This window comes from Varanus komodoensis, unplaced genomic scaffold (genome assembly GCF_004798865.1).
Source record: "Varanus komodoensis strain SLA01 unplaced genomic scaffold, ASM479886v1 scaffold7_1, whole genome shotgun sequence".
Taxonomy (NCBI): domain Eukaryota; kingdom Metazoa; phylum Chordata; class Lepidosauria; order Squamata; family Varanidae; genus Varanus; species Varanus komodoensis.
The window spans coordinates 1,708,843-1,853,021 of NW_025336479.1; the positions used below are offsets into that span (position 1 = coordinate 1,708,843).

At 41.6% G+C, this 144,179-nt stretch overlaps 4 protein-coding genes across 18 annotated transcripts in view; 3 read left to right on the top strand and 1 right to left on the bottom strand.

The window, feature by feature from the left end:
- Positions 1–19,734: 19,734 nt before the first annotated feature.
- RECQL5 (RecQ like helicase 5) lies at positions 19,735–85,620 on the bottom strand. 9 transcript variants are annotated; one of them, XM_044453666.1, is made up of 21 exons: positions 85,450–85,620; positions 85,154–85,200; positions 84,557–84,691; positions 82,791–82,912; positions 81,394–81,912; positions 80,338–80,443; positions 75,104–75,215; positions 74,705–74,867; positions 74,166–74,248; positions 46,204–46,422; positions 44,551–44,647; positions 43,542–43,578; positions 37,455–37,513; positions 32,976–33,049; positions 31,699–31,792; positions 30,054–30,182; positions 29,100–29,728; positions 28,160–28,241; positions 25,035–25,280; positions 23,334–23,406; positions 19,735–22,249 (listed from the first exon to the last, which is right to left on the bottom strand). In XM_044453666.1, exons 3-21 carry the CDS (start codon positions 84,675–84,677, stop codon positions 22,149–22,151), a joined length of 3,066 nt encoding a protein of 1,021 aa, XP_044309601.1. In that variant the 5' UTR covers positions 84,678–84,691; positions 85,154–85,200; positions 85,450–85,620; the 3' UTR covers positions 19,735–22,148. The 9 variants fall into 9 exon arrangements, 5 of the variants coding, with proteins under 5 accessions (XP_044309601.1, XP_044309602.1, XP_044309600.1 ...); XM_044453667.1 differs by having other exon boundaries at positions 28,160–28,238; positions 85,154–85,620; XM_044453665.1 differs by having other exon boundaries at positions 85,154–85,620.
- SMIM5 (small integral membrane protein 5) lies at positions 49,115–61,416 on the top strand. Of its 4 annotated transcripts, none has more exons than XR_006416956.1 (4): positions 49,115–49,301; positions 53,851–58,214; positions 60,370–60,733; positions 60,858–61,416. XR_006416956.1 is itself a non-coding variant. In XM_044453673.1 (4 exons), the coding sequence occupies exons 3-4, from the start codon at positions 58,088–58,090 to the stop codon at positions 60,483–60,485; spliced, it is 243 nt and encodes an 80-aa protein (XP_044309608.1). In that variant the 5' UTR covers positions 49,115–49,301; positions 53,851–53,964; positions 58,063–58,087; the 3' UTR covers positions 60,486–61,416. The 4 variants fall into 4 exon arrangements, 3 of the variants coding, with proteins under 3 accessions (XP_044309608.1, XP_044309605.1, XP_044309607.1); XM_044453673.1 differs by having other exon boundaries at positions 53,851–53,964; positions 58,063–58,214; positions 60,370–61,416; XM_044453670.1 differs by having other exon boundaries at positions 49,117–49,301; positions 58,063–58,214; positions 60,370–61,416.
- A 302-nt stretch (positions 85,621–85,922) lies between the features above and the next one.
- Positions 85,923–119,815, top strand: LOC123035528 (SAP30 binding protein). Of its 3 annotated transcripts, none has more exons than XM_044453842.1 (11): positions 85,923–86,058; positions 86,872–86,981; positions 90,918–90,965; positions 102,195–102,237; positions 109,395–109,483; positions 113,070–113,161; positions 114,664–114,724; positions 115,512–115,563; positions 115,941–115,999; positions 116,929–117,010; positions 118,725–119,815. In XM_044453842.1, exons 1-11 carry the CDS (start codon positions 85,944–85,946, stop codon positions 118,904–118,906), a joined length of 933 nt encoding a protein of 310 aa, XP_044309777.1. In that variant the 5' UTR covers positions 85,923–85,943; the 3' UTR covers positions 118,907–119,815. The 3 variants fall into 3 exon arrangements, with proteins under 3 accessions (XP_044309777.1, XP_044309778.1, XP_044309779.1); XM_044453843.1 differs by having other exon boundaries at positions 85,944–86,058; positions 86,875–86,981; XM_044453844.1 differs by lacking the exon at positions 90,918–90,965 and having other exon boundaries at positions 85,944–86,058.
- Positions 119,816–127,669: 7,854 nt separating this feature from the next.
- ITGB4 (integrin subunit beta 4) overlaps positions 127,670–144,179 on the top strand; it is a 71,593-nt gene continuing 55,083 nt past the window's right edge. Inside the window, exon 1 of one of the 2 annotated variants that reach the window (XM_044453765.1) lies at positions 127,670–127,991. Coding sequence is in view for 1 of the 2 variants with exons in the window: in XM_044453764.1 (XP_044309699.1) it covers positions 128,258–128,262 (5 nt within the window). In the remaining variant the exon portion in view is untranslated. The other variant, XM_044453764.1, reaches the window with a different exon arrangement.

Sequence of the window (144,179 nt, forward strand, 5' to 3'; positions counted from 1 at the left end):
AGAGTGGGTTATCTGTGTGTGTGTGTGTGTGTGTGTGTGTGTGTGTGTGTCCTTTTATCCACACAACATCCCTGGCAGGTGGGCTAGACTTGGGATAGTGAGTAGTGCTTTTAGTCACCATTTGGGTGTTTCAGATTTAAGCCCAACAGCAAAGCCACTGCTCCAGAATGTCATTCATTATTCTTTTTTAAAATTCTCTGCCAGGAATCCCGAAAACCCTGTCCAGACTTGCCTTGGTTTCTGTACCTTTAGTGTAGAAGTGGGTAACTTGTGGCCTTCCAGCTGTTTAGGCCTACAGCTCCTATCAGTCTTAGCCAGTACAACAATGATGAAGGCTGATGGGAACTGTAAACTAAAATATACAGAGGGCCCCAGTTTGGCCACTCCTGCTTTAATGGAAACCTGTCTTAAATTCTGCTTTTCTCTGTAACTCTCTTGGGCTTTTAAATCCAGTGAAGCATGAAGCGTGACGAGGCAGGTTCTTAACATCCTGTGCACGCCAGCCAGGTTCCAGCGCGTTGGCTGGCAGGCTTGAGCGCGGAAGCGTCAGGATTCCGGCTCTCATTCGGAGTTTGACTGGTATGAACCAGGATGGTTGGAGACAGTCCTGCCCTGTGTATCGTGCTGCTGCTGCTGCTGCACCTTCTTCCTTGGCATCGCATCAGAGGCCCTCACTGTCGGCTCTAGGCTGGCCTTCCCAACTCGGTGCCCTCCCGATTTGTTGGACTCTAATCCCCATCTTTCCCGGCGAACGTGGCTAAGAATACTGGGCATTGCAGACCAACACGACTGGAGGGTCCTGAGTTGGGAAAGCTGCTGTATGCCCTCCTGTTCTGCACCCAAGGGCTGGAGTTGTGAATGGGAATAATTGAAAAGGGGGCTTATCCCATGGATGCAGCAGTTTTTGTGTGTTGCAGCTGCTGGGCCCTGGTCGCTGTTCTCGACCTCCCGCTTCTCGGCTTTGCAGTGGATGCCCGGCCCCGGCAGGGCGAGGGCTCTTCTCGGAGCCAGTGTGGCAGAGCAGTTAGAGTTTTGCACTGTGCAGGAGAGCTATGTGCAAGTACACAGGACCTATGCAGAAGCTCCCTGGCGGACTTTGAGCCAGCGACTCTCAGCCTGACCTCTCTTAAATGGTGAGGAGAACCTCGTCAACCAGCTTGGGTTGCTTGCAAGAGTGGAAAGGCAAGAGATAGTAATGCAAAGACAGTCCATGTCACGCTTACGTGAGAGTGTCCTCTCAGCCACGGCAGCTGCAAGCTTTATGTACCTCCAGGCATTCCTTGGGGAAGATGCGTTTATTGTGAATTGACCGGTGTGAAGAGTCCCTTAGACACAAATACTTTTTCCTTTTCGATGTTGCCTTTGCTTCTCGGAGTCATTCTAATCCCCATCTTTCCTCTCCAACTTCCTTTCTTTTTCTCCCTCCCCTCAATCTGCCTTCCTTTTCCTCTTTGGTGAAGGAGGCTGCATTTTGTACAAACCTCGGTGGGGTGGCCAAGGGCTCGTGCCTCATGTTTTTCTCTACCCTTCAGAGAAAGCTGCTACCATGGCTGGCTGCTCCTAAACCTGCTAACGGGATATTTCAGCCCCTCCAACCACTTGATGCCTTATGTCACCAAGTACTTGCAGCAGGCCAGCTCTGATGGCTCCAGCCCCTTCACAGGTACAGTCCGCCTCCCTTCTCTCTGGCCCTGCTTTGGCATCACAGAGCGGGACAGTTCTGAGGGGCCTGGTGGAATGGCAGAGCACCTCTGGGCCTGCCCCACTGCTCTGTGCCTCCTGGCTCCCCAGGACTCTTGCAGCCAGTCGCTCTGTTGATTTGCAGCCGGCTTTTGCCAAGAAAAGTGCCACTCAGGGTGGCTTCTTGATCACAAGGCAACTGACCTGGGTGGGCTCTCATGGCTTCTAAACACCCTTGGGAATTTCACCCACGTGCTCCAGGCAAAGTTCCCCCTGTGCCTGAGAGGCAGTGGGGAACAGCAGGGGGCTTGTGTCCCTCCTTCTCCCACCTGTCCTCCCCACTCATTCCCTGTAGTCTCCCCAGGATGCTGCAGGGCCCCAAGCACTGAGGAGACAGGATGACAACAGCTGAAAGCTGGCCCTGCCATTCAATTCCCTGCCCAGTGTGCCTGCTGATGCCACAGGTCATGAGCAACCCCTCTCTCCTGGCATCAGCAAGAGTGCTAGCAGGGGATCTGGAGACCAGGGCGAGAAAGAAAGTGCCGCCTTGTGCTAGGCTCAGAAGCCTGCTGTGAGACAACCAGCGGCTCGACTGTGGTGCACCAAGGCTGGGCAGTGGGAAGGCTGCCAGGGTTGCTTCCCCATTGCTCAGTGGTGGCATCCTAGAGCTGGCCGGGGGGGGGGGGGGGAGTGGTCAGGGGCATGTTCAGTGGAGTCTCTGTGGAAGGAGGCCTGCTGACCATGCTGCACTGGCCCTCGGTCCCCACACCCAGAGGACTCAGTGCCTGCAGGCACCACTCGGCCCATACTTGGAGGGCCAGCTGGTGTCTGCCACGGACCTCTTTTCAAACCCCAGCTTTGAAAAGAGGGGCTGTGTTGGGCAAATGACAGGAATAGGGCCTGGAGAGGTGTTGTGCTGTGCAGCCTGATGGTTTTCCTCAGGCTCCTGCTGATGCTGGAGGGAGAGCAGGGTTGGTTACCCTCCAGCAGCGGCAGAAGAGCGGGGAAAACCAAGAACAGCTGCACCTCGCTGGCTGTCAGCAGCTAGAGCTCCTTGGCTGGAGTGGTTCGCGGCTTGACCATGGATTAGTGTGTTGTCTGGATTCACATGACACATTAAGCCATGATGGGTTAATTAAACCTTACAACAACCCATGGTTAACTGTATAGCCGGAATAGCTTCTATACTGCTCAAAGTGCCTGATCCTGCCTAATCTTGGAAGCTAAGCAGGTTCAGGCTGGTTGAAATCTGGATGGGTGACTTAAATGTTGTGGACCACTCAGAAAGCTTCGGCTACAGGTGGTAAAGAAATGTAATGTAATGATAATATTAATATCTGGGATGATTTCTAAACTACCCCATGGGAATAGTGCTGGGTGCAGAAGACACGTTAACCTACCATGGTTATCATGTTGTCCAAACCTAGTTACTCCACAGATTTCTCGGGGCACATCATTGTGCATCCTCTCACCAACTCTGATTTCAGACTTGCAGCTGAGGAGAGATCTCTCGCTGCACTGCTTATAAGGTAGCACCATCTCATGGGGTGCCAAGTTCAGTCCTTGGTCCTTTTCTATCCTCAGAAACAGCCAGGATCTGCCAGACCAACTTGAGGACCACAGTCATGTGTGGTGGCCGCCGATACTTGCCGTTCCTTGTGGAGATGGAAGCACTTCTGGTAACTGGGTAGCAGATGGGGTGGGTGGGTGGGTGGGCAGGGCAGGATGGGACAGGCAATCTGGTGCCCGTGGGCATCAGTCCGCCCTCAGATACCTTTCTTGGAGCCCATCAAGGTGCCTCCAGCTGCTGCCACCTTCATTTCTCATTAATGTTTTCGGGGTACATGATGGGGCTCAGAGACAATTTTAGGAAATGGAAACAGAATGACAGAGCTTGTCCATGGATGGCGATTTAACTGGGAAATCCAAGGAGGTGGCAGGCAGCGGAGATCAAAAGAGAAAAAGAGTTTGCCTCCTGTCAAATAGGTTTCTGGTGGCACTGAGAACTATGGGTTCACAGGCATTGTGGCTCAGGACCCCACCTTTGCCTGTACACATGTCCTTTGGGCAGGTTACCTGTCCTTTATACCTAGCCCCAACTCCCACAGCAACCATTTTGCGGTCACTGTATACCCACGTGTTTTGCAAATTGCCACATGGGTCCATGGACCTGGGATAGGACAGGGGAGTCTAATATCTTGGTTCCTGAGGGAGCCAAGGACCTGGTCAAAGGTGGGATGGAAGCCAACAGATTTGAGGCTAGGTGCTAAGTCCAAGCACAGGGATTGTAGAGCAGAGCTTTCTCTGGGTGTGCACAGGATGGGGGTCAGAGTCTGAGTACGTAGCTATGAAAGCCAAGCATGAGGACAATTTGGGATGTGAGAACTGAGGTGTTTTGAACAAATGCCTGTCACGACTCGGTGCTCTCCAGGTGTTGCCAGACTACAGCTACCATCCAAACAAGTGTGACCACGCCAGTTAGGGATGCTGGAAGCTGTAGTCTGCCAACATCTGAGGGTTGCCAGGTAGAGGAAGGCTAGTTTCCTGGCTGAGATCACACACTGATTGCAGGGGAGAACAGAATTTGGTTGGGAGGTTGTGAAGAGGAAATGAGTTTCCTTTGGGTGTCATGTAATGGTATGGGATCATGAAGACACAGTGCATGCTATGAAAAACAGGACAGTGGCCTGGGATCACATGGCACAACAGGTCACAGCATATCGAAAATGGGGGTCAGCCTGCACAGCAGCACTCCGAGGGTCAATTCACTCACGGTTGCTTGTTGTGACATGCAAACTGGCCCCTTATGCCTTTGGGCTGATGGGTGCAGTTGAACTAGGATTTGAGGGAGAAGATACCTGTTACTGACAGGAAATACCGAAGTAGCAGCTTCAGGATCCCCTCCATCCATCTATGGTTATGCTGACCCAGAAGAAAATCTTTGACCCATCCTAATGACAACCATTAAACCTAGCCAAGGTATTTCAAACTACTTTACTCATTCATGATCCCAGACAGGTATTAAAAATGAAACAGCACAATGAAGTAAGCTAAACGCTTTCCTTCAAATCAGTGGGAAAGTTGAGCAAATGCTTAACTCCACCTCATTGGAATCAGGGGACTTCAGGTTGCTGCCCCGGGACCCTGCTCACGTGGTGGGCACACGGATGCCTTCACTGATTTCTGATTTCCCATTGGCAGAAGGGACATCGCCTACGCCGGATATCAGTCAACCTACCTGGAGGTCTGGAATATAAAACAAAAATCAGGACATTCACCGTGAGTTCCCTTGTTTAGAGCATTTCACAGACTATTGTGAAGGCAGACAAGACCCCCTTTTAAAATTGATGTACATTTTGATGAACAAAACAACTCTCATTGGGTGGAACCAGGGTAGGCTGCAACATTCTGGCAGCTGTTTGGGCACAGAGGTAGAGAGGGAAAGTTCTGCATCTCCCTCTAGAAGAGCAGCCTTTGTCTACTGGAGGTGCCCAGGGACGGTGTAGCACCCCTTGCAGGAACCATGGCTGCCATATCAATCCTAAATGTATTGTTATTTTTCTAGTAGGAGAGGGCATAGAGCAGTGTACAGTCCCTGCTATGCATGCAGGGAGTCCCAGGATCAGTTTCAGCATCTCCTGAAATTAAGGGGATGGTGCAGGCAACGGAAAGCTGTCCTGCCATTGGGTCCAACCCCCTGCTGTTGCAGGACACCAATTCACACTGCTGAGGTGGCTGTCCAGCTATTTCTTGAATGCCTTCAGTGTGGGGAGAACCCACGACCTCCCCGGGTCATTGGTCCCATTGCTGCCCTCCTCTAACAGTCAGGAAAATTCCCCTGCTATCTAGCTGGAATGTGGGTTCCCGTGGCTTCCCATGAAGATGATAAAATGGCGGTGGTGGTGAAGATTCCCAGAAGCTGTTTATGAAGTGTTCCTGAATGCTGGGACTGCTTGTCCAGGGGGCTGCTTTTGGAGAGGGTGCTCAGGAGCCCTGCTGTAGACGATACTGTGCTCGCAATTCCAGGGATGTGAGGCGAGATTATTCCTTTTGAAGCTGGCCTACTTGCAGCTCACTTTTCCCTACCCAACTTTTTAATGTTTTGGCTGTGCTTTGATTTGCGTCCAATCCGATTCCAAAGGCTTAGGGCAGGAGGAGCAATGTGAAGCAATTCTGAGTCTCACTAACCCACCTCTCTCTCACACCTACTTGTTTGGAATGAGAAGTCTGGGACTCCAGCCTGAGAGGGAGTCTTGCCTCTATGCTCAGAAGCCCATCACGCTGAGATAACTGGGTGGCTGCTTTTGGCCAACTGGTGGTAAGGTGAAGGCATTCTGCACATGCTAAACGGCATTTCTTTTGGGGGACATAGGTTGCTGCAGAAGTGGTGAAGGAAATCGGCGAGAACATCGGGGTTGTGGAGCCAGAGGAGCTCCAGGAATTTGCCATCCTGGCCTGCAAAGACAAAGGCAAGTGTACCCACAGCAGCCGCTGGCCCATGGTCAACTGTGGAGCAAGTTCTTGTGGTGCTCTCTGCTCAAGATGGGTGGTGGGAGAGGAGGGTATCAGTGACACAATTCATGGAGCTCTGTTCTTCTCTCTTTCCCATCCCTCACTGCCAGCACCACCGTGCTCTTGGGGACCAGCCACATCTGTTAAGCTTTAAGTTTGGCCTGTTGGCCAGAGGCTCCCCATCTCTGCTTTAAGGCTTAGTCCTGGTATGGAGACGCCCACTCCTGGCCTTACATGTTATGGGCTGATGAATTGTAATAGCTCATAGTTTGCTGCTCCGGTGCTTCTTTGTTTGTACTGTGCTGCTCTCTGCGTAACACGGACGTTCTGGCAAGAGGTTCATTCCTCAGGGACATTGTGCTCCCGTGATTGCGTAGGCCTGGTTTTTACTGGAGGAAATTGCACCTGTGCATGTTCCCATGCAGTAGTGGTTGCTGGGAGCCAGTCTCCCCACAAGCCTTCTTCCTTCCAAGGAGATCTAGGCAAGAGGTTCCTAGCTGCAGTTTTTAATAGGTTAAAGTGGACCAGACAGGCTGGCTTAGTGGTACAAAAGGAGGACTGCAGATGTCCTCCGCAAAAGACACCAGGCATGTTAGGAAGATTGCTCATGCCAAGAAGTTGATTTTACACTGAATCCCCTCCCTCTTTTCCCAGCCAAACAGAGTTAGCGCCACCCTCAGGGGGGTTCCCACAGCTTGTGGGCCAGATGAAAGGAACACCAGACACCACTCAATTAGCCTGCTATCTTAAACTGACATTGGCTAGCGGGATGCAGTGGTTAAGGCACTGGGCTGGGCCTTGAGATCTGGGTTGTAGTCCCCACTTGGACATGGAGCCAACTGGTTGACTTGGGCCAGTCACAGACTCTCATCTCAACCTACCTCACAAGGTTGTTGTTGTGGGGATAAGATTGAGAGGAGGAGGAGGAAAAAAACTATGCTGGCCACCTTAAGTTCCTTGAAAGGAGAAATGGTGGGATATAAATATAATGGATAACTGATATTACATCCCTCCTCCTCAGGCCCTGTCCATTCTACAGTGTCTCCCCAGAACCAGAGATGGTCTGGTCTCAGCAGCTTCTGGGCTCCTCTCAAGGCTTGTTAGGCTTGGCATTTCGGCTAAGAATTCCAATCCCACCTCTTCCTCCAGTTCAGACACAGCGTCTGAGATAACCCAATATAATATTGCATTATATTGGAGTACGATTTTTGGGAGAAGTGAGCCAAGCCCTTACAGTGACATCTTCTCAGGAATGGTTCGAGTGAAAAGGAACTGGGTGAGTTAATCCAGAGACTCTGCTGCCTTTTAAATGCTTGCGGAGAGTCACCAACAGAAGCTCACTGTGTTCAAACCTTCAGATTCCTGGAGTGCCTGCAGTCAGCATTTGGCTCAATGGGCAGGCGAGACTGTGATGCCAAGTGGCCTGCAAGGCACCGTCTGGTCCAGGGCTCACGATGCGGCCGTGCTGCTGAAGCTAAGCCGGTTTGGGTGCATCCCATGCCTGGAAGCTTCAGTGCATGTTGCCGAAGTCCCGAGTTAAGAAGGAAGGTGGGCTATAAAAGCACTACATACATTTGTGGATGATCTGCTGACATACCTGACCTGCATGGGTATCCGTCCTCCCAAAGCTGGGTTTCCCAGTCTGGTACCTTTCATATGTTCTGGATTTCAAATCCCATCAGCCTCAGCCACCATGACTAGATTTCAGGAATTGTGGGAGTTGTAGTCCAAGACACCTGGAGGACACTGTCTGAAGGAAAGGTGACAAAAGGGGTAGAGCTCCTGGAACTGGGCCTGCTCCTGGATTGGCGTGTGGCGACAGAGTTTGCTGGTCCGATTTTGCTGGTACATCCGGTGTAGCCCTTCCTAGAACACAAGGCCTGGCAACTTCCTGGCTTGGCCACTGCAATGCACTATGTGGGGACTGCCATGATCATAAAGAGAAGAGCTGAGGGATACAAACTTAGGTCCTCTACAATATCACCAGATTAGCCGTTCTTGTTTACCTCTCAATGATCCAGCTCATTCTTGCAGCTGCAGTTTTAAAATGTGCTTCTTTAGGCATTTTTGTACTGGGTGTGCATTGTTCTCACTAAATGATGGTGAATGTGGGTGCCCTTTCTGTCACCCTGATATTTGCTCGCTAGTATAAGAAATGGCTAAGGACTTAGGGAAAGGCTGCTTAGTTGGAGGATTCTGCAACATCCGGAAGGACTTCCTGAATAAAGACGGGCAGAGAGGTTGATGCACTTGCCACTGTATTAGCATGTTACTCAGATCAAAACAGTATGTTTGAGTCAAAGGCCCATTAATTTGTACAGTGCAGTGTTAATTGAGTGCGCTGTCTTATACTTTAAAATATGCCATGAAGATCTTTGGAAATGGCGAGGGGGTGTCTTAATGCAAGACAGTGTAACCGAGGCCAAATCCTGCGGAACACAGGCGGCTTTCGATCTGGGCGAGGAGAAGGGCTTGAAACACTTTGCGTTGCTCCCTTTGCTTCATTTGGAATGAGGGTGATGCTCGGCACTCAGTATAATCTCTCTGTACCCTACACAGGCAAAGTGGCATGGCCCATGCGCCAGAAGGAGTACATCCATGACTATTTGCTAGGTGGAAATTTGATAGAGCTGAACTTCCGCAGGATCACCTGGAAGACGCCTTTGCATTTTGAGAATGAGATCTACATCAACATTCATTACAATCAAGTAAGCTAAGGAGAAAACATTTAGTTCTCACTCTCTCGAAACAGGTAGAGGAAAGGTAGATCCAAATTTGCTGGTGGCGCTTTGGATCATTTGCAGTAGATCAGCAAAGGTCTCCGACTCCCAGCTGGTTTCCAACTGTCATCTTTAGGCTTAATTTGTTGGAATTCCTGATTTGGAGTAACTCAGAAGTACTGCATGCACATCCTCCTGGTGAATATTGCATAGGTCTGGTATAGTTCATAGGGTTCAACAGATACTTGCTCTGGCCCCTGAGTCGCCATTTTGCATCAGGCAACTGGCGGTGGACCTGAGGGTGGGCTAGCAAAAGACAGCAAATCCTGCAACCCGGGATGCGGCTCTCCTGTGTCACAGAGGACCTTCCCATCCTCTATGGGATGGCTTTGCAAGAAGTCAAAGTGTTCTGCTGAAGGTGACCCACAGAATGCGAGCATTTGATGACTTCCCATTTCTAACTGGCTGCACTTGTTGGGACCAACTGCTTAATGTTTTGCTGTCAAGAGACATTTTCAATGCATAAACAACCCGAGTTTATAGAATTTCTGCCATTGCACAATGATTATCTTAGTGAGACTTGCTTAACATGCCAGAATGCTGCATGGCTGGTAACAGCTGGAAAACTTCAGGGAAAGAGTAATGTGCAATACACGAGTTTTAATGGGTTATTTCTAGGTGCTGCAGAAATTTAAGGAAGGGGAACTCCAGTTGCTGCACGATAGTCAAATGGAGCAGAAGGTGGGTTCTTTGGCACTGCTTCAGCATTGGGCCAGCGGAACTCAATCAATCCCTTCTGAGTAAGTCATTCTTTGCCTTTGGGGCTGTGTGTAGGACCGCCCATTCATACCCTTCAGTAGTTTGTGTAGACCAGAATTTGATGTGTGGCAGACTTCCTTCCCTTCCAGTGGCGAGCTCTCTCTCGTGGTCGGGGTGCGTGGAGGAGAGTGTGTCTGCAAACCTCAGTCACTCACCCTGCAGGGAAGATGAGGAGCCACGAGTATCTGGGCTCTCCTACTGTCCACCTCTTCCCTGCTCAGGCAGCTGTTCCCGTCTTTCCCAGAGCATCTCGTGTGTCTTGCCCTGGTGCTTGGAAGAGCCCTGCCCTGGGGCAGCTCTGCATTCTGTTTTGTGGCTTAACTCTTGTGAATCAGAGGGAGCAGAGGGTTCTGCTCATTCTCCTAAACAGCAGGAGACACCCTTCTGGGGACACCAATACCCAGGCAGGCCCATTTGCTGGGAACAAATGAAAGGGCTCTCTCTCTCGCCCTCCAATGTGAAATCCACCCCACCCATGGTGACACCCCCCCTCCCAGTTTTAGAGAGGGTCTAAAGATGTTTTAACATGTGTGGTGTTTTCCCGTTCCTGCTTTTTGTGTTGCAATGTTTCCTTGTTTAAAATTGTTGTATGCTGCCTAGATTGATTTTTAACAGGTAAGACAGTACCTAAATGTTAATATCAAAGGTACATATTACGTGCAATTGCTCAGGCAAGTTTCATTGCAATTGTCCAACAAAAGAGGCCAAGAGCAGTGTTGCCTGTGTGGCCACCTGCAGCCCCCAGTGATCCCTGCCTGATAACAGCCATCATAAGGAGCTCTGAAAAGTACCTCATTAGTCCTTATTTTTGTGGGTGGATTCATTCGCATTTGCTTTTTAAAGTGTGCAATACTATCGGTTCTTCCCCAGGGTCTCTGTGCATCACTCACATGGGCTTTACGCCTGCACAGTGCTTGTTGCTGGGAAGCTTCTATAGTAAATAGAAAATTATATAGTAAATTATATAGTGAGAGCCAGTGTGGTGTAGTGGTGAAGAGCTGGGACTGGGACTCAGACGATCTGGGTTCTAGTCCCCGCTCAGCCATGGAACCAGCTGGGTGACTTTGGGCCAGTCACAGACTCTCAGCCCAACCCACCTCACAGGGTTGTTGTTGTGGGGATAAGATGGAGGAGGAGATGTAAGCTGCCTTGAGCCCTTTGCAGGAAAAAGGCAGGATATAAATAAATAAATAAAAATAAAGTGTTTGACTGGGCGGGATCCTCGCTCCTTCCTGTTCCAAGGCAGCGTGGGAGAGGCTCCAGCCCATCCCCTCCGTTCCTCTTTGACCACCATCATGCCTAGATTGGGGCGTACTTCCCTCACTCGAGTTGTTACCTTGAATTTGCTGCCACAACTGTCTGTTATTTTGAAAAGGCTATTGAAAGCTTTCCCTGGATTCAGACTAACTATGATTCACAGTGAGACTTTTATTTTCCAAACAGACAAGAGCTGATTGGTTACTTCCCTAAATCTGTGGCACATCTCATCAAACCAGAAACTGTTCCTTCCCTGATCAACCATCTCCTGGAAAGCATGAAACCATATACGCAACAGGAATCGAAAATACAGTTCATCAGTGAGTCCAGTTGTGCAATGGAGCCCCAAGGCAGTCGAGATATCTTGCGCTGTCATTTCGGTGTTACTGTCCTAAAGTTAACCAGTGGCTGATGAGGGTCTTGAACTGGGTCTCCAGTGAGGATCTCCCCATTTCAAGAATACTTCCAGACTAGGATTTTGTTATACCATTTACAGAATTTGATGTCATCCTTGCACTGGAGATTTTCTGTGTTTCCCCACTGTTTCTTCTTCTTCTTCTTCTTGTTACTTCTATACTACCCGATAGCCAAAGCTCTCTGGGTTGTTTACAACAACACATAAAATATAGGCAGCAATAAAAACATCATGAAAATACAAAATGTAAAAGTCAAATTGAAAATAAATTTTTAAAGCTATGATTAAACAAACTAAATCATCAGATCTCTTTGAGCAGCTGACACAAACCCAATGCAACATACATCAGTTAACTGTCCTACGGACAGTCTTAACCTGGCACTGAAGATATATTAAAGATCGTGCCAGGTGGGCCTCAGTGGGTAGCTTGTTCCATAGCTGAGGGTGCCACCACTGAAAAGGCCCTTCCTCATACTGACAATTGGGCACAGGCCCCAGATCTTGATTGTACTGTCATAGTAGGTTGTTGTTGGGAGAGATAGTCTGTCAGTAATTGTGGTCCCAAGTCATGCAAGGCTTTATAGGTTAAAACCAGTACCTTAAATTGGGTTCAGAAGCATAGAAGCAGCCAGTGTAAGCTGGCCAGAATTGGTGTTACATGTTTGGACAATCTGGCCCTTTATCAATTTGGCTGCTGCATTTTGCACAGCATCTGAACACAGCATTTTGCACTGCAGTAATCGAGTTTAAAGATTACCAGTGCATAGATTGCTGAGATTACTGAAATCAGGTTATTTCTGTCATGTCAGGAGCAAGGCTGGCCCACCAGATGAAGATGGTAGAAGGCACTCTGTGCCACTGAAGTCACCTGTACCTCAAGTGACAAAGATGGCTCAAGGAGCACCCCCAAGCTACCAGCCTGCTCCTTCAAGGGGAGTGCAACCCACAGTTTTAATTCTTTCCATCTCATCCAAGAGTGCCTGGAGCTGGTTGGACACCACCTGTTTAAGGACCTTGCCCAGAAAGGAGATAGTTATCACTGGCCTAAATTTATTAAGATCATCTGAGTCCAGAGAGAGTTTCTTTGGGAGTGGCCTCACTGCCACCTGTTGCAGATGGCATGAGAGCACTCCCTCCCATAAGGAGCCGTTAATCATTTCCTTGAACAGCTGGCTGCCTCCTCCCTGCGAGCTTTTATTAGACAAGCAGGGAAGGATCGAGTACAGAGGTGGTTGCATGAACCTTTCCAAGCACTTTTTCCGTAGCATTGAGCTTAACCAGGCTGTGCTCTGGCTATCTTGTGTCATCCTTTGCAATAACATTGGAGTCTACGTCCTGGTGGATGCAAGAGATTTCATCTTGGAAGTAAGTGCTTAGCAAACACAGGAAATATATTGTAGTGGGCCTCAGATGACTCAAAGATGCCTTTGGAGCCAATGTGTGGTGTGCAGCTCTAGAGAGTTCCACTGGGCCGCGCAGAGAGGACTAGCTAGAGGCAGTGAAATATTCTCTCTCCCCCTCCCTCATTGCCTCAAATATACTTTAGGCACATACAAGGCCTTGATTCCACCCACTAGGAGTTTTCCACCATCCGCACCCAAGCCATCCCGTTTTGTTCCATTGCTTCATTGTTTCAAAGGGCAGGCTGATGGGGTAACTGCCAAAGCTGCAGCTGCAAGGAGGGCTGGCCATTAACTGCCTGGGCCATGTGCCCCCTACTGGGCTAGCCTGCCTCCCAAAGCACAATCTCCCTCCACCCATCACTGCCGTAACTGACCTCCCACCAGGACCCTCCCCACCCCCCCGGGCTTGGTCTCATGCCCTCTTCCCTCTGCTCATACACAGGACTTGTGAAGGAGAAGCACCTCCCCTCCGCAACTCTTCCATCTTTTTCCCTCAAGCATCCCTACGGAAGACAAGACAGAATGGCTGCACATCTGGGAGCATGGCAGGTCCAGCCCTTTAGCACTGCACTACAAGAACCTGATGGGAGCTGTGCAGGGACAGACCAAGGGTCCACTGAGTCCAGCTGGCCATTCATACAGTGGCCAAGCAGCTGCCTGTGGTTGGCTCACAAGCAAGCCATGAGTGCGGTAGCACCCTCTGGCCCATGCTCCCCAACAACTAGTATCCAGAGGCATGCAGCCTCCAATATTGGAGCTAGCAGATAGCTATTCTGTTTTGAGATCGTGGATAGCTTTATCTCTAACCCCCTTTTAAAGCCATGCAGATGCGTAACCATCACTACATCATATGGTATCGAATTCCTTACTTTAACCCCGTGTTATGTGAAAAAGTACTTCCTTTGCTCAGCTCTGAATCTCCCACTAGTGAATCTCATGGTACTTCCCTGGGTTCTATTATCATCATCCACTTTCTTCACCCTGTGAACATTTTTGTACATTATCTACAGCTGTGTGCTTCTTGCTCGAGCCAAACAGTCCAGATTTTATGACCTTTCTGATGACCACTCCCCTCTTCTGTTTCCTCAGAGCGCGTTACCGAGCTGCCACTTTCTGGCTACAACACTTACCCACTGGAAAAAACCAGCATACCTGATATCCCCAGGCCCTGCTATGTAGGAGTGAATCAGAAAGAAATTGTGGTAATGGATGGAAACTCCCAGGTATGATGAATGCAAGCTTATTTTTAGTTTTTGCTTTTTTTTGCCTGATCTCATTCAAGATTTATGTAACAAAATAAAACCATGAAAGAAGAGCCTAAATAATGGCTGATACAGTATGGGGCCAAGGACATTCTCTCTGCTTCTTCCACGAATTTCCCCGGTCCTATTTGTGTGAAACTTCTGAGGGAAGACTTTTACCATTGTTTTACCGGTCATGGGACTGCTGCTCCTTCTTTATACAGTTAGTGCTGCACTATATTAAACATTAAACTCCTATGCAGAAGGGAACCAGAAGCACATTAAAATTCCAGAGCAATGGGAGTCTTGGGAGCACAGGAAATTATCGTTTGCAGAGCATTCCTCTGGGTTCCAGATGCAGCTCTTGCTACTTGGTCCTTTTAGCTGGAGATGTGAAAGACTGAACCTAGGACTTCTGCAGTTCTTTAATACTGAGCTATGGGCCATCCCACTGCGATGTCAATAAGACCCTTGCATCATTTAAAAAAAGCTAACCTTTTGTCTGGTGTATGCTTTTTGTGGACTTTGTCAGCTGCATAAAGCATGAAATGACTTAATGCAATATGACTACCCTGGAATGACTAGCAAGTTGCTTTGGGGCTGAAAGGCATCTCATAAACGAACATATAAACAGCCACTACAATTAGGGCCAAGCTAGATGAGGTCCCATTGTGCAATTGGCAATTACATGAATGGCTCCTTAAAGAGCAGATACCAAATGTGGAAAGCCAGGTGCTGCGGAAGGGCTGAATTCAACTTCGTACTGCTGGTAGAACAAGGCTTGCCTAGCCAATCCTCCTCTCTGAAGCCTGGGCGCCTGCTCTCCAAATCTGGTTCAGAGGGTGGGAAGCTCGAGGAAATTGAGTCCCAGTGTGCTGGTGATCTCTCTTCCATGGACACAGCAAGGAAGGTAGATTCCTGGGTTGGTAGATCCAACCCAGGACTCTAAGGGGGCCCCTTACCCTTTCCCCCACTCTACTGCCATCCCTGTCTAAGTTCTCCGGGCCTATTAATCTCCATCAAGAGGAGAGATCCAACTGGTATTGATGGAAATTTTCCTCCTGATACAAAAAGCAAGCACAGGTGCCAATCAGGATTGAGATGACCATGGAAAGCAAAGGGTAAGACCCTTACCCCTGGGTACTGATTCCAATTCCCCCTCCCTCTTACAATGTACTGCCGAAAGCTAACATGGCCATGGGGCTACATATGATTTGGCCCTTAGAAAAAGGAAATCTGTTTCATAATCTAAGAATACGACTTCATGCTTATGAAGTGGGCTTTGGTTGCTGAAAACTTGTGTCACAGCATTTTTTAAAAAGTGCTCCGTTTCCCTGATTTAAACAAACAACAAACCCATCCATTAGTGAAATTCTATTTGATTAGGCTGGATGATGCTCTAGATGGAAGTGTGTTTTGGCATATCATACAGAAGGTATGATAAGTTCATTCAGCTGAAATACAACTAAAGCCCTGGGAGTGCAGCCCCAGTCTGAACCAGGAATATGGTGAGAGGTGAGGGGGAGTTTTAACCCTTTTTCCTGTATGAGAAGTCCACCGCTACTCTGCATTTGGAAGAGACTCTCTTTACAGAGAGTGGGAAGCCTTTTCTCCAATGCAAATAGCAGGTACAGGGAATAGCCAGCAAAGAACCAATGTTCCTTATCTGTACAGTACAGATTTTGATGAGAGAGCACACCAGCAATTTATTTTTAAAAAGCTAGTCATGCAATTATGTGAATATTTTGTCTAGTTTGGCCTTTAATTCAAAGTTCTTTTGGTGAACAGGGCTTCTGACAATATAGTAACCAGTTGAAAAGGTTTATGAAATACTATGAGTGCACATATACTGCTGTAGATGAAATCATGAAATCCACTGGTAACACATTATTTCTGCAATGTTTGATCCTCCATTGCAATGCACTTCTCCTAATAGCTGTTGTCCTCCCTCTGCCCAGAAATGCTACTTCCGCATTCTTTTGAAGACAATACTAAAGATGCGAACTGTGCGCCCCATTTCTAAAGCTAGCATGCCTGGCCTGGAATTATATTATGGCCCAGCAGAAGATCCCAAAATGATCTTGTTTGAACTGAAACAGGTAATGCTGTTTGTAAACATGTAAAAAAAGATGTGGAAAATGTATCCTAATTTTGTAGAAAATGTTCACTATGCTAATGTTTTATTCTGTTTTATATTGCACACCTCCCAGAGAGGAGGAGGAGGAGGAGGAGGAATAATAATAATAATAATAATAACAACAACAACAATAATATCATCATCATCATCTTACATTAAATGCCCATAGACCTAAGTTAATTACAACTTTGTGTTTTGCAACCTAGTTTAGAGCTTATACAGGGCACAGCAGGTATGCCTATTTCTAGTGGAGTTGATAGCTTTGTGCAAGCACAACACCCACTGTGATAGAAAAATTCTGTTGTTTCTACAAGTAATAGTTCAGGGGCCATATAGCTTCTGGTCATTGGAACTCAAAAGTTCCCAAGGCAAGGTCTTCTCAGACACTGGGAAGCTGTGATTTTTGGGGGTTACAGAAGGGGACCCATTCTATAACTATTCATGTTTAGGGAAATGGTATTATCTCTGGCTTGCAAGAGAAAGGTTTTAAAAAAACACACACACACAGGGAAGAATACTACACCTGCTAAGATATTTATTTTTCTTGCAGGCAGTATGGCTAACTTGCCTCAGCAGTCTGTGTACTTGAAGCTGACCACAGACTTCTTATTACATTGCATTTATACCCAGTCTTTTTTTCCTCTTGTTAGAAACCCAAAGAGCCTTACATAGTTCCATTTTCTCATGATTTTTTCTCGTAAGCACTAGATGGTGCTGTTTTCCAAAAAGGACCAAGGTCATAATTACAGAAAAGTTACTACAGAATGTTTGGCTATGGACAATGATCTGAATTTTTTACAGATATAAAGAGAACAAAGGTGTGGTAATCTACAGCTTCACCTCGATTTGAGACGTTTTTAGCTGCAGTGAGCTTCTTTTGGGAAGGCAAAGCGGGTGCAAACATGACATGTACAAGTATATTCTTAAAGTAAGGAAGAAAGCATATAGTAGTTGTGATACAATAGCAAATGAGGGTTTTTGTTTCACTCAGGTTTCTGTCTTTACAGGCAAAAGCACTATATCATACAATTGTCCTCATTCTAGAGGAAGCAACGGAGTCCAACATTTAGTGACCATCAATGGAAGCTGACAACATGCTTCCTCCTACCTCCAAGATCGTTCTCATGTTTCTCTGATACAGCTCATCAAACAGACTTGACATAAGGAATCATTCTCCTCTGTCTCTGTCCATCAGAACCATTTGTAAGCAGCTTTGTTACATTAGCTCTTTGTACCATGATCCTGAACCTGGACCACCACTGTCACTGCACATGTTTTCCCTCCAGTCTAATTGCAAACATCTTTAATGCTCTTGGGTTGTCCTGTCTGGTGTTGTGTAGCCTGAGCGGCTTTGCAGTTTTCTGCAGAACTTTGAGTGATGAGTTAGGCTGGATGAAAAAAGAGCAGCTTTTGTATAGGACTTGCTACAAAGATAACATGAGAGGACATAATTGTATGTACTGTGTGGCAGTGAAAACAGCAAAGGTGGCTTGTCTTGCAAACATCCTTGCATCCTCAAATAGGATCCAACAGAGCTTTTTTGACTTACACCAAGTTTAGTGGCATCTGCCCAACAAATAAAACACTGGCATCCTTAGATATCCAGTGAAACAATTTTTCTAGGCACTTTGTTTTCCATGGCTACTGAGCCATATTGAGAATCCAGTTTTTCAAGGCCCTAAATAGCTGAGAAATGGGTTGAGCCTGGCCTGGGAGGGAGAGGCCCTGCCTCTCAGTGCTTGGTCATGTTCTAGAGAAGGGCCTTTTTTGTTTTGTGGAATAAGTTATTATGCTATGTCTCACCCTTTTTGCCTTGCAAGGAATCCGAGGCAGCTTAAACCAACCCTCTCTCCATTATACCCTCACAACAACCCTTTGTGATAGGCTTGGCTGAGTGTCAATGACTGGTCCAAAGTCACCAAGTGAGCTCCATGGCAAGTAGGTGTTACTAATGATAACTAATTTTAACCTGGGTATTTCCCTAACCACTAGCAGTTAGCACCACCTGCTACCCCTGACTATTTTAGTGTGGCAGTCTATGCTTTGTTACTGCCATGATTGGGTTGTATGGTATTTTATGATTTTATCTCATGAACTTTTACAGAAAAATATAGCTATATTTACTGAAATAAATAGTAGCAAAAGTAATATTTAAATATGTTGACAAGTGCAATATTTACAAAAAGTTTAGCAGAACCAATGTTACAGTAAACAATAATTCAGCTGCGCTTTATCCAAGCTTTAGGAGTTAAGGTGCAACAACTGCAGAATGCAATCTAAAACTAAACTTATATAAATTGGAACCTAGCCATGAACATCTTCAATGCACAGAGTGAATTCCTACAATGGGCTTACAAGAAGGCTTCAGATGAATATTGCTCTTCATAGGCATATAGCTAAATATGCTCCAGCACAAAAGGTTAAGCACAAATATCACCCAGAAAAAAATGTATAGCAGTACAGTAGAATCTTAGTCCTTAAACTCACTGCCCTAGTTTGCGTGCACCCTAGCATTTGCATTTAACCTGCTGTATGGCTCACTCTTGAATAACGTGATGGTGATTGCTGAGTTGTTACGTGATAAATGTGAGTCCTATGGTTTACCTATGGGTTGTTCATCATGAAGAATCTAGGAAAAGAACTCATGGTCTGTGTCCTGGGTTACAGCACAAACTAGAATATGGTTTGAGTGTGGTCTCTTAAGTCATGGGTTGTGAGAACCCTGTTGGGCTAATAAATCAATGGTCTGTTAACCATGAACAACCCATAGTTCTCAACCCAACAAGAAACTGTAGGTTTTTTTCCAGTTTTGTTTGTGGTTAACAAACTAGGCTGAATACAATTCTATATTCTAGTAACCTCTACAGTGGACTATTTTAACATGCTTGATATATGGCTACTCTTTAATATTTAGAAGCTTCTGCTGGGCCCCCATTTTTCCCCAGAATATTGTCTGGAATGCAGTGTATTGACAAGGAGTACAACTCTAATCCTGTGCAATCTGCCCTGGACAAATTATTTCCAGCCTCAATTTAGTGTGTTAGTTCTTACGTATTAAGCCTAAATGATTTAGAACTGGGGTACCTTAAAGAATCACCATCCCCTAGCTACCTAACTCCTGGAACTTCATTGGCAGAGGCCAGCCATCTCCTTATACTTAATTTTCACCATTTGATAAAAATGTGGCTCTTTGGGTTGGTTTTTGGTGGTGCTCATGCTTTCTCTTCTTACTGTTTTTGTATTCTTGGTAGTACTGCTGTTATTTTGCTGTTTTACTGGGTTCCTTTTTCAGCTACTTTGCTCTGCTTGTAAGAAAAGGGTATATACATTATTAAAATAAAATTAAGTATACATTCTATTCACAGTTAAGCACTTATAAGTCCATTTTTCTTAAGTGGTAGAGTACCTAATTCTGCAGAAACTTTGAGTAATTCAGTGATCAATCAGTTCAGAGAGTACTTTTTCAAAATCAAGCTAGGAACCAGTGTCTTGACGTACCTTGCCCTTGCAGATGATTCCTGTTTTCAAGTATAAACAACAACAACCTGTGTAACTTCAACATTCATTTTATTAGCAGCTTGCAATATATCTTTTTAGTAACAAAGCCTTTCCCCAAACAGAAGCTATTTAGAAAAACCCTTCCCTAATCAACCTTTGTCCATGAGCTCTCATTATCAGAAAATTTAGTGGCTGTTCTGGAGCGAAAACTAAGGCACATGTCAACCGAATAATATTAACATCACTATTGCGTGCAAGGTATCTGCAGCCCAGGCTGGATCCACACTTAGTCATACTTCATGTAAACCCTTTAAAATCAATTTGCTCAACTTAGTCATGACTAATTTAAGTCCCATTGCTTGCAAAGAGTCTATTGTAAGTATGGCTATGTCTGGATCCGACCTCTTATTACAAATTCCAACTATGTATAAATGAAGCAGCATGTTCTCCAAAGTCTGTGGGCAATTTTGCCATGAAGCTAATGGCTAATTAAGATCAGTTCAGACCCTAGAGGCACAGTGTAGCAATATGGCTTTTACTTAAGAAAAAAATATAACAATTTTTATTCAAGCAACTTTTCCAAATGTACAGTTGTTTCACAATTTGTGTCATTGACAGCTGGCAATGCAATGCAATTTCTCCATGATAGGAGAAACAGATACGAGCAGGTGGCAAAAAAACATCATTTTCAGGTCACTTGCCCTCAATGTAGTTACTTGGCAGCTACTTTCATTTTTTCCTGCAAGAGGTTTATGAAGTCACTCTAGGCTAAAATCTACACGCTAAGCCCTCAGCAGCACCAACTCCTATAGATGTTTTCTGTAAACTGCAGCATCATTGTGGGGGATTTACCAGCAAAGATGTTCACCTCCACACCAAGGACTTTGCATAGCAGACTCATCTCTGGCTTGTTTATCCATGCTATTGGAAGACTGCTGCTTTAGCACTTCCATGTATAATACTGTAGCAGTTAATACAAAGGGCTGCTTCCCACATTATTTTTAAGGTGCACTAGTATAACAGATTATACCAACAAGCATGAATCAAACAGACACTACGAATTCCAGGCCATAGCTTCTTGCATTCTGTGCCTGACAACCTGTGAAGCAGGCATCTATTAAAACTATATGGCAATAATAATGTATGCGAGGGCTCCAATAATTTGGACTTACTTCATACCCTCAAAAATGTAATACAATATTGCATAACAGTGTATAACAAGATTGCAATGGCAATTTTCCTTAAAGGTAATATTAGGTCTGCCCATTTGCAACAGCAGTTGTGCACACAAATAGATCAGAGAGCGGAGTCTTTGCCTCTTTAAGTATCTCACCTACATTTAGTCACAGCTTCCTGGTGTACAAACAGGAAATACATAATGGTACCAACAACAGAAACTTTGGAGTGGAGGGGGTGCTAGTCATATATATTCCTGAGCTTCTACAGAAAGGTTCAAACTCCTAGTTGGACATGCTGAGTTAGATAATGGCATTTATAAATGAAAGGGCCTGATTATTCCTCTTCCTTCAAACAAGGACATGCCATCCCACCATGGATAAGCAGAAGAAAGAAATTACATTTTTCTTTAAAAATAAATTCTTAAGGTATGACTAAAATGTTACATACAAATGCACGTAACAAATACCTGATAGCAACAGGCAGAGGATGGAGGCCAGCAAAAACAGATTGGAAATCTCACACCCAAAGTATAGATGGACTGGAATTTGAAGCAATTAAGCAGCAGAGCACCAGCAACCCTCTCTCATACTATTTTAAGACAAATCATCCCCTACTGAAGAAGTTTTTTTTCTGTTTTAAAGTAGCAGCTACCTGGGTGCGGTTATCCTTGGTTTTCATGTAACTGTTAATATACTATAATCTACACTGTATTACCAACATCATAGAAGATGATGATGTCTGCCAGCACTTCACATTTTCTTTGCAATGTGCAGGAAATTATGTTTTCATTCTAGTCTAAGATGACACTTTCCAAATAAAAGGAAAATGCTGTGACATCTTAAAACAACAAAAATCACAAAGGGATTTGGGGAAAACATTTTCAGTTTCTCATTGCCAAAGTAAATGTACCCTATAACAACTCACTGCACAGCACAGAGATCCTGAGTAAAGCAGGTACATTTCTGCTATTTAAGGCTGCTGCTGATAAATCCATCTGAAAAGATGGAGGAGGGAATCTTGAGTAGTAGAAGGAGTCCTAGTCAAATAGTTCTAGTCCTTTGTATTTGCTAAAAGAGGCAAAGAAGATGGCATCACAGAATGCCTACCAGGATTGTGAAAGCATTGTTTCAAGACAAGAAATGTCACCAAAGGCATTTTTCAGGGCTGTCCTCTCCTGACCCCCCACCCCACCCCCAGTACTCCACAGGAAGCATAGCTACAATCAAATCTCTAGAGACTTGGGTCCAACAGCCATAAGAAGCAAAGAGAACCACTGCACTGTATGTGTCATGTTTCCAAGCTGGTTAGTTCCTGCCAGTCTGTCTCATTTTCACACTTGCCTCGAGTTTTGAAAAATACTTTGATAAGTCTATGTGCATCTTCTTTTACTGCAAACAGAAATAACAATAAACAATGAAATCTTATATAGCTCTGTTTATCACTACAGCTAATAGTATCCACTAACATGGTCCCAGTACTACCAAGAGGTCTGCAATGAGAAGAATCTGCACTAACCCCCTTCCCGCTATGTACACACATACAAATAACCTGTTATAAATGTTGATTATGAATATTTGTATAAATGCTCCAAACTGTGAATACCTTTCTGTAGCAAATTCTGTTTGCAAAATGGGAATGTTGAAGAAGAGAACATGGCAGTACTGAAGCACTGTGGCAATACTGTACTACCACAAGCATACAACTGAGGAATAAGAATCATGGTATGAAAAGATAAAGAAACTAGTTGCTGGAGAAAACTCTAAATACCCTGTCCAATTTCCGCTTCTTAAAGATGCCACATATATTTTCAATAGTGTTTTGATATTATGTTCTTACATGCTCATCTATTTTAAAAAATGGTGTTTAGTTTTCCCAATGCTTCTAGCTTTCGTTAAAAAGTAGTCATAGAGGAGCCTATTTTGACTGAAGTAGTGTTGTTTGGGGAAAGGAGGGACTAATCCTTTCCCTCATGCCATTTTCCCCAAGTTATATACTTCACAACACCATCCCAGAGTTGCAGTTGTGGAAAAATCCTTCTTGCTCACGGCACCACTCGGGTCAATGCTGGAGCCCCTTTCCCTATGGATGCTTTTAAGTGAAACAGAAATGTCAGGAAACCCAAATCACAGATTTCCCATACCACATCTTCCATGGTTTGGCTCTTAGATTATCTTTAAGGAGGATGGATGTTTCTGATCTCCAAGATTTAGATCCTTCTTTTGTATGAAGCCTGTCGACTTTATAAGAATTGTCAAGAATATTTCAACTTAGTTGTCAGGGATACCAGTTAGGGAACTTATATATCTACAATCTCTGTCATCTTAATTATGCTACTATTTGGGATCCACAAGTACTAGAGACCTTTGGCCCCTGCCCTAAGAGCGAAGAACTAGGGCCCTGTACCAGTCAACAGATTGTATGTTAGACATATCTCATACCAAGTAGCAAAGGACGCTCTTCTGCACACCTCACCTGTCTTCCGGAGAGGAGTCTTGTCTGCAGCCAACAAGTGTGAGAGGTGCCGGGCAAACCCTTTAAAAAGGTCCTGCCAGTTAAAGCAAAAAGGGTAGAATTAGCATGTTATAATTCAGTCCCTAAACTATATGTACCCAAATACGCTCACTTTAGGGCTGCCACAATGCTATCTGTACTATGTTAAGGGCTAGATGTAAAAAGATCACATGAGGTAAATTTGAAATGAACATGAACAAAGAATAAGTATGTTGTTCTCTTGCTGTTATTCTGGCATTGCCCATCGGACTCTTGCAAACCAAGAAGGCATTTATGGAATATCCTGCAGCTTTCTGCTACTACCAGAATAGTGACTTCATGATCCAACAGCAAGACAACTGCTTGCTAAAAAGGCAACAGATTAGGCTGGCTGCAGTAACGTCATCATTTTGCATCAGTGCCTATAAATGAGTTCCAATATAGACCAAACAGAACCCAAATATCCAGCAATGCTTCCCTATCTTTTCCTCCAAGACTGAAAGTGACAGAGGAGCAAAGGCTGGTTATATGCATTAGAATCCTGAACAAGATTCAAAGGATAAAATACACACTGATCTAAATTAAACTACCTGAAGGGCAGCTTATAAAGTAGGACAGTGTATTTTATGGTCCACTCCCACTCTAAAAGGGATCCAAGACACTTGGGTGGATTTGCACAATTCATGTTTGCACAATACACAGTAGTAGATTACCTTGATGGGTTTACTTATTTATTTTATTCAATGCATATACTGCCCGACTAGCCATAGGCTCTCTGGGAGGCTTACAACATGGGCTGACCCGAAGTTCCATGTAGGCAGGGTGAGCCCAACTAAAGAACAGACTTATCATGGTTGCATTCTTTCTTCCCACCACCTCATCCCTCTCAGTCCTCCAGGCAGGATCCCAGGAGACATTGTGGGGAGGGACAAGGATCCTCTCTCTCACTGTGAGTTGAAGCTCTTGCTCCAAAAGAGACATCTTGGGGGGGGGTGCAGGGGAGGGGGGTAGTGACTGATTCTCAGACAACGGGGACCTCCTACAGGAGCAGTCAAGGAAGAACGTGGGCTAAACTGGGATGTACTGAGAATGGAACATCCTTGCCTAGCCCAGGTTCTTCCTTCCCTGCTCTTGCTAAAAGACTCTCTCTCCAGCAAAGAGAGCAAGTCCAGCCTTCTCACATCCTGCTTGGGAAAAAGGCATTCTGGCAGGCATCAGGTTGTGGAACAAGAATGGCTTTCCCTCCAACAGAAGGAAGGAAGGGGGGCCTGGGCTAGGTAGGGACCTACCAAGAAGGGAGCATCTTTGTCATCATCTCTCTTCCCCACAGGAGTGGGGAGGATGGCTTCTCCTTATGCTTTGCTCTTGCTGGAAGGAAAGCCAGTCAAATATGAGGGGGAAAGGAAGACACTAGACCAGACAATAATGTTTCATGTTTGGCATGTCCCAGGCTAGCCCAGACTCCCCTTGCCCGTGCCTGCTCAAGCAAGAGCGGGAGAATCAGCTTCGCACCATGGCAATGCGGCCTAGCTGATGCCCCCGCCACCCCCATGTGTGACGCTGATTTTCATGCATAAATCTCTGGCTAATACTGTGGAAATGGTCTTTCCATGCTGTCCTTGAAACCTAATGGATAATTTATTTCAAGCCTCCCTTTCAAATGACAAAAATGTAATAACCCACCTTGGAAGCAAATTTGCCATTTTTGTAGTAAGGGGTCAAGTATTTTACAACAATATCTGCTGTTTCCTTAAGTGATAATGTCTTTGGCTGAATGGTTTTGGTGGTTCCTTCTTTATCAACCTGTGATAAGTTTGGATCAAAAGTGACTTTCTTTTTAGCAAGTCCACCAGCTTTCCCATCTGATTGCAATGAGATGGGATACTTATCCATCATCCGCAGTCTCTTTTCAACAGGGCTCCCCAAGTCCTTAAAGAGAGAGCAACAGGCTCATGAAATAAATGCCATGTGGCCAAGCTTAAACAGCCTTCCTGAAGAACAGAAATACTTATTCTGTACCAGTTTGGTCTGTAGTCTAAGACCATTGATTATTTTGTGCACCAAAGATTCTCAGTTTGTATTTGTTTGTGTCTCCCTAATATAAAGAAATTAAATAAAATCACCTCCAAACACTGTAAGCCTTCAAAGGAAGGACACTAGAAGGATGCCTCACTAGCCCCCAACCAACAATTGGCTATTATTCAATACAAGAAGTTTTCTATGTATGCTGGACACATGTGCATGCACAACAGCCACATACCACTAATCACAGCGACAAACAGTATGTGCCAATTAACTAAAAAATGGGGCTAGAAAGTGGCACATTCTTAATAACTGCCTTATAGTGAGCCTACTGGAACAATCACTGTTCACATAGCTATGCATACTTTTTGTCTACTTATTAAAGGACGGTTTCTGGAACATTTATCTCATTACCGCACACAAAAATGGCATTTTAATGCTCTTTAATTTATTTTGGGAGTACCTCACTGTTACCTCCTTTAAAACAAGAAAACATTCTGAGCCCTTTCTCTAGGACAAGGCATTATGATAATGAGAGTGGGACATAAATTACTGTAAGTTGTTTAAGAGGCCACTATGCTATATTACACTACACAACAGCTTTTGGCTGAAACTATATGGAGAGTGACATGTAAAAAGGTTCACAGGTAGACTTGTAGTGTCTACTCCGAACCTGACCAAATGTCTCTTCTCTAGTCAGATACATTAACATCATCATCCTCTGGGCAAGGGAAGAGCTCAGAATGTTTTCCATTAGAATGTCAATAATTACTAGCATCTCACCAAGTTCCAGCAATGGCTAAGGCACCTCAGTTAGAGAAACCGCTACAGAATTTGCAATTACTGAAATCATGTGATCTGACATTTACATGAGCCACCAATTGAAGTGACACCTATGAGTCACATGATAAACCCATTTTATTATTTTTCCCTTGAAACTATTAACATACTGGATTTAAATCATCCTTGTACACACAAATTGATTATTTGTGAGGCTGGATTGCTCCACATCGTGGCTTTATGTTCTGGACACCCAAGTGCAACAGTGGGTAGTGTCATAAACACCTTATACTGAATGTCAGTTTACTGTTATATGGACCTTCATGATTTTTCTTACTGTCCAGAGTACACCACAAGAGCCACTTTCTCTGCAGTCTGACCATCTAACTTCATTTACTGTAGCCCTTTTTGACAGAGACAAAACTCAGCAGAACACAGAGCAGGCATTCTTAAAACTACACTCACCTGATGAGGTGAAGAAACAGATCAATACTACATGGCATTTCCAACAGAAGAAACAGAATGCCGCTTGTTGTCACCTGCAGTTCTCAACTAAAACTGAGTATAGCATAAAAAAAATCTATATTGTATCTTGTAAAATTACTCTTCCTTCTCACGAGCCTTGTGTAAAAGGCTTATCCTTATCCACAGGCAAGCATCTCCTCCAATCTGAAGCTTACAGTAATGGACCAACAGTGACACAGCCCTAGGAAGGAACCATTACCACAAAATCTGGTGGCAAGATAGATCCCTCTGCTATTCAAACACAGTCACTGGACCAAAGAAAAACCGCTGTATTATCAAGGGCTCATTCACTCACTTTACCTACTTGGTTTATATCCTTTTTTTCTTTTTTAAAGAACTCAAAGTGGCTTACATCATTCTCTTCCTCCTCTTGCTCTCAATCTGTGAGCTGAGCTGGGCTGGGTTGAGTGTCTGAGGCTGGCCCAAAGTCAGCCAGTTGGCTCCATGACTGCGCATGGACTAGAACCCAGATCACCTGAGTCCCAGCCCAGTGCTCTTAGCCACTACGCCACACTAGCCTACACATCTTCTAATGCAATAGATTAGGGATGACCAGACTTGCTCAGTGGAAGAGCCACATATAATAAATGTCAGATCTTTGAGAGTCACCTGCAGGCTGTGGCCAGTATGTGGCAAGCGGACGCCTATGGACCATGAACCACAAAATAAACTCAAAGAACTGCATGCAGCTCCTGAGCCTCCGTTTGGCCACCCCTGCAATATAGCATCACGTCCCAGCAGTGCCTTTCTGCTATTTACATAGGCGGATTGATCCTCCTTTCCTAGAGTCTGATCTATGTATACCAACCAGACACTAAGTGTGGGTACATACAGAATGGAAACTTTGCTTGTTACTGGACTTTAGATGGGGAGTAAAAGCTATATTGTTCCATTTAGCTTTTTCTGATTCAGGGTGCTTTTTGATTTTGGAAAGCTCCCTTTTGTTATTTTTATCAGTTTTAGATTTGTTTTCAATTGCTTCTTCTTTGTGTTTATGATTTATTGGAAATTGCCTCAAGGATCGAGTGACTTCATCTACCTATAATAACCCGGGGCAGGTTATTTAAACTGTAGATAGTTAGGGAGTAGGGGCAGAAACAAATGAAAGTGTTACCGCTTGACTACTAACTCAGTGTTGTCCCTGCTTTCATGAACAACCCAGGTGTATCCTATTCCTGGGGTTGCACTTCATGACAAGCAAATCCTGAGCTCTGGCTTGTTTGTGAGAGAAACAACCCAGAGCTTTAAAAGCAAGTAATGGTTTTCCTCCAACAACAAACTAACTCCATGTACTCTCATTGAATTTGCTATTCCACTAATATCAGTCCTACACCCATATTATACCTTCTTCTCCTATTCTAGTGGCTGAGAATCAGCTCTCTTGCAGTAAGCTCCAGTAAAATGTGTTGTGCCTATGCCCCAGGTATATGTGAGAGTAAAGGAATACAGTAATGAGAATTGTATTAAAAACAATTCCTTACCTCAGCTGACCTTGGTCTCTTTCCATTATGGTTTTCACAACTGTTCACCATTTCATCTTCAAGCAAAATTTTATCACTGCTGCTGAGAGAAATAATCAGATGTTTGTGCAAGGATGGTTTAAATACACTGGATTTTATCCACATTTAACCACGTGAAAGCAGGCTGGGGAGCACAATTTCCTGCTCCCTTCTCTAAACAGCAGCACTTCTGGCCTTCACCCAAAGGGTTAGGGAACCCATTGAAAGGATGTAGGCTGTGGTGCAGGAAGAAAGGGGGAATAATCAAAGCTGCAACTGGAACCCCTAAAAGGAATGGTGAAGGGTTCCAAAAGCTCTCTCTCAACCCAAGTAGTGAACATTAAAACGGAAAATGTCATTCAGTGTAAGCAAGCATGAAGCAATGGCACATGGGGCCAAAACTCCTAGTTCCACATATACACTGATGAGGGTCTCAGCTAACAATAAATGACCAAGAAAGGGAGTTTGAGGTTGTGTTGGAAAGCACAGTGTAGATCCAGTAAGTGGATACTGAGGGGGCACGGGGGGCACAGGCACATTCTATGATGTGGATCATTAGAAACGGAATTGTTTACTTGGAAAAATTAAATACTGAAAAGGATTTTGGAAAATTTCCTGTTTCAGACAAATGTTCAGTGGAAATTTGCACCTCCACATCATTGTGTCCGAACATCAGTTGTGGGGAAACACAAACAGAAGGGCGGTTCTTTCCCTCATGTCCTGACTGTGGGCCATAGATATATAATGAGCCATTGTACGGAGGGTATGCTGGACCATGATAGGCCTCTGGTTCGATCCAGTATGACTGCTATGTGCTTGTGAGCCACTGGAAGATGAAATAAGAGAGTAGTTGTAGTTGAGCTGCTTATGAATACTCCCTTCCAACTTCTTACCAAAAGGATGCTAAGGAAAAATACCTTACCTTGTTTTGTCAGTGCTTGATCCTAAGCACTCTATTCCTGAGCTATGACTTCTCAAATTGAAATCACCTTCTGTTTCCTCAGATTCCTGTTCTTCTATCTGGGATAAGCCAGCTCTTGCTTCTTTGGTGGCAATATCAGTTTCCCAGGAACTTGTTTTCTCCTCACAAAGAGACTGAGGTATTTCACTAAGAGAGCTGTTTTCCTCTTCTGCAATGTCACACTCTGAAGCTAAGGTCTTAGACCCTGCTTTAGAAATGGAGAAGAATTTGACAATATTCTGAGATTCTTTTTTAGCTGCTTCTGCCAACAGCAGCTGCCTCTTAGTAGCTTTGCCCTTCATGGTGGGACAAACTCCCGAAGAGGCTATAGAATCAGAAGTGCTGTGCTGTCCCTTCTCAGAGTTTTCATCAGCATTTTTACAGATTTCTTTGGTAACTTTCACTTTATTCTCAAGTATGTTATCTGTGTCCACAGGCTCAGAGTCACAGCTGTGTTCTTTCTTCCAGTTTGAGCTAATCATCTTCATAGAATTAATTCCATTTTCCTCCTTGGCAGCCAGAACCTCTGAAGCAGATTGGAAAATCCCAGATGTCTTCGGAAATCCAATGCCCACTCTTTTGGGCTTGAACTACATTAAAAAGGATCAGAAATAGCTAGATGATGAAGGTTCCAGTTTTGCCTACCCAATTTACCCCTTGGAAACCCAAAACTAAAGCATAGTCCATCCAAAACATAGGTGTGATTTAAACCAAGGACTACTTTACATGTCAGGTTTTTCCTATGTGGAAAGCATTAAGAGATAAAAGCAAAGGAGGAAAAGAAAAAGAGGGACTAGTGAGAGTAAGAATAAATTACAGGAAAGAATTCACATAGGTATCAAGGCAATGCCTGATGTTGCAAGTTCTTCATTATAATCACTACCTAAGCTTCAAACTGAATTTGCCTGTACTTACTGTGTTCATTTTGTATGCTTGGAAGAAATCATCAGATGATTCAGCTTTCGTCTTGGAACTGCCCTCAACTCTTGAGGAAAAGGTAGAATAGAGTTCCCCATCTTTGGAAGCTTTATTAATTTCTGCTACCTTTATGCAGAAAAAAGGGATTACCTGATGCCTTTCTGTCTTCACACAACATTTTTGCAACAACAAAAGCAGCACACATAGCAGCCCCATGTAAAGAAATGTTCAGAAAAATTATACTTATTTTCCAAATTAATCAATAAAGAATTATCATCATTCCTAATTATCAGGGCATGTTTATAACAATCTTGCTTGGATTAACTTCAGGCTGTTGTCATTTTATTTACTTCAGTCACTTACTGAAGTATTTTATTTACATATCTGGTTTCTTCACTCCCCACTCTCAGCATTAAAAAGGGATTCTCTCCAACCCTAGTCTGTCAAAGTGCATTGATGAGAATGTTCTCCAAATATGCATTAAAAAAACTTGTACCTTACTTTTAAATGTATTTTCAAAGCAGCTTGCAAATAATAATAAAAGAATTAATGACATAAAAAAGGAACATTATACAATCCATAAAACAGCAACTACACTTGTCATGTACCACCTCAGTGGCTTTTTGTCTGATCACCTCTCACCTAATGTGTAATGGATGGGCACCAAAAAAGCATCCATCCTTAAGGCAGGTTAGGGTAGAAGTTAGAGGGCTTTCAGAGCAATTGGCAATGAAAAGAGGTTGGAACTTTCTATCTAACTTTATCTGTTTGTATTTTTATTAATTATCTATCATTCCTATTTATTGTCATTGTTTATGGATTGTTTTGATTGTTATTCGATTTTAATGTGGTAAGCCATCCTGAGACGTTGTTGTAAAGGACGGCATATAAATGTTGTAAACTAACTAACTAACTAACTAACATTACAGAGAAGGGCTTGCAACTGAATGTACAATAATTTCCAAGTTTGGCTGCTGATGTTTCTTTACACTCTCCAAATAAGAACTTGCTCAACAACTGACTCTCTGAAGGTCAGAAGTACAAGGTATCCCTGCTTGAGGTACCTGTACATTCATGTAAAGAGAAAGACACACATCTGAGAGAAGAACTGCCAAATGAATGCAGAAATAACAATGCATTTGCCTTTCTACCAGTCTGGATTTATTCACTTGGAAGGCCCCAACAATACTTAGAGGCTTTGACCCTCTTGATACTGATCCTTTCAGCATCTCAACTATACTACTTTGTAAAAATACCAACTAAGCCACTTATATTTCTCACCTTACAACATGGGATTGCACAGAGACTGCAGAATCTTTTAAATATTTACTGCATTGCACTTTAGAAAAGAAATATCATTACATGGATACCTTGACTAAGAAGTGCTGAATTTGTCCTCAGAGTATATGTTTGTTTCTTACTTGAGTTCTAGCCTACAGAAATTAAGGAAATATGCAGACAGACTTTTCTAACAAAGATGACAAGTACACAGGATGGAATAAGCTGTGTTTCTCCATTAGATACAAACAGAAAATGTGTTATCAATTTCCTTTGCAAAGTCATATACTTTAAGCAGTCGAGTAGCCATATGGAAGAAGAACCAATGCCTACTTTGTCCCTAGAACCACCAACATTCTCTTACCTTTTTTAGAACAGTAGCCTTGTACAGGTTCGCCATCTTACTGGTCTGGAAAGCCTCATATTCCATTTCCACAGCACATGAATGGGCATCTGAGCTGAAATACACCCACAGTTTGATAAACTAAGGTTAGATATTTTGCTTAAATGACAGAGGAAGTACTCAACACTTTCCTGTAAAAATTAACTGTGGAATCTGTGCTTCAGCAGCAGCCAAAATTAAATTGTAATGCACAAATATTGGATGGGCTAGCTATGGCATTTTTCTGTGACTGAATGGCAGGCCAGAAGGTAAAGGCCCAAGAACATGTCCTTCTTTAGAATCTCTCTAGTTGATTGAGCAGGTACTTCCATACAACTTCTCTCTAGTTCTGTATAAGATCAATTGTGCAGCATATTGCTATTCTCTGGTGGGAACAAAAGAGAATTGCAACCTTTGGATCAAAGGTTCCAAAGGTTAACCATTGGGAATTCTTTTTTAAATATATAATGTGAATCATTCTTGTAAAAAATGTACACCATAATGCAGGAAAAACTGCACAAATACACATTTTGTATCTAATGTAAGTACTACAGTGTCAATAGTGTGACGCCTAAAAGCACACTAATTCTGTTTTTTAACTTTTAAGTGTGACATGCACTTTGAACTAGACAATTTGCTTTCAGTTTTGAACTGCAGGTTACAATCAGTTTTTCCATAGCTCAAAATACTGCACAGCATGCTAATTTATTTGCTTATGCTATTTATAGACTCCCCATGGCAGCATCTTTCCCAGGGCACAAAAAATAAGCATAGAACAAAAATATTATACTAAAAGGAAACATGGGATGTTAAAATGATAGATGCTGCTGCTGAAATCTTATTTATACAACTGACAATAAACAAAGCTGTTTAGATCTTGATAATACACTTGGCCAATACTGGTGACATTAAAAAATCAAGGTTATAATAACGTATATACCTCAGTCCCTTGATAATACAGTGTCTATACATGAAGGACTGTGTTCTCCCTGTTTCCTGCCACCATCACTTTGAGTGTATGGGCATGTACATCAACAACACATGGGACCATTGCTTGGAACAAGATGCTTGTACTTTTTATAGCACATGAAGGAAAGGTTGGATGTGGGTGATGGAAAGAACACAAAGCCTTCTATGCTATGCAGTGACCCCTTGTATCATTTGCATATGCACCCATTGCTTACATTGATGAGCCAAGGCAAAAAGGGATCTATTGAAACTTGTGGGAGTCTTCCCCAAAACTGGATTATAAATCCTACCCATCTCTTGTTGGTGCTGCTTGCTGGTTGTTGTTTAGCGCTTCTTCCAGCATTTTTAGGCAGTGCTCTCTAGCCTAAAATCATGAAAAAAGATGGGAACCCATTTCAGATTAAAAGGAAAGTGAAGCATCATCTTACTTGTGGTTCTTGGACATGTACAGTTTATACCTACTAGTGGCTTGTCTAGCTTAGCCTTTTAAAAAGGGTAAGTTTGTACCTATGGTTCACCAATAAAATGGTACTTGGTTTTTAATACCCAGCATCCTATTTTACATAGTCACTGCTGCCCACCATGGCTCACACTGGCATGAACCATGCAATGTTTGAATATTCAAGCTGTGGCTTGTCATGTTTTCTGAAACTCAGTGGAAAGGGTTCTGCAAGGGACGGGCAACCTTCACATAACTACTGAACTCCATACAACCCCTCACACAACACAACAAACCATGATCAGAATGTTCAAAATAGCCATCTGCATGCATCACCATGTGCGATAGCTCATCATAGTTTAATAAGCTATAGAGACCTGTCTAATCATGCAAACTGGTCTGGGGGCGGTGTACACATGCATGCACACCTGATAGTGAGTTTGAGGGAGAGTTTAAGGTCAAGATCAAAATTTAATGTACTTTCCAATGAAAGAATCATAATAAGCAGAAAAAACTGAAACATGAAACTAGACCTTTTTACATTGCCCCTCAGAAATGGAGGCCTAATGATAGATCTCTAAATATGGTTAGGACCATGGTTCACAGTGGGTAAAGCAACTGCTTTGCATGCAGAAGATTCAAGGTTTAAATTGTCAAAATCTCTAGGGAAGACTGGAAAATCTCCTGCTTGAATCCCTGAAGAACTGCTGCCAGTCAGTGCTGACAATTTTAGGCAAGATGATATAATGGTTTCGACCCTGTATGTTTAAGGAAGCAGTTTATGTACATAGATCCTTCTTGCTTTACTACAATAATAGTAAAATGTATCTATTTATGGACAACTTAGATGCTCTAAAAGTTCTAAGGTATTAAACAAGCTGATATCATGACCAAGCTGTCCTCCTGAAAAGACTAAATGCACATGAGTTCCTTTAACTTTCTCAGCTGGGTTATGAACTGTTTTATAGCATTTGCTGTACTTCCTGCATCTTCACCAATTTATCACTTTTCCTAAAAATGAGCAACTAGATAGCATACATATTATACTTCTATTCCTATACCATTCTTTTACACAACTTTGATGCTATCCCTTTTGTTAATGCATACCAATACACCACTACATTGCCTAAAAAAATTCCAGTGGTGGGGAACATACGGCTCACAAGTGGATTTCATATTAAGACTTGCTTGGAGGTGGTGGCAGCGACACACCACTGACAGAAAGAGCTGGGGTGGCTCCATCCACCGTCACATTTGGCCCAATTTACTTTTCCCATGGGCTACTGATCCATCAAAGAAAAAGATTCTTGAATCCTGTTTTATTCCTCAAGTGCATGCTCATCTGTACTACTTCCTTGCTAGATATTCTGCCACTTCAAACATCAGGCAATACAATTATTATTATTATTATTATTATTATTATTATTATTATTATTATTACATTTCTATGCCGCCCCTTGCCGAAACCTCGGGGCGGCTTACAACACGATAAAATACATTGAAATACAATAGCACATAATAAATTACCATTAAATACAAAAATACAAAAAATACATTGATTTACAAATATAAGATTAAAATTATCAGTATAAATTAAGTAAATAAAAATATAGGAGGAGAAAGAGAAGGAAGAAGAAGTTGCCCTGGCCAGATCATATGTTTTAACAATTGAAATGATGTTTAAATAAAAAGGTCTTTACCTGGCGCCGAAAAACCAGTAACGACGGTGCCAGGCGGACCTCTTTGGGGAGTGAATTCCATAGGTTGGGCGCCACCGCAGAGAAAGCCCTCCTCCGAGTACTTACTCTCCTAATTTCTTTCATGGAGGGTTCCCGGAGAAGGGACTCTCCCGCAGATCTCAAAGGGCGGTCGGGCATATACGGACGTAAGCGCTCGTTCAGGTAGCCAGGACCCAAGCCGTTTAGGGCTTTATAGGTCATAATCAACACCTTGAATTGGGCCCAGGCTTCAATGGGAAGCCAGTGAAGCTGACGGAGGACTGGAGTCATGTGAGCATAACGCCCCATCAGCAACCTGGCAGCTCTATTTTGCACCAATTGAAGTGTTTGGACTGTCTTCAGGGGAAGCCCCACGTAAAGCGCGTTACAGAAGTCTAGGCGGGAAGTCACCAGCGCGTGTGTCACCGTCGCCAGGCAGTCATACTCCAGGTAGGGGCGCAGCTGATTAATCAGCCGAAGCTGAAGGAAGGCGTTCCTCGCCACCGCTGTCACCTGAGCTTCCAAAGAAAGCTCCGGGTCGAGGAGTACTCCTAAGCTGCGGACCTTATCCCTAAGAGGGAGTGTTGCACCATTCAGGACCAGGTCAAATCCACCCTCTCCGAAACCCGATCCGCCAACCAACAGGACCTCCGTCTTGTCTGGGTTGAGTTTCAGTTTATTTGCCCTCATCCATTCCCTTACCTCGGCCAAGCACCGGTTCAGCACAGCCACTGCCTCACCTGGATTAGTGGAGAACGAGAGGTAAAGCTGGGTATCATCAGCGTATTGATGATTCCGCAGCCCACACCTCCTGATGACCTCTCCCAGCGGTTTCATATAGATGTTAAATAGCAGAGGGGATAGAATGGAGCCCTGTGGTACTCCATGGCATAGCTGCCATGACGTAGAGACATGGTCCCCCAGCACTACCTTCTGGAATCGACCGTTGAGATAGGAGCGGAACCACTGCAGAGCAGTGCCTCCAACCCCCAATCCCGCAAGTCTATCCAGAAGGATACCATGGTCGATGGTATCGAAAGCCGCTGAGAGGTCCAGAAGAACCAACAGGGATGTACTCCCCCTGTCCTTCTCCCTGCACAGGTCATCGTACAGGGCGACCAAGGCAGATTCAGTACTGTACCCGGGTCTGAAGCCGGACTGAAAAGGATCCAGATAATCAGTTTCATCCAAGAGTGCTTGGAGTTGTCCCGCCACCACTCGCTCCAACACCTTGCCCAGAAACGGGATGTTGGCCACAGGTCTATAGTTAGTGGCCATCTCTGGATCCAGTGACGCTTTCTTCGGGACCGGTCGTATTACCGCCTCCTTTAAAGGGGCAGGCACTCGACCCTCCCTCAGAGAAGCGTTAACCACTTCCAAGATCCAGGTCCCAATCCCGTGCTTGGAGTTATTTATTAACCAAGACGGGCAAGGATCCAATAGGCAAGTGGTGGGACGTACTCGTCCAAGCACCTTGTCCACATCATCGGGCCGCAATAATTGAAATTCCTCCAATAATTTTGGACCAGACGGTAGCATTGGTGACTCCTCAGAGACCTCCGATTCATTAGTGGAGTCCAGCTCGTGACGAATCTGAGCGATTTTCTCCCTGAAATGCCTGGCAAAGTCGTCACAGCGGGCCTTTGAGGGTGGCATCGGATCTTCCTTAGGACCCGGGTGAACCAGGCCTTGCACCACTCGAAAAAGCTCCGCCGGACGGCATTGTGAGGAGGCAATGGAAGCGGAAAAAAACTTCTTTTTCGCCGCCTTCACCGCCACAGCATAGGCCCGATAGTGGGCTCTCAAGTGTGTTCGGTCAGATTCATTCTGTGATTTCCTCCACCTACGCTCTAGCCGTCTCCCAACTCGCTTCATCGCCCGCAATTCAGGTGTATACCAAGGGGAAGAGCGGACTCTGCCCAGTGGGAGAGGACGCTTGGGAGCAATCGTGTCCACAGCCCTGGTCATCTCTCCGTTCCACAGTTCGACCAGAGCCTCGACAGGAGCACCAGTCTTGTCAGCCGGAAACTCCCCCAGGGCCTTCAGGAATCCATCCGGATCCATCCGGCTCCGGGGGCGGGCCCATACAATCGGGTCCGCACTCTTATAGAGGGAGAGGCCGCTCTCGAGCACAAACCTCACCAGGAGGTGATCTGACCATGACAGGGGAGTCAAACATAAGTTCCTCACCCTCAGGTCATCCTCTTCCTGCCCCGTCGTGAATACCAGGTCCAGAGTGTGTCCACGTTCATGGGTCGGGCCGATGACGTGTTGAGACAGGCCCATGGCCGTCACAGAGGCCATGAAGTCCTGAGCCGCCCCGGTCAGTCCAGACTCGGCATGGAGATTGAAGTCCCCCAGGACCAACATCCTGGGGGTCCTCAACACCAGGTCCGAGACGGTCTCTGTCAGCTCAGATAGGGAGACTGCTGGGCAGAAAGGTGCACGGTACACCAATAGAATCCCCAATCTGTCTCGTTCGCCCAACACCAAGTAGAGGCACTCCAGCCCTGGTCTCAAAGGGACCGGAAGACCCGTGAGAGAGATGGAGGCTCTGTATAGCAGCTTTGACTGTATTAACCACTCTTGCACCAATCACTGTCTCTTCTTACTTTCACTGTGATTCTGGCAATTTTCCTGCTGGCTGCATCCTTCAAGGGACAATCAGCATCTACCATGAAGAGAGAGATGTAAATTAAACTGTCAGTCTCCATGTTTTCTGACACACCACCTTACTTGCACAAGATGAATAGATGGGTTTAAGTTATAAGCTTCCTGTTTCCTCAGCTCCCTCTGCAATTTCTAACCCTCCTTTCTACCATTAACAAGATACTGTAAACCAAGATGCTTCCAGACGAAGAGATCCTAGAGCTTCCCAGTCATCTCTCTCCTACTGTAACATACAAGGACGACTGCATTTTCCTATACTTTGTAGAATAGGTTACAGTGTATGCTGTTGAATAGGCTGAGTGCTTCCTGTGGCATTTCATTTATACGAGTGGATGTATTGTTGTTGAGGGTGGTGAAGGCTGAGTGCACCTAGTACTGCTTATTACTCCGCTAACTTTTTCCATTTTTGTTTAAATGGATTATATTAAGTTAATAGATTAACTTACCATTTTGCCTACATTTTAAATTTGTTTTTGGATTTTATTTTTTAAGTTTTAACAGCATAAGAACATAACGAAAGCCATGCTGGATCAGACCAAAGGTCCATCTAGTCCACCACCCTGTATACATAGTGACAAAGCAGCCGCTCACAGGATCCCTCAAGCAAGATGGGTGCCACACCTCCTCCTGCCCAGCTGCTCAGCAACTGGTGTATGCAGGGATGCCACCCCTGGTAAAGGAGGCAGAACATTACCCAAGGCTAGCATGCACTGATAACCTCCTCCCTCATAAATCTGCTCAATCTCTTTTTAAAGCAAGCCAGATTGGTGGCCATTACCACTTCCCATAGCTGTTGCAAGAAGTACTTCCTTTTATTTGTCCTAACCTTCCCACCTATCAGCTTCATGGGGCGACACCAAGTTCAAATGCTATGGGAGAGAGAGAAAACACACCATGCATTATTTTAAGGACTTATATCATGTCTCCCCTTATTCACTTTTTTTAAAAGTGGAACAGTCCCAGCTGTTGTAGCTGCTCCTCATAGGGGAGCTGCTCCAACCCTTTGGTGATTTTTGTTGCCCTTCCCTTTACCTTTTCCAACCCAGTAATGTTCTTTTTCAGGTAAAATGACTAGAACTGAACATAATATTCCAAATGTAGTTGCACTAAAGATTTGTATAAAGGAAGTAAAATTTTCTATTTCATTCCTAAATATGCCTAACATGGAGTTTGACATCTTCAAAGCAGCTGTGGGCTGACATTTACATCCACTACTACCACAAGATCCTTTTCATGCTCAGTCACTGCTACTTTGGATTCCATCAGCATATACTTTTAAGCAGGATTGTTTTGTCTTAACATGCATTATTTTACATTTGCTTATACTGAACTGCATTTACCATTTTGATGCCCATTCTCCACAGCTTGGAGAGATCCCTTTGGAGCTCCTCACAACCCCTTTTGGTTTTAACCACCCTAAAAATGTTAGTGTCACCAGCAAGTTCACTACATACTCCTAATTCCAGATCATTTATGAATAGGTTGAAAAGCACTGGTCCTAATAAAGAACCTGTGTGAAAAACCATCCTAAAGAACAACTAAAGCTGTTGTCCCCAGTATGAGTACCATAGCACCTGTGGGCACCTCATGAAGGGGTACCCACAGTGTGGTACCTCCAGGCACTCAAGATGTCCCCTCTTTCTAATATTTTTGCATATGGATTTGTATGAAATGCATGCATCTTTCTAGCAATTACATAGTCTTCATCCAAAGTAGACTAAATAGGCACTCATTGATGTCCATATGCACCTGTTCATATATCAAAAGTGCTGTAAGGTCTTAAATTCACTGGATTTATTATATAAGGTAAATGTTTATCCTTCCAATTTTGCAATATCACAATTTGTCAAACATATGTGGAAAACCAATTCCATTTGTAATATTCTATGAAGCAGTTAAACAGTTTAAAAGAACATGTATGCTGGTGACAATTAAAGTGTTTTCCAATATAAATTATCTGTGTGATAACCTCCTGCCAGAAAGCAACTACTGGACATTGCTGAAACATGTAAAGTATTAGCTGTAGTGCCCTACCAGCAATTAGCTGAATTAGGCAATCTCTTATTAAAGCAACCTCACAGCCCCCAAAATTTTGCTGAACAAGGTACAGCCTAAAATACATACATGTCACAGGTAGACAAAGCAAGAATCCACTAATGTAAATATGATGTGGTGGTGCCCAAAACAGTTTCTCAAATTTACAAATGTGCCTACAAGTCCAAAAAGTTTGGGGATCCCTGAACTAGAAGAAGTGCACAAGAAAAACCAAATAAACCCCTTTCCTACATATGCCACAAGCATACTCCTGAAATGTATTTATGCATTTATTTATATTGTCCAATAGCTGAAGGTTCTCAACAATTTAAAACATAAATACATTACAAAAGTAAATGGTTAAAACAACAGTTTAATTAAAAAATAAGAACTAGAGTAAGACCAAGCAACAGTACAAGGATTTAAAATATAGTGAAAAATTATGAGGACAGGAATGAATAACATGCCCATCTCCTAGGCGGAAAAAGCAGAGGAAGTGCCAATCAGTCTGTGGGAGTTTGCCACTTTTTACGGACTGGATGGACTTTTTAAAGGGTACCTTTAGTGCCACCTTGGTAAGGAAACTGTTTAGAAGCAGCTGTATTAGAAAGCTGATGCAAGAAAAAAGGCAAAAAGTGATGATAAAAGAGAAAAATGATGGGAATTTTTAAAATACAAAAACACATACATAAAAAGGATGCAAGGAAAGGAGATTGGAAGACAAGGAGGAAAGAGTAAAAAGTTGTAGGTAACAAGTGGAAAGAAAAAAATGCTAGAAATTGCAGAGAGAGATAAAATCCTGAGGCACCACAATGATGGCCGAAGAACAACTCAGGGAATGGGCAGGAACCCCTCCTATATACCAAGACTGAGGGTAAAGAAGGGGTTCCCACCAAACTGTCTCAACTGTAGAATCTTTCCAACAACAGCCACGCAGAGGCCATATGTGTAGTATAGAGGCCATGAAGAAGAACTAAATCACTGGAGTTGTGACAAATGTCCAGCATGGTACCTAGTAATGAAGAAACCATCCACAATTTTCCTGTGACTTGGGAAATGGACAAGAACAATGTCCTACCCCCCTGCCCCTTTTCATTTGGCCAGAGCTTGGTTTAAATCTAGTTTACTTAGCAATAAATCTATATTAGGCCATGCTATCTTTGGATTTCAGTTCAGTCTCACATGGAATCCTGGGCTCTTTAGTTTCATGTACAGGCAGTGTTTGCTGTTGTAAAAGAGAAGTTTCTTACTATGGATTCCTATTTTGTGTATCTTCTGGAGGGCATTCCAAGACATTTGGGTTAATACCTCCCACTGTTCAACAGGCAGAATCCAATCCAAACAAACCTCTTGAAGGAGAATGAATGTTCTGCCTTCCCGGACTGAGCTGAAAAAGCAAATAGCCCCTCAACCTTGAACTGAAAACAAGGAGATTAACATAACAGAACAGAGAAAACTGAAAACAAGTGGAAAGGCACCAAAATATATCGCCATGAAAATAAGAATGCAACACAAAACTAAAAAGAATAACCAGGTCTAAAAGACTTTATCTACCAGCTTCACATGGCAGAGGCAGAAGCTTATAAGGAAAATGTAGGTATGCTGATTTGTGTGTGGAACACCCCCAGAAAAACATCAAGTATGTTCTGCTTAGCAAAGGTGTGTAAGAAAGCCCAGTTGCGTAACTTGCAAACCACTTCCCCTGAGTGGCTGAAGTGCATTCCCACTGCCAGGGTGCAGGCAGGCTAAACTTGTTATCTTCCATTATTATCACATGCAGAAGCCACAGCTAACTTGCCTAAACCTTAAATGGAAGGCTCAGCTTAGGTGTAAGTTCTAGGGATTTGTCAAGTCAGACTTGAAATCCTGGTAGAAAGATTAAACAGCTAGTCACAACTGTGGCATTGAAATTTAACTATCAGGCTGTCTATCAGGGGAACCCTTGAACTCAGAGGGTGGATTGGCATGCACAACAACTCATCATGACAGATAACCATGGGGAGAGCAATCAGCTGGAAGGTACTGACCCATGTTGGGGGCACCTCCAGCCAGCTGATTCCCCTCCTCCCGGTCAACCATGAGAGGCTTTTTCTTAGGTGTGTGGAGTGGAATAGAATCAAGTGAGTGATCACTCTGCTCCTTCCCAAAGATCTCTGGAGCAGGAGGCAGCAGTAACCAGGAAGCCTCTAATAAACCAGGGCAGCTGTCAGTGGAACTCTCTGGCTATCCACTTGGCAAAAGCAGCAACAGCCTCTTTTGCCAAGCAGCTCCCTTGTTCTGGGCTCTGCAGAGTTGGATGACACATAAAGCACTCATGATAAGCAGAAACCATAGAACATACCGCTGCTTCTGCAGACCAACCCTACCAGGCTGAAATGCCACAACTGGACTAAGATGATATGAGAAACAAACAGTAAGAAATCACCACAGCTTGTCACTGTTGTGTGAATCTAGCCACAGTGTCATGAAGAATTCATATCTATTTCAGAGCAGTAGTTATCTGAAGAAGCCAACAGGCTCCTGCTGTCACTCTTGGCCCCTCAGGGCTTGGGAGAGAGCGGCAGCTCCCTAATAGAAATGCTCTTTCTTTTACAGCAGCCTCAGAGAAAAAATGCGGGAAAATCCCCAGCTAGAACGCCTTCATCTTGGCTCTAACAGCCACGGTGCCTCCTGTTTCTGAGGGAGCTGGGAGTCTAAATGTTTCCTAAGAAAAAAGTCCCCCAGGAATAAAACCTGGAATCACAGAGTCTGTCACCCTATCTGTTTCTGAGTGGGAAAAGTTCTGGTATAGTTAATCTCCTGAGGGACAGTTCCCTCTATCTTGGACTGACAGACAAGTTTATTTTGGTGGGGGAGGGAACCTCACTCAGCAACTTTGTGAAAATGCTGTGAAGGGAACTCAGGAAATCTCTTCAGAGTAACCCCAGGAAGCCAGCATTTCTGTTCGTTCTTTCTGTGGTCCAATCTGCCCCAGAACAGGGAGCCTTTTTTTTTTCTTCCCCTGATGGGACTTCTACAATCTAAAACGGGACAGTGACTAGCTTGGCAGCTCATTTCCCTCCAGATGCAAAACTGTGTCTTTAATATCCTGTGCCAGAAACTATTTGACTAAAGCAAGGAGATAGCAGTGGGCCTGTCACTACTCAAGTTTGGCACCCACTGAGAAGAATAGGGAAGGACCACAGATAGATTCACTCTTCCTGGCCCCTTGAGTGGTCTGCCAGCCAATGCAGAGGAGCGACACTGCAGCCTCCTCTTGTGCTCTGAGGCTTCTGTTGCTGTGTACAGATGACGGTGCACAAACTATTCCCACGTGGGTCTCGGGAAGGGGCAGGCTGCATATTTGAATGGGGAGGACATGGCTGGCAGTGGAGTGAAACCTGTATCCACAATCACTAATGGGGAAGGGAGGGGTGCTGCTCCTTATGTCACCCTTTGCCCAGTGTCCTCAGGAGAAAACAAGGGTGGAGCAAAGCTTTTCACACCACAGTGAAGAGAAAGCCCAACAGCCCAGGGACTATCTTGTCTAGGAAAGCGTGCTGTTCCTCCCTGCATCCAGGAGCAGCTCGCACCGCAGCATCCAAGGCTGCTCGCTCTAATGAAACCCAGAAAAAGTTGCAGGGGTGGGAGGGAAGAAATGCGAGGAGAATAAAGAGCAACTGACAAAAATAATCTGAGGAAAAACTGAGCTCAGTGGGGACCCTGTCTTGTCAACATTAGGCAGGGCCAGCCTGGAAAGGCAGGACGGCCCCTCCCCTTGAGCAGATCGTTTGGAATAGACCCTGAGTGTTGGCCAGTGGGAAGGGCTAACCCAATGTGCCAGAATGCCCTTCAGGAGATACCAGAGAACAGCTTTCTAGCATCCATTAAACATTCTGCAGCAAAAAGGCCTCATCAGCTAAGACTGTATGAATGGTACCTTCTGATTCCTCAAAAATAATAATGAAAAACTTGTCTAAAAACACTCTGATTTATGGAGTAACATAGAAATTTACCTGGAGGGACAAAGTTGTCTTCTGCTGGTTCTTTTCCCTGAATTAAATCAAAGGGAAGAAAATCAGAGGTATACATCAGGAACAATGTATTTCAGTGGACCAAAAGGAAACACAAAATATACTATATTAAACTGGCTTGGATTTAGAATCCAAGACTTGTACCCAGAGGACAGATTAAATCTCCCAATGTCTACTTAACAGTATTTACTCTAAGCCAAAGCTAACTGGCAATTATAGTAATTTATCCCCACATTTCACTTTTTATGAGTGACTATCAAAGCACAAGGAAAGCCACCCACTTCCATCCCACATTGCCTGATCCATACACATGCATTCAGAAGACAATTGGGCAGACATGTTTCTAGTCACATAAAAAGGATGATGCAACCTTAAAAACTTCTCTCATGGAGCAATGAAGAATGTAAGAAAAAGTATTCTCCTCCTACTCTCAGAGAAAACAAGAAGGTTCAGGTTCAAGAGAAGGCAACAAGCACACAGTATTTTTTTAGGCATCAAATGTTTTTTCACACATTAAGATGATTACGCAAAACAAGCCCAATGGCTGGCATAATTTTTACCTACGCTAAGGGCTGCAATCTTAAAGACACTTACCTGGGAGTAAGTCCCACTGAATTTAGTAGGGATTATTTCTGAAAGACTGCTATATTTGGTCATGTCATGAGAGCTGACTCACTTGAAAAGTCAATCATGCTGGGAGTGATCAGTGGAAAAAGGAGAACCCTCCCTCCCACCTCCCAGCACCCATTCACTGGACACCATAAAGACAGGCGCTGGGATGGACATGGCAGTCTTGAAGGAAGCAGTACGAGGCAGAGAAGCATGGAGAACAATGATCCATAGAGTGGCCAAGGGCTGGACATGACTGAATGGTTGAAGAAGATAAGATCTTCTAAATAGACACATACGGGCTTGTGCTGCCTACTTACCCAAACACACCGCCTTTTTGTGGAAACAGCCCCTGCCTTCTGTAGAAAGGATACCAACTTACCTTGCGTAAATTCATCTGTTTCTTATAAAAACTGTTCCATTCTTTCTTTTGCTTCTCTTCATTTGCTTCAGCCAAGCTCCCACTGTCTTCATCATATCTAAATATTCATCCAGAAAAAAATACAAAATGTACAGGAGAATCTTGTAAAATTCCAATCTTATCAGCAAGGAACCCTAACCAAGCAACTACTATTATCATAGTATTTCAGAGACTAGAACCACATCCACAGCCAGACTTCCTTGCAAGTCAGAACCATCACATCACCTGGTACAGCCTGAAATTAAATTTAGAGTCTGTGATCTTCTCATAATCAATAGTGACCTCCATATTCCTGTCACCAAGTCCAAGTACATATGAACTGTCAGTATCAGAAACATACATGTTAAATAATAAATGTTATTTGTAAGGTCAGAAGCTCTTATAATGAGCACTTTCTTTGTTAAAAAGACTTGCCAACAAGTGTAGATTTATTGACTGGTTTTTGCAGGATTATCAAAGTCATGTACTAACTTGAACTAAATGGTATTTGTTGTTTGCTCGCTGTGTAAGAATTAAAGATGCTAATGGTACATTGAACAACAGGTACCAAAAAGTTATATAGTGCAAACTTTTTTTACCTAAGAAGTGCAATAATAGCCAATTTTTCCCTAACATTTTGTTTTAATGTTTCTGTTACACACTAGAATAAAACACAGGTAAAGAAGCAAAATAAGGGCACAATCCAGGCAATATTAAGCACTTTCTGATCTCACTGTTTCCAGCAAGAAAGCAGTGTTGAACACTTAATTCTCCCACTGAAACCACATTTTCTTACTAGACATCTGAAATATTTTTCTGAGAAAACTATCATGCTACTGTGAGCACATGATATCAGGGGGATAATTTAAGACAAAAAGGAGAGCCAGTGTGGCGTAGTGGTTAAGAGCCTGCGACTGGGACTCAGACAATCTGGGTTCTAGTCCCTGCTCGGCCATGGAGCCAACTGGGTGGCTTTGGGCCAGTCACAGACTCTCAGCCCAACCTACCTCACAGGGTTGTTGTTGTGGGGATAAGATGGAGGAGGAGATGTAAGCTGCCTTGAGCCCTTTGTAGGAAAAAGGCAGGATATAAATCGAAAAATAAAATAAAATAAATAAAGTGATGTGAGTCCAGGGTACTTGCAGCCAGGGTGCATAGTGCCCTGCTACTTGAGGCATGTGCAATTGCCTTGTTCCTCTGCTTGGACTCCCCACTTTTAAGTGGATGGATGGATGGAAAGACACTGGAACAATGTTCTAGCCCTGAATAGAAGAGCTGCTGCTGCCCGTTGTCCCTGCCTGCAATTGGGGGGGGGGGGGGTGGGGGGGGGTTGGGTGACATACAACTTGAAACATTTGTGACAGCCAATTGCATGTTTTATTAACTCAAGAGGGCTGCATCACTACATTTATCGTGGAAAAGCAGCTCTGCCATAATCTGAACCCAGCATTACCTTTTAAAACTATTTTCTGTTCATGCTTTTCATTTCCAAGTCCAGCATCAACTATTAGGCCTTTACCCAACTATAAGGTATAGCTGATCCATAAAGGAGCTTTGGATTCTGAGGGCATTCATTCCGCTTAGTCAACCAAGCTTACTGCAGCTTCTACCAGAGTCAGCTGAGCCAATGCATACCTTCTGTATCCTTTCTTTCCTCCTTCATACAGGTCTGAGTCATAGTCATTCCAAGCGGAAGAAGAGGGTCCAATGCAAGTTCTGCTCCAGGTATTGGTGCTGCGCTGTAGTGCCTCTACTTGCCTTTTCACTGCTACTGCATTCTTACAGTAATCACAGCACTTGTTGCACTGTGGTTTGCCATCCCCAAAGTACTTAGCTATGGCAGCATGACGACATCTAAGAGGCAAGCAGAGGGTATATTTCATAGCAAGCGAAAACAAGGAGACTGCTCTGCATAAATGGTCAGGCAAGTTCAGAATGAAGTTAAGATGGTGGGCAAACTACAAATAGGAAAAGGCAAATCTGTCACAATTAACATCATTTGCTTTTCGACATTTCTAGGAAACTTGAATTTTCTGGCATTCAATTTAAGATCCCTTTGAATACACAGTTTGGTAACCAAAAATGATTTGTTGACAGCCTCTCCTATCAGCTTTTAAGCAGAAATTATGACAAAAATACCAAAGGTGTTCAAAGAGTTACACATGTATTTCATTCAAGGTTGGTTCCCAGTGTCCTATTCCCCTTCCACACAGGCACTTGCAAATATCCAAAGGCGTTTATCAAGAAAAACATGGTGGTGCACACATTATTATCTCCATGTGAGATCAGGCTTGCAAGTGGCAAATGGATTATAAGCATTTACAAGTATAGAAATATAGAAAAATAGAAACAGAGTGAGTCAGAAGGGGCCTCCCCCAGGCTCCAGCCAGCTCCACTCATGACATGCCTACCATGTTCATGTCCAGCCTACCCTTTAACGCCCTCATTGGTAGGGCTTCAACCACCTCCCATAGAAGCCCATTCCATGCCCTAGGGGTCCTAACGATCAGGAAGTATTTCCTGGCATCCAAACTGAACCTTAGTTCCCTGAGCTTTGCATATGAACCCGTCCTTATGTTGTCTGAGCAAGAGTTCCTTTGGAAAAGGATGGGCCATGTTTGTTGGAAACATATAAGTTCCAATGCAGATTATTAAATATATTTAATATTTGTCAAGTTCTTTACAAGACATAAATGTACTGTTTTACAGACACGTCCTGAAATTTTTCTATTCCCCATATGTACTTTCAGGGCCTACTGAATATCAGTAGTAAGAGACCTTTGCACCCATATTTCACATTCTGAATAATGAAGCATGAGTGCACTGCTTGAAAATGCTATCACAATTTCTAATAGAGTATTTTGTTCACATTCTAAAATTTATAACATAGTAAAGATGAAGCACTCAAGAAAACGAATAAGACCATAGCATAAATTTGCCACTCCATTTGGGGTCTCCACTCTTGCATTTCCTGTAATATGCACAATATTCATAGGAAAATCTTGGCCTGCATTTACAAAGGGCCATTTGTATTTTTCCCAAAGCTGAATTGACCCCATCTGTGCATTACTTTAAGCAGATTATAACTGAATGTAAATCAAACTATTGCCACTCGTTTAAAAATAAACCCAAAGAAAATAAACCCAAAGTTATGCATTTGAACTCAGGTTTATTCAGTGTGCTATAATTCCCCAATGGGTGCTAAAGAACACTATTTGAATCCCTGCTAGAAATAGGCCAAAAATTCCAGCAGTTATTTTTGTGGCATTTCAAAAATGACATGAGAAATGTTTCCTACCACCCTGGTTATGCTCTGTTACAGGCAACAAGAGGGGAAGTGTTGAACAGAAAACCTACCTAGAGCTGGCAGCTTTGAGACGGCAGCAGTCTAAACAAGCAACTGTTTGTGCTAACACAGGAAGGGATGGTACCCTCAGGTAGGGAGAACTGAGCAGTGCCAGATACGGCACTGTGTGCTTCAGGTCACTGTCTGTAGCAACTAAGTGTGGGGTACTGAAGATGCAACAAAGCTATCTTTATAATCCCTGCAAAATGGCACTGATTCACACCACTCTTAGGCTTAAAGAAAGCACTCTTTTCACAACCATTGAAAGACTACATGTCTAATTTTTCTTCCATGCCTCTCCAGAAACTGCTTATACTACCAGGCTGGAAATGTCAAAGGTCCTCAGCCAGTCAATTCTTTGTTTTTCAGAAAAGAAGAAAGACAAAATAGAATTTCATCTGGCTGGGGGCACAACTTTTGGTTTTTAGTTAACAGCAACTCATAAATCTTAGCCATACTAATTCTTCCCTTCCTCCCTTTTATAGCTTTCATGATAGAAGAATAATCCCATATTCCCTGCCAAACACATACCCTAATGGGGAAAATAGAGCATTGATTGCTGAAAATATAAGAATCAATGTTTCAAGATCACAAATTCAATCTCTGGCAGTTTGATTATGGAAGATCTGCCAGGCATGCTAGAAAGTCTATAGTCTGCCAAAGTCATTAGCTGGCTACTGGGCTAGAATGGACCACTGTTCTGACTCAGAATAACTAGATCAGCATAACACCATTGTCCACTAATTGTAACATGAAAAAGTTACTGATAAAGTAGTCTTGACTTTTTCAAGGGATATCCTTAAAGAAAAACATAAATTCTTAAGTGTTTCTACATATCTTGCATACAGGACACATATTCTAGTTCTCGCCTTCCATTCTTCAGAGGACAGCTGATTCTTTTTCTGAAGCTAAGAAAGAATTTTGTGACCCAAAGAAAAACTAACTGAGGACAGACAAACAGAAGGAATCTATCTTAACGACCACCGAGGCCACATGAGAAAAGCTAAAAAACAGAGAAGAAACTCTGTACAAATCAAGAGTTACACAAGAAGCTTGCAACAAGTGTTGGTTTTGAAAACTCTTTCACTCTTCTGTAGCAGCAGCAAAGCTCTGTTTGTGCTCCCTCCCCTTCTTGGTGCACATGTAATATGAAACTCCACACCTCCTGGACCATTAACAACAAAAAAGGGAGGGGGAGAGCTTGCCCACGAGAGAGCTAAGCACAGTCAGAGACAGCAGCTGGCTGTCAGCAGCGGAGACAGAGGAACTGAGCCTGGAAAGAGATAGGAGAGAGAAAGGGTCAAAAATGGGGAGAAGAGCTCACATGAAATGACGGCAGAAAGAAAACAAAGGACAACAGAACAGCCATTCCCGCAACCACACTGGGGTAAGCCTAGCTTTTGCCTCTTCTCATCTTTCTACAGCATCTCAAGGGAAGTCTGGAATATTCAGCTTAAGCCTGTGTCAAGATACTAAGTGGCAACATGGGATGCCAGAGGAAAGTGTGAGAACACATTCGGTAAGGAGTGTGGAGTAGTGAGAAAAATGCTATTTGCTGGGTCAGTAAAGTTGTGCAGTTGTTGTTTTTAGTTTATAGACCAGCTATGGGAGCATTTTAAGTGACTTCCCAGAACTGGCCATAGTGTCTGACATTTTCAGACTACTTAAGTAAGATTCTACAGGAATTATATAGAAACTCCTTAGATTATGTGACAATCACTCAATTTGTGGCATATTTTGCCTCAGTAGTGAGAACTTTTGTCCCAATACCAAGACTTCCCCCTCCTTTCAGCAACTGAGCCCTACTGGTATTTCATATAAATCAGAGTTTGCCTCAAAATTCTATACTTGCACTTGGCTCACCAGCACAGTTAAAATGGATTAGCTACAAAAATATGGATTAGTTTTTAGTGAAATGTGTTACAGAGCAATGCTTTCGAATTTATTTTTAATTTTTGTGAATTGCTACCAGTGCTACAAGCAGCAACTTTGGTGTGGAATCCTATTTTACTGGGATCTGACACTTACCCAACCACATTATGCTCTAGCCACTAGGAAACACCAGTCACAGCAAGGTATTCAGCTCTCACATATGCACAGGTACACATGTGTACATTAGCATGCTACATAAAACAGAGAACCACCCTATTCACTAGCAACAATGGACCATCTAATGAAGATTCAAACCCAGGAACAAACCAGGGGACAGCAATACCAGCCATAGCAAAGAACTGTTCACCTACAAGTGAGAGATGTCAGCGTATGCCAACAATATCCTTCTACTACTAAGATAGGTCAAACAGACTCATTTTTATGCAAGATAATAAATGGACATAAATAATACATTAAAATGGTGCCACGCAAACTGTGAGGAGCATTTCAATCAGCATAGATATCCTATAACATACTAATTTTACCCAATTACACCCAAAAAGTTTTGAAGGAAGACTCAATGAAGTTCCTATTGTTAAAATTTGCTAGTAAATTCAACACCACTAAATTCACAGCAGCCCCACACGAGTTCTGGGAATGGCTAGCTTACAACAGAAACTAGCTGTCCTTTTACATATTCATCTTGCTATGTTCACTATCAACAGACTGAATTGGGCTGGCATGAAACTCTTCATTGTTTTTACTGCTCCAGTTAACATCTTGATCTTGCTACAAGTGTTGGAGATTTTTTCAGACCAGTAAGCAGGGCACATTGAGAAGAACAGCGGAATGCTGCCTTAAAACAGAGGACTTTAATCTTTAAACTATGGAACACCTGAATGGAAATTCACTTTTTCCTGTCCAGTTTCTAGCTAAGTTTGCCCACATCAATATATTATAATACTGCCTCGAGCAACAACCAAGTCACCCTATAAAGATTCCCACATTTTACTTTTACTCCTGAGCTCCTATTCAGCAATCATTGTCATGAAAGGTAATCCTCAGCTATGGCAGAGGACATGTTTTATAAAATCTGACCCCTATCTTTGATAGGAATCCCAGTAAATTTTCAAAACCATAAAATATAAAAGCCATCCCATTAAATTCCTTACATGTTTTCCAACAGTAATTAAAAACAAAGACTTAAAGTCAGTCATTTATCTCCAAAATGTCTGCTGATGTTCCTTCTCGTTATCACGTTTTTCAGCAGTGTCCTTTTATTTATATTCTCAAGCTGAGAAGTCTACCAGGCTGAACAGAGACATAATATTTGGCGCCAAGTGAATCAGATTGCATGAAAATTCCAAAGCTAGGGCACTGTAAGAGGAAAGTCTTGTTTCTTGGTCACTTCTTCCCTTCACTTCTTGAGGCAGGGAAACCTGAAGAAGGGTCTCTGAAAATAATTCAGGCAGATTCTTGTGGGAGAGAAAGCAGTCCTTTTGGGGCTCCTTCAGGCCCCATTTCCCTAAAATTTTGAAGATTTTTTAAAAAAAACCTACAGCAGTCAATCATATATATTTCCTGCTAACATTATCTCATCTTTTCTGGATTCACCCATCACAGACACTGGTTAAGGATCACAATTTTTCCCCTTCCAACTAAAGTCTTGGATGTCATCTGTATAGTAATGAGAGTCTCTTTGACAGAACATGTAGTATCTTTCTTAGCAACTGCTCACAGATAAATAGAATAGGTAACAAATTATACTGTTATGACTCTATAGTCTAAGTTTAAATTAGTTATTCTGCTATAACATAGTGTACCTCACATTTTTTAAGTATTCCAAATTATCTGAACATATTAAATGTATCCTTCCAGCTCTCTGCATGTAATATGAGATAAAATGAAAGAATACATGGCCTTCTATGGGCAGCTGAACTAAATTACTGATAAGGCCTTTGCAGTTGTACAGTTTTCTGTTCACGGGACAAGCTATATGCTCAAGTGTACCAGAAGGAATTCATGATAGCTTTGCTGCTACCTGTCAAGGCTTTCTCCTATTGAAATATTCTATTCGTCATTTGTTGCCAAAGCCAATTAAACCTAATTACGACCCTGAAGTATCTGCAGCCATTTTTCAGCTGGCACCCCTTTATATATTCCCAAAGAAGTGTATTGTTGGGTTTTGTGCATAAAAAGCGAAACAAAATGAGAGCAACCCAGGCCACATTCTTCCCAACAGATTTCTTTCCACCATTCCCCACTTCACATGACTTATTAAAATTTTCAGGCTGTCACTGGTTCTGCCTAGCTTGCAACAGACAAGGTCTATGTGCTGACAAACCTGTTATGCAAAAGAATTAGAATACTCCTATAGAAGGGCACAATAATTAAACTATCCTTCCTTCAGTCAGAAGCCTCAATTCCAAGATTCCTCTTACAAACAACTGCCTTTTGTAAAAGGATCTGTGGCTTCTGTTAGTTGAAGGCAGAAGAAAGTTGAATAAAAAGCAAGAATCTAGGAAAGGAAAAAGGGAGAAAAACAACTTTTTTTTTTTTTGGCAAAAATGCTGAAGTGTTTGGCAGGAGCCTTAAACAGCGGCTAAGGGGAAATATGCAATTTGAAACACATGTCTGGGAATAAGAAAGCAGATCCCTGGCTTGTGTTACCAGCTGTCATACAGTAAAGAAACCTCTCAATTGCCATAAAGCACAATTGCCAAAAAGCATTTGCCAAAGGCTGCACACTACATTAAGCTAGTATGCTACCCATTCACATCAAGAACACACAGACTGCACGATGCCTTGGAGTAACTATAACCATGAATGCAACCTTACTCTGCTTTTCACAAGTGTTGGCCTCTGTTCCCTTTCACTAAGAATCCCATACAAGCACCAGCACGCCATCACTGAGTATATGTGTTGTTGTACTCACTGAGCAGGGGAAAGGCACTTGAAAATGATGGACTGAAATAAAGTTACCCTAGTAAGAAATGTCACAGCAAACATTTTCATCAACTCTACCCTAGATTTGCAATCTGTACCCCCTGATTAGTTAGAAGTGCTTCTACTTGCCAAATCAAAAGTATGGACAAATTTAATAATAGAATTATCCAAATAAGCATTCTGGAGTGTTCATCTACACCTGACCTCTATTTCCCAAAACAGTTTCTGAAGTTTTTTTTTTAAGTATTCCCAAACTACAAACAGCACAATATGTATTTATTTATTTAGCACTTTTATATACTGTCTTGTAGCCACATGGCTCTCTAGACAGTTTACTTAATAGAAACCAAAAACATAAAGCTTCATACATATACCATTAAAGCCACGATTTTGATAAATAATAAAAATAAGGTAATATCACCCTCATAGCAGGAACACCAAGTAATAGTTTAACAACTGACTGGAAAAATCTTAAAATGTCACCATTATAAATACTAAAATTTACTTTAAAATACCAATTAAAATCAAATCACAACTGAAATAATCAACAATTAAAATGCTCCTTGAAGAAAAATGTCATGATCTGATTCCAAAATGAGTATAAAGATGGCACTTGGCAAATACCTCTGGGAAGTCAATTCCACAGATAGGGTGCCACAACCGGGAAGGCCCTGATCCAGGTTGCTGTCCTCCTAACTTCCTTTAGAGACAGCTCCTGGAGCAGGACCTTCGATGACAATCTTTTTGTTCAAAGCAAACTCCTAACACCAAACCTATTGAACATTACAAAAAAATCTAGCTTACTAGCCCATTTTGCACACAAAAGCATCCAAATTTGGGTGCCCACATGTAAGAGAAGGTGTATGAACAATTTATTCCAATATCCTGTTATCTTTTCCCATGTTCTGGCAGTGTATGATTTGGAAGTTAAAGGAAAGATTACAAAATCTGTTTTCACAAGGAAGCATGAGCATGAAGCAATGTTTCTCTAGAGTTTTCCCAGCATTACTTGCTCTTACAAAACAGGCTATAATGTGGTAAAATTCAATGGTTCAGTGGCTCAAGTTCAGTATGGTACAATGAATACAAGAAATTCATTCACTTATAATTCCTTTCAGATTCTACCAAGGGCCATCAACACTGAAACTTAACAGAGAGAGAGAGAACCACTTTTCATAAGTCCTCCTGCTCCAACTGCTACCCTCTTAGACTTCGGCAGCCAGCTACTCTATGTGACAGAACAGAGAGACACTTTCTATTGACCTGTTTTCATTTGTACTCTGTGTGTGTGTGTGGTGGGGTGGGGGTGCTGCCTTGTTTTGGCACTGAAAAAAGCTGGAATATGACAATATCGAAATATGATGTTTACCATCAGGACCAGAGTGGTTACAGTGCTGGACTGGGGACTCAGGATATCTGGGTTCTAGCCTTTACTTGACCATGAAGTTCACAGGATGACTTTGTGCTAGTCACTGATTATCAGACTAACCTACCTCACAGATTTGTTGTTACTAGGATAAAATGGAGGAGGACCATGGAAGCTGCCTTGAGTTCCTTACAAGAAGGAAAAGGGGAGAATACAGAAACATAGGAATCTACATTATGCTGAGTCAGATTCTGGGTCCAGCTAGCCCAGAATCATAGACATTGACTGACCAGGGTTGCAAGCAGAAGTTTTACCTACCTGACCTGAAGATGCCCAGAATTGAACCTAGGAAATTCTGTACACAAAGCACAATGTCTCATTAGCAATTTATGTTGCCAAAGAAGTTCAGGGCAGTAGACGAGGGAACAAATGTGTCTCCCATTTCTTTGCCTGAATTATCCGACCTGGATCATAGTGCTATCACAGTCTGAAAGGTTTACTTTCTTCCATTAATGCTAATACCTCACAGGTCACACACAGGACATTTCATAAGTCACACATAAGTAGAGTCATGCTAGATCAAACCACCAGAGGGACAAAGTGCCAATCAGTTGTAATAACTTGCTGTGATCAGTTTGAAGAGAAGGAAGGAAGTGCTTTATTCCCTCATGCTCATAAGTGCCTTTGTTTGTCATTCTTCCCATTTCATGGATTGCAGAAACCCATAGCTTTCCTGTAATCTCTATATAATCAAGGCTTGCACAGAGTTCACTTTCAGCCATAATCAACATTCTCTCCAGTGGATATTGGATGCAGTATTTAAATAGGCACTGCAAAATAGTGACTATATATCCATTTTACAACTATGCTAGAGTATAAAAGGTGCCTGAGCAACCTAATCTCGTAAGTGTATTTTCAAGTAGATCAGATGGGTCACATTGCCTCAAGTACAACCTTCCTAAAAGTGGTGAACCCATAATTCCTTCCAGTATTTGAGTATTCAGCCTCTACCAGGCACATAAACACACATACAAAGAGTTAAATACTATTCAGTCTCACAGGGGAAAGTGTTGACTATTTGCCAAACCTGAAAAATTTGAGGCTATTTGCCTTCAAAGTACAAAGTTGAATTTTCTAGGCAGATAAATCATCTACTTGGTTCACTCATTATGCTGGATTATCAGAAGCAAAGTAACTATTCCACCCTTAATTCAACATTCACTATTTCCAGGTCTACCAAAAGTCAACATCCTAAATGTATAATTTAAAGTTGAGTGATTTAAAATACTTCATAGAAAGTCAGTGTGGAAACAGAAGCACAGCACAGTCTTAAGTCTGACCATTAACAGGAGGACAGCAGAGAAACCAAAACACAAATACCATTTTCCCTGCAACTGAAGTCTTGAGCTTACAAAGTAATTTAGTACTGCCAAGTACAGAGGTCTCTTGATAACATAACATATCCCTTGGGCAATGGGCCAAAAAACTCCTTCTGTGGAGCTTTTTCTTAGAAAATTCTGCTACACTATCAGGACCTGGGTGGAAACAATCTAACAAAGCATTCAACAGAGAATGTCTTTCGTCAGCACTTCATCACTAGCTGACAGAGCTGCATACAGGAAAGGCAAGTTTGCTGCTATTAGGACACCCTATATTGCACATGGCAAAATGCCTTTAAAGTATAATTGATGTTCACAGAATTGAAGTGTTGTAGCATGTGACTAAGACAAAGAGGAGAAGACTAGTCTGTTAAGAAAGGAGCCAAAGTCAAGTTCTCTTATAAAGAAAAGCTATTCTCTTAACTGTTGGCTTTTCCATGGGAAAAATTGTTAATTGAGGAGTTGTTGTATAAAACTATTGCTTTGTTTGGCATCAGCTCTGCTACAGTACTTCTGCTTTGAAACAGACCAAGAGAATTTCTCAGAACCACCAAAAGACACAAATGCTGAAGCTAATGCAGAACTCACAGCTCTTAACAGAATTATCCAGCAGAAACGAAAAGCTCTCCTTAGTCTCTAAACACCTATCTATATACTGAATTTGTGTTGTGATAGTGGCAATTTTTATACTGCTTCAGAGGCATTGAAGAGTAAAACTATTTACAAAAATCAAACAAGAGTATGTTTTCTGGCTCTCAGCCAAACTTTAATCATTGGTAAGACAGCCAGCTGAGCTCATCAAATGCCATACTTGGGTGAACACAATAAGATAAACCAGAGAGCTGAACAGAGAAGGCTATGCTGTTGTGATGTTGAGCAGCCCAACAGCTTTAGCCATAATGTCATCTTCACTGGGGGATGGGGGGGAGGCAAGTTCGAGCAGTCACGGTTTTCCTTCCTTGCTAAATAGTCCAGCCATTAATTGCAACTGCATCACTAGCTGCTAAAACTGCTTGCTTCCAATAATGAAAGCAAAATTTTCAAGTGAGCAGAAACACTCTCTTTTTACAAACTATTGTGAGCTTCCTCACACTAATCTTGCAACATTTCTTCAGGCTGGAAAAAAATCAGCATGCTTTACTTGTAATCATACATGTAGACATCACTAAAATAATATAATTATTTCACACCCATACCCATACCCATACCCATACCCACACACACACATACCCCTTCAAAGTCAAAGTAAGTCAAAATCTTTCTAAACCATGGAGTGGCAGACCTACGGAATGTGCTGCTTCAAACTAAATCCTGAAGGCTCAGTTCTTTCAACAGGAATTTGCCCAGCCCAAAGCAATTACACTAAAAGAATGCTAAATTGCTGCTGACAACTGGTTCAGGAGCTCTAAAATTTAAACAGAAAAATTAACTGCCACAGACATAATGCAAGAAAGAACCTTGTATAAATGTTAACATGCCAACGAAAGACCCCAGACACTACATTCAGCATTTAAAAACCTTGTAATAATTATTCATGTTATATAAAGGAATTCAAAAATAAAATAATATAATGTGGGTTAAAAGACAGTACACTGCTCATGCCATATAGAATTACTAAACAGGAATACATTGTATAATTTTGCTGCAGTTTTAACATTTCTTCAGAAATAAGCTCCAGATTAAGTTACACTATGGGTTGGACTCAGACTCAACCATACTTTGAGGAGACCCATTGAAACCCATAGGATTAAAATAATTGTGACTATTGTAAATTTCATTGATGTCATTAGGTATCTTCTAAGTATGACTAAATCCAGATCTAAATAACTGAAAATAAAGTGCAGTGTATGTATGAGTGGTATTTTATGAGTGCCAGAAATCAGAAGCTAGTCAAAATTCCTGATGCCACCACTAAATGCCATTCTAAGATGTACAAACATCCAGAATGCAGCATGAAGCAGATAGAATCAAAGAAACTCTAGAACAAAAGCCAATGCTTCTCAGTGGAATGACACTTAGAATATAGAATGCAATTTAGTATATGAGACACAACGCTATGTACTTCATGAGAAACACAGAAGTTGCAGCAAGCAACTAAAAATGCTTTCTTCTGAGACTGAAAGAGAGCATTTTTAAATAACAGGAGACATAAGAGCACCAAGAAAACCTGTCCAGATAGCAAAAAGCTTTAACCCTCAGTGGTCCGCCCCTGTATATGGCACATTATTTATACCACTTTGTGCACTCCATTGTGGAAATATGGGGTATACATATTCTAAATAAATAAAATTTGCCCATGCCAAGTGTTTTTGTATAGAACTAAATTATTTCAGCAAAGTCTAACATTATTGCTGCATCTCTTGAAATAAAGGAGTGAAAAGGGAGCTTTTGATGGGATTGAATGTGCCTTACATTTGGAAATGTCTAATACTCCACCTGAGCAGCTGTACATGACTGGCAATTCAGAGGCAGAGCCCTGATAAACTTGTTTTGCTGGTGAAACAACTTTACACTGATGTTTATAGACTAAAATTAACAACAGAACTCGCTCATACTCTTCCCTCTCTCCCTCTTCTGTGCCACAGTGTTACAGGACGTGGGCTGGTCAAAATGTCTTACAAGGACTTTCAGAAAGAACTCCATACTATTGGTGAAAAGCTATGGCTCAAGCTTCAGAGACTACCCAGGGCTGAACCTTTGGAGATTGTGTCCTTTTTTGTTATTGTTTTGTTCATAGGTAAGTATGAAGCTTTCCACATGGTTCCAGCAATCTAGGTTCATCAGATCTGGCTGTCTGTTTTGCCAAGCTCTAAATGATATCCTATTTCTTTATTCTAAAATGCCCCATAGATTTTCAAAGTTTGCAATGTACAGGACAGGATTCAAGTTTATGTTTGTGAATAATTTAGCACAGTTCAATTCTAACAGATGAGAACAGCTATTTATCTATGTGGAAGAATGCAATTCGGTCAATCAGTGCTTGGGTTCTGTACCATCTATATACCATCTAAACCAGGGGTACTCAAACTTTTTCTAAAGGGGGCCAGTTGACAGCTAACAGCAGTGGGCATAGGCTGCCAAGGCGGTGCTGGAAGGGGGGTGTGGGCCAGTGAGGGGGTGCGCACACACGCGTACACGCAAGGTGAGGCGGAAGGGCACAGGGGAGCGAGGTGCTGGCTTGCTTGCGAGGAGACTGAGTCCAAAACAACCTCCTCGCGAGCAAGTCGGGTGCCTGGCAAGTGCAAAACCTGTGAGGCGGGCCAGTTAAATGGGCATGGGGGGCCGGATCTGGCCTGCAGGCCTTAGTCTGAGGACCCATGATCTAAACCTCACCATCTGAATGACATAAGAGAAATTCAAATTTATGAAAATAGATAGTTCAACATCTGTGTTAAATGGAAGCACTGCTTTAGGTTACAGCAAATTACAGTGAAGCAAGCCAGTGCAGTGTGGTGGTGGGAATGTTGGACTGGGAACCTGGAAGACCTGGGGTCCAAGTCCCCACTCAGCCATGAAGCTCAATGAATGGCTTTGGGCCAGTCACTTACTCTTGGCTTAACCTATCTCACAAGTTTGTTGTTGTGAGGGAAAAAATTAAGCTATGTAAGCCAGCTTGGCTTCATCACAAGAAGAAAGCCAGTATATAAATCTACTACTACTACTACTACTACTACTAATAATAATAATAATAATAATAATAATAATAATAATAACAGGTTCATATTTGTGATGCTTGAACCTGCAGCTTTCTCTTTATCTAAACTTAGCAGTAACTGAAATCTCCCTGGAAGCAAAGTGCTTTAGGAAATGGGGTGGGGTTTTGTTGGTTAGATTTAAGCAATATAGAGAAGATTGTGATCTGCAGGAGCTGGAAGTGCCTGATGCGGAATATGCCCAAGAGATATTCTTTGCAAAACCTGGCTACTTCTCAGGTATGAATCAGAGATAGTAACTTCTCAGCCAACTTCTTACTTGTATATCTAACCAAAGTTTGTTTGAAACCATTTCTGGTTCATATTTAATGACAAGCCAGGACTTGCCTGATATTAGCAAATTTTCCATTTCCCCACAACCCCCCTCCTCCTCCACACAGCTTGCTTCAGTCAGCAGCATCCTCTCACCCTGTGCAGCTTTGCAGGGATTGGAGGGGTGCCATGAGAAAGAGGGCTGGGGCAGTCTACTTCTGCCATCTTTGTGGCACACATCTAATCTGGACTGGATGCATTATTAATAATAGTTACTCTACAGTAGAGCTGGCCAAAATTCCCAAATTTAAAAGCCACACAAACAAACCTTCCTACGGTTGAGTGCCACAAGCTATGTTATTCTCTGATGCCTTTCTCTTAACCATCACTCTTTTCCCAATCCATTACACAAATCTCCTCCCCCAGTCTCTGCTGCTGCTTCCCAATTCCAAGTGCTATCCTTGTGCTTTCAGTTTTCTACTTCCAAGCCCAAATAAGCCTGCTGCCTCCTCTCTTCACAACCTCAGTCTGCCTGTACTTTCTAGGAACATTTCACTTTGACATGATCAAGAAAATCAATGATCAATCATGACTACCTCTAATTTCCCTACTCTGGGTCTCCTTGTAGGATATGGCTGAGAGAGTAGAAAGGGTAAGGGCAAGTTTGCTTAGTATTTTTAAAATAGGAACAAAAAGTCAAACAATTAAAACTAATGAGCCTCAAGCCATAGGTTGAATATCTCTATTTCACAGCTCATGCTACTAAGATTATTTTGCTATGTTTCATTAGTGATTCCAGAAGACATACATGTAAAAGCAACAACTCTCCCTTTTCTGTTGTTCTCCGCACTGTATACTGGGTTAGGGTTCTAATTCCTGGCTGCCATTTCCAAAAGCTAACAATCTACCTTTCATTTTGCCTTTCAGTCACAATACTTTCAATGATGATCATAGCTTGCAGCTGTTGCTGCACCCGCTGCTGCAGTGGAAGCCCCAAACCCAAGGGAAGGAGGATCCAAGTTCAGCCAGCAGGCCATGCATAAGAATGCATTCATAACATGGACCTTTGGAGGAAATAATCTGTGGAAACTTACATAGGAATAGACTTGGACAGTAGTCCACAGAACAATACCTACCAATGGAGAATATGAGAGAGAGAGAGAGAGAGAAACCCTTAACCTGAGCAGGGTTTATGACTTGGCCAATGTATCATTTTGTTAAAAGTCATGCACTTCACAGTACTTGTCTCCCAGTCCAATCAAGACAATGAACATATTATGCCAACAGTGAGGTATGAGTGCCACAGCTGTCCAAGCTAGAAATCCAAAACTGTGCACAAAAAAAAAAAAAAAAAAAAAAAAACCTGCCACAAACACCTTCACGTGAATTAAGGAAGCTTTTACTTTTCTACACAGGAGACAGTCTAGAGAAATGACAAGCACCAGGACTTCCCTCTGAACTTCAAGTTACATGCAATTGCTCAGCCCAACAAACTACACATGAACACTGTTTTATCCTCATTACCCAACTATCTACAGCCAAGAATACCAGAATGTGTGATTTCTAATGAAGAGGAAACAATAATGCAGCCTTAAAATTGAGATGCGACCTCAGAAACTGCAAAGAAGAGCAGCAACAAATCCTCTTAGCCTTCCTTGCTTCCTTTACAAAAGCACAGACGACTGCCAGAAAGAATAAATGTATTATTTGCACTAGCCATTTGTCTGGGCAGGGAAAAAGATGAAAGGATAATGAATACCCACAACACTATGCTGTTTTGCTTGCCTGCCTTAAAGTGAATGTATTTGTTTGTTTTTAAGAAAAAAGTATTTTGGCATTTTTTTTTCCATTGACAAACCTTGCTGTATCTGCCTATTACAAACCAACTCTTTAGTATTATGAAAAGGAAACTGAGCTACATTTCCACTGATGTGTGTTTAGGATGTATTCCTATATAAAGAATTTTCCTAGTAATTGTTTGTTTGTGGAAATAACACACAACATTTAAGGCAGTTGTACTAGGAGGGTCAAAAAGCGTCAAAAACAATTTTTTATTTCACAGTTTTTCAGAGATTACTCATAGAAAAGATGCCAAAAGAGGGAGGGTTACAGTCTTCATCTCATTCACTGAAGCCTGAGGTTTAAAATGTACACACAGAGAGCTCACAAGCTACAGTAGGAGCTGTGTTAATTCAGGAAATGTGCAGCAGCTGGGCAATAGCATTATGACAAATGCTAGAGGAGAAGCACAGCCAAGAATGAACTGCCCAGCTACAGTTTATGGACGAAAGGAAATCCCCTTCCAGAAATGCAGGCCCTTTGTATACTTGGTTTCTGCTCCAGTGATCTTAAAAGGGAGCTACAAGTGTAGAAAGCAGAAGCTAGGGAGCCCAACATGTGTTAAGTGGAAGTGGTGGGGAGATTATTACCACAATTAAATAGTCTACTCTACTGCATGAACTGCCCAAGTATTATACTGGAAGCAGCATCAAGGTCATCTATAATCAAGCCCCTCCATTTGGGGACCCTCCAATCTTACAGATTAGATCAGGCCAGGCTGTCAAGACTGTAATGTATCACAAGCAGAAAGCAAATGATTATCTGAAGGAACTCATGGGGATTACAGGTCTATTTTTAATGAACTTTCATTCAAAACTCCTTTTCCAAAAGGGAAGTATTTAACCAATATAGACTTACTATATAAGAATAATATGAGTTTGTAATGACACAGCAACCCATCCTGACTAATTAACCACGGTAGATTGTCATGTTTTGCAAACCTGAATGGCTACCCCCAGGGTGGCTTGCATCTGTTCAGCATTCCACCCTGCCAAAGCATAGTTTGTGGTCAGGGCTGTTTGCACCCATGATGGGTTACTGTGTCATCCAAACTCAGGCAACCAATCCTTTACTGTTCTTGCAGAGTTTGCCTGGGCAATTCTAGCACTGTGGAGTGACCAACACTGTCTCAGGGTTCTTTGCATTCACTGTGAGTTTTCCTTTCTTTTTTCCCCTCCCTCAGAACTCACTTTTCTAATCTCCAAAACAGCAACCCCTAAGTAACACTTTGACAGCTGTGAAAAGTGATGCTTCCTTTTAAACAGGTATTTAGGCAGGATAGTTTTGATAGGGAAATATGAAGTTTATCTATGCATATTTCTCTCTCAGAATTACCCTGTCTTTTCCTGTTTATCAGTAGATTCAAGTCTACCTTATGCTCGCTCATTTGATGAAAAGTACCAACAATCAAAGAGCAAAAAAGCAGGGCAACTTTGCAGAGCATTGTAGTATAAATTTGGTGTTAATACTATCTCCAATAAGTAGTACTGCATCTTTTGGGGCATGAAAGTCTGAACTCATATTTTATGGATAGCAAAGTACCATATTTTTCTGTGTATAAGATACTACTTTTTCTTAAAAACATTTACTTAAAAATAGAGGTGCATCTTATACACGGGGGGCCAAGAGGAGAACCGTGGGTATGCTGGGGGGAGGGGAGACTGGCGCAATCACACACACACATGGGGGGGCAGTGAAGCCGCATGCACAGGTGGGAGGGCGGCAAGGTGCCATGGGGGGGCGGTGAGGCGGTGTGCGCAGCAGCAGCTTGCTCGCTGGAGATGGGTAGGAAAAGTGGGGGGCGTCCTATACATGGGAGCGTCTTATAGATGGAAAAATACAGTAATACTGGAGGAAAAGAAGCATTTTAACACTTTGCACCTTTCTGAGAAAGCTTAGGACAGTGTGTGTGTCAGGGCTGTTGCTAATACAACTCCCATATGAGTCGTATTAGTAAAGTGTATTAAGACAAAGCAGCTTAATAAAAGCATGAGTGTTAGGCTGCTCATGGCATGCAAAGCTCTGGGCCTATTTGTATCCTACTGACAGGTCAAGTAAAACCTGTTGGAAGCAATCTTATGGGCTGGGTTATTTCTCACCCTAGCACAGGTAACCTTACAGATGCCTAGTAATATATTATGGTTCTACATTCTAGGATCAATCAACAACGTCTTAGATACTATGGTTCAGCAGTTTAATATGTAGCATTATATGTTTTAAAACATGAGTACACAACTTGCTGAACCACGTAACTGAATATGGATCATGATTAAATAGTGTGGCCTGCTCAACTCCCTCATCTTTGTAGTTCCAGGCAAGCTGCAAAACCAGACCTATCAAGCCCCATGAGAGTTTGCATGCAGGACTACTGATCTGTGTTAGCTTGCTAGGCCTGTAATTATCCAGACATGCATTAGGCCAACACTGAACTAGACCCTTACTGCTTGCCATGTGTGCAGATGGTAACTCCTATTTTTGCTTTAAAAAACCCAACAACTGCAGACTGATTAAAGGCCACCAGCATATTTATTCTGGGTGTGCCCTATTTCAGGAGCCATTCCTTGTGGGGAGGGCAGGGATGGGAAAACAGAACCAGCAATCATATACAAGCCAAGATTAGCTTAACTTCAAACACAGCTACTTCTTTAAACATATAATGTTGGCACAAGACTAAAGAGAGCAAGATATCACAATAGAATGCTAAAACTGCTTTCTATTATACAGCATTTTTATTACACTATTAGGTGCCTTAGAGAGAAATTATGTGCCCTCATTGAACAAATGCATTTAGGATGCGATTCTATCAAAATGAACATGACCCCTGAAACTTGGAGACTCATATTCATCTAATGTAAAGCAAGAGAAGTAGCAGAGGCAATCTTTACATTTTTGCTCCATATTTTCACTAGATACTGGTTTTCATAACTCTAGCAATGGCATCTCAGACTGGCAGGGAAGGAAGCTGGAGTGGCTTCAGGACTGCTCATGTCCTGGCTGCTTTAGCCTCTTCCCTGCCCCACTTTAACCCTTCCCCAAACTAGCTATCCTAATCTCTGAAAGAAGTCAGTGTGGTTCTTTTCACTAGGGGGAAAAGGATTGGAGCTCTGATTCCCACACCCAAGGCTGAAATGCTTAGAGCTGGAAATCCAAACTATCCTATGGTACCTCACACAGTGCCTAGGGGCCACAGGATCACTCCCTCCATTTAACAGAGTTAAATTAGATGAGATGTGGAAGGATGGCGTTCAATGTGGATAAGTGCAAGGTCTTGCACTTGGGGCATAGGAATAGGTGTCATAAGTACAGGTTAGGGGACAAGTGGCTGGAGAGCAGCACTTGTGAAAGCAATCTCAAGGTACTGGTTGACCACAGGCTAAACATGAGTCAGTAGTGAGATGTGGCAGTCAAGAGCGTGTACGCCACCCTTGGTGGAGTAGCCAGAAGTGTGGCTTCTAGATCGAGAGAGGTATTACTGCCACTCTATACGACTCTGGTACACCCACAATTGGAGTGTTGTGGTCAGTTTGGGCTCCACATTACAGGAAGGATATAGCCAGGCTGGAATCAGTGCAGTGTAGGGCCACAAGGATGGTGGCTGAATTGCAGGGAAAGTCATACAAGGTGAGACTGAGGGAGCTGGGTCTTTTCAGCCTGGAGGAGACTCCAGCAGGGGATCTGCTGGTGACATATTGGTATGTGAGAGGGTATCACACGGAGGTGGGTAGAGACCTCCCCTGCAGAGGAGGGCAGGATGCATTCCAATGGAGCCAAGCTCAGGGAACCAAGGTTCAATTTGGATGCCAGGAAGTACTTCCTGACAGTTAGGACCCGGAGGGCATGGAATGAGCTTCCACAAGAGGTGGTTGAAGTCCCATTGGTGAAAGGCCATGCAAAAAAAGAATTAAGAGCTCTCTTCTAAAGTGTTGCTTCCCAAAGTCTTCTAAGCAGCAACCTTGGGTTGCTAATTAGTTTTTTTTTTTAAGCAGCGGGGGGCAGGGGGAGTATAGTGTGGCTTCTCATCATCATTTATTACACATTATTTCTTCTGGGATGAATTTATTACAATTTTTAGAAGATTTTCATGTGATGTTTATTCTTTTAGCATGCAGTCATAAATCCTGTACAATACCTAAGCTACTACCACAAACTTGAAAAAGAGTGGAGACAAAAGCTTGATAAAGAAATGATAAGACTCTGGATTGAACTAAGTGTTGCAAATACATAGAAACATAGAAGCAAAGTGAATCAGAAGGTGCCTCTTGAGCCATCTGGTTTGACCCCCAACTCCAGCTGTCTCCACTCATGTAATCCCCAACATGTGGTTGACCAATATTTCCCTGGACACCCTCACTGATGGGACCTCAACCACCTCACTTGCAAGTCCATTCTATATCCTGTGGGTCCTAGCCATAAGAGAGCACTTCCTGACAACCAACCTTGAGCTTTGCCTCATTAGAAGGTGTCCTGTCCTTCACTGCAGGGAAGAACAAGTCACAGCCCTCCTCCACATGACATTTCCTCACATACCTATAAGTAACTAAAAGATCCCCTGGGAGTCTCCTCTTCTCTAGGCTGAAAAGACCCAGTTTCCTCAAACTCCCTTTATATGTCATCCCTCCCAACCCGGCTACCATTCTTGTGACCCTGTGCTGAACCGATTCTAACCTAGCTATGTCTCTCCTATAATGTGGAGCCCAGAACTGGACACAGTATTCCAGTTGTGTGTACACCAGAACTGTGTAGAGGGGTATCAACACCTCCCTAGATCTGGAAGCCATGCTTCTGGTTATATATCCAAGGATGGCGTTTGCCTTATTAACTGCCACATCACACTGCCAGGTCATGTTCAGCCTGCTGTCTGACAAGTTTCCTGAGATCCTTTTCACAAGTACTGCTCTCCAGCCACTTGTCCCCCATTCTGTATCCATGACACCTATTCCTGTGTCCCAAGTGCAACACCTTGCACTTATCCACATTTAATGCCACCCTGTTGTCCCCTGCCCACTTCCACAGCCTGTCCAGATCCTTCTAGTCAGCAGACTGGTTATCCCCACCTCCAGGTCATTGATAAAAAGGCTGAACAGAATCAATCCTACAACAATAACAAACAAACCATAAGGTTTTAGGACCCCAAGGGTATGGAGTGGACTTCCACAGGAAGTGGTTGAAACCCCATCAGTGAGGGTGTTCAAGGATAGGCTAGGCATGCACATGGTAGGCATGTCATGAGCAGAGCTGGCTGGAACTGGGGTCAGACTAGATGGCCCGGGAGACCCCTTCTAACTCACTCTGTTTCTCTGTTTCTACAAAATACAATATAAATACAACCATATTAATGGCCACCTTGAAACCTTATCATAAAATTCTACAAGGTTCGACTGGCAGGCATCTGTTTTTACAGAATCTGTGCTATATGGCTGCCAACCTCCCATCCCTATCAAGGGTTTCTAGAGCCTTCCCTATTACGGGCTCTCCCATCGTCTTCTAATACCACATACTGAATTAGTCTAGAGGCTAAAATTCTGGTCAGACTGTGATGGGAATAGGTGAATGGGCAAGAGAATTGCTCATGAGATTCAGAATACATGCAAAATGATACATGTTGAAACTAAATAGCTTTATTTTACCTTTACGCTGACATCATTTAAGATGGCTGTAAATATTTAGGAAAAATCTTGGGCTTATAGTTTCACTGGAAAGTGTCAACTCAGTATGCTGAAGTAAAACCAAACAAAATTAATGATGTGTCAGAATTATTGGGAATTAAAAATATAGGCACAAATACCATAATGGCACTGAATACTCCCATCATAGGGTCACATTTGAAACACTGAACACAGGTTTTGACCCGTCACATGACAGATGAAAAAAGAGATTATGGAATTCACTGCCATGACGATAGGGCAAAATGCACTTGTATATTTAAAATGAGGTTTGAAAATCCCAGAGATTAGATTTATCTATGGCTACAAGACTGCTAAAACAGAATACAATTCACTCACACTGTGGCATCAAACCATAAAGCCTGGTCATAATGTCTACTTTACTTTGGTTGCAATATTTCCAGGGTTATCTTCCTAGCTAAGGCAGAGGCTACTGTTGGCAAGAGATAGGCCATTGTCTAACTACCAAGATAATTATTTTGTATTGTCCATCAATAAGTCTCATCCTTTTCCTATCAATGTTTGTAATATACAGTAAGATTGATAGACTAAAGCAGCCTTCCCCAACTTGGCACTATGCAGATATTTTGGACTACAATCCCCACTCTTACTGACCATTAGAAATGATGGCTAGGGCTGATTCAAGTTGAATTCCAAAAAAACTGGAGGGCAACAGGTCAGGGAAAGCTGTCCAGAATACCATAAGACATTTTCCTAGCAAACTGAAAAAAGCATGTTGACTATCATATTCTCTGATCTACCTTTCCCAGCTAGTTATCTAACTTACTGGGCTTTAATCATGGATGTAATAAAACCCTGACTGTACCATTCTGCCTTTCAGATAAGCCTCAGGTGGAGGATAAAATCCACTGGCTATGTTAATAATTTGCTTAAGCACAAACAAATATATTAGATATTACGCCTTTACTATTCATACAAGCAAAAAGGTCTTCCTAGCAGGCAGTGTATACTTGGAAGTATCAGAGAAGGAAGTTACACACAGCTTCAGGTAAGACCAAATCTTTTTCCTTTCCTATGTTTTTTTTTAATATTAGAACCACCAACATCTGCTGTGTTTCAATAGACTGCCTTTCATCAGATCTTGGATAGTGTTTCTAAGTTGTGTGGCACAGCTGCTGTGAATATTTTATGGGGAAAGTGGTTTGCAGACCACCATATTGTTTCTGCAGGCTTACAGATGACCTGTCCGAGAGGATCTTTGCTGCTTCTACAGAAAAGTGTGCAAATGACCTTGCTGAAACAAATTGTTTTTATTCCAACAAGGAAGTATTGCCTAAATATTGTGCTGTTGGAACAGACAGAGATGACAACTAGAGTGTGTCTCAGATTCAAACAAAGCATGGCTTTGTGTGGGAGAAACAAGTTACATTCTCCCTAATCCCTTGCTTTGTTATATAGGACAAAATTCTGAAAGCAAGACTAGACATAAGCATACTGAAATTTAGTTGATTTTTCTTTCTCCCTATTTTCAATTACTTCACTGTTTCTGCACAGCAGCACATGGAAAGTGAGAGAGTAATCCACATGTTTCATGTTTCTCTTTCACTGAGAACAAAACACAGCAGGAGAATTAAAAAATACAAGTGGCTTCCAAAGAGATGTCAGGCTGTATTTAAATGTCATAACAAAAGCCCTGTGAGCAATCCAATGTAAAAGATGACTGGAGAGCTCAATCATCTACAATCCTATAAGACTTTAAGTAGCCATATCATTAATTTCAGCCACCATTGCTTTAGAAATTTCTAACAGGGTCTTTAGAACTGAAAAAACAATAAAGCACTGAACACTCTCCAGGACTGTTTGGAACTAAAGAAAGAAACAAATTGAAATCTTATACTTTATGTCAAATAAGAGAAATGACATGCTGAACTTCCCCAAAATGGCTTTATATGGAAATCTGAAAGTAACCTATGAAATAATTCTGTTGAGCTACACTGCTTCTGCTACCATTAACTGCAATGAGGAACAGAGGAATAAAAACAACAACAGCCCATGTACCCTGTCTGCTACAGAAACCATTTTTGGGTACTTATAACATAAAGGTGCACAGAACAGTGGTGGAGTTTTGGGCAAGCCATGATCACTAATAAGCAGTTCTGCATTAATTTCCTCACCCTATTTAAAACACTTATTCTAATGACTGGAATACCATTTTTGTAGTATGGCAAGTTCTCCAGATCAGCTAGGTATTTTATGGGCAACAAGCCTGAACACTCCATTGTACGGAATGCAAGTATGTACTTATTTCTGGTGACTGCCAATTTAAAAGTTGCTACTGTTACTTCAGGGTGTGTACCCAGATCAGGGCACACCCTGATTAAAACCAATTCCTTTCATTAAAGGGAAGGGCACAGTATCTATTCTGTTTTACACTTATGTACAAAATGCAATAGAAAATGAGTGTTATTTAGTGAAGAAACTCAGAGCTGTAACAACACATGCTGACTATGGCTTCTGTTTGCAGCATCCATGCTATGTTCAGTCTGACATGAGAACCTGGACTTCTACCTTGTTTCTCCCCCAGCAACATACTGTGGAAAAATACTGTGAGCTTGTGGGAGAAAAAAGCCAGAGATCTGAGGTAACATGTCATGCCAAATCAGGATCAGAATGATTGACACAAGGACATCCAGAGGATATGTGCCCAGCTTGTGGCACATCCAGAGGATATGTGCCCTGCCTCCAGGCATTGGTTACCTGGAGGCAGGGGGAGGACTTAGCATTGACAGACCCTCATTATTGTCTCAATTTTAGATTGGAGATAACAGCAAGGATGCAGGTGGTGGAAGGGAGAACCTGCTCTTCCCATAACCAGTCAAATTCTTTGTGTAGCACTTTCGTGGGGATACTGCACAAAACTGCGGACTTGGCCAGTGCCAGGAGGAGCAGCTGTTCTTCCTCTCTATTAGGATAGTGCACATGGCGCAAGGTCAGGAGCTCTACATCTCTCCCAGCAAGAAAAATAGCAAAATATAGCAATGGGGACTATATGACTTACTACCAAAATGATTCTGCATTAAAATGGACAAAAGGTTGACTGGTACAGGAGCAACCAGGCAGCATTTACAAGTCATGAGTGAACCTCCCTGTAACTCTGAATGTGCAGAAAAGGTGTGGTTTTGCAAAGATAAAGGTAGGAGTGTGTGTCTGCATCTTTAAGAGCCAACAGTAACAACCAATAACAAACTGAAACTTTTATATTAGGGCCAGCAAAGATCTGTATATTTTCCCCAGCTTTTAACTCTCTAATTCCAAAATCCAAAAGCCCTGGCCCTGACTCACAAAATTTAACTAAATCTTATAGTATGCTATAGCTGTGAGAAAAGCCAAGACAGATCAAACCAAAATTGTCTCACAGTGGACAATAACATACCCATGGGAAGTCCAGATGCAGGGCATGATTATATTAGCACCCTCCCATTCATATACCCCAGGAGCTGATATACAGAGCCATATCATTTCTGATACCAGACGTAATATATAGCCATCATAACTAGCAACTATTGGTATCTTCCATAAAATCTAATTCCCTGATGAAAGCTGTCCACACTGTTGGCCATCACATTTTGTGGAAGCAAATTCTAAAGTGAAATTATGCACTGTATAAAGGAATACTTCCTTGATCTGTCATGACTCTCCCACCATTCAGCTTCAAGGGGTCTAGTATTAAATGAGATCAAGTGTATCCATGTCATGTATAGTTTTATATAGCTCTATCATACCCTCCCTCGTTCACCATTTTTTCCTAAGCTAAACACCCCAAACACTGTAAATCTTCTTTGTCGGGAAGCTGCTACAGCCACTTGGTCATATTGGTTGTCCTGTACTGCACTTTTCCAATTCTACAATATCATTTTGCAGGTAGGATGACCACAATATTCCAAGTGTGACTGTACCATATATATGGGAACTATAATATTGGTAAGTTGTTTCCATTATTTTTCTAATTAGGCCCAATTTGCTTTTTTCTGGTGACTGCAGCTACACACTAGGTTGTCATTTCCACTGAGCCACTGAACACGATCCCAAGAGCCCTGTCCTGGTCAGCACAAGTTCAGACCCCATCAACATTTATGTGAAGTCAAGATTGTTTCGTCCCAGGGTGCCCTTTTAGAGCAGCAGCAGCAGCCAAGAAAGCCAGGCCTCCTCTGGCCTGCTTGTAATTTGAGACTTTGGGGGGCGATAATACTTTTATATAACAATTGAATTCACTTTATTCCTTCTGTACTGTTGTGTTTTACTGTTTTAGCATTGTTGGCCAACCTGGAAATATTTGTATTGAAGAACAGAATGAGTATCTTGTGAATTAAGCATATGAATAACAGTCTCATTTTCCTCCATGTCCATTTACTCTTTCAGGGCCTGTCAACAATGTCAGCTGCAATGCAAACTGTTTCTCAAATGCTGGAAGATCTCAAAACTCGAATTATAACAGATGATTGGGCTCTTGGTGGACTTGTAGTGATTGTTTCATTCTTAGTGGTCAACATTGCCCTCTTCTTGTTTGCTGTCATATTTGGCTGCTGTTCAACTCCAAAAAAATAAATCAGGTTTCATATAAATAGTAAGAGCAGCCTTGTCTGAGAAATTTCAAGAATATAATCAAAGACCAAGTGCATTTTTGCTTCTTGTGACCCTTATTTCACATGTAAAGTCAATATATTACAGCAAAAATTGTTGCTGTGAAGGAGATTTACAAAAACACATAACCAGATATGACAACATATGACATCTGGAAGAATGATGTGCCTGCCACATATCTATTCAAAGCTAACTTCTAACAACAGAAATGATTGCCTCTGAAGAACTGTGTCTTCAAATTCAAAAAGCAGCAGAGATCAGCAAATCAAATTTCAGGACATCTGGTTATATAATTATCAAATCACCTCTTTTAACCCAGAAGTTCATAATGTTTAAAAATTATACATTTGTCTTTCATTTTTTCATATATATATATTTTGTATATAACTTAGCCATATTAATATTCTTCTAAACTTATGCTAAACATCAACCTGTAGATAACATATTTAATGGTTCAAGAAGAACTAGAAAACCTGTCATTTCTTTTTATATCCCACCTATGAAGCCCCTTGTTTCTCTTAAGGTACATATTTCACATTAACTCCCAAAGCATCTGGATGGCAAAAGGGACAACAGAGGGTGCCCGTTCACAAAAAATTTCCATATGAATTAGTGAACTTGTTTCTTTAGAGAAAGCAGTATGGGTTTACTGCAAAAGTGTTCTGATTCTTAAAAATCCTTGATTGGTCACAGTTTTTTAAACCACCATTATAGAATGCAATGGCCTCATTTTCAATAGTATTCATTTGCTTTTAGTGACCTGTTTGGCTATAATATTATTAGTTACATACAGTTTTCTGAACACTGACTGGTTCATATCCTTAAAGAAGCTATGGAAGAGGAATGGGGAATTACTCTGAAGCAGCAGAAGGGCAACAGTAACTGTTCTACCAGTCATCCATCATTTAAATATGAATACAGGCACTATGACTGAAATTTACCTTGCTGTAAAAAATGATCAGTGTACAACAGGATAGCATATTTTATAATTTTAATAAAAATAATCTAAAGGATTATCAGTGATGTCTTGCTACAAACGCTGCTCAATTAGATGCTTTTTAGATTGTTAAATACAGGCATTTTAACAGCACTAAATTGTACTTGGGAGGTATTGTCAACTGTTTTAGGAGGCCCACTTGTATGAACTTCGCTGTTTAAGTTGCCAAACTATGTTTCTAAATTGTTAGATTTTATATTGTATTATACAGTATTTTATCAGTTTTTGTTCACTGCCAAGAAAGCTTTAGCTATTGGGCAGTATAGAAATAAACAATAGCAACAGAAATGTCTCAGCAAAAGGGGTAAACCTACTTCAGAAATGCTTCTCCAACTCGTCCTACAATGAATGCTCAAGAGTACTCAATACAGAATAATTATCCCACCATTTGTGCTTACAATCAAGATAATAAACAGAAGTAATGCAAGTATGTGACAGAGATGCTAAATCCACACTTAGAAGACAACTACCAAATCGAGATAGTAGTTACTCAGGACTAATTCATCAAATAAGGAACTTTTACTTTTTGTCTGTACCGTTACCTTAATATGAAGTGAACACACCAGCATTTTGACAACACATGGAAGCTATCAAGCGTTTTCCTTCTTTCTGCATACCATATGGAATCCAGTTTTTACAATATGCTCTACATGGGACTACTGGTGAAAAGTCTTCAGAGACTGCTATTGGTCCAGAATGCAACAGTGTGGACAGATGCGTACAGGAATCATAGCCCATCTGTTCTTCATGGGCTGCGCTAGTTTCCAGAACAAGTGAAAAGTGTTACCAATGCCCATGAAAATTCTAATTGGCCTCCTCCTTTACCAGCCTGCCTGTGCCGCAAGATCTAAAGCAGATAGTTGTCTCTATGTCCCAACTATGGTGGAAGTGTGGTTGATGAGGACAACAAAAACAAAACAAAAAAACCCCCACTTTCTGTAGCCACATTTTTCCTTACGAAATTCTCTGCCCCGGGAGGCTGCATTGGCACCTTTGCTGTACAATGAAGACTGTACATATCTAGCCAGGCATTTGTTTTATCAGATGAGTATGCTTTTTCAGGTGCTTTTATTTTATCAGTAATAAAATTGGATAGCTGTACCATTGTTGTTTTGGAATGTTTTTGTATTTTATTACAGTCCAACATGGCAATTTGTTTTTAAGTATCACATTCTCAAGTTTAGTACAAATAACAATCTGTGCAGCGGTTACTTGTCTGTAATTAGAGCCCTCCTGCCAGATTTGTGTATAATATACCTCCGATTCTCCAAAGAGCTAAATATTTGCATCTTCCATACATAACATTAACCAACAGTTCTCACTCCCTTGCAGGAAAGAATCTTCTGAGTAAGAAACATTCAGCTTAAATTATTTCTACTATTAGTTTTTATTTTGCCACTTTCTGAAGAACTAGTAAGTTATTCAATGACAGTTTCCAAAAAGTGTGACAATCTGTGACAAAAGCACATTTGCAGAACAGCATCAATAACACAAAGTAGGCAACATATGCTGTATGTATGCATTAATTCCTATGTTATATAAATAATGAATATAGCACAGTACATGTTGGTATCACAAAAGACAAGTAAGATCCAATCCATTTAAATCAAAGTTATACATACCCTAGCTCTTCTGAGAAGGACACCATAGCATCAAAATCTAAAAGCATAGCTTTATCCGAGTCTTTCAAGGTACCTCGCTTTTCCTGAGGAAAGGGAAAGTTGAACAAACAAAATTATTGATGTCCAGAGGCACTGATTTGAGAAGCAGCCATTAATTCACAGTTATGACTATTAACCTCTAACTGCGTGACGATGCTACAACAAATTTCTTTTCAGCTCCATAGAAGTACTGCAGTTACAGGAAGCTACAGCCTTTGCAGGTGCCCCATTGGCACACATGAGCACCAAGCAACCAAATCTTATTCCTTTAATTCCACCATCCTCTCCAGTAATCTTGCACTAACTGGGAAGCAGACAGCTGTTCATGCAGTTCAGCTTAAGCAGCAGTGATGAAAGCTGAATGTTTCTGCACTACTACACATGTATAAAAGTTATAGCTTGCCTATTAAAATACACAAAGCAGTTCACAAAATTAAAATTATATCAGTCTGTAACTCCAAATCAATACAAAAATATAAAATATGAACCAAGGCTCTCACCTGGATCTTAGCTATTTCCTTTTTAATCAGAAAGCTGACTTGATCCTTGTCAGTCCGAGAATAATAGAGGCGACAATTAGAGAGCTTTCCATCTCTCCCAGCCCTTCCTGATTCTTGGTAATATCCAGCCATAGACTTTGGAATATTCCAGTGGGCAACAAATCTGCATGGTAAAAAAATCCATTATATTAAAAAGCATTTTAAGATTGAAAATACATACCAATTCAACATAAGCACAACAAATCTGGATCACAATGAGATAAGCGGGTGTTTTGCCCATAACCAGGGCCTCCCATGACAAAGGACAAGGAATTATTACTGCATCAGGTTCTTTCAAAGCTTGAGAAAATATATAGGAACATACAGGATCTTTTTGCTCACGCGGGATATTTTACACACCTGACATTAGCTTTATCAACTCCCATTCCAAAACTGATAGTAGCAACAATAACTGGAACTTTCTCCTCCATCCATTCATTCTGCACTGATGTTCTCTCTGCCACTTTCAGTCCTGAGAAGAAACAAAAACACAAGAGCACATGATGCAAAGGAAAGAAAGTCCTGCTTTTATCCTCACCGCTAAGGATCAGTTCACATGCATGTTTCACATCCACCATTTCCAGAAGGTAGCCCTGTAAGACTGCTGTTGCCCATCTACTTGTTCTATACCATGTTCCCACCATCCACGCCGCCCAAAGCCCACGCCGCTGAGGCTTGCCACTGCTGCTGAGGCCCACTGCTGCCACTGAGGCTCGCCGCCGCTGCCAGGACCACCGATGAGGACCCTGCTCCGGCCCCCCTCCCCCAGCGTGAGTGAGAGACATGCCAGGACAGGGTGGGGCAAGGGGGAGGGGCCCTGCGACCTAGAAAGCACCGGCGGCAGCTGGGACGGCAGCTGAAGGGCGACGGCCTAAGGGCGGTGATGCCATTTGGGGGCCGAGCAGGGGCTGGGCTGGCCAGGGGCTTTTGTTCTGGTCTTGTTTGTGAGCTGGTGGGGGGTTAAGGTGAGTATGTTTTTAACTGTTTTAATTGTTGGTTTTAAGTTGTTTTTAATGGTGCATCTCGTGCTTACAGTATGATGTTGCCTGGGGAGCGCGTGGGCGCCGCCATTGAGGTGGTCATGGGCAATGGATGTTATGGCATTGGGGGTTTAACGGGTCTGCATAGAAGAAGGAGGGACAGATGGTTAACAGCTGTTCCTCTTTCTGGTTATTCCCCCAGCCGGCGGGTTCCAGGTAGGCCTGTCAACCGCCCCCCGGGCCTGTCAGTGCTGCTGCTTAATGCCAGGTCGGTCCAAAACAAAGCAACACTCATCCACGATTGTGGATGAGAGGGCCGACCTGGTTTGTATCACAGAGACCTGGGCGGGGGAGGGGGGGATGTTGCCCTCTCACAACTGTGCTCGCCCAGGTACCTGGTCCAGCACCGATCACGCCTGGAGGGGAGGGAGGGGTCGCTCTGATTTATCAAGCTTCTATTTCCCTTTTGGGGCTTCCTGTCCTCTCGAGGCCGGGTCTAGAGTGCCTCCACTTGGTGTTGGGTGACCGAGACTGGGGATTCTGTTGATGTACCGTGCACCCTTCTGCCCAACAGACTCCCTGCCTGAGCTGACGGAGATCGTCTTGGACCTGGTGTTAAAGACTCCCAAGATGTTGGTCCTGGGGGACTTCAATCTCCACACCGAGACGGTTCTGACTAGGGCAGCTCAGGACTTCATGGCCTCCATGGCGGCCATGGGGCTGTCTCAACACGTCAGTGGCCCAATCCATGGGCGTGGACACACTCTGGACCTGGTTTTCTCAACAGAGCGGGAAGAGGGTGATCTGAGGGTGAGGAACTTAAGTCTGACGCCCTTGTCATGGTCAGATCACTCCCTCATTAGGTTTGAGCTTGAGAGCGGCCTTTCCCTCTGCAAGGGTGCGGGCCCAGTTGTGTTGGTCCGACCCCGGAGCCAGATGGATCCTGATGGACTCCTGAAGGCTCTGGGGGATTTTCTGGTTGACAAGGCTGGTGCTCCTGTCGATGCCTTGGTTGAACTATGGAATGGGGAGATGACCAGGGCTATTGACACGATCGCTCCCAAGCGTCCTCTCCCACCTGACAGAGTCCGTTCTTCTCCTTGGTACACATCTGAATTACGGGCGATGAAGCGGGTTGGGAGATGTCTAGAGTGTAGGTGGAGGAGATCACGGGATGAATCTGACCCAACACACTTAAGAGTCCACTATCGGGCCTATGCTGTGGCAGTGAGGGCGGCAAAGAAGAAATTTTTCTCCGCTTCCATTGCCTCCTCACAATGCCATCCAGCGGAGCTCTTTCGGGTGGTGCAGGGGCTGGTACATCTGGGACCAAAGAGAGATCTCATGCCACCCTCGAAGGCCCGCTGTGACGACTTTGCCAAACATTTCAGGGAGAAAATCACTCAGATTCGTCACAAGCTTGACTCTACTATTGAATCAGATTCTACTGGGGAGGTGCCAATGATGCCGCCAAGTCCACAATTAATGGATGAATTTCAGTTGCTGCAGCCTGATGATGTGGACAAGGTGCTTGGACAAGTATGTCCTACCACCTGCTTACTAGACCCTTGTCCATCTTGGCTACTCAAGAAAGCCAAGGACGGGATTGGGACCTGGATCCTGGAGGTGATCAATGCCTCTTTAAGAGATGGCCGGGTACCTACCCCTTTAAAGGAGGTGGTAGTCCGGCCAGTCCTAAAGAAGGCATCCCTGGATCCAGAGGTGGCCACCAATTATAGACCAGTGGCCAACATCCCGTTCTTGGGCAAGGTGCTAGAGCGGGTGGTGGCAGGACAAGTCCAGGCACTCTTGGATGAAACTGATTATCTGGACCCATTTCAGTCCGGCTTCAGTCCCAGGTACGGTACTGAATCTGCCTTGATCACCCTGTACAATGACCTGTGCAGGGAGAGAGACAGGGGGAGTGCATCCTTGTTAGTTCTCCTGGACCTCTCATCGGCTTTCAATACCATCTACCATGGTATCCTTCTGGATAGGCTAACAGGATTGGGAGTTGGAGGCATCGTGTTGCGGTGGTTCCACTCCTATCTCAACGGCCGATTCCAGAAGGTGGTGCTGGGGGACTATGGCTCTTTGCCAAGGCAGCTATGCCATGGAATTCCACAGGGGTCCATTTTGTCCCCCTTGCTATTTAACATCTACATGAAACTGCTGGGAGAGGTCATCAGGAGGTGTGGGCTGCAGAATCATCAGTACGCTGATGATACCCAGCTCTACCTCTCGTTTTCCATCAATACAGGTGAGGCAGTGGCTGTACTGAACCGGTGCCTGCTGAGGTAATGGGCTGGATGAGGGCCAATAAAGTGAAGCTCAATCCAGACAAGACGAAGGTCCTGTTGGTGGGTGGTTCAGCTTCGGAATGGGGGACTTGGGCCTTGTCCTAAATGGGGTAGCACTCCCTCTGAGGGACAGGGTTCGCAGCTTGGGAGTGCTCCTCAAACCTGAGCTGTCACTAGAAGCTCAGGTGACAGCGGTGGCGAGGAGCGCCTTCCTTCAGCTTCGGCTGATCCATCCGCTGCGTCCCTTCCTGGAGAACAACTGCCTGGCAACAGTGACACATGCATTGGTAACTTCCCGATTAGACTTCTGTAACGTGCTCTACGTGAGGCTACCCTTGAAGACAGTCCGGATACTTCAATTGGTGCAGAATAGAGCTGCCAGGTTGCTGACGGGGATTGGGTGTTGTTCTCATATAACCCCAGTTCTCCGTCAGCTTCACTGGCTCCCGATTGAAGTCCGGATCCAATTCATGGTGTTGGCGATGACCCATAAAGCCCTCAACGGCTTGGGACCTGGTTATCTAAAGGAACGCTTGCGTCCATATATGCCCTCCCGCCCCTTGAGATCGGCAACAGATACCCTTCTCTGGGAACCCTCCGTGAATGATATTAGGAGGGTGAGTACCTGGAGGAGGGCTTTCTCTGCAGTGGCGCCCCACCTATGGAATGTGCTCCGCAGAGAGGTCCGCCTGGCGCCGTTGTTATTTGTTTTTCGGCGCCAGACTAAGACCTTTTTATTTAAATCTTATTTTAATTGTTAACTTATTATGTATTTATAGGATTTTAAATTTTTAAGCCGAGATGTTACCGGGCTTTTTAATCTTTATTGTATTAAGTGTTATTTATATGTCTTTAATTATGTTGTGAGCCGCCCCGAGGCTTTGTTGCGATGGGGCAGCATAGAGAAGTTTTAAATAAATATACTGTTTTGTTATTATGTATGAAATGAATGTCTATGCGTCTGAGGATAGGAACTTCATGACCTGAAGCCCGAATCTAACCAAATGCACAGCCATGATTCTGTATGCTTAGATCCAAGACCACCTTCAGAAAAAGAAGAGAAAAGCAATGTCCAATATCAAGCACTACTGTTGGCAGGCTCCAGCTTAGCCCAGACTAGGAGGTCAGCCAGGCCGAGAGAGCAGAAATTCCTCTATGCAACACTCTAGAATCCAGCTTTCATAAATTGGAGAACACACCTTGCTAGGTTCCTCATACAGCTGCCTGTGGCTCCAGCCTGGCACGGACAAAAAATATCAGCAAAAGCAGAGATGAACTTGAAGTAAACTCAAAATAGAAAAGGAACATGGGGGATGCCATTCGTACACAAAAAGCTGTAGCCTATTTTTATGGTGGCATTTCATACACATTTCTACTATCTGGTTTTGCAATGTCTTTTCAGTAATACAGTAAAAATGCCTACTCTTCCTCAATACCCCACCTGTACTGATGCCCTGTTTAAGGAGGACATTGTAACTCTGTCCTGCCATCACTAGATCAATTTTGGCCATCATAAAAATTGCAAGGGAAGTTCTCACACATATTTATAATGCTACATGATTGTTTTGAAGAGATTATTTCTATTACATTAAACTTTATGGTCATTAGGATTCAGTAATTGTGCTGAAAATTCAGCGGGAAGAAATCACTTGCAAGGGCTTCAACCAGGGTAAAGCAAGAACACGCAAGAAATAAAGATATTAGAGAGGGCACCTGCTGAGTCACAGGAGTAATGATATTCTATGTCAGACTGGGAATTGTTGCTTCTTAGCCATTTTCTTACCAGCATGATTGCTGATATGCTCTTAGTCTAAGAGCTGTATCTTGCATCACTTGTGGCACCAAAAGATGTTCATATATGGTTTACTGTGGCAAAACTTTCATGCACAGTGTGCAGAATTTCCAATGTTCAGTTCTCAACATCTTCTGTTGAAAAAAGGATCCCAGGCAGCAGAATTGAGAAAGGCCTCTTCTTGAGCCTTTCAGAGCAACTAATAGCTGTGGCAGACAGTATTCAGCTATATAGATGAAGGATCAGATGGGATAAAGCACCTTCACATCATCATAAATAATACTCCAGATGGAAATCCATCATCCCTGGAGACCTATGCTTTGGTAAGGACTCTGTTACAAAAATTTAGTGACTCCTGAATTTGTATTCTGAAGACATACTGTATATCAAAACAGGCCAAGAAATGAACAGTCTTTATCACTGTACTTTACTGACCAGACCCCAAGGCCTGAATATAGGTTAGTCAACTATTCTGCATACATAACATATACTTAACTTTCAAAGCAAAATAGCTTTTACTACCTGCATGATAAGCCTTGGCTTTCACTCCTCTGTAGCTTAGCTCAATAGCCACTTGCTCACAGACTTCTCTCATCCTGCAATATACAATTCCACAGCCAGAGTAACCCTGTGCAGGCAGAGGATGAATAGAGACTATCACCTCAAGTATAAAAAGAAAATCCAACATTATTCAATAGTACTACAGAACAAGGTATCAGAGAAGGCCAGCAAAGCTTTTCAGATGTATGTCTCTATGGATGACAATGTGCATATTCTATGTATGCACCATATAGACCTAAAGTTACAGACGAGTTGGCTCACTACAGGTTGTTTTCCCATTCCTTCCCAATCAGTCCTCCTGCAGGTATTTCAAATGATGCTGCAACAGTACCAACTTTTCTACCCTACCCTCACCATGATCACAAACCCTTTTGCATTCATTGCTGCTTCCCCACACCTTTTTTCAGGTAAACCTTTTCATAGTCAGCAGTTTGACAGCTAGTGACAGCCCTTTCAAAGTACGCAAGTGATGGACTGGAAGGACTGTCATTGGTTTACCACCACCCCGTGTGCAAATGTTTTCAAACCCAAGGAGAGAGGACCTTTGAAAACTAAGATCATGCTGGCTGTCAATGGTACAATCCCTGTTTTCAAAGGAATCTCAGTACACAGAGACAGGAAGCTTAAATGTCTCCATTTCTGCATGCGAGAATGTGGGCGAGCATAACTACAAGTCTTCAGTCAGCTCTTAGATAGCTATTTATGGAATCTTAGCTGTTTACATATGACTTTTTGTGTAAATATGGGTAAAATCAGGTTAAGTCATGTCATTTGTGTAACAGTACATTTATTTTTCATTTGGGTACCCTGGTTTTCAGTGGGGAAAACTCTATTAATAGACACAGAATATGCCATTTGCCATATTTTTGTATTTTTTCAGCTATTTTCCCTCTTATTCTTTATAAAGCAAATGTATTTCAATCCACCGTTCTGCCCTAGAATTTAAGCTGGTTATAGTTTAAGACAGACAAAACATAAATCTTATTATCAAATGCGTTTTTCTAAGTTTCAACTCACCCCTGAGTCATTCTGCTGTCCAAGAGACTTCAAACAGAAATCCTTCAGATTTTCATAGGGATCCGTTAAGAGCTCTTTATACTGTACATCATAGAATAGGTTGGGCCTGAAGCATGGTGTCTTGAAAATAGCAGCAGGTTGCTTTAGCTTAAGTGATGTTACAATGTCATCCTGAACCTGCTTAGTAGCTGTAGCAGTCAGGGCAATGCATGGTGTGTTTGGTACACGATAACGCAAGGAGCCCAGTCGCAAGTAGTCGGGCCTAAAGTCATGCCCCCACTGGGAGACGCAGTGTGCTTCATCAACTATCAGGTAGGAGAGAAGGTTTCGAGACAACAGAACCTCCAATGTTGGCTGAAAGGAAGAGGATGCTGCCATTTCTGGTGTGATGTATAAGAGCTTTATCTGGGGCTTATCACTCATTAATTCAGCTAAGATGGTCTTTTTTTCCTGAGCAGATATCTTGGAGTTCAAAGAGCTTACTTTGACTTTGAGTGACAGTAAATGATCTACTTGGTCCTGTGGAAAAAGAGCAAGTTGCTTTGGGGGAAAAACCCTTCTACCAAAATAGCTACAATGTAGACATATTAATGATTAGTCCACTTTACCACTTTGATTAGTCCACCAACTTTACCACTAGTCCTGATTTCAAAATATATTGACATATCATTTTATTGCCTTAAAACTTATTATCTTTAAAAAAACTGCTTGAAAACTGTTGCCTTATCTAATAAAAAGTCAGAACCATGTATTGTTAATTGCAGAAAGTCAGATAAACAAGCTTATGGTTTTCATTAAGTTAAAATAGTAATTCTAAAGTTATTTTAAAATACTTTTGCACTTGACTGCGAAAGGAAGAAATTGTGTTAATTCTTCATATTTTTATTTACATGGAACTCAGTAAAAATCTTAGTTTCGATACAGTTTATTCAGAACAATTGCAACAAACTTTTTGAACCAGGGCCCTCCAGGTATTTTGAACTGCAACCTGCAGCATTCTTGACTATTATCCATGATGTCTGAGGTTTGTGAGAACTGCAGCCCAAAACATCTGGAGGACACAAGGTTGAAGGCAGCTCAAATACTGTAAAGCCTCACTCACTCAAATAACTGGAAGCCCACCAAAATGTTTTGAGTGCTAGAAAAAACAGAAAAAGAATACTGTTTATTTCACCTTATAATTCATCAGCACTGAACTACACAATAAAATATAACTATTAATCTGAATCTGGCTAACAAAGTACTACAGATAAGGCAGATTCAGATAATAAAAATATTTAATTTTAGTAATCTGAGTTTACTTTTGTCTTCTAAGCGATACACGACATACACTTTTTGGAAAATCCTCCTCCTCCATCCTTTCAGATGCCCTTCTCACAAATAACAGGAGATGTTACCTGAATCAATGCAATTAAAGGTGAAATGACAATGCTGATGCCTGTTGCCAGGACCGCGGGAAGCTGGTAGCACAGGGATTTACCTGCCCCAGTGGGCATGCATACAAAGACATCCTTCTCTCCTGCAAAGGCAACAATGCAGCATTCAAGGCTTTTGCCTATCCCTTCTCAGCACACTGTGATAAGCCAACGACTAGGTTCCAACAAAATGATGCAGTTTGTGGTGGGCTATTTAATGCATAGTGAGCCACGCATTCTAACCAGTCCAGGGGTTCTGCAAGGCTTGTTTAATCCTCATAGAACACACACTCCTCAGCTTCTCACAACATGGCAACTCTCAAGCAGGGGCTGCATATTCAAAATGCATCCTGCACATACTGCAGCCTCACTATGGGAATAAACTACAGTGGCCTACCTTGTAATATGAACAGTTCCAGTATGTCTTCAATTAACCATAACTGCCTGTTATGTCCATACAAGGAAACTATGGTTGTCAGGTTCAGAAAGGACCAAATCTTAAAACACGGTTTGAAATTATTGTTTATTTGTTATTTAAAATTTATACCCCCCTTTTAAATAAATAATATTCGAATCATAATAATACTCAAATTCTTCTCCTCAGCCTACTGCAGCAACATTAGTCCTCTTGCTGATGCATGGCATCAGAGCATGCTTCCCTTCAGTTCTGCAATGCCAAGCAACTAGTAGAAAGATAGTAAACAAGCTCCCTGCACCTGTTCCTTCTCTGACCAATCAATGGGGCCAGACTGGCCCTTCTCTTGTCTCCTGGGAGGCTGGGACTACAACCTCCCCATTGCCCATGGTTCCCTTGCAAGCAGTAAAGCTTAGTTTAAGGTTGGATTTTCCAGACCTAGTAACTATCGACTTAGATCAGACTTAGTCATGCTTAGAAGAGGCCTACCAAAATCAATGGAACAAGCAGAGTAACCTAGTTCCCACTGATTTCAGTGGTTCTGACTCTAAGTCTGAGTAAGCCTGATTATTCTCCAAACTTCCCCATTTGGATGTAAACAAAAGACAGTTGAAGAGTTCCAGGGTTTAACTGAAGTGCGCTGAGAGAAAAGAGGGAAATACTGCTCTATGCTCTGTATCTCACAGATTTTCAGAACAAATACAGTTCAGTCTAGTGACTATGAAATCTGACATTTACTACTACAATGTTTTAAAGGCTATGAACAGATAAAGGTTCTCCCTACTTTCTGATGTGACACCTTGAGATGCAATTCTATGCATGCTTATACCAAAAAAAGGTAGTCTCAATGTTCCCAGCACTTTCTAGTCAACCGTACAAGAAAACTGGGGCACCAAGAATTTAATGATTTGATAGCAAAATTCTTGTCTACTTGGAATTAATTAATGTCATTGTTTAATGACACTCACTGTCAGGTAAGTCTACTTTGAACAATATACCTAGCCAAGAATTTCAATGTTTACTTTAAAAGAGACTTTCGTAAATGCATAAAATCTAGAGCCTAAAGGCCTTGGAAAATTTGTTCAGGAAAACTTCAGCTACATTGAAATACTTCTTTGTACAGTATCCATCCCTATAAAACTGTACTGCCTTTCCACCAGTGTTGTTTACTATGTAGAATTAAAATACTAAATAAATGCATGGAACAATGTTATCTTTAATCTATGTGTAGCTGAAACCAGGAAATTGTGGCGTTTAGGAGAGCATATAAAATAATGAAAATAAAATCTTCCAATCCTATTACAATTTGCAAAGAAATGGATTTGAAATTTACCTTTCACTACAGTCATAGTTGCACTTTCCTGTAATGAGGTCTTGAAAGAGTCAAATCCAAAGACTTTTTTCAGAGTTTGCCGAACTCTGTCTTCCAGTCTTGAGGAAGAGAAGTTACTCATCTTACAGAGAGATGCTGGGGATAATTCAAAGTACAAATGAGGAAAGGATGTCAGGCACTTATTTTCAGCTTTTGCAACCCATTACTTTTAGTCACAAGAAATCTGTCTCATCAGAGTGTCTTTTTCTTTAAAATACAAACTAAACAACATTCAGATGCATCTGACTTTGTCTATATTTTCACACAGCTAGCAACAATTTCAGCTACCTTTGCCAATCTAGTAAAACCTATGGATTCTTAATATTCCTAAACCTGTAAGAAAGCCTATACATAGGCAGGATCTGGCAAAGACATCGGAGAACTGAACATTTTCTGTCACTTTTCATAATTCAGTTATGATCAACGTATATATCATATCAAATTCGCCCGTTTCCAGTTTCCTAATGCCATTTGTTGCAGTTTGCCCTCCTCTTCCATTAGCCCACTGCAGCTCTCTGGCTGCTTCTTAAAACTAAATTACAGCTTTGAAAGACTGACCTTACACTCATGTATACAATCGTCAGCATATCTTCATCTTCAGCCTTCTGAAAGGAGAAAACTGAAGTAATTCTTCGAAACCCAACTACCAGTCTTTCTGTAACTTTAACAGTATGCTTTGACGACTTTCGATATCCTAATTCCCATCATTTTATTAGCCCTCTAAAGCGCCTTTCTAGACCGGAACAAGCAGCAACAATCTGGGGAGGGGGTGGGTACTTTGAGAGTTCAGGCCCGCTTCTGACCAGGGATAAAACTACCCGGAAGAGGCAGAGGCGATTTCGACAGTCCAATACCCTTGGAGAAGAGAGCCGCTCACGCTCAGCCGCGGCCCTGTGGGGCCGAAATGTTTTACTTTTACAGCACCAAGAAGCTATACTGCTTCGTGCCCCGCCACGTCCTTCTCAGGTCTTCCAAGACACATCCCTCTTTCGCAGCCTTAATCCTGACTGCTGCCCGGCTAACCAACGCGCATGTGCTTTTCTCCGCAGCAACAAAACCTCCAACAGCGCCGCCAGCGCAGGCTGATGACGCTACTGAAATATTTAAAGAGCCGGTTACCTAAAACCGAACGTTCTCTTAGTCTGATTTGAACCCCACAAAACGGTTCCCAAATAATGTTTTCTCTCGCACTTCCGCAAAGGGGGGGAAAAAAACCTCTGGAGAAATCGGGGGCTTAGGGCCAGGGAGGGAAGAGTGGTTGCTATGGCTACCTTCCCTCTTTCTCTCGATATGCTGCGTCATTCTCTTGCGCCGGAAGGCAATTCAATTGAGAGGTTAGCTGGGCAAAATGGCGGCAGCGAAGAAAAGCGTTCTCTCATCTTTAGCGGTTTACGCGGAAGATTCTGAGCCCGAGTCGGATAGTGAAGCGGGCGGGGTGGGCAGCGAGCGAGCAGCAGGGACAGGTGAGGTCTTGGTGGGGCGATAATGGATTTCGCATCGTTCGGCTCGTTCTTCCACCGCGGCCCCGTTCGGGAAAGCTCCAAGCCAAACTTGGAGTCCGTGTTGGGTACAAAAGAAAGTCTTTCTTTCCTTCTGCCATTTCGGTGAAAGAAGCACATCCTGTTTCTCTGGGATGAAGGAATAAGGGGTTTCTTCTCGCGTTTCTTCTGTTAGACTTCTTGGGTGTTAGAGGATTGCTTCGGATCTACGTGACTGTCCTAAACTTAATCCAGTTAGCTAAGTCTTTTCTGCTATAGCTGGTAGTTGCTCTCCACGGTTTCCTCAGTCTTGCTGCTTAAGAGGATTTGTTAGGTGTTCGGCCAATGACAGCTTGCTTGCAAATTGTGTGCTTTACCATCGAACTATTACCACTCTGCATATAGTCCCAGGAATCCTCTTTGTCTTTCTGAGATTTCTGGTACTTTTTAAGCCATTCTTCTCCACACTCTTTCTTTCACAGTGGCATATTCAACTATCAACAATACTACATCGATTTTTTAAAACATTCCACTCTGAGTGTATGCAATATAACAAATGTCACAACAGCACTTTAAAACTAAGTAAATAACATAAGAGTGTAGTTGATCTTGTAGAGAGTGTGAATCTGCCTTAAGACCTGTAATTACTGGAGCACTTAATAGTGTAGTGCTTCTCTAATATATATGCTTATATGTATTATTGTTAAATCAGTATCTATATTCTACATAAATTCCGATAGGAATGTTAGATTGCTTCTAATTCTTCCTTATTTGTATTTTTAATTCTGCATGGGCTAGAAGAAAAAGGAGGCTTGGTGTCTGAAGGCTATGGAGAAGATGACTTCAGTAAAATGGAGGGAGAGGAAGATGGTTATGATGATGATGACGATGAAAACAGTAGACAGTCGGTAGGTACTTGATCTTATATTGGTTGATTTAATGCTTATTATATGTTAAAACTATCCTTTCCACAATAAAATGAAATATAGGCAGGCTGGCTCCTCATCTCTTCCTCTCTACTTTTGTTTATATATGGGCTTACCACAGGTGTTAGCTTATGCAGTTGATGGAATAATATCTTAAAACATTAGCTACAATACATTTGGCAACCCAGTTTATATCAAATTCTTTTGCTCTAGGTATTAATGGGTGGGTTTATATGATCCTGTTCCTGCACGTCACCTAGTTAGCCTGATTACTTTCACTAGGTGCAGGTTTTTATAAACTACCCTGAAATCCATGACTTGTGCTAGGGAGGGATCCTTTGTGGCTTATTTTACCTTTATGATTGTATGAACCTGGTCAGTGTCTGTTGCTACTGACACTGCTCTTTATGGCATACATAGCCCATGCTCTCAATTAGCTGTAAAAACTTCAAGGAGCAAATTTAATTGTTAAATAGTTAGAGAAAAAAAATCTCCAGAGAGATTAATGCCAGACCAGGAGTCTGGCTTTGTTGGAGAGGGTGCTCCTTTACATGATGGTCCCATCCTTCTTTTCCATTTCACCATTTCTTGCTACATGAGTGGGATGGATTAACCACATTACTTTACTCTGGCTTGGAATGCAGCTTTTCTATCTCCCCTTTCTATTTGCATCCCCCCATGCCTTGCCATATCCACACCTGATGGCTATCTGGAAGAGGATGGGATTTGACATAGGGAATACAGCAGGTGGAGATGTGTCCATGAAAATATCCACCCTAAATAAGTTAAAGTGTCTTTTGTTCCTGCAAGAGAGCCTTAAGATCAAGCCTCTGTCTTGATGTAAAGATGAATGAATTGCATTTGTAGCCCTTCAGGTTTTATTTGATATTATATATTTAAAAAGGAAACAATGTAAAGCATCTATTATATAATATAAATACAAATATACAAAGAAAAGAACAAACAGGATCTACAACTCACTTTTATACTTCTTCAAATTACTTATTGTTGTTTTCTTCAATAATATAATTAATATAACAGATTTTAAAACCATTTCCCTGTTGCCTTTTCACATACCTGAATTATTTGTGCCAGACTGTGATCATATAAGCTGTATTCAAGAATTTGTCAAAGGGGGAACAGGATTGTTCTGGTTTTTTCGCAAGAATTCATTTTTTCTTTGGTTAATATTTTCCCTTTTTGAGCATAATATTTAACAGTGTCTGTAAAATAGTGTTCTAAAATTGCTAGAAACTTGAATAGCAACTTACAACAGCATACGGTGACAAATTTTCTAAAGTTTTTTTCATTTTATAGTATATAATTACAATCCACAGCCTGTTTCTGGGAGTATTTCCAACTTGGGTCATGTGCATTTTAAAATATTTTTCTAGCTTGTAGAGATGCAAAATACTTCAACATTTAACCTCTTGTCTGTGTCAGTGTTCTTATTGTCTGCTCTGACAAAATTGCTTACATATAACTGTGGTTAGATGCAGAGGTAATAGGATCCTTACAAATAAAATTTTATTCATAAGTGCTTTATTGAGAAGCAATAAGGGGTCAAAGTTGCATTCTGGTCTGAGTTAATGTCATAGGTCAGGGCAGTCAGTCTTCTTCCTGCCTACTTTCTAAAGGTTTGCTGAAACATGAATTCCAGACATTCTCTTCTACACGCAATAAGATCCGTGGTAGATGTTTGGTCACATGTTTCTTCTCTTCAGAAGTGGATGTCAAATTCAAGAGAGCTCATGGACATCTAAATAAGCTGTGTCTTACAACCTTGTTAATTGAAACCACTGAGTTAAAATAACCACACAATCTTTTTTCAGGCATTTCCCTATAATGTGGGGGAAGCAGGGAGTAAGTGGCTGGAATCATTCCCAGTTTCTCTGTATATGAGGATAAAGTAGCTTCTTGACAGCCCTCATCCAAGTTAATTGCTCTGTTTCAGGGTAAGCTACTTGTGAGAACAAACTGAATTGTAGTCTGCCTCATACAGAAAGGCTGGAGAAAATGCCCTTTTCATATTGTACCAGAATTTGGATTTGTTTGTTTCATACCTGTCTCCCATTTCTAAATAAGATGTACTTGGCGCAGCATGCAAACGTATGTGTCAATAAAAACACTATTTTTTCTATTATTCATATGGAGTCAGTAAATCAGTAGTAGAAAATTAAAGCAAATGCCTCTCTTAATTAAAAAAAAAAGTTTTACATCCCATTTTAAAGAGTAGTAGGAGAGGGAGCTCTCCAGATGTCCCTAGGGATGATATTCCATAGCTGCAATGCCACTGTCAAAGATCCTGTCCCCAATTTCTGCCAACCACTGGATAGACTAGATAATAGAGACAAGCTAGAGAGCAGGTCCTCCAAAGCCAATTTTAAGGTTTGGGAAAGTTTATAAAGAGGAAGACAGTCCTTAAGTTAACCTGTTTCACTGCTAGCTGTAAAAGGGTTTAACATATAATTTAAATTCTGCCTGACAATGAATGTGTAGGCAGTGCAGTTGACATAGGATCAGTATGATGTAGTTCAGTCACTGCATGTCAACCAACATTTTGGCAGCTGCTTTTTGCACTATCCTGTTTTCACATTGTCTTTAAAGGCAGTCCTATATAGGTAGTACTGTAGTGGTCAATACAGGCTCCCATAGCTTCCCAACATCACTTTAATCAAGGGGTAAATGTCCACCCCAGAATCACTCCAGTATTCTTAAGGGGGAGTAAAATCCCCACTAGGATAGGTTGTACATCTACGTCGTTCATAGTCAGTTTGCCAAAACTGTGACACTCAGGCTTTCCACTCTCTCCCTAGGATAGAAAGGAGAGGGAAGGTTATGTATCACCAGCATAGGAGAGGGAAGGTTATGTATCACCAGCATATCTGTGACATCTCAGCCCTATCCTCTAAATGGTTTCTCCAGAGGTTTTCAGTGCAAGGTGAGGTCAGTCTTCAGGCTATGACCTCATTCTGCATAGCCCTGTATTTATTGTCTTGGCTGTGGCTTTGGCTTTAGACTTGAATAGTAGTATCAATTGTTTGTGTTCTTGAGAACAGAGATTGAGTGGGTTTCTTACTTTTAGGTTCTATGTAACATGGCTAAAATGATATTCTTGTTAAATATTAGGCAATCCTTTGTATCAGAGGTGGGTCAGAACTACATTTCTATAGTTGTGATTCTAGATTTTTCTTTTTGTACACACAAAAAGTAGGGGACCTCAATTGCAGAGAGACACAAATGGGTGTGGTGATAACTGGTAAAAGCTAGTATCCATTGAGAAAGATTGGCAACTTTGAGGAACTACAGGAGTGATCTTCGGCAAAGATCTGAGGAGAACTACTGGATAGCAAGGCAGCTTTAAGGCAGTACTTGTAAGCTAATCATCTGAAACAATTGTGTCTTTCTCATTCTTGCATTTGTTCCATCATATCAAACATCTTGATTGTCCTCTTTAGAGGTGTGCATTCTGTTGGCTTGTAACAGTGCTTTGTAGTTCACAAAATCAGGAAGGTGTTGCTAACTGCTAGCATCGTGAGATCTTGTCTTTATAATTGCCTTTCATTATGGACTGTTTTGGCATTTTAAAGTGTCAAAGAATTCCGATATGATCTAAGTTTTTATTTTTCCTGTCTGTTGCCTTTTTGTCAGGGTTTTTTATTTTTTTGAGAAATCAAATGTTAATGTGGACCTTGAGAATCTACAGAGATACCTGCTTACTTGGAAATAGTGATGTCTTGTCCATACCACCTTTTATCTGAATAGATGTTTTATCAGGGGTGGGGGAAAGACTATGCAAACAATAGGCCAGCAGAAATAGTGAAACTGGGCTATTTAATGCAAGCCCCTTGCCACACATGCAAGAACTGGCTAAGCCCACTTTTTAAAGCTTAATCCTGTAAATTCTTTGTCTTATAGGAAGATGACGATTCAGAGACTGAAAAACCTGAGGCTGATGACCTAAAGGTATTTTGAAGAGTGTTATGCTGGGATGGGAATACACAGTAAAACTGAATAGTATGACTTAGTTCATTACTTGCATCTTCTGTTGCTGGCAAACTGGTGCTCAGTCCTGTTGGGAGCCTTGGAGGGAGGAGGTTTTGAAAGACATATCAATAGCTCAACTCCTAAACATTGAAAGAAGCAAGTGAGCTAGCTTTCCAGAGCAGAAATTAGTTAACTTCCAGGCGTATGCGATCTTCTTGTGCTTTGCCTGAGTTCTGATGCTATATAATATGAACAGTCAAAAATGTTGCAGTTCTCTGAAAGGCTATAGTATAATTCTAGAAACATATTCTAAATTATCAGATTTCCTATTTTCCAGTGTAAATATGTTTTGTTGAAAGGTTTCATGTACCCTTATCGAAGTCTTTAAGAGTGCTTGAGACTAGTTTGGGTTTAGTCTGAATAAAGAGAATATGTAGTAAACCAAATGTAGCCCCAGTTCTACCACTTCTCTGTGTAACACGAATCATGCACTTAAACTGGCCTTGATTTAGAGGAAACAACTGCTGTGGTTGATATTAATTATGTTTGCCATTTTCTAGTAAATGCTAAAAATGTACAGTATACAAGAAGCTGAAAATCCTAGATTGTGGTAGTTTTGTATGTAGCTCTCTACATGTCTTGCCAAAACAAGAACTGTGATGGAAGTTTGATTTAGTTGACTAATGTTCATTATATACCTTCAGTAAGAGTGCACTTCAGTTCAAGACTTAAAGAACAAATAGAAATGTTAATGGAGAATGTCTGTTTTTATGCCACCTCTTATAACTTGGAATCTTGATCATTTTGTGTAATTCACCTTGATCCTATGATTGCTGTTTCACAACAATACTTAATAAAATACCGGCTTGTGTATATCCTTTAATTGTATTTATGAATTCTCTTCCTACTTAGGGGAAAAAGATGCGTATTTTATTAGGGTTCAAAAAGATTTTGCAGTAGCTTCTGTCAATGGCTTAAGCATATACTTTCATATGTTTTGCTGTTGTCTTCAGTCGGTTTATCTGATAGGAGATCCTGTCTTTTCTCTGCTCCTCCTGGGGAGGAGACAAGAAGCAACCCTGTGGTGATGATTAGGTGATAGTAGGATTTACAATAAGCCAGCAGAATCTACATAGCAAATAGCTCATTAGCCCATTCTGTCTACCACAGAAATGTTTATTTATTTTATTTATCTTAATATTTATATACTGCCCCATTTCCATAATGGTTTTTCCTTGTTTCATGTTGAAGTTAGAGAAAGCATGAGTAAACCAGACCTACAGTCATACATTTTTTTAAAATGAACATTCTGGGAAATTGTATTACAGATCAGTTGCTTTATTTCTGCCTTCATTAAACTTAATAGAAACACTTTTTCTCCTGTCACCTACAAAGGAGGAGGAAAAATACAAGAAAATAACAGCTGTCTTTGCAGAGATGCCAGCAGTATGGAGTTCCTCTCTGGATAGTGTAATCGTCCAATAGAGTACTAGAATCTGTTTCTGTTAGGATTCAATCCAAGTACTTTAATACTCAAAGTCTCAGGACATGCACAGAGAGCTTTTTCTAATAATGGACTGGTTTGCAGTAAAAAAAATAAATAAATAAAAGCTCTGTTTAAAAAATGCATGTGAAGCTATTGCGGATTTTCTTTTTCCGATGTTATTACTCATTTGCTGCTCCCACAAAACCTCCGCAAGTCTTATTATTGAACTACTTCAAGTTATTGCCAATTCTGAGATTTCAGTTAGACACAAAAAGTACATACACGCTTGGCAACACTGTTTCTGAAATAAAGCAGAAAGCTTCTGTTATGCTCCTGAGGCATGTTGGAAGCTCCCTCATTTTTCTACAATGTGCAAAAGATCCCAAATGATTTGTGCAGCTTTGATTATCATGATTGTTAGCAAGTCACAGGAGCAGTGTATATGTAGTTGTTTAGTTTATAGTGTTTGTGGAGTGGTTCCACCTTTGGAATATTATATAATTGTGGTAATAGATGCCCTGAATCAGTGAGTGGAGGTCATGGTAGCCTAAGTGATCATGCCATGGACAAGCTTAAACATTAGATTGTAATGTTGACTTGTAGACCCATAAAGGAATTCTCGCTGAGTTACGCTGTCTCACCTTTTATTGATTTTTTTATAATGTGAATCTGGGCCTATATCTGTAAACATATTAAAAATTCAGCAGAAGCTTCATACCATCCTTGTCCACCCAGTGGCACTATTTCACTATTTCACTAGCCTGGTTGACCATCTTGGCCCTACTGGCACGTCCAAACCCATAATTTAATATGCACTGTTTTTGAGTTCAAATAAAACTGGCAGATGATCTGAAGAGGGTTCGTTTAAGGAAATTAATAGAGGTTAGTAATTGCACAGGATTATGTTAAATATAGACATAAGTTTAATATTTTCCTGTTTACTGTGTAAACAGGCTTTTTAAATTAAAAACAATATAAAGAGGTTGGTTATTCATCCATTCACTAAATCTGTAGTGCATATTCCTATTAAAATAATCTCTAAATATTAGGGGGCTTTTTCAAGTAAGCCATGTTGATCCATAGTAAAGATTCCAAAATCTAGCCTTCCAATACCTTTATGATTAGTTTTGTCATTTGCCAACAGTTAAAGAGAAAATGGTTTTTGTAGTAGCAAGGCTGGAAACTGAATGTTGGTGGTACACTAGGTTAAAAAAGGCATTACAAGCCTAGTTGGTGGGAGCAGGGAAGGACAGAGCAGAGCAAACTTATTCTGTGGAATGTTCATCTGACGCCATCAAGTTAGACCATTTGTCTGTTTAGCACAGTACTGCCCACTTTGACTGGCAGTTGCTTTCCAAGACATCTATCCCCTTACTTCTACCTAAGCTGCGTTTTCTTATTTTGCCTGAAAATGCTAGAAATTGAACCAAGGACTTTGGTTTATGTGCCTTTTGGATATACAAGAACACAAGAATGATTAACATGCCCTATTACAATTCCACATTTATATAATTATTACAAATGTACAAGTAAGCTTTAAATTAGCATGTGCACAGAATCAAACGGTCTTCTCTAGTCTTCCACATGCATAGTAAGTGCTTCTGTGCATGGTTACTTTGCTTACCCCATCATCTCACTGCATCAAACACTACTCTGTTTTGTTGTTCCCCCCTCCCCCACAACCTTCAAGAGATACTTAGAAGAAATGTATGTAAAACACGGTGTGGCCTTTCAGTTCTTGTCCAATATATAATTGTTAATTCTTTTATAGTGCCTTACTAGTCAATATCCACCTGGTTTTTTGTTTATTATCTGCCATATGCTTGACTTATATGTTTTAACTGAATTGATAGTCCTTATGTTCAAAAGTATGAGCCTATTCAAGGGTTCACCAAAAAGTGTTGCTAGCAAGGCTTCCATATAACTTGCTGATTTTCCCAGTTGGACTTGTCCAGTCACAAGATCTGTGTAGGGAAGAGTGTTTACTGTCAGTGGGATTATCTATTCATGTTGGTGATTATAAGATTTATCTTGTTTCTTTTTGCCTTCAGTATTAAACTATGTGTTGTGTCAAAATGCTGTATAATCATAAAAAACCAATGGTTGTATTAACATTTATTCAACACACCAAGCTGCTCTTGTTATAGATAATAAAGTTCAGGTCTTTACAGGAGGCTTCTTGCTTTTCTGTGGCTTTCCAGTCACATTGCGAAACAGAACAACATGTCCTACTAAGCTTTTCAAGTTCAGACACTGATGTCAAATCAGCAATTTCCTCTTTAGCCCCAGGGCAAGTCTAGTTGAAGTTGGGTAGTCCTTGAAGAAACAATACCCCCTAGATGGAGATAGAAAAGAGGCCTGTCAGTCTGAATTTGCAGAATACTGTTTCTCCGGACATATCTTTACTGTCCTCTTATTTTCATTTAGGAGTATCAAATTGGGGTAATACTTTAGTTCAGAGTCCTGAAGATAGGAATTGATACAGTACTGACAACCTTCTAGAAGGTATTGTATTTGCATATCAAAGCTTGTTCAGAACATAACTTCCCACAGTACTTGTAGAAACTATGTTCATCTCTTACTTTGACCCTGAACCAATTAATTCTTCAGTGTTGGCACTGATGGTTGGTCTCAGTATACGGTTTGGAGGGCTAGAGTGATAACTTGTTCTTCCCTTTTACAGCATTCCCCATGGAATACTATGCAGAAAACAGAAAGACAGGACAGTTGGTTCCCTATGACTGCCTTCTAAAACTCTGATACAGATTTGGGATGGGGGTAGCACACAGTTCTCTTCAGGTAGCTGAGGGGTGGCAGTCCTTGCTGTCTAACAACATCACCTATCTTTTAAGGATGGGTGTAGTCTCAGTCACTAAATCTCTTTGCTGTTCCTTTGTGCATTTATCTGTCCATGATTCGCAAAGGTGTCCTTGTTAAGGATTTGAGGTAGCACCATTCATAAGATGTTGTAATGTGTTATGTCTCTCAAATCTCTTGCTTTATGACAGTATACCTCCATCAAATGCTAGTTCTTGACTGCTCACTGCGAATTCAGTATGGGTCTAGGATATGGATCTCTGACTAATAGATTACTTCTAGGGGAATAATCTGAGTATATTGTATCATACTGCATAAATCACATGTAGACTGATGTGAGAAGACATATGGGTTCTTTGACCTCACCCCTTACAGAGACTCTCTGAGATGTAATTACCATGCCTACTTTCATCTTTGTCAATTTCATCTTTGTCATATAACATAAGTAGTGCTTTGATTGAGTCAAACCATTAGTATGTGTAACTCGGTTGTCTGAACTGATAGCTGCTCTTCTGGGACTTGAGGCAGGAATATTTCCTAGCTCTGTTAGGATCAAGGATCAAACCTGGGCCTTTTGCTATGCAGAGCTAATATTCCACTACTTGAGGTATAACTCTTCCCCATTTTAAGACCCTTTCAATTTGGAATCAAAGTTGTAGAAAGGTTTTGCATTCACTGAATGTATTTCAATTCAGCCTTTTTTCATTTGTGTCTTGGATTGTGTTATTCCTTTACATAAGACATTACACATTTTTCTAAATCTGATTCCCTTACTACCTCAAGTATGGTTAAACAGTTAATATCTCACCTTTTTAGATGCACTTCAGTCCATTTGTACAAGTGAAAACCTAGAACCAGAATAAAATTCAACTTCTTCAGTTGGAACACAAGATACACTTGATCCAGCTAAACAGAAATAAAGAAATGGTGAATATTTATTCAAAGCATGTATACCTTGTCTTAAGGACTCCAGGGCATCTTACAGCAAGCACAACAATCAAAATAGCCTTCCAATGTATAGTATACCATTAAAAATTAAAAATAGCAGAAAACAACAGTCCAACTGCACTGATATTTCTCCCACTCCCACCATTCACTTGTCTATTCTGTCTCTGGATGCCCTTATTATCCAAGATGGGCAAGCATCAAGTACGTCGATAGCTGGCTCTACCTTTCTGCATTCTGATCTCATCCTCAGACTGCAAAACTTGGTATTATTCAGTTTAACTGAACAAGCAGTTATGGAAGCTACTCCTACTGGTATTGCTCCAACTGTAATATCTAAGTCAAAATGTAAGAATGCCAAATACCTGATAAACTGGTCCCAACGAACTAAGCAATCCCCCCCTTTACCCTGTGAGCCAAGATGTAAAAGACAACTACTTGGAATCTCTGTTGCCTAGCTTGGGATGCATCAATCATATTTTTCATGATTCTTCTGTCATCATTCCTCTGTTCTTCCCTGCTGTTTCATTGTTATTAGTTCCTCAGACCACCGGGGAGCTAACTTAACTCTTCACCCAGGGGACATTCAGAAACAACCATGTCAGCCACTCCTCATTCCAGAAGTCAGCAGAATTGCCAGCGTGTGAGACAAGAAAATCCAGTTGGGCTATCAAAAAAAACATTTGGATCCACCAGTTTCCTGGAGCTGACCAACCTAATTGCCACACCTGTGTCTGTTAAGGGTATTAAAAAGCCTAAACCAAACATGACAATGGAATTACTGCATATAATTTTATTCTGAACATGTTAAAAGGGCAAGAGGAGTGAGGTGTTCAGTATGATTCAAGCACAGTCTCTTTTGTGTCAGGCTTTGAAATACTGCCTTAGGCTATATGGAATCACCAACCGACAACCGCCCAGTTAGATCCAGCCCACTAGTTGTCAACCCAGAGGCTAGAGAATTATGAGTGGATGGAATGTAACTGATAGCAGAGCTTTCTAGCAGATCATGTCCTTGATGCATTTGCATTGCCTCCTTAGCTCACCACCACCTTCCCAAGGGAGCCCTCTAGAAAACTAATTTCTGGCAGCTGTGCAAAATCATACAAGATTTTTCAAGCTTCTAAGGCTTGTTTATTGGAAATAATTGTTAATCTCTTCATTGAGAGAAGGGAATCTAGAAATGAAATTAAATCTTTCTCTCCAGGATCAGATCTTGAAAAGTTACAGGTTCACTCTAGTCTTTGTTCAGGCTGCATGTGCATTCTGTGTTTAGGTCTGGGCACCACAGATTACAAACTGGAGTATGTCCAAAGGAGGGCAGCCATAATGGTGAGGAATCTGGAAAAGGAATCTTGTGAGGAGCAGTTGAAAGAACTTTTATGCTTAGCTTGGAGAAGATTAAGTAGCGATGTGATAGCACTCTTCAAAAATCTGAAAGATTGCCGTGAAGAAGATGAAGCAGACTTGGTTTTTTTTTGTTTTTTTTTTGTTTTTTTTGCCCTAGAATACAGGACTAGAAAAAGTGGGAATATTTCAGGGAAATGGTTTTTACCAAAAATCTAGAGGCAGGTTTCTATTGCTAAACTGTTCAACAGTAGAACAGACTGCTTAAGGAGGTGGTAGGTTCTCTGTCACTGGAGATATTTAAAAGGAGTTGGGTGGTCTATCTGTCAGGGATGCTGTAGTTTCATCCTTTATTGCAGATTCTGCATCGAGCAAGGGATTAGACTAGATTAGCTCCAAATTCCTTTCTCTGTAATTCTACTTTCTGGCCAGTTCTTTGTACTATAAAAGGAGATAAAGAAGTTATTTCCTAGGAAAATAATTTGTAGTTGCATTTCACAAACAGCTTAAAGCAGCTTTTGCAAGATGTTTCAAAGATGAGACATGTCCGCAGCGTGTCTTCTTGTTCTTTCTTACCAGGATTGCAAGCTGTAACAAACTCCTGACTCCCTCGAGTGTTGAATGCCACGGATTGCTGACATGGGTGTGGTGTGGCTTTCAAATGGGAGAGAAGGGTATTTCAGATTGGATTAGTTGCCAGCAAAAGCTATCCTTCCCAAATGCCCCTTGCTGAGAGGTCTGTTGTCTTGACCCAGAAGAACAGAGTGTTCTTCATTGCTATTTCTTGTTTGTTGAAAAGTAAAAAAATAAAAAAAACCTGTTTTTTACATTAGACATGTCTAAACATATCAGAAGATCCAGGTTAAAAGTGAATACTGAAGTTTCTGCATTTCACGTCATCTATAAACAGCTTTCTTCTCTACAGGAAAGAGCTGTTCCAATTAATTTTCAGGGCTAATTGAGACTTGTCAGACTCTGGATATATGCACTCAATATGTTGCTAAGTAAAAGTTTTTAAAAGACAGTTCATACAAGCCTAATCTCAAGCTTACATTGTGTATTGTGTTATTTATAAGTTATTAATAGAAATATTGCAGAAATCCATAAAGCCTTTTTAATGGGTTTACTTATGAGGAAAATTCCCAGGATAAATCTAGTATTTTGCTGCCTTTCTTCCAAGAGTCAATTTAAGCTACTTTAATCTGCTGGATGAAAGGCAATCCACGATTTACATAGCTACTGTCATTCTTGCCATACTGAAGAGCATCTATTTAGTAAATAATGATGATAACAGGTGAGTGGACTAATAAGAGTGCATTTAAGGACTCCTCTTGTTTAAAAGACACGTGATTCAGGTGATTTCTGTTCTGCCAAATCTTGTTTGTTTGAGCATCTGCCATTTTTCTGCAGTGGATTTACACAGTTTAAATGTAATTTAAAAGTAAAGCGTAGAATGAGCAATATGATGTGTTATGGTCTTAAAGGAGTTGATGCTTCCAATATTGTTGTACCTTTCCTCTGCAGAATAAATACAGTTGTCATGCTGAAATCTTATTTACAAAGGTATACTTTATGTTCTCTCTCTCTGCCCTTAGCAGGATCTGCAATATAACCTGCTTTGTTTCCTGGCATTTTACCCCCAGAGAAGTTTAGCTTTAGATCTTAAGTTTGGCATTTGGCCTGCAGTCTTATTACAAAGTTGGCAAACAGGATACAACCATGGGAAATATTTTGGACTTTCTTGCAGCAGTTTTCCTCCCACCCTCATTGTTGCACAGGAAAGCAAAACGTTCTGCTTTACACTTCACCCACATGTAAACTGAAATCTGTATAATATGTGGAAACTTATGTATGCCAAACAAGGTTGTCATTAAAAGTCATACTGATGTACATTTCCTGAATACTGATTTTTAGAAGTGTGGAGTCTGGGGAGTTGTGCTTCATAGAAGATTATATTTAGTATACACATACACTACGCTAGAGCTTCCCAACCTTTTGTGCCTGTGGTTCCCAAAAAAATGTCCTGAGCATAACCACAACTTGGGGGGGGGGAGGCTAATCATAAAAAAATTAGGAGTGCCCCCTTTTAAAAATACTAGTCTCATCTGGATGCTAATCATTAGTAAAATCAGATATATTGTAGGGTTCCACACACTTCACCACTATACCACACTGGCTCTACATCAGCATATAATGACATAACAGTTGGTTGAATGTAAACTTCAGGTTGGTTCAAGTTGCATTTGTGAGTGAAATCCCTTTTTGGTTCCATATTTGTTAGTCTCCTTCATAAAACAACTGCTGTGATATCTGAGCAAGTTATATGACTGGTGCTTAGTCTTCAGTTTATGTGTCATGAACCCATTATTGGTCAAAAATAGATACAGCCATGTCTACAATATGTGACTTTAAAAAAATGTCCAAATTTGCTATCCAGATAACTTACTCTATTAACAGGTAGCTGGAATGTATATTTTTAGTATTTGGATCCAGAGTTCCTATGAACAAACTCCCCTCCTAGAGGAGGGATACAATAATTTTCTCCGATTCCCTTTTCTCCCTGTAGCTCCTTGAAATGGTGCTCTAGAGAGCATGACACTCCAGAACAGTGTTGGAGGTCATGTTGGGGGCTGTAACGGAAAGGGAGAAATGACAAATACTGCATATTCCAGTACAAGTCTCCACAGGATATCAGTCCAAAGCTTTGTGATTAGATGGTGCATATGTATGTCATAGCTGGTGAAAAATGTCATAGAAGTAACATTCTCACCTCTCTTAAGTGGCGGATAAATGCTTCTTCTAAGATGATGTTTGCCATCTGCTAATTTTAGTTACTTTTAAAACAATGTGAATTTGATATCCAGTTGTTGATTGGAAGTTCCTTTTAGGCTATATAAGAGGTTTTAATTCATATAGTTGGTTTAATTAACGCTGCAGCCACAGTGTTCAAAATTAATCGCCAATACCTTTCTTAGGTCTTTTCAGCTGATTATCTAACAGACTTGTACATCAAGTTTACCTTTGTCCTTGACATATCTCCTACTACATATCCAGATTTTAAGTTCTCTGTAATCTTTAAAATAAAGATTGAACATTATGAAAATTTATTCCCTTGTATCTTGCACAACATTTTAACATGTTAGTATGTCCATGCCATTATACCCCTTTCTCCTTTAGAATTTGACTGTATAGGTATCTGAATTTAGACATCTTACAATTTTGAACCCTTTTTCATACACAGTTAAATGTAGGCAATTCCTATTTGTGTAGTTTATATAAAAAACAAACCTTAGGGAGAAATTGCAGCCCAGCTTACTGCAGTTCAGTGTAAAAGAACAAAGTCATTCCTTAGCCAGCTGGCGAAGTGGAAATGAGGGTGCCCCCATCCACATGTATTTTCTTTTTTAAAACAGCCATAGCCTTGTGTTTTTAGGACCTATGCCATCTTGTAGCCACACAGTGTTCTTTCAGCTAAAGGCCAAAAAAGCCACTTTGCTGTTGCTAGAGGTACAAAGAACATCAGCTCTTAATCCCCCAGGGACTCTTTAGAATTGTGTGTGTAGCTGTGCTGGATTCGGCAGAGCAGATTTCCAAGTTAGTTTACTGAACCTTGGCCTTCTGAAAAGCCCTGCTTTGCTCACGTGAAATAGAAGTGTTGTAACATAGTTCGATTGCTAGGCGACAAGACCACAGTTGTCCATTTGAATGAATGGCTTTAGTGTTTGAGAAACTGTGGATATTTGGGAAGAATCTTGGCAAATTACAAAAGATTTATTGGAGGAAGAGAAGATGGAGCCAGGATGATTCTGCTCCCACTGTTTAGTTCCTTTTGTTTTAGGGTTAATTTAATAACCACTGGTGTTCCTTGTTGCTTATCCTTTCCCTTTATTTGCCTTGCTTCCCTCATCCTGATGTTTTTGGCTTCTCATTGTCTGCATAGTGATTTTCTTTACTCAGAATATTCTCAGGAGTATTCTGAGTAAATCTTTCCTTTAAGACTTCCTTGGCCTGAAGTTTTACAAATTAAACTGATAGTTGGTGTCACTGAATATCTATATTAGAGGAAACTAATTGTTCTTCAAGCCTGTTTTTCTGACTTTCATTTGTCCTGAATAGCTTGTTCTTACTCATCCCTGAAACAAATAATTTTATCTGCAAACACACACACTTCTCACCCAGTAATGATTGTAATGGAAATATTTTATGCAGTGTTACTTGTTTGAGGATAGATCGTTTGCTGACTTATGAATGAGCAGGCAGAATGCCCTAAATTGCCTCAGAGCAGAAATAGTTTTCCAGTACCATGGGTACTGGTTGCTGAAACTGCTAACTGTTATACATTTGGGTGGGAGCCTAATTTGAATTTTAGCACTTCTGCAGTTCAAGTTGACCGATATAGGGTCATCTCAAATAAAGCTTTCAGCTGCATCTCTGGCATCTACAGTCTATACATGTAATCTAAAGTATATTTATAGAAGCCTTCCCCAGCCTGGTACCCTCCAGGTATGTTCTGGAGTGTACCAGGTCAGGGCAGACAGATTACAGCATAGCATTGGACAGTACATGCCTTTAATTACTTATGCTAATATTTTGTTTGTTTCCTTTCTACTTAGGACTTTTCAGAACTGGAGAAGAGAGATCCCCAGGAACTTGTTGGTCAGTATAAGTGAAAATGTGCCATGTGTGCACTCTCACCCTTTTTTTTAATCCTTCTCTGCTTTTCCTGGCAGGTGAATGGCATAGCATTAGTGCTCTGCTGACCGTTTATGACATGCAATTTGCAAGTTAAAAGTTGCCCTTTCAGGGAGCACAGAAACATTCACTGGAAAAAAATCCACCACTTTTCCCTGTTGTTTTGTTTTGTATTTGAGTGTCTCTTTGCAAACTTGCAGTCCATGCTTTTGCTGGCCAGGTATGAGAGAAAGAGGGAATTCATGCCTATCTATGAGGCAATCAGTCCAATGCCCCTTTGCTTTGGAATGCAGATCCCATTGAAAGCAATGTAATTCAGAGGATGCAAAAGTTCCTCTGCATTGTATCACTTTCAGTGCAAGGCAGAGTTGGCTTTATTGCCTTTGTAAAATAAAGATGCATTTCTTCTTTCCTGATGTAGGCCTACCCCTTTGAAAAATTACTGGGTGGAAATGGACAACTCATTTCCAAGGTTAGAAATGATTGTGAGATTATACAAGAATCCCTCCATTGTTCTCTGTGCCCTATAGCAAAAGTTTCAGACTCTGCAAAGCACAGGCTACAACATTCAGACATTTCAGAGTTGCAGAACCTGCATGCATGCATTGAACATATTGTGCTAATTAATAATATATAATATTGTCACAGCTGTTTAGAGGTGGAGGTCTCTATGCCAATTATACATCCTTTGAAGAGGTATATTAACCCTTTCCCTATTCTAGCTGTCTAATGTAAAGGGGAAACGTGTGGAGGAAAAAGGGAGAGAAGTCTCTATAGCCTTTGTCTAGCTTTTGCAAGGCATCCCTGCACATCCCAAAAGAAACTAATATCCTTTTAAAATTGGTTGACTCAGTCATGTATGGATGTTGCATATATTTCCTTATAGCACTGTTGTTGCCCCAAAGAAACTAATATCCTTTTAAAATTGGTTGACTCAGTCATGTATGGATGTTGCATATATTTCCTTATAGCACTGTTGTATCCCCAAGATACAAATAAATCTTGGTCTTTTCTGTCTGAAACTGAAGAGTATTCAGGTTCAAAACCCATGCTTCCTTCTTGCTTTTATGCTTATCTTGGGGGAACAGTAGTCTAAGCAGACACAAATGTATAAAGAGATTTCAGTTTGTGAATGTCTGACCTTCATTGTAGAAAATAATAGTAATGTACAGGAAAGTCAAGCAAATGATATAATCTACAGTTAGCCTATAATAATACAATATGCAAACAAAATCAAGATAAATAGCCCTCTAGCAAAATGTTAGAATCCTGGAATGCTCCTAAAGCAAACCCCATTGTTGGGCCATGGGGTTCCCCTCCATCTTACAAGCGTGAGTAATTTCTCTTTAAAAGCCTGTGCACTCATTCCATACTTTTAATGTAGCAGTCAAATCTCTCCTTTTGCAGTTTGTTACTGTTGACCCTATCATAGATATCAAAGGAGTTTTCGAATTGTTGTTCAGCTTGCTCATATTTCTTATTATCTTCAGAGGGTCATTATAATGGTAAACACCATTGAAATTATAATAGAAAACAGATGGGAAAGCTAATTATCCATTATTTTAATAGAATCACAGAATAGTTGAGTTGGAAGGGGACTAGAAGGGGCTAGTACAGGACATCAGGTTACACCTTTCCACTCAGATATCTGTGCAGTTGGATCTTGAATGCCTCTAGTGTGGGAGAACCCACAACCTCCTTAGGTAATTGGTTCCATTGTCCTACTGTTCTAATGGGGTTCTTTTTCCTGATAACTTGTCTAATTCTGATTTCTTGCAACTTAAGCCCATTATTCCATGTCCTTCATTCTGGGATGATCAAGATGGTTGCTGAAATTGATAGGCATTAGTGAGATACTTCATAATCTAGAATCAAGCAAGTAATTGTGGAACTTGCCCTCTAAGCCAAGCCACAAACTCCATTAGCTCCAGCACCTTGGCTGGAGTCTGTCATCAGTACTTGACCTTGTCAAATAGGTTAAATTACTGTTGACCATTGCACAACCCCAGCCCTGTGCTTTGCTTATCTATATAGATCTGCATAGCCTGGAGACATCTCCCCTGGTGCCCTTCTGCTACTGAAATTTTTAAATATCCTGCAGAGTGAATGCCTTTGGGCATGTGGGCCCAAGGCTATTCTTAGGACATAAATGCAGTGGGTGCCTAGAGGCCAGTGCTTTGCTGTGCTGCAGGGCTGACCTTCTGGTAAAAATGTAATGAAATAAACAGAAAGGACTGCCAGTCTTCTGGTAGGATTTTGTGAGAAGGTGGGCAGTAGACTAACTGGAGTGGAGGGAAGTAAAGCAGCTGTGTGTGAATGGGGGAGGGTTCCTTAAAAAGAGAGAGTGTTGTGGGGTGATCTTGTGTGTGTATGCTTGCATATGTGTGTGAGGGGGTCAGTTTTTATAGTCACTGCAGCTCACCGTGGGTTAAGGTTAGGGTTTATTTATTTATGAATATTGTAGCAGCCCTGTCTCCATCCTCACTTTATCTTGGCCAGTTCATGTGATTAAACACCATTGAGGTAGACTGTGGAACAGGTGAGGCAACCATTTTGAATATTCAAGCTGCAACCACCATGTGTTGTGTTACCCACATGCAGTGAGGGGTGGCATTTTGGTACTCTTAACAAGCACCCACAACCCCAAAATAGCCCATGTGTCTGGGTGGTTTGTTAACCACACCAACAACCTTGCCAGATTTAGATAAGGTGCAGTTGTGCCCTGAATATTCAGCATGGCTGCCTGCCCATACCACAGCCCACTGCAATGGCTTGATTGTGCCCAGAGAAAGAGAGGCTGATGGTAGACACAGCAACAAAATGCTTTGGGTAGATTGTCTGCTACCAGGGAGAGAGAATTTGTGGACAGGGATGAGTTGACTGGTAGAGGGGGAAGTGAGTGGATTGAGAATTACTTGGGTATTGATTTGGGTAATGAATTTAGAGGAAATTGATTTGTGGGTGATCTGTTAATTTGGTGGGATTCCTATATTGTTGATTTTGAAATATTCTAGTGAGTCACTTCCGATTACAGTTTAGTCCTAGCTTATTGATGCATGCTGCTCCTGGCTTCTATTACCTTACTTTAACCCTTAGTCAAAACCTTAGCTGTAAGGTATGGATAATTATTTACTTCACAAGGCAGAGGTTGGGTGTGCCCATAATGATGATTCATGCCTCTTGTCAACTTCCTGCATTCCTGGTCTGGTGTTCTTTAGGCTGGAAGTTAAGATTCACACACCCAATCAAATGTTACAGCCAGTTGCAACTCACTGTGCAAAAGTTAAGCTTGATCTTTGCAGAAGTAACAAGATATTGAATACATAAATGTGTAGAAAATACCTCCTAGTATCAGAAATTTATTGTGCTTTTTTGGTGGAAAAATTGTGAAGACAACAGGTGGAAAAAATACATCTTTTGTTTTTCACACTCTGTGAATGGTAAAAAGGACTAGTGGTTGATACAACCCACAGGCTTGATTTAAACACAGAAACAGAGTGAGTCAGAAGGGGCCTCCTGGGCCATCTAGTCTGACCCCCAGCTCCAGCCGGCTCCACTCACAACATGCCCACCATGTGCATGTCCATGCACATGGTGCATGGGGATTTAATAAAATTAAATCCATGTCCATGCACATGGTGCATGGGGATTTAAATAAGATTAGAATTGAAACTTCTCAACTAATTCTTACTTAAGTTCCTGCTGCTTTGATTTAATTGTAATCTTATCACAAGAGGAAGAAAAGTAACTTAAAATAGCTTAGAAGCCATAGTCTATTTTCTATACAGCTATGTGTTTTTACCCTGTTTTTCTTGCATACTTTTATAGTTATTTCATCCCTTTTGTTCCCTTTGGGGTAGATCCAGATTCAATTCAACTCAGGATAGACTTATTGATACTAGTTTTAATCATGAATAGCTATTTTTAGTGGATCTACTCTAAGTCTGGATCCAACTGATGTATTAATTTAAGAAGTGCCAAAGTACATTTCTGTCAACCATTTACTAATTAGGTGCATGCCCCACACACAGAGGCCAAAAGAACAGAGTGAAAATAAAGAAGCTAAAATATTAAAACAAATCAGAAGCCTTTCCCAAATATCAGAATAAGGGAGAAGAGTCTCGTGTGATATTTCTCACATGCTCAGCTTCAACCTAACCATAGTAAAAGAGTGAAAAAACTTCCAGAGTCAAAATATCAACCTCTTTGTTACCAAAGAAGTTTATTAAACTTAGGAAGTACTGCATTTAGAAACATAGAAAGAGCAAGCCGCCATCTAGTCTGATCCCCGGCTCCAGCCGGCTCCGCTCATGACATGCCCACCATGTGCATGTCCAGCCTGTCTTTTAACACCCTCACCGATGGGGCCTGAACCACCACCCGTGGAAGCCCATTCCACACCCAAGTGCTTCCTGGCATCTAAATGGAACCTGGGTTCCCTGAGCTTTGCTCCGTTGGAGCGCTTCCTGCCTTCCTCTGCAGGGGAGAACAGGTCTCTGAGAAAGTTTCCAAAGGGATGCAAAATTACCTAGAGGCAAATAATTAGAAGAAAACAGGATTTGTAGCTTAATCATAAAGACCATCCTTCTGACATGGTGCTTCTGTGCCAGTTTCCCTGAGCTCCTACTGTGGATCATTTGTTTTGTAGAATGCTATTTTAAAAGCCTAGAATGCAGATAGGTTGAATAAACTCAAGTTCCCTATTAATTTCAGGTGAGGCTGGGATAGCCTGTTCTCTGTTCCTCCTCATGAATCCCATGTAAAATCACTGCATTTCATCTTTTCTCAAATAACCTAGTCCCCACTGTAGCTAAACACATTTGTTTTTGCTCCCCCATGACACGCATATACTTTAAAAAATCTTAATTAAAAGCTGTCTTCCCCAACAACACCCCACCCCCCGCAATCTCTCTCTTACACGGCACCAGCCTTGTAACCCATAACAAATCTGCAGTTTGTTGTCAAGGGGCTTTGGAGCCAGGCTGTTTCTCTGTTGGCAAGATCTCTGTTCTTTATAAAAGCGCATTCTCTGGAAATGCCAAAGGACGTTTCTTCGTTATTTGTGGCTCCTAGAGAATTTAACCCTAAATAACATCCTGCTGCACAACATGGTGGAGGATGCTGGTCCTAAATTCGCAAGGAAGGGGGAAAAGCTGTAATTTCAAACTGAAGTTCAGGTGTTTTTTGCCTTTTGACATGGAGGGTGCACACACAACAGGCAACTGTCATAAAAAAGCTAGACGCAGATGCATGGTTACATCTTGGGCAGAGTTAGACCGGCATGAGTAAAACGCTCAATATTAACTGGAAGCGGGTGGTGGAATGCAGCTGCCCACATGCTTGAAAGTGTGCTTGCCATTACTAAAAGAATTAAACATTTCAGCTGGGGAAAGAAAGCTCTTCACGATATAAACTTGCTACCCTAAAATTCGGAAGGTTCCAATTGCATTACCGTTACAGATGGCAGAATGTAATGAAAAAGCACTTTCCTCCTTTCCATAATGACTGCCCCTAGCCTGCCTCCTTTGTTAATATTAGCAGTCTGCTTTGAAGCTCAGGGTAAAGCATTTGTGCACAAACAGCATATTGTCTGAGCTGTTCAGACCAGGATTCAAGATACTTACTGGCTGATGCCAAGGAAAGGACTAGAGTATGTGGTACACTGTGCAGTCTTGAAGGAATGCCCCTTTTAAAGTGGCCTTTACCCTGTACTTGTAAGATGCATTGCAGTTCTAATGTTCTCGATTGCCAACAATCCATCCATATGTATTTAAGAACAAAACTGGGAAAATGCAGACAGTTAGGTTATGCCCTCATTTTGGCAGTTGCAATGCATTTTAAATGAGTAATGGGCAGCATATGAGATGAAGCCTGCTTATCTTCCTTCTACAAACGTAAGACACTTTTCAGGCCCTTCATAAACTTGGCCTATAACTTTTAAAATCACTTTTGTCCATATGACTGCACGGCAAGCTTGGAAGATGTGACATCCTTCATTCCCATTATGAAGGTTACAGGGTTCTGAGATAACAGTGTGTGCGCACATCAGTGCCAAGGTTCCTGATCACTCAAGTTAAATGATATATCTAAAGGCCATGGGAGGCATTGGTTACACTTCTCAATGTTCTGGGTGATGTGTGTGTCTTTTTTAACCTCATGTTCCAGAAATTCATGGATCTTTGTCTGGACTTGTAGAGTTTAAAAGATAGCTCTTGAAGAAGATCTGTTAGGGTGGACTACTGTCCACAAAATATTTTATTTATACATACAGTTCTTCACTATCAGGGTAACATTAAAGTTGTTTGTAATGAATAGAACAAGAAATGTGTGGTTGTCCATTTGTTTTAAGAAGAAACTATTTTTTATTTTATTTTTTAATATGCTATATCAGGGGTCCTCAAACTTTTTCACCAGGGGGCCAGCTGAAAAGTAGAGGTGCTCGACGCAGGCCGGAAAGGTGGTATCAGCAGGGCTCATGGGCCAGAGCGGGGGCGGGGCATGTGGGCGCTGAGGCGGGAGAGCGCCATGCAGCGGCTTGCTCGCTTGGAGATTGTTTTCTCCAAGTGAGTCCAAAAGGATCTCCACGCGAGCAAGCCACCGCCTCCCCTCGTGGGGGGCAAGGCGGGCATGCACATGGTGTGCGGGCACGCACGCAGCGCGTTGTAAACCTCTGAGGCGGGGCTGATAAATGGGCATGGCAGGCCAGTTCCGGCCCCCGGGCCGTAATTTGAGGACCCATGTACTGTAGTATACATGACCTAGTTGTCAGCCCTATTCTAAACAGAATATTTTTCCAAAACCAAAGCCTTAGATTTTGTTCATGGTTAGAAGCATTGAACCGGGTACAGGGTATTTACAAACTTTATGCAAATTCCTTCCAGTTTCTTGCATGTCTGCCAATGCACTTTCTCCTCAGACTTCAGAAACTTTTGACAGTATTGGGTTGTCCATTTTTGGAGGTTGGAAGGCAGCTGTTATAAATTGGTGTAAATTGGTGTCCTGCAACAGCAAGGGGTTGGACACAATGGACTTCACAGCTCTTTTCAACTCTGCTATTCTATGATTCTATGAAAAATCTCTAATGCTAAATGCTGATCTAATGTCCTTCTTTCTCATCCCAGCCTCTTTTTCTGAACGAGTAAGAAACATGTCACCTGATGAGATCAAAATCCCCGCAGAACCCCCAGGCAGATGTTCAAACCACTTACAAGTGAGTCTTTTCATTTTTCATTTTTTATTCTATTCCTTACCACCATCAGAGATGATGCATCTCTTGCTCTTGACTTTAGTTTAAGATTTCACAAAATTTGCTGCATTTCCTGCTTGCTTATTTTGCCCCAGCCTTGTAAACAGATTTAAGCTTATATGTTCACCATGCTATTGACCTCACTTATTGGAACTCTGCAAATGAAATAGATCTGGATCTGAAGAACCACAACAAAGCTTTTCTTTCCCGGTGCAGCCCTTGCCAGGCCTCTGAAAAGCCACCCCTAGAAGACTTAGACTCTCTCAGATGGCATGCATTGTGGCAGGTGGCGCTGAAGCTGAAGGAGGGAAGATGTGATGGAAACTGAGGCTTCCTTCTCTGTCTGTCTAAGAGAGAAGTAGTACTCCCAAGTGGAAGTGCCCATTACTCACACAAGGATTATCAGTATTAAAGCCCATGTCTTGTCTGCATTCAGGTTTTTTTATTAGGAGTCTTTCCCCAGATAAGTCTAAAAATGTGTAAGTTTGAAATGTAAGTCTGTGATGTAATTACAACAACCACTTTGGTATCTGGTACAAGTTGGCCATCTCTAATGGTAATGCTACTCATCCAGCAGTACCATGAACATGGCAGCATGACTTCCAAATGGTGGGGAAGTGTTGACATACAACTCCTAAGTGTCTGCTTCATTCATTTTGCATATCACTTGGGAAGGAGGAGCTTCATCAGTGTCAGTGGTACCTCTTCATCTTATTTCTGGGCCAGCCTTTGTCTTTTTGCTGTGAGTTTACAGCCCCTGGTCCTATGACTCACAATTGGCATACTAGAAGCACACAAAGAGGTTGCTGTTGGTTGTGTACACATGGTAATGTTGAATTGCAGGCAATACTTTTCTCAGTAGAAAGTTTGTGACAGAATTAAGGGTGGATACTTGTCTGAAAGACCTACTTAGGTGTCATTTAAAAGCAGCAGAGGGTGGATGGCTTCAAGATGCTGCTGTAGTTATCCATATGGGCACAATATATCTAGCAGTCATCTGGTGCAATTTTGAAGATTCTTGCTGCATTAAGAGGTTTTAAAATGGTTTTTGGAAGACAATACCTGGACAGGCTAGGTATCACAATACAGAATTAAATGTATAGGAAAGCTCATTAATTTTCCACTTTCAAAAAACATGTTTAGCACAAACAAGAATGAGCAGCATTAATACATTATTAATGATAATTAATAACTGATTGAGGAAGTGCCTCCAGCATTATCTGTGGTGTGAATGGAATCATATTACTTCCAAATACACCAAGCCGCAGAGCTCACAATAAGCAGTTCACAACCCTCTTTGCTGAATGAACTTTTTAAGATGGAGAATGTAAATTTCATATTAAATGATCTAAAAAAACATTTCAAATCCATATAGCCAACCCTGCATACAGTTAAAGGAAGTATTTATTGCCTTTTGGTTAAACTGTTCCAGGCAGCAGCAGCTGAATTCCTTCTCCACCTACGTATGCCTATAAATAAAACACATGAGTTTTGTTCTTAAAATCAGGCAGTTAGCAAATTAATTTGGGATACCATTGGTATCATTTTAGAGAACAGTGTAAATACTTAAAACTTAATCCTCCCTCCAGTGATTGAGTGGGGATGAGAAAATGCCAACAGGCATTATCAACCTAGAGCTGTATGTATTCTGCTCCCAATAAACCAGTCTTGCTGCTTGCGGAAGCCAATTAACTGCGGTCATGCTGCCCTTTCGGCAGTGCTGCCTCATCCTTCAGTATCTGAATTTGACAAACAAAGAAGGGCTAACTGCTGGACAGGTGCAGACAACAAAGTGATCAATAATGATTGCAAAGAAGGTGTAGAATGATGATTGCAGTCTGTAAAACATTCAGAAGCCAGGTGAAGCCCTAGAATGCAATAAAACCTCTTCCCTGTTTGTTAGGTGCTTCCTGGCACACATTTGTCACTAAGAGGGCATGAGAAATACAGTATTTTAGTGCAAGGATCTGAAGAAAGCTCTTTTACATGTGTGCATTTTCTAATGTTTCAGCTCTCTTCAAGTAGAACTGTTGCATGCTGCACAGTTAAAATGTAAAACTACCTTTCTGCAGAATTTCAGGTCCAGTTCAGATACTCCCAAACATACTAGGTGCTAGTTCCATCTTTTCTTTTGGTCCACACCCCCACATGGTTAGTTTACTATTGATTGCATTCACAAAATGAATCTTAAATATGAAACTTCAGTTGTTAACAATGCTTTGACAGTGTACTGGCTTGGTTCTGCAAGTATCACCTTATACATTAGAAATGTCTTTGAGTCTATTACAGAAGTGGTCTTCTCTATTAAAATTTGAGGAGTGGCATAGATTTATCCATTTGTCATCAAGAAATTGTTCCAGTCGTATAGAAGTAAACCAAGCTTTTAACCCTATATCAGACATCTCAGCCAAAATTGTAGCAGCAACATGAAGTCGTGTTGTATAAAACTTAATTGGTGCAGCCACATTTTTGAGACTAAGGGAAGATCTCTGCCCAAGAGCATGTTATATTGGATAAAAGTTGCATTAGATGCTTTATTACACTGTTACTTAACATTTGATAGGCAGTGAAATTAATTTGAAATGGAAATTTTTCTTCTGCTTTATCCATTCAATTTTCACTGAGCTTTTGCTTGGCAAACAGTGCAGACATAATAGATTAAATCTAATTCTGATATTCTGCTGATAGAAGCAGGAGCTGAACCTGGTGGGGTGATTCCCCCCACCCCCACCACCACATACAACCTGTGTCTTCAAAGTCTGAAAGTCTGGAAATTTCTGTTAAGATGACATTGGATTTAAGCCATAAGGAACCCAATGTTCAAGTTGAAGTGCCCTGTAATATACTACACTGCTGTTCCTAGCTTCTCTCAGTTGCATTCCTGCATAAGACCTCTTCATATTTTATAGCAATTGACATTTTCAATTTGAGTTCTTCAAGTGCTGTTAAATTCTATACAAATCAAATTTTAAGATCTCTGATTTTGCAAAATTGCTCAGAAGACTTTGCTCACTTCTATATTAGTCTGGTACATAGCCTTGTTTTCCTGGCCTGGAAAACTGACACTTCAGGGCCTGCAAAATATTTTAAGAGTTGTGTTGTACTGTACATAGTAAGTATTATAAGTCAGATCCATTGATCTCTAACTTTTCCTACTTATAATCCCAGTACATCACCTGGAACTTAATGTCTTCTGTGAAATTATGGGGTGTGTGTGTGTTTTCTCTAATAGGATTCGTGGTGGTGACAGTTGTAGAAGTCGGCTTGGTCCTGATCATACCACATAGCATAGAATATGACATCCATTGAAAAAGGCTGCTAGTTCTGTCATGGTGGGAACAGGAGCTCTCCTGTCTTTAATATCATCAATCATATGCATTCTGGTGAAAGACAGAAACTTTTACAAAGGGGTGTGGTTCCCAGTAATTCAAAACTACTAGTAGAGAGCAACTTGTGTTTCCTTCCAATGATACTTCACTGTTCTTTCAGTATAAATTTGTTTGAATATTCTCATTCATTAGTACTGATTCTATGACCCTTTTATATGTAGGACAAGATACAAAAGTTATACGAGAGAAAGATAAAAGAAGGCATGGACATGAACTATATTATTCAAAGGAAGAAAGAGTTCCGCAACCCCAGGTGAGAATCTTTGTGGGGATACATACTTAGTATATTACCAAGTTCAAAGCACTGGTCACACCAAATGTCCTGCAAGCCACATAAAGCCTTGAAATGTTGCTAGCAGCGTAAAACTCCCAGTTAAAGTTTCTAGAATCATGCAACTAAATATAATAGAGTGATGGCAAAGTACACTGGAAATGTGGATCCCAAACAAGAATCTGAATATATATAAATAGGAAAGAAATCTTGGGGTATGTATGTATGTATGTATGTATGTATTTAGGTATTTTTACCCCATCCAATACCCAGTGGGTCTCATGATGCCTTACAGTTCAAATCCCATAAATACATAGATACCCAAATAATAGAAATGATCCACAAGCTGAGCATAAAAACATAGTTAAAATTAAACATTACAAGTACAGAAGAATAAAAAGGTCTTGACCTGGCCCGAAAAGCATTATTATGTTGGCGCCAGGTGGACCCCTCTGGGGAGCGCATTCCATAGCCGGGACACCACCACAGAGAAGGCCCTCTGAGTATGTTCCCTCCTAACCAGTTCAAGGAGGATTCCCGGAGAAGGGCCTCTGCTGCAGTTCTTAACGGGCGGGTGGGCATGTAGGGAAAAAGGTGTTCCTTTAGGTATCCTGGTCCCAAGCCATTTAGGGCTTTATAGGTCAGTACCAGCACCTTAAATTGTTGTGATGCACAGCTCAATGAAAATGTCAATCTAATGTGCAGGTGCTTGAAAAATGCAAGCTCCACATTGGGCATAATTCGGAATTATGTTTTCCACGGGCAGCTGTTGACCATTGTATAAACATAATTATGGACTAGATGGAGCCTTGGCCTGATCTGCATAGCTCTCCTTATATTTTTAATATTGATTAAATTTATGTGAAATTTCATTGATTGGAGTGAAGGTGGCAGAATTTCTTCCCTTCAGCTGGCAGTTCTTAGTAAAACATCAGAGCCATGTAACATCTATAAGCTGTGGCTTGACATATGGTCACCCACAAAAGATTGAGGATTCTTCACAATTGCACTAGGTTCAAGTAAGCAATTCACAAAGGCTAATAGACATGAGAAGGTCTTTGAGAGTACTGTTAAAGTACACAATATTAATTTGGAGCATTAACATTTCCAGCAGAGAGAATAAAAGCTGATAACCAAGAACCACATCATTCATACATGCTACACAAACTAAGTGGACATAGAATTGCACATAATGTCCAGTTTGACTCTTAGTTCTCACTGTGATGATAAATCTCTTTTTGAACTGTACCACTTCAGGGCAGGGCCTTACCTGATTTTGAATGCTCTCGCCCCGATAATAAAATTCTTACCCCTACAATAACAATATTCCCTGGGCATAACAAACTAGAAGAGCATGTTTTCCATACCATGCTGGCTTTCAGTATGCAGGGAATATTTCAGTGCCAGATTGCACTGGCACTGTTAGATTTGAATAGCCAACTAAACGAACTCTAGAAATAATATATTGGCGTGCTTTATTTCAGCATCTATGAGAAATTGATCCAGTATTGTGCTATTGATGAACTTGGTACAAATTATCCCAAGGTAAGTTGATGAAATAACATTTTCATGAGATTAGTTCATTACAACTTCTGGACTCTTCCTTCTCATTTTGACTGTGAAAACAGGCTCTTGCCATGTAGGCTGGTGGATGAAATAGCCTGCTAAAGAGGGGCAACTTCCTATCTTGTGTCTTAGGATACTGTCTGTTATGACCTAAAGTAGTAGCAGTTGCAGTGTTGCAGTATATTATTTGATATATTGCTAAAAGTGAAGGAAGAGCTCTTTCTATCTAAACATGGATCTAGCACCATCTCAACAAGCTGTTACAGGATTGGGAATATGTGACCCTCCAAAGGTGGTTGGATTGCAGTTCTTATCAAGCATAGCCAATGTTGATGGATAATGAAAGCTGTAGTCCAACAATACCTGGAAGGGCACACATTTTCCATCCCTTCTCTGTTGGTATTTTGAGTCACATATCCCAATGGTTGTTTTGAACCAGGTGTCCAAAAAACAAAAAAACAAACACCACCCTTGAACTCTTTCAGAGAGTTTAAAATTTGAAAAGGATAGGACCTGATCCAGATTTTTAGACAATCCTCTCCAGTGACTCCTTTATCTAAGACCACTAGTCCTTTGAACGTACTATCCCTCTAGCAGCACCATCTTTCTTGCCCCTTTAAATTCTGGTTGTTAGAATAATGGTGCAGGGTCTGTAAACTTTTTTTTAAAAGCTGGAATATAGAATCAGCCAGTTCTTTTATCAAATTTCACTATATTTTATGTTTATACCTGTGTAACAGGACTCTTTTTTCCTTTTCTCATTTAGGACATGTTTGATCCTCATGGATGGTCTGAAGATTCCTACTATGAAGCACTAGGTAGTCAGACTTCCTTTTTGATACCCTTTTTGGTATTTGTGAATGATACTGGAACTTTAGCAGTTGCTTAGCTAAAGCTATATATTTGTGTGGTGTGTTTACTCTAAGCAGCTCAGTGCAATATAGGAGTAATACCATTTCCTCTGTCGGACCAGGAGGAAATTGCAGCATGCAAGTTATACTCTGTGGAGTGCATGTTTTAATGGAAAGGCCTTTACTCTGGAAATATTACTTTGGGAAGCAAAAACAATTCCTACTCTATAATAGCTTCTTAAATGCTGCACTGCTTTTATCCTGGGAAGCTGAAGCCAGTACTCAGAATTGATTCATGTTGTTGACTCTGTTACATGTACTTACTGTCTTGGGCCTCATTTCAGCAAAAGCACAGAAAATTGAAATGGACAAGCTGGAAAAGGCCAAGAAGGAGCGAACTAAGGTAGCCTTAGCTATTCTGGAATGCAGTGTTTGTTTACTTTTTCAGTGCCTCTTCTGATGAGCATAATGTATCTTCTCTTTTATGACTATTAATTAACCTTGTATTAGTCAGTTTGAACAAGTCAGAAATTTGTCTTGTTAAGCAAGAACATGAAGATTTCTTGTGATACTGCAAATGGATACTCAGTAATCTGATTTTTTTTTGCCTTGAAAACTTTTTAAGGAAATAATTCATTCCAGAATCATCCCATTCCTTTCCATCTAGAGCACAGTAACTAAATTAGTGAGACGTCAGTTAGTGTACGTTACCAAAGTAGTTAAGTCACATGAACTGCTGTATGAGATTTTACATGAGTATATAAGATTTTTCTAGCGGTAGACATTCCCGTGGCAAACATTTTGCCTTGATTCCTCTGCCTCTTTTGTTTTACTTCTGCACAGTAAAGTCTGCAGTTCTGCGGTTCTGTCTTCCTTCTCCCATGACTGTAGACTTTTTTAGGCATGTGATCAGACTGTTGTGGGGTTTTTTGTTGCTAGGTTGCCATCTGTAATGTAGAAGATGTGAGTTACACATGTAGAAACACGCATTGTAGAAGCTTCAGTCCTGCTATGTAATTGTTAAGGATCATGAGTTTCTAGTTTAAAGTCTCTTATGCTGATTAAGAAAGGAGCAAGATTTTTTCATCAGAAATGATATTACCTGAGTTTGAATGGTCATATTTGTGGTGTATATATACATGCAAAGATTTTCTGCCTCTTATTAATTTGTCATAACTGTGTTTCATTTACTGAATCTCTGATCTTTGAGAGTTGTCTGTCTTTGGCACATTTAACAAAGATATTGGCACATTTAACATTTATGCTGTGCTCCTAATTTAATTTAATGAGCATTGGGTATACAGAATGTGATTAATTCCTGTTCTTTTCTAGATTGAATTTGTAACAGGCACTAAGAAGGGGACAACAAATGCTCCATCTACAACCACTACAACAGCCAGCACTGCAGGTGGAGGTAAATTAAACTTCTTGGCATTGAATTTCTGTTGCATCCAAACTTGGAAAGCTACTTACTAGCCCATAGGTGCTGTGAAAATCCTCCTTAATATGCCCTACATCCTTTTTGACACTTAAAGGGAGGAAAACTGGTAATTGGTAGCTGAAAAATTTGCATCAAATTTTAGATTCTGCAGTAGGAAGGATTTGGTGAACAGAAAGCTTACATTCTGCTTCCAACATGAATAAGGATATCCATGCTAGTACATTATGCTCGTACGCTAGCAGAACCCACCACTAGTACAATGAGAAGCTGTAGCACTAAGAAACAAAAGTTAGTTTCCATAATGGGACAAGTCAGCAGAGCTTCCAGTAAGGAGCTTTGCTGGCTTCTCGTGTTACTGAAATGGATGTTTCGACTCATTTCCAAGGCTGCTCTGGGAAGTGCTAGTTCCTGTTTCACCTGCAGTCAGTCCTGTGAGCATGACAGTAACAGTGGGAGCAGAGACTGAATACTGCCAGATATAATCTTGCCTGTGGAATTCAAGTATTCTTAGGAAGAAATATAGCTTGAAAGATTCTGTGACAAAGGTTTGGGGGAAAGTTAGAGGATTTTTTTTTAATAGCAATTCCCTTGGACTTGATTGGAATTCTTTGGGAAAGGTCACAAAGCAAATTCTGCAGGTTGGTAGTGTTAGCTGTATTGATCAGTTTTTCTGTCAGTGAAGACAGAGGAGTACTTTGAAAACTGATCAGGAAATGCATGTGAATAAGGGATTCTCCCTTTAATGGAAAGGGCCATAGCTCATTGATGGAATGCATGCTTTGTATATCAAGGACCAAATTCAGTCCATGTCATCTCTAGAGTGGGCTGGGAAAGACCTCTGCCTAAAAGCCAGGAAAAGGCAACTTGGTGCTTTGCACATACTTTGTGTTAAACCCCCATCATCTCAGGCCATTGGCTGTGCTGATTGAGGCTGAAAAGAGCTATAGTCCAAATATCGGAACAGGACAAGATTGCATGTCTTTTGTGTGGGCAATATAAAGCTAGACAGACCTGCTGTATAAGGTCTCTATATAAGCCAGTTTCCTATGCTCCTGCCTATTAATTGTTCTAATCAGGGATCTTTCAAGGTTGGTCTTTCTGTAAAGGGCAAAGAAAGGTATAGGTGTATATATGGGGGTTCAACAGTTAAGGTGTTAAGCATAAGACAAATTGATAGTGGTAAGGGAATAGGATCTCAGTAGGCTCAATTTGCATAGCAGCAAGCTATATATAGTTTATTATATTGAAGTGCTTATTCTAAGCTTGCTTTGACTATATATCTACAACTATATGATACCAATATAGCATAAATAAATAGCTGTGGGGTTTCCAGTACAGTCAGATTGCCTTCCATCCTGAGCTGCATGCTGTTGTTGGGACTGCCTCACTTCAGAAAGCCAGTCTAAGAAGTACATGTTCCAAATATTTCTGCACATTAAGTATTCCTTGTGGGAAAACAGTATGTGAGATAGAAGGGTAGACTTGCAGAATCTTCTGTCTGACATAACTAGCCTTCCACTGGTAGGTACCTAATAATCTGGAGGGCTTGTTCAAGCATGTGCCTGGATCCCAGCAGCACATTAAAGTGCAGTAAGGTGGCCAAATGCCTCTTCATTAGATATGAAGAGTGAAAAGATCTTACCCAGCAAGAGTTAAAAGTTGTTATCTTTGCCTGTTCCATGCACAGATGCACAGAAGAGGAAAAGCAAGTGGGATTCTGCCATTCCCGTGACAACAATAGCTCAGCCCACCATCCTCACCACCACTGCAACGCTGCCAGCGGTTGTAACAGTCACCACCAGTGCCAGTGGCTCCAAAACAACAGTGATCTCTGCAGTTGGCACCATAGTGAAAAAGGCAAAGCAGTGACAGGTGCAGTGAAGAGACTAGACTTGACCCGAGAGAGTTTTCTTTTGATGTGCCAAAAGCACTGTTTTGGGAAGTAAAGGAGGGATGCCCTCCTTTGGCTGCAAAAAATGAAAAACTCTTGAAAAACGGACATGAGGAAGAGGAGTTGGCTATGCACGTTTGTAACAGAGCTCTGTATGGGAAGAAGCTCTTGGTCTTCATTGCTGGAACTGTCTCTTACGTTATGTGTGATACCATTCCAGTGTGTAAATTTTATTAAATGTTGTATTATATCAGCCACTGTCTTAGGGTACTTAAACTCTGTGCATTTGAGCGCTTTAAAAGACAGTGAGACTGTACTGAAGTCAATTGGTTGTATCCTAAACTATTCAATGCTGGGTAGGTTTTCATTGCTCTGCCTCCAGAAAATTATACACAAAGGTGACTTACTCGTTTTGCCTGCAGAAAATCTATTTGGCATTTGGGTAGATTGTACAGAACTCAGTTTCATGCTGGTCATCTTTTACATGTATGTGAATTGTCTGTGTGTAAACCCATTTCGGTCTAACCCTAATTTCTGGAATTGGGATAGAGAACTTGGAAATCAGAGATAAAATGGTGCAGATCAAGACTGAAGCTGTTGCTTAGCTTTTAGGAAAAGTTGGACTCTGCTGATGAGAAGACATTCATGAAAAAGGGAGCAGCAAATGGGGTTTGTAAAGAGTAATTATTTGTCAGGGTTTTATGTACCTATTTTAAATGCCCAAATAAATGTGTGATTGTGACATAGATGCTGAACTGTATATGTTTGTAGCAGTACTGTCATTTTCATCAATGTTAATGACAAAGCTATTATCAATTCAAATTTGTATAAGCTTTCTTACTTGTCTATCTGAACACCCTGAATATAAAAACCAAGTTTGGAAAGCATGCTGTCATCCTTTATTGTTATTTGACTTCCATTCCAGCTCACAGAAACTTCCTTATCAGCTGTATACTCAGCTTGATAGAATCCAGAGAACACTGGATTTCGTTAAAAGAATACAGAACATTTCTGTAAGACTCACAGAAAGTCTCTGCCGTACTTTCCATATTCAAATAGGAATTATTAACAGACTGGTTATTTCTGCAGTCTTTTTTACTTATTCCATACATGCATTTTATGGGTAATAGACTGCTGGGAATTTTGATAGTTGTTTGATAACTCTGGTCACTGACATCTAAAAATTGCTTTTTGCCATGCCACCTAAGAATGCAGAATCTCCCATCATAAAATGCATTGAAAGGAAAATATTATCTAATGACCAAGCTTGGTTTCACACAACTTTTATTTAATACCTTGTAACTTGGTTTGTTACAGATCTGTGGCTCATGTACTGGATCATAAACCATGGTTTGATCCTGGTTGGTCATTGGTCTCTATGACAGAATTCCCCAATTAAGGTATCATGTGAAACTGTTTTAAACAGAACAGGACTGAAATGCCAGAACTGGCATGCAAAGGAGAAGCTTGTTCCTGTTTTCCTGAGCCAGACTTTGCCAACCTGGCCAATCTAGATGTGCTGGGTTGTGACTCCAAGATGTTATATGTCTAGTCAATTCATTTGAGTTCAGTTGGATTCATTTCCTTGAAGGTATGCTTTGGATTAGTCTTGTCTAGTACTATGACCACATTTTCATGTGCTGGCAGGTAAGATTGTGTGTGCTCTCAATTTTTAGAGTTTTTCATTAACTGTAACACTGCTGATATATTTAAAACTTGTGTAATGCCTAGGCTGTCTCCTTTTGATTTTTAGCACATGGCTGGAAGCACCTGGAATACCGTTCCCCATTACAAAGAAGTATTGTCTGCACATCGGCTTCCTCACCAATTTAGCCTGCATGAACAACTTACAGTTTGCTGGAAATAAAATGAAAACTGTCGACCACCAGAGTCTCTCTCTGATCAAATTAATACAAGTTTCCAGTCTTGGTAAAACATTCTTTAGGCACAAGAACACAAAAGAAAACCACTGTCAGAGGTTGCATATTGGCCCTCCTGGGGACTAATCTCTCATTTACTAAGTTTTAGAAATTAACAGCAGGAAAGAATATTCCCATGTCTTTTTCATATTTTCCTGTATGACCTGAGAAGAATGCTATTGGAAAGTCCAAAAGGTGACAAAAGATTCTGCATTAGTAGCCTAACTTTCAGTTCTCATCTCTGTCACTGACTTCTCAGAGTGGCATCAGAGTTAGCATGTGGGTTGCCACCTGCTTCCCATTTATCTTGCCATTTTACCTGCCATGATGGTCACCTTTCAGGCATCCTGATCCAAAACACATAGCAAATCCATGTTTGATCACAGGACAGGAGGACAGACCTGCTTCAAAGAAGGATGGTGGAGAAGGCAAGACTGAATTAATTACTGTCATGTGTTCTACATGAAGCTACCCATGAAGACAGGTGAGAAACCAGCTGGTCAGAAGGCAGTCCTTCATAGTTTTGTGTGGGGTAGTATGAGGCATGGCCTCATTCAGTCTGTTAATGTACTAACTGCTCTACTCTCTGTGTCTAAGCATAGTTCAAGCTGCTGGATTTATATAAAGGCCCACTTCCTGTTCCAATAGTGCTTTCAAAGTGTACCTTAATCTTTTGTGCCCGTTAGTCCTCTGTTTTAATTAAGTCGCTGCTTGGCTTGGGGTGGAGTTGAACTTTAAATAAGTCTTTGCATACTCTGGATTTATGATAATTTCATAAACTAGTTTGAACTAAAGATTAAGGCATGCTATAAGACTGAAAAATCTTGGGAACAAACATCCCTATGCCCTGGACTAAATAAAGCAAATAAAAGGCATGAAGATTTTTTTTTTTTTTTTAACAGCTCAGATAACTGCTGGATTGTTTCCCTTTCCACACCCTCTTTTGAAAAACTGTGTTTGAGGCATTATTCTGTGCAAGCTTTATCACATATCCTCTGACAATTCACTCCCTAATGATGAGTCAAGACTGTTTCTTAATTTCCTGGAGAGGAGTTCTGGTCAGACAAAACCACTCAAAGTAACTTAACTCCAAGCAGTGTAATCCTGTGTAGACTGCTGTCCTTTAACTGGATTCATAACCTTGGGAAACCCTGAAGGGCATAACAGATTATAGGAGTGGTTCATGTATACGAACACTATAAAGAGAGAGGAGCAGTCTTCTTGGACAATGCAATGGCAAGTTGCATGAACAGCAACTTCAACATCCCCAGGACACCCTGTTCATGGAAGCTGCTACTGCTTCCTCTGTTATTTTTTTGGTTCCCATTAACCTTATGCTATATAATAACTGTATATGTTCCCTTGTTTTCCCCTGCTTCTATCTGCCTCCTTTCTCTCTCTTGTCTCCCATGCATTGATTACTAGATTAGAATCAATTCAGCCCTTTTCCACTCATTCACTGTCATGTGCGATCTATATAAATGATGTTGTCTCGCCTTAATATTTTTGTTATTTCATATTTTATGTTTCATTCTGTGATTTGATCACTGTTAGTAAGATTTAAGAAGTTAGGCACAATTCAAGAGGGGATACTATACAATTAGCCTCTTTTCTGTGAGCTGTTCACCCAAATGAGAGCTGGTGTGGTGTGTGGTGTGGTGGCAAGTGCTGGACTGGGGACCTGGCAGATCCAGGTTCTAGTCTCCACTGGGCCACGGAGTTCACTGTCAGCCTAATGTGCCACACAGTTTGTTGTGAGGATAAAATGGAGAGAAGGATGATGTGAGCTACTGTGGGCTCCTCATCCAAAGATTAAAGTGAGGCATTACTTCTCATCCTCTCGACTAGATTAATAGTTAATTCCACAACCATTGTTTTATTTCAGGTTTTGTTCTTTTGGGCTGAACAGCTGTTTCTGATACTATTATATTATGATAGTACTTGATCAACTTTTAAATCATGTTCAAAATGTTGGCTATTTCAATAGCCTGCAGACTTTGTTTGATAAAAAATAATCAGTGTAACTCAGGATGTTCTTGCTTTACTCGATCTCCTTTAGATATCCTTTTCCAGTGCAACTTACAACCAAAATGAGTGCAAAACCACACATTCCAGTATTCTTTCCTACACTGAATTGATGCTGCAAAGTTGTTCTTTTAGCCTATCATTTTTCATTAATCTTTTTAATTAAAAACCCTTTTTTAACGAAACCCTCACACCACACCATTAAAGAAGGAACAAAACTGAAACATTAGAATTGTTGAATAAAATGTAAAAAGATTCATAGCATATATCTCTATACCCATTAATAACATAGTTATTTCTTAACATATTATTGTTAAGAAATAACTATGTATAGTCTTCAAGAAAGGCACCCCAATTTTTCCATATATTTATCCATTGTGTAAATTATGGCTAAAAGCTCCCTGTTTAACATTTGACAAAATAAATCCTCCACTGTGTTATTAAAGGTGGCTGTTTATCTTTCCAGTGTTGTAAGATTAGTATTTTAGCTGTCAAAAGGGCATAAAAATCCATTTTAAATTGCAAGGAATGGATAGGTAATTCAAAAGAACAAGTGCATCCCTGAATATTTTAGAACTTTCTGCCACAAAATTTATCTGAATTATTTCCCCCTCCCAAAAGGAAGCTGCAATTGGGCATTGCCAAAGTGTATGAAGAAGAGAAGCATCAGCAGGGCTGCACTTCCAACAACTGGCCAATTTAAATAAGCCTGTATTAAAAAGACACTGTCACATCCAGTATACTCAAAACATCAAATGTTGCTGAATTAAGTGTAACCTAAGATCCCTGCAAAGTAGACAATAACAAAGGATCTTCACTGGGCAAGACGGGATGCTCCAGTGCATTATTTCATTTTTGGTAAGACCTGTGTCTCAGATATTTACTGATAATAAATATTTATGGGCATGAATTGTAGGCTGATGTAACTGTTTAGCCTCAGTTAGTATTTCCACTATCACAGGCAGCTCTGAAGCTGTAAAAGGAGCAGGAGCAAACTTGGATTCTAACAGTTTCGGTTGCCCGTATTGCCAAGTAGCCATGGCTGTCAACTTTTATTTACGACACAAAGCAGAAAATGACAGAAAATTATCTTCAGGACCAACAAGCAGGTCAGACAGACAGACATTTTCTTGCTAATTTTAAAATCTGGATTTCCCTGTAAAGTTAATTTTGTGTGTGAAAATATGCCAAACTGCAGCTGATGTGAAAAAACGCACCACGGCAATCTAGCTCCCACAGTGGGAGGGGGCACAATATCTACTTTGATGGGACAAGAGTCATATTCAGTCAACTTGGAAAGAGGATCCAGAAAGAAGATTCCAAAAATGAACAGGCAAAGGAATCTAACTGAAGAGGAAAAGGCCAAAATCTAGTACAAATAGGCCTGCTAGTACAAGGAAAGGTTGCATCCTTTCCAAGGATATTCATGGTGGATTGGCATCCCATAAACATCTGGAAATCCTTGCCATATATAAATAAAAGAATAGCACATAAATCATAAACAATTCGGAGTGCTAAATTAATTTTAACTGTACATTTTAGTTTAAATTAAAGATTTAATTTTATAGATGCCCATCTTTCAGTGTCCCCTAAGACTTCATTAATAAACATTTAAATTTCACTTAATAATTTGTGATAGGTCTCTTGGGTGAAATATTCCCTGAAACGTAATTCCCAGCATGAAATCTAAATTGCTAATTAGATAACACACTATGGGGTATATTGTCTCCAATAGACAAGTAGTAGCTTTGATCTGTTAATAGAATAACCAGATATATGTCCAAAATCATTAATCATCTGCACCAAAGACAGAATAGATGAAGAGAGTTTGGAAATAAACAATAGAAGATCAGAGTAAGGAATGGGTTTATATGCTAATGCTTTATGCACAAATCTATTATTATTAGGATTTTGTCAATCTACATGCCATACTATCATAAAATCTAAAAACAGCTACAAAGAAAAAACCACAGAAATAAAACCACTAACCTACCCTCTTAATCAAAAGTAATATGAGATAAAAGCATCTTTAGGGCCTGCCAGAAAAAAAGATGAGAGACTTCCATAACTAGGGGGCCACTAGAAGGCCCTATTTCTCATGCTCTCCAACCTAACCACCTCTCTTGGTGAGCACGGCCTCTGTAGTTTAAAACCTTTTGTAGGCTACTTGGCAGACAATTGTTCTGTATAATTCTTGTGTCTGCATGCTACAACAGCTCCATCACACCTGGCCTGAAGAGACAGGATTTGCCCAGGAACTCAAAATGACTAGCTTCAAAGTAAAGTTTTCAGAAGCCCCTTTCTTTGCTCACTGCAGCAGTGAGTCCATTCTTCATAGAATTGCATTCCACACATCTATTTCTATAGTTCTACTAAGACAGAGGGTCATTCGAATGACCAGTATGGGACAGTCAAAACTTTGAAGTTCTCACCTAATCACCTGCCTTATACAAGCTCTTAGTGTTTATGCTCTATTTGAAAAATGTCTCTAGTTAAGCAGTAGCAGAACTGAATGTTTTCTTCCTCCTCCCTTTTCACAGGGCAACCCTTCCCTATGGATAGCCATAGTAATCCATACATTTGCTCCTAAAATAGGGCAGAAACTCATATGATGTGAGAGATTTATGATTTTATTTATCTGATTGTATTTATAAAGAATATTTTAATCTACCTTTCAATAACATGTTTTCAGAGAAACTGATATTTTTTTCCAATCTTGAGTTTGGTTTGGCCCAAACTTTGAGATTATTTTTGGATGCTCTAATTAAAAGTTATACATGTTTTTTGGGCATGTTTCTCCCAATTCATGCATTTTTGTTCACAGTTCTGTTTCCTGTACAGAACTAATGTATGTAACCCATTTTTCCAATACAATGCATCACAATTGTTCCTAACATGCACCTTTTTCTGTTCACTTTGCCCCAACATACATATTTTTGCACATATTTTTGATTGGCCTAAAGTCACTAAGGGAGCAATCCTGATATTGCCTGAGGGGATGTAAGAGACTAGGGGATTCATCCCGCCAAGGCCAGAAACTGCCTTGGACTGGGGAGGTGGCAGGGGAGGAGCTCAGAGAAGCCAGGATCCAAGTTATCCTGCAGTCTCCCCAGCCTCCTTCCCTCCTGCTCCAAAGTGTCATCAGCCGATGGACTAAAAAGCCTCTTCTACTTTAAACTGAGGAGGGGAGAGTCTGATGCCACAGAGGGGATGCTGAGCCTTTTCCAATTGAAATCATCCTCAGAGTTGTTACTAGGCCTGTTATGTGTGGGGAGAAATGGTGCACGGTAATTCAGTCTTATCCAGATTCTTGTTCCCCAGATGTTTAAGACCATTAACTTCAAGCATTCCTAACCAGTAGCCATGCTTCCTGTGGATAAATCAGAAGGGTACCAGGTCCAGAAAGAAAGAGATAGATCTCTCTTTTTTTCTCAACACTGGGCAGATCCACAGATGAGTTAGATTTAGAAAGCGGTACAGAAGTTAAAGTGCACCATTGTTCTTCTCAAAAGTAGAGCCACCTACAGTTGCTTTAAAGTAAAGATCCAGTTTGGCATGAAGATACAACAAATGAACTACCATGCCTAGAGAAAGCAGGAAAGATCCTGGGGAGAAAGGTTGGTACGAATTTCCTTTACCTCAAAGGATTAAAATTAGATGGGTTATTTTGAAGGTGGCCAATCAGCAGAGATGAAAGGGTCAAAATAGCTCAAATCTCTCCACAGGGCTACTTTCCCATGCAATCCAAGTGGGTGTTTTTTCCTAAAGAAAAAGAAAACATCCGGCAAAAAAAGGACCTGGATGTGATTAACATTACCTGTCGCTTGAGCCTCTGACTGTTGTCCCCTAAGGGCAAGGATCTCTTTATATGGAATTATGAGCACTAGTGATACTTCTATAAGCCAACAGTTTGACTGAAGTCTTATGTTCTTCTCTGCATTTTCTTATCCATCCTCTTGGGCTGAAAAATTATCCCCCTGTTAAGAATGACTTCATGGAAGTGAAATTGGGAGAAGTACATAGAAGCTGGAAAATGTAGGAAAGGAACTCAGCTTCTTGCCCCCATGGTTGCATCTTTCTCTGCAGGCTACAGATTAGCCTTAGATACCTCCTTATTCAGGTCATTCATATGGCAGAAATAGTCAGCACCTGTATGATCACCATTTAAAGACATCTCTGTGGCACAGCATTGGCTCTTTGAAAAGCCAGTCCCTTGTTGACCAATGGCACAAGCAGGTTATGCTTATGATTAGCAGAATATTAACGATATGAGGCTTGGAAATGCCAAGACACTGGGTGATTTTATTCAGGGAATGGGGGATATTATGTCAGAGGTTGTCTAGCTGTTGTTTCACCTTTCTGAGAGACCAGGAGAGGATGGTTTTGTCCGACTGTGGAGGAAATAGTTGAGCTTGCTGAAACAACAAGAATGTTTCTAAAGAAGGTTGCTTGGGCTCAGATACCAAAATGCAATGCTGTCTCAACTTCTGCAGTTATAAGAAGCTTGGAGGAAAAGATCCAAAAAGACAGAAAGCTGGGCTGGAGAAAGGACTTCAAAAACAATCGAGCATGGTCTCTTCCAGCAACAGACAAAAATGTATGTAGTGTAGATGAAATACTGAAGAGCTGGAAACATGTATTATGTGCAACTTAAAGGCTAACACAAATTTGCTTCTTTTCACTGCTATCAAAGAATCCCTATTGCGAATCTTTGTTATAGGAATTACAGCTGGGTTGGGCTCTGTCTCAGCTCCTAACGTCAACCCTTTTCCTGTGGGTGGGAGTCATTCTGTCTCTCTCTTAAACATGCTTGGGAAGGAGGGAGTGCAGGGTTGGCTGCCTGGACTGTTCTTGCCCATACAGGTGTAAATAATTGAAAGGAATGCCAGACAAACCTGAGTCACAGATAGCACCCTCTCCTTCTGTGTACACACCTCTCAGCTAAAATAAAACTCCCTTCACTTGCTTGAAGAACTATTCATGCTGCTGCTAGGTACCTCCTCTGTATAACCCTGGTGAAAGAGTTACAGCCAGAGGGAGCTCCAAAAGACAGTAGTAAAAGAAGACAAAAAGGTGGAAGTCAACATTTGATCAAAGGAATCTGGAGTCCTGCAGAGAGGTACGTTACATTCCTACTCTTCTTCCTGCCTGAGGATTTCAACTTGGCATCTAAAGTAAAACAGGAGTTAAAGCTGGGAGGAGGGAGTCAGGAAAACCCCGTATTACATTTGGAAATGGCCATGAAGCAGTGAAGTTCACCCCACACACGTGCACGCGCACACACACAGAGCCCTTGCCTCCGGAGGAATTTCTTGGCTTGGTGTGTGGGTGACTGTTACTTGGATTGTCGCACAGGATTTGGACTTTGAATCGGACCCAGGACTAATGAGGTTTGTGGAATTAGTTCACTTTTGTTCACGGTCATTGAGCTTGCTTGATTTTTTATTCTTTGCCTAACAATTAATAGGGGGAGAGGCATAAAGTTTCTTATGCAGGTAGGCACCAGGAAGGTGAAGGAATTTTGCGTGCATTTATGCTTTAAACATGGCAATGGGCTACCTCTTGTGTTCACACTCTTGAAACTGGCACAAGTTGTTGATCAGCCAGTTTGATCTTGCATTGCTGGGCAAGTTTTTTCTCCCTTCCTGGAGAGTTGTTGCTTTTTTCAGAAATTAACTATACTGTATCTGTAATTAATTCTTTCTCTCTCTCTCAGACACACACACACTTAAATAGTAGTAGCATTGGTCTGCAAGTTGCATTATGAAAAACATTTCTATGCACTCTGATTTCTTACTTTCTCTCAGGGAAAGGTGAATTGTTTCCAGGACAGAAGATTGACAATATCTTTTTCTGGCAAGAATCCTGTGCTTTGACATCAGGCAGTGCATTCTATACTGGGATAATGAGGCAGTGCTTGGAAAGACCTCATCTGCTTAATTTCTACCTGTCATAAAGTGCAAAATTCTACCTCAGATGAAAATTTGTTAAAGGTGTATGATATCAGTGATAACTCCTGGGCCTACAAAAGGCAGGCAGGGGTTCTGCTTTTATAACATAGAAACAAAGCGAATCAGACGGTGCCTCCTGAGCCATCTAGTCTGACCCCCTGGCTCCAGTCAGCTCTGCTTATGTAATTCCCAACATGTGGTTGTCCAAACTTTTCACTGATGGAGCCTCTACCACCTCCTGTGGAAGCCCAGGGGTCTTAACTGTCAGGAACTACTTCCTGACATCCAACCTGAAACCTGGAGATTAACTGTTTATGACTATTTTGTTCATACAACCTGCCTACATATTGTGAACAACTCAGGCAAACTGTATTATGATGTGATAGCTGTTTAATTGAAAATAAAACATTTGTCCTGATTTTGGTTTTGTATATAGTGTTTTCAGGACAGACAGGAAACTGAGGGACAGGGTAAGGCAGGCAGGCAAGTACTGGAGAAGAGTTTAGGAAAGATTGCCCGAATGTGAGGTGTCATTGAACAGCAGGAGTGGTGAACTGACAAATACGATTGTGAGTCAAGGAAGGAAGATACAACAGGAGGATGGAGTGCAGGATGGATTAAACAGAAAGAGACTGTAAATTTGCCAGCTGTGACCTACTGATGCCCAGCCCCAGAGCATCTATTTATTTAATATTTAAGTGGTATTTAAAAGAATAATCCTGAATGTGTGCACAGAACCCTTTCCCCATCACTAAGTCAGCCCACTGTATTCTGAGACTGGCAGCCTGGCTTTCAAGCAGTGGAGCCACGCTGGATTTCAGTGGAGAGCAGGGCAAGACTTGGCAAGATCCAGATGGTTGCTCTTGGTTACAGGGTTAGATTTTGGCTTTGTTTTCCAAAAAATAATACCAGTAGAATCTGCCTTGGGAAAACTAAAATACTCTAGCGACACAGGGCAAACATGCATGAATTTTCTTTAATGGGTTATGCGTACCTTTATCAAGCTTGTTATTTAGTAAGCTCATTCTAACAGTAGCCATCCTAATGGTAGAATTTACAATGAGCTGAGCAAAGTTTTAGTAAACCGAGGAAGAAAAGCCAAGCACAGGAGAACCGCCCCACCCATCTCCCTAAAAGGAACCCTTCTTCCAGGCAGGCATGAATCCCATCATCTCCCCTCTGTAGGTTAGCCACTAGGTCAGATGCAGCTGCAACTGTACCATGTCTTTGATGTGGGAATGCTATGCAGCACATTTCTAGGGACAACTCTGCAAAATGTTATTTCTAGCATAGGAACAGGCAATCTGTGGCCCTCCAGATTTGGCCTACATTAACCATCTGGCTCATACGGGGGGGGGGGGGTTGTAGGCCAAAATTTTGGGAAGGTTGCAAGTTGCCAACCTGCTTTCTAACAGATATGTACTGACTTCATACGTACTGACTTCATTTATCAAAAGAAGGCTTGTCATGAAGACCATAACATTATCTGGAAAGAAGGAAGGAAAGTGAGCAGATGGGGAAAAAAACATTTAAAGGGGCCACTCATGGACAAATGGCACAAGTAGGGCATCTGCCAAGGAAGCAACTGATCTTTCTGGACAGAAAAAGAACCACAGCATTAGACAGAAGAGAGACCTCTGCAAAGGATTTTAATTTTCAGGGGGAGCCATGTGAGTCTGTTGCACCAAACCCCACCCCCCAAGTCTTGTAGCAACTTAAAGACTAAAACGTTTATTATAAGTTTTTGTGGACCAATTTTGTAAGTCGTCTAAGGGACCAAAAGAATCTTTGCTGGTTTTACTGAAAGAGCGAGTGTTATCTCTTCCATGTGCCACCACATTGAAGCCATTCCAGCATGGTTTTCATTTATCAAGATCCTCTGCCAGCCATGATTGGCAGCATAAAATAATGCCTGTTTATTCTTCAAGCAGGCTGGGCATGACCAGATGTGGCCTGTGTAACTGATTGAGTGTGAGGCGAAAAACAGCCTTCTCCTGAAAGGACACATCAGGGAGAGGCAACAGGAATTTAGTGGAAACATTGCAAGAACTCAGAAACAGGAATCGTGTACCTGGCATAATCCTTTGTAGACATTAACAGTGGAAACAGAAGACAAAGATGTGCCAGAGATTAACAACTTCAATGGCAGGCAGCCTGTGCCTTTGCTACAAAGACCACTGGTCTAATCCTTCCCCTGTGCTATCTCCTCCGTGCTTCAGACTTATACTGTGCAGGACATTCTTCTTGCTGGGCTCTGGTGCAATTAGGCTACTGCTATTGTCGTTCTGTTTGAGGTGGGGATAAAGGAAGAGACATCTCTGCTGCAAGGAGTCTCCTGAGATTAGAAGGATGGCAGATGATGATTGTACGAAGGAACAAGCAGCCTTGTTCTGAGGCAGACCCTTGGCCTGTCTGACACAGTACAGGCAACGCCAACAGGCGGCAGCTCTCCAGAGCTTCAGGCAGGATTCTTTGCTGCCCTTGCCTGTTGAACCCAGGACCTTGCGCTCGAAAGACATGCGCTCTGCCACTGCTGAGATACGCCCCTCTGCAGTGAGCTGTTCTTCTCTCATTATGTGTACACATGACTGTTCTTCACTGCATTGATTCCTAATACTTGGGCATATCCTCTGTCTCAGGTGTTTGAATCTTGAAGCTTTCCAGATGTTTTGGCCTATGACTCTCACTGTCCTGCTTCATTAGCTATGCTGCTTGCTGAGGTGATGGGGGTTAAAGCGTCTGGAGGGCCACACGTTGCCAGGCCCTTCTACATGCACCCATTTTGGGGCAGGAGGGAGAGGTCTTTTCTTTAGTCCTAGATCATTATTTTATAGCTATAGGCTGAGATTTGAACTTCTGCAAAAAGATGCATGTTGAGACTTAGAATTTGTGTTCTGGAAGTAGACGTGAAATTTGTGTCCTTAGGTATAGGAAACCTCTGATTCTTTCAGCCTTCCATTCTCTCTACTGCCTTTGCCACTAGGCTACTGGGCTTGCCTTTACTACAGGAAACAAGGAAACAACTTTTTTTTGCAAATGGCCCAGTTTCTCTTTATGTGTTTGGGTGAAGCCAGCTAAGCCTGGAGTTTTGAATTAGGGACATTCTGATCTGTCTCCTGTAAACAAAGCATCTATCTGTTTTAGAATATGAGAGCACAGAAGGAATAGGCATCCACGACATTCCCATTGGAGGACAGTGGCATTTTTTGTGTGTCAATGGTTAGGAAAAGAAGTCTGAAATTATGTATGTGTAACTTAACTGAAAGCATATATTCCCCTGTTACTCTCCCCTCTGCTGTTGTTGTAAGCTGTAGGAGTTTATAGGCTGTAAACTCTTTCTGGTTGAGACTTTTAATCTTTTTATTCTGTAAAAGGGCATGCCCTTCAGGGGTGCAATTCCAGCTTTCCCAAACCTGGTACCCTCCAGATGCATTGGACTCTCTCTCCTGACATTCCCAGCTAGTGGGGTAATGGGCTATGCTAGACAAATACGAATGCAAGAACATTCTTTGTCTTGCCCTGCAGTGTGTCTGGAGGCTGGCTTTTACCATAGCCAGGCAGGTAATCTGTGCACATCTGTCTCATCTGAAAATTCAGACCCCCTGCTACTTCCTGCATGCTCCCATGCCAGTTCTAGCTTCCCATTAGCCTTTCGAGGAGAAAGATGAGCAAGGGCTGAGCTTGCACTGTGCTCAGACAAGGCAGTTTTGTGTCAAGAGGGACTGCGTCTATATAGATTTAATGTCATGAATCAGAGTCCTGTTTTGTTTTTGTCTTATCTTTAGGAAAGGTATACAGGAATCTGTATGTTCAAATTATGCAATGTACCATCTCTGTTAATGTGATCTCACAGTTTCTGCTGAATTCCAGGCGATCAGATTTTATCTTTTTAAAATAACAAGCAGATAGTTCTCTGCCTTTGTTTTTTGTTTTGTTTTGTTTTTTATTTTTTGTTCCCTTCTCCACTCCTTCATTTTGTAATATTGTCTGCACGCTTGGAACAATCTTCCTTTTTGTATCGCTCAAAATAATTCTCTTTCAAATTCTTCATTCTTCTGGACAGCCTTTCTTGGATCATTATAGCCTCAAATTTTTCTCCTGTATTTTTTCCTGTTGGTTAACCTTGCTGTTACCCTCCGAATCCAGCACTGCCCTTTTTCTTACCCCTTTCCATGTGCTCCACAACAGCATTGCAGTGGCTTGCAAGTGCAAACCAAGCGAGCCGATACCTTGGCCTTCTACCTTTTGGGTGTCCTCTGCCATGTGTCCAAAGAGGAATTTCTGTGGGCGAGATGTACAAGGGCTGTGCCTCTCTGTTCTGTACAAGGCCTATGGAAAAAGCTATATAGAACAGCAGGGTTGAAGGAGCTGGAGAATGTGGAGACTCTTTCAGCTAACAGCTTAGTAAACAACCCAGCCTTTGCTGAAGCCTTTAGTGGGTAGATGATGATCAGCTACATTCCATGCAGCTTCCTGTCCTTCTGCGCAGGCCCCTTCCCATTGTTTTCTCTAGGCATATATTCCACTCCCCCACCCCCACAATGCTCTATAAATAAATATATTAACTTTTCCTACACAGCTCTGTTCAAAACAAACTGGGGCGGGGGCGGGGGGAATGGAACATTGTATAAAGAAAAAGGGATATAGCTAAGTTAAGTTAAGAGAACCACAATTCAGTGACTCACCACCTGAAGAAAGTTGATTCGCAAAGTTGAATAGCTCAAGGATAACTAGCTCGCTCGGCAAGGGCTCCATGGCTGGATTACACCTGATCCATTTTGAAGCAGTCTTGCTACCTGCTACAACTCTCAGCATTTTGAGAGGAGGGGAGATAATTCAGAGAAGCAGCACAGATGAGAAGTCTGAAATCTCTATGTCAGCACCCAAACCACTGCCGAAACCAGGACCCCACATATCCCATGGCAATGTTTCACCAAAGAAAATTATGTGGGTAGATCCAGTCCCATCAACCCTGACTCTTAAATGGCCTCAGCACCTGCATTGTTTCTGCAACAACTGGCCACGACACTGGATTAGTTCTGGCTTCGGATGATGCCAGGGGGTTGAATGTGTTTCCTCAAGACCTGCATGTGTAAGTGCTACTGTGTTGGTGCCAGAAGAGGAAATGCCCAAGCAGGCAAGCTGATAACTGATATCTTATACTCATCCAACCTCTACTGATGTAAACTAAGTACAGAGAATGTGTGGCCTTCCAGATGTCACTGGATTACAACTCCCATGACCCCTCACCATGGGCTATGCTAGCCAAGGCTAATGGGTGTTGCAGTCCATCAACATCCGGATGGCCAAATGTTCCCCAATCTTGATGCTGATGTCACAGACTTCCATGTTTCATAAAACAGGAGTCTATGCATTCCAGTTGGCTAAAGAGATTGATGTAACCCTGAACACTTGCATATTCGTCTACCAGTTTCCAGTGGGGAAGAAACACTCATCTATGTTGGGTCTGTGCTTATTCCTTATTTACGAAGACATATAGCTTGTCCTTTTACAAAATTTCAAGCTAGGGTCATAAGTCTAAGAAGACAATATTAGCATGAGATCAGACCTAAGCAGTAGCAGGCAGTTCCCAGGTTGCCGACCTTTCTGCAACAGCCTGAGTGGCAGAGCACCTGCTGTGCTTTCAGAAGCCCCCTGGCTCATCCCTGGCTTCTCCAGGTGGGGACCCTGCCCTGAGGCCTTGGACATGCTGGCCTAGCCGGACCAAGGGTCTGACTTGGGATAAGGTGGCTTCCTTTGTTTCATCCTCTTATGGTCTGACCAAGAGAAAGTGTTGAGAGCACTTGAATTTGGTAATCTCTGTGAGGAGAGAAATGTCTGGGCCTTAAGAAAACAGGATCAGGAGGGGAGGGTAGAAAAACTTCTATTGACCGGCAGCCTAAGGAAACCATCACAAAGACAGAAATGGCCCATAGACAGATGGGGGGGGAGGGGAGGGGTGTGGTGCTGTGCAGTGCGGTGCAAGTGCAGTGCGAACACAGAGCCCTTTGAGATCTTCTGGGATTTGAGTATAACAAAAGAGTTGTTGTGTCATTCACTTGCTGTAGCACTGGCAGATTCTCAAACAGTACAAGGGCGAGTTCATCCTGCAATCACAGGAAAGTTTGAAGGGCATAAAAGCCTTAAATGCACACAATGATGATGGGACTAAAAAGTACTTTCCTAAAAGAGCACGTGTGGGAGAAAGGCCAGGAAAAGGCACTTTCTTTCTTTCTATTCACTTCCTTCCAACTGATTCTTTATTATTCCTGTTAGCCTTTGAGTGCTGTGCTGTGTAACAAGGATTATGCAGGCATGGTCATTTAATTTAAATGAAATGTCACTATTTTCTTTATCCAATTAAATCAAAGCCACCTGCATCTGAACAGATGGTCCACTGGTCCATCCAGCCTAGCATTGTTGGCAGTGTTGGTGGGCAAGTTTTTTCCATCCAGGTTTTGGGGCAGAATTTTTCCTGACCCTACTTGGGACCTTCTGAACAAGAAGCATGAGCTCTGCCACTGAGCCACAGTCGCTGGACACTTGTGTGATCTCTTAGCTATGGAGAAAATGCTGATAGGAAGAAGCCTAAACTTTGAGACCTTGCCTCACCCTGTTTTACAGCAAGCTGATACTTCTGATACTCCTATATACTTCTATGGGCATGATTGGGTGTAGGAAGCATGCTGGCCCAGGCCAAGTACTGTCATGATCTGCTAGCTGCATTTCCAAGGATTCTTCAGAATCATAATGTGAATGACATTGCAGTGGAATTGGGGAGGATGGGCTGGGACAAGATTATCAGATGTAGGGGGAGGTGATTGTCTCAAGGACAGGTGCCTCACCAAGCCTGGCAGTTCCAGGGAACACTCACCACATGTAGCCAGTGGGATGGGCCTCTGAGGATAAGGAATTCTCAGGTGCAGGCCAGGCCCCCACTGAAGGAGGAACGTTGGCTCACAAAAAATAGTAGGGCAGAGGCTTTCACACTTTTTCATAGAGTCCTAGACGGACAGATGTGGAAGCAGTCCAACTTCAATAAATAGCTTAATTTATTTCAAATTTAAAACAAAAGGAAACTATTTCATAATGTTTTTTCATTATACAACAAGTCAGCAATTCTGCATCATGTTACAAATGCTTTGGTGTATTTTTATTTCATACACACTTGGCCATACTAGTAAACAAGGGTATCTATAATGTGAGAAAGGTCATGCTACCATCAAACAATGTTCACATTTGGAACCCTATAACCACCCCTAATCTTGGATAGGTGTACTGTTTTCAAAAAGATACTTGCATGTCCTGAGCCAATAAAATCTCCAACTGATTAGGAAGGGAGAAAACAGGAAGTCATAAGCAATGCTTCTGAGAATATACTGCCAGGCACTTTTATGTCTTGAATATATCCAGTCCTTGAGTTTGGACCTTGCTTGCCGAATCTTTTCACTCGGTTGCCTACTGAGATCCCTTGCACATACAGGCACACCTACACCAATGCACTCTCAAATGACATGCCTGCTCCTAATTAGAATCTATATAATTGCTATGCATGTCTTTTCCTGGTGTTTGGCTTGCCATTTTTCCACTGGTAATTATACTTAAAGCTAATATTGTACATACCAGTTGTATGAATCTTTGTGATTTATACCTGATGCAAGGTTTTTGGCACTGGACTCAGTCTGTGCAATCTAGACATTACAGGATCATAGAGAAACCCAAGAAGTCAAAACTGGTGTCAGAATTCCCTGATGTTGTTTTGGAGGTATGTAAAAGATTGATGCAGCTAGTCAGGAGCTCAAAATAAGTCTTTTAATGCATGACATTTGGAAAGCAATGGTGTCATTCTGCTCACAAGAACATTTTCTACAGACTGAAACCGCAGAGGGTTGTACCAGAATTATATGCAAGTGCCTCTTGCAGGCATTGCCCGCCGATTAAGTAAGAGTTTGCTATTTGTCATGTATTCATTGTGCTTGGAATATTAGGTGGGGAATGTCAACATTCTACAGATGCATACTAATTCTAAGAGTAACTTCTAGTCAAAACTGATTATGTGCCAAAACCTTGTTACTACCCATTTGATCTTTCAAGATGTCTACGCATGCCAGTAGTGAGCCATTTTCAATAACTCTGCAAATTTTCTTCTTAAGAAGTATTTGGAATAAACCCACAGCCAGAAAGAAAACATGACAGAAGCAGAATTCAAAATGGTCCTGAGTTACAGTTGCTTTTCTTATTAAACTTCTGCCTTCTTCCTTCTTTTGGTCTCGAGGCTTATGGGGTATTTGGTCTTCCAAGTATAATCTCCAAGTATAATGTTCATAGCAAGACAGAAAAAAATGTGTGTATGCCAATGACATCTGGACTTGTGCAAAACTGTTGTTTTGATATCAAATGATCACCAGTGCACAAGTGAGTTGCATTAACAGAGAGGTCCGCCTGGCGCCGTCATTATTTGTTTTTTGGCGCCAGGTGAAGACCTTTTTATTTAAGCGTCATTTTAATTGTTAATATTATTGATTATTTTATCTGGCCAGGACGACTTATTTTGTATTGTTATTTCTTGTATTTTAACCTAATGTTGTGAGCCGCCCCGAGGCTTCGGCGAATGGGGCGGCATAGAAATGTTTTAATTAATAAATAAATAAATAACAGCACTGGAAGTGGGTGCAGGTGTTGGTCTAGCATAGTCTTTCCCAAGTTGTGTTTTTCGAATGTTTTAATTGACAACTCCCATCACTGCTCATGGATGATGGGAACTGTAGGCCAAAACATCCAGAGAACAGCAGATTAGGATAGTCTGTGTAATGTATGCCCCTCTCTGTTATGTGCAGAGTCTAAAGAATGCATAACTCAGTTGTACAAAACAGTTCTGACCTGCTTTTAAATATATATATGATGCATTTAGAGAGGGGTTGAATATCCATTTGGATTTCAGGAGGGGAAACCCTAGTTTGCAGCCACCCTTCTTCACTGGGGAGCAGTGCTTTTCATGTGCTACATTAAGGGCTGTTGTGGGAATTAGGAGAGTAATGTTGAACTAACGCCACAATTAATAGCTGACAGAAGTGGAACCATGAAAGATTAATGCCACGGAAAGGATGTAAATATTATCTCTCAAGATAAACTTACAGAGAGCCATTGTCTTGCAAAATTTACAGTTTGAGAGAGACGGTTACACATGTTCACACACTCTCAGCAGTTCTCTTGTGTGGCAGAACTAGCATTTTTTCATCTACACTGATCACTTCCACTGAAACTATTTATATACACAAAGGCTACACAACTGCTATAGATCTGCGGAATTAACTAACCAAAGAAAACTTATTTTCTTCTCCAGTTGTTGCTTCCTCTCTTTACACTGAACCATCGCAGATACATTCATCCTTCTGCAGTGCCTAAGCATTCAAGTATCTATGGAGCTTGAGAAGTGCTGTAGCTTTTGTGGGGTTTTGGTTTGGCTTTTTTACTTTCCAAAACAAAATAAGGGTGCCGTCCTGTACATCTTTCTTTGAGAAACTGTTCTGCAACCCCCAGCATGCCCTAGCCATCTAAACATGCATTGGTTTGCACCCTAATTTGGCCACTGATGTTGTTAATGGTCTTCGCACATCCTATACAGAAATGCACATTGCTTCACATATTTCAGAATGGTTCTGCCGCTCCAAACCACTTCCAGGACCATTGTCCCCTCTACACCTCATCTTGCTGCATTAATTCCATGATCACCCAGTGACCCATTGCTCCCTTAGCTGCTTTGTTTCTTTTGATATTCTTGAAGAATTCATTATTGTTAGCCTTGACGTTGTTAGCAGTGCGCTCCTCAAAGTGTTTCTTTGCTTCTCTGATGATCTGCTTGCATCTCTCTTGTGCAAGCTTATGGTCCTATCTGTTCTTTCCATTTGAGCAAGACTTGCCCAAACCTCACCTATATTCCCATGCTAGTCCCAACCTGCTGCAATCTTCTAAAGAAGAGCTGAATAAAAATTATTTTAAAGATATAACGTCAGGTATAATGCATCCAAAATCCTGTGCCTGAGGTGATGGAAGTTGCTGGAACCAGTGACTAGTTACTGCGTGTGGTCAGCCACAGAATTATGGGTGTCAGCTTTTCACTGAAGTCCCCTAAGGCTTAGATTTAGTCCACACACCCAGCCACCAGTTCTATCAGCTAGTAATCTGAACAGGAAGGGGTATAGCAGGTTTTTACTGTAGCTGAGTCTTGCCCAAGCAACCAAGTCTTCCTTTGCTCTGGAGTGTTTCTCATGCTACATCCAGATCATAAGAAAAATTTATAAAGCACTGGTCCTAATCAAGATCCTTGGGAGATCTGACAGCTTATATTCCTCTGTTCGATGTGAATAGATCCTGACTGCATTAAAGGCAATTCTTTTGTGGAGAGAGTGAGAGTGAAGGAGTCATCATATTAGAAGACATCCCATTGTTTTGAGTTGAGTCTGGCTTCCTGCAGCCTTTGTAACTGAAATGACAAACATATGCAAGTTGATTCATCTAAAAGTTGATCCATCAGCCTTGCCCCTCTGCCATGCTTCAGGTGGGCTGCCTGTTTGAAAACAATTAAGAATTCCACATGGAACACTCCTGTATTTATCCATCAATCCATTTTCCTATTCATTAAAAGTCTGTGGGGAGTAGAGGCAAAACCTTTCTAAAAGTGGACAACTGCTCTGGAAATTGTTGAGATGATGTCTTGATGATACCAGAGGGCCAATCATTACCATGAAGAGCCAATGTATGTTTCAAAGATAAACCTCAGCCATACTAAATAGCAATTATGTTAATAGACTTTCTTTGTACATTCCTAGGTTCAATCCCTGACAACTATATACAAAATAATAATTATATAGGGTGCCAATATTTGATTCTAAATGGTGAGAAGTTATATAGCAAGGGGGGAGAGCTGTGGAGAAAGGATTTGCCCCAAAACGTTTACTTTCCTAATTGTTCTACAGGCAATTAAGGGAGAACACCCTCCCACCATACTTCCAAATTAGAAAATACATGGATTGTAAGGACAACGAAGTCAGGGATATAGTTATGTTTGTTGTGGCTGCGAATAATTTAACCGTCAATAACACCCCCACTGCTATAAGCAGGAAGTATGCTTCAACTGCAATGGACTGCAAACTTAAGTAATGTGGTTGTCTATTACACAGTACTCACACGTCTCAAGATTTTCCATTTTAATTACTGAATTGCTGAGCTGCAAAAAAGATAATCATAGGTCTACCTCTCTCATGTTTTTATGTCTCCTCCAGCTCTCCAGAAAAAGGAGATAAGCCAATTATAATTAAATATTTTTGTACATAGAATCATAGGATAGTAGAATTGGAAGGGGCCATGTTTCAGTCTTCCACTGAAAGCAATGAGACAAAATTACTTAAATCTTGACTGGACTTCCACATTGCCTGTAACATTGTGATGCAATAGAAATTGCTACCTGACCATAGGTTGATCTATGATTATACCTATTCACAAATGCATATTGATCTTATATAAATGTCATGCATATATAAATACCAGACTGTGCAGCCACATAGCCATATGGGATCAAGCAGTAAGATCCTGACAGTTCATGATAGGGCTCTTCCCTCGGCATGCTAGTTTTCTATGTGCAGCAATTTTTCTTTGTTTGTTTATAAAGGAGCATTCTGTTATTCAAGGCCCTATCTGCAGCATACAGTGGTGCAACCCAAATTCTGTTTTACTGCATAATCTATGAACTGCAAGCCTGGGTGGGTTCATCACACTTTCAGAATATCACTGAACTTAAGTGGTCCTGATTCCTCTCTAAATGAAACATATGCTGGAGACTGGGGTATTTGGTTAGAAGTCCATCATTGCCAAGTTCATCACAGAAAGTCACAGAGATGGTAGGGCTGACATCTATTTATTTCTGTGTCTGCACTGTTTCAATGCGTAGCATGCTGTATACATATTTTCATATAGGATAAAGCACTTGGAAGAAGGGAGAAAAGCCATATCAAATCCACTATATTCATATTACTCTTCTGCTTTACACTTTCTCCTGTCTAGTTCCAATACTGGCATTGCACTGGGCACAGTGTCAATTTGTTTTACAGGGCCCCTGGCAGCCCTTGGCATAATCTTATGCATCTCTGTGGGAGCAATCAGTCCAGCCGTTGGAGTGATCCTTCTCATTCCTGGAAGCCTGTTGGACAGGGAGGAAGAGGAAGAAAGGGAGGGATCTCAGAAAGTGTATGTGGTGTGGAGATAGGAGGGAGGAAAGGGTAGTTTTCCCCTGGCATGAGGCCCATAAAAGATTAGCCCCAGAGGAATACAGCCCTTGGGGGAAAAAAGAAAAGAAGTTGTCCAACCTTTGTTTAAAACAACAGAGCACAGGAAGGTAAGAAAGAGAAAGGGCCAATTATTTTATAACTCTAATATGCACACTCCATGTCATATAAAAAGTAGGTGACACTTACACAGTTTATATACTACATATGTGAACACGGAAAATAAAATAATAAAATGCATATGTCTGCCCCATCATTTCTATCTTGGCCTTCAGGTAGCCATATTGTGTATATCTTCTTCAATTAACACTATTGTTATTATTATATGGAATGCGCTCCCCAGAGAGGTCCACCTGGCACCATCATTATATGTTTTTTGGCGCCAGGTTAAGATAAGACCTTTTTATTTCATCAATATTTTAGTAAGATTTAATATCGTATTTTTTAATATTATAAGTGCAGCCAGAGTGGGTCGATTTGTTTATGTTGATATTTTGCTATAATTTATGTATATTGAGATTTGTATTTTATTTATTTATGTATATTTATTTGTATTTTATGTAAGCCGTCCTGAAGCTTTTGCAATAGGACAGCATATAAATATAACAAACAAATAAATAAAATTACAGTGCATTTGTTGTTGTTATTACAGTGCACTTTTTTCCTCTTCTGAGGAACACAAGACTGCTTACAGAGCACCATCCTATTCCCACAACAACCCTGTGAGGTAGGTTAGGCTGAATAAGTGACTGGCCCAAAGTCACCCAGTGAGCTTCATTGCTAAGTGAGGACTAGAACTGGGATCTCCCAGATCCTCAGTCCAACACTCCTGCCATTGCCACACCAAAAGGCTGGTTGCTCTGAAGCTGTTCTGTTTTGGGATCAATATGTTTAAGATTGACATTTGAAGACTATTCCCCCCATCTCGGTAATTACCTTCCTCAAATGGCTGTAGCAAGAACAAACACAGGATTTAAAAACACATAGGAACGTGCGCGCTTTCCCTAACAATGCACCTCTTCCACGTGACTGCTGCACGTGTGTTATGAACTCGCTTTTGTGCACGGGTTTGAATTCCGGTGCTTTCTTCTTTGTTTATCTAGGCAGCAGTTTGCAATGTGGAAGCAGTTTGCAATGTGGACCTTTCAGCAGCATGTTAAGATATTCAATAAATATTGCCGGAACGTGTGTAGCGGAGTAGACGAGGGGTGAGAGGCAGGGAAGGCCTCTGCTTTACAGTTCCAACTTTTACAGCCAGATTTACCCCGCGGAGCTACAAAGGAACTGCAGGTTGAAGTTTCCTTGACAGAAGGGCCTGAGAAAACGTGAGCGCCTGTTATTCAGCCGCCCCAGGCAAGGGAAGCCGGGCATTTTCCGCGGCCCCACCCACCATTCTTTGTTGGCTGGTGCCATTCTGGAAATTATTAACACAATAGGAAATGGCTGACAGGAGAGCTTTGTTTTGAGACTTACCTTGTTTTCCTTTTTCTCGGTTTCTCATTAGTCCAGTAGACCCTCAGTTCAGGAAAAGGTGGTGCTTGCTTTGGCCGTGAGTCAGAGAAATACGTGCTTTGAACTAGCAGAGATATCTCTCAGGCCTTACTGATAGGCATTTATGCTCTGTGCTCTCGGGTTTCCTTTCTTCCTTTGGTAGGTTTGGAGGCTGAAGACTGAAATTATGAACCATATTGAGTGACAGTGCAGATTAGGCTTCCTAGTACTCTGAGACCTGTACCCCTGATTTTAGTTTGATTTGCCTAAGGCTTTCTTTGTCATCAATGAGGTATCCTAAATGTTATTATTGTAATTGAGATGAGTATTGTAAATGTCAGGTTTGCTAGTAAAGGCAAAGCACATTCCTGCACTCCCCAGCAAGTCAGACCTTACAAAATTATGGTTGCTAAACTGTTATCCAGTGTGCCATAGAAGAATACCCTTTGGCAATAAACTTAAAGCCTGATCTGCTAGATTAATGTAAAACTTCCTTTAAACCTTAATTTAAAACATAATCTGAAGTGGGGATTTGGGGATTGTAGATACAATCTGCAAGGACCAAAACATAAATACTTCCCTTGAATTTTACTTCAGATTGTGGATGGCTTAAAACTGCCTCATGGATTGAGCTTCTTGCCCCCCGGGGGAGGGGGAGTACTTGTCAAGCATGTGAATTCAGTCTAGCCTTTTTTCTGACATGATGGTTTTCCATGTGATGGGTGTACCCATGTCAACTAAGGAAACATTAAAGCCTGCAGCACTTACCCAGATGATAATAGGAAGTGGTGCAATTCAAGAAAAGCTTTACATAACTTTCCTTTTACATACAAGTGGGAAGAAGGGAACTGCTAACAACTGGTTTGCAGAAAAAAGAGCTGATATCCTTATTTCTGGTCTGCTTCCAAGCACTGACATTTGGCTCTGCTAAATCTGTGCTGGCTTCATACAAGCAGATCTACCAACTCTGTCTCTTTGGGGTATGACAGAAGTGAGCAAGAACAGAGGGAGTGATCAAAGTATGTTATGACTTGACAACAAAATATTCATTCATTACCAAATTTAAGAGTTTATGAGTATTGCTCTGCCATTACTATGTGACAAGTAAATCTCTGATATTAGCATTGATCAACACCCTGATTGCTTTGCACCAGTTTTTTGCACAATGGGGAATGATATCATTACTTGAAAATCATTCAGATAAGTTTACAAAAACAAACATCATGAAAACAACAAAGTTACAGTTAAAACTTATTATTACATGAAATGTTAACACTGGCAGCAATTAAATTTAAGAGCCATGGTTGTAAAAGCAAGGGCAACAGAGTTATTAACCCCTGAAAGTCTGTCAAAATAAAAAGGCATTAGTGCCTGAAGGAAGTTTTTCATGTTCTGTGGTAGTGTTAACATGTTGCATGCACCTTCATGAACATCCTTGTGTTCATTCCGGCTCCCCTTGAAAGGGCTATGTCACCACTGCAGAAGTCTTTGGCTACCCCGCATATAAAGTCTGCGTAGATGCTCCAATTCATGCTTGCATACTTGAGATGGTCACATGGATATCCTGCATTCATACTCCCCAAA

Bases quoted from the DNA above. Each gene is read 5' to 3' on its own strand.
- LOC123035528 (XM_044453842.1), top strand. From the start codon at position 85,944: ATGGCGGCAGCGAAGAAAAGCGTTCTCTCATCTTTAGCGGTTTACGCG. The intron at 102,238-109,394 runs GTCAGTATAAGT...TTCTCATCCCAG, and splicing joins AGATCCCCAGGAACTTGTTG to CCTCTTTTTCTGAACGAGTA. The intron at 114,725-115,511 runs GTAAGTTGATGA...TTTCTCATTTAG, and splicing joins TTGGTACAAATTATCCCAAG to GACATGTTTGATCCTCATGG.
- SMIM5 (XM_044453673.1), top strand. From the start codon at position 58,088: ATGTCTTACAAGGACTTTCAGAAAGAACTCCATACTATTGGTGAAAAG. The intron at 58,215-60,369 runs GTAAGTATGAAG...TTTGCCTTTCAG, and splicing joins TGTTATTGTTTTGTTCATAG to TCACAATACTTTCAATGATG.
- RECQL5 (XM_044453666.1), bottom strand. From the start codon at position 84,677: ATGAGTAACTTCTCTTCCTCAAGACTGGAAGACAGAGTTCGGCAAACT. The intron at 46,423-74,165 runs GTATGTATAACT...CTTGCCTCTTAG, and splicing joins TCCTTCTCAGAAGAGCTAGG to ATGTCGTCATGCTGCCATAG. The intron at 44,648-46,203 runs GTATGCATTGGC...ATGAATATTTAG, and splicing joins GGAAAGAAAGGATACAGAAG to ATATGATGAAGACAGTGGGA.